This window comes from Mya arenaria, chromosome 4, assembly GCF_026914265.1.
Source record: "Mya arenaria isolate MELC-2E11 chromosome 4, ASM2691426v1".
Lineage (NCBI taxonomy): Eukaryota > Metazoa > Mollusca > Bivalvia > Myida > Myidae > Mya > Mya arenaria.
Window position 1 is genome coordinate 17112362 of NC_069125.1, and position 130762 is coordinate 17243123.

At 34.8% G+C, this 130762-nt stretch overlaps 7 protein-coding genes across 8 annotated transcripts; 2 read left to right on the forward strand and 5 right to left on the reverse strand.

Moving 5' to 3' along the window:
• Window positions 1–2565: 2565 nt before the first annotated feature.
• Window positions 2566–4453, reverse strand: LOC128230357 (uncharacterized). The gene has a single exon (XM_052942557.1). It carries the CDS (start codon window positions 3997–3999, stop codon window positions 2863–2865), a length of 1137 nt encoding a protein of 378 aa, XP_052798517.1. The 5' UTR covers window positions 4000–4453; the 3' UTR covers window positions 2566–2862.
• Window positions 4454–4607: 154 nt separating this feature from the next.
• LOC128230356 (uncharacterized) lies at window positions 4608–10882 on the reverse strand. The gene is made up of 7 exons (XM_052942556.1): window positions 10566–10882; window positions 8816–9993; window positions 7109–7158; window positions 6951–6985; window positions 6485–6613; window positions 5204–5221; window positions 4608–4966 (listed from the first exon to the last, which is right to left on the reverse strand). The coding sequence occupies exons 1-7, from the start codon at window positions 10624–10626 to the stop codon at window positions 4743–4745; spliced, it is 1695 nt and encodes a 564-aa protein (XP_052798516.1). The 5' UTR covers window positions 10627–10882; the 3' UTR covers window positions 4608–4742.
• A 1894-nt stretch (window positions 10883–12776) lies between these two features.
• LOC128230196 (F-box only protein 31-like) lies at window positions 12777–23058 on the reverse strand. The gene is made up of 9 exons (XM_052942260.1): window positions 22904–23058; window positions 22261–22320; window positions 21879–21955; window positions 21095–21259; window positions 20476–20550; window positions 19734–19822; window positions 18856–19015; window positions 18312–18541; window positions 12777–15849 (listed from the first exon to the last, which is right to left on the reverse strand). Exons 1-9 carry the CDS (start codon window positions 23049–23051, stop codon window positions 15681–15683), a joined length of 1173 nt encoding a protein of 390 aa, XP_052798220.1. The 5' UTR covers window positions 23052–23058; the 3' UTR covers window positions 12777–15680.
• Window positions 23059–26642: 3584 nt separating this feature from the next.
• LOC128230065 (beta-1,3-galactosyl-O-glycosyl-glycoprotein beta-1,6-N-acetylglucosaminyltransferase-like) lies at window positions 26643–45121 on the reverse strand. Of its 2 annotated transcripts, none has more exons than XM_052942062.1 (3): window positions 44891–45121; window positions 28684–29790; window positions 26643–27233 (listed from the first exon to the last, which is right to left on the reverse strand). In XM_052942062.1, exons 2-3 carry the CDS (start codon window positions 29750–29752, stop codon window positions 26950–26952), a joined length of 1353 nt encoding a protein of 450 aa, XP_052798022.1. In that variant the 5' UTR covers window positions 29753–29790; window positions 44891–45121; the 3' UTR covers window positions 26643–26949. The 2 variants fall into 2 exon arrangements, with proteins under 2 accessions (XP_052798022.1, XP_052798024.1); XM_052942064.1 differs by lacking the exon at window positions 44891–45121 and adding an exon at window positions 30061–30129.
• A 4661-nt stretch (window positions 45122–49782) lies between these two features.
• On the reverse strand, window positions 49783–57745 carry LOC128230064 (beta-1,3-galactosyl-O-glycosyl-glycoprotein beta-1,6-N-acetylglucosaminyltransferase-like). The gene is made up of 3 exons (XM_052942061.1): window positions 57623–57745; window positions 51654–52772; window positions 49783–50681 (listed from the first exon to the last, which is right to left on the reverse strand). The coding sequence occupies exons 2-3, from the start codon at window positions 52732–52734 to the stop codon at window positions 50395–50397; spliced, it is 1368 nt and encodes a 455-aa protein (XP_052798021.1). The 5' UTR covers window positions 52735–52772; window positions 57623–57745; the 3' UTR covers window positions 49783–50394.
• A 6255-nt stretch (window positions 57746–64000) lies between these two features.
• On the forward strand, window positions 64001–66661 carry LOC128229823 (uncharacterized). The gene is made up of 2 exons (XM_052941648.1): window positions 64001–64141; window positions 65943–66661. The coding sequence occupies exons 1-2, from the start codon at window positions 64096–64098 to the stop codon at window positions 66527–66529; spliced, it is 633 nt and encodes a 210-aa protein (XP_052797608.1). The 5' UTR covers window positions 64001–64095; the 3' UTR covers window positions 66530–66661.
• A 50835-nt stretch (window positions 66662–117496) lies between these two features.
• On the forward strand, window positions 117497–119443 carry LOC128229796 (uncharacterized). Its single transcript, XM_052941616.1, has 2 exons — window positions 117497–117566; window positions 118206–119443. The coding sequence occupies exons 1-2, from the start codon at window positions 117521–117523 to the stop codon at window positions 118790–118792; spliced, it is 633 nt and encodes a 210-aa protein (XP_052797576.1). The 5' UTR covers window positions 117497–117520; the 3' UTR covers window positions 118793–119443.
• Window positions 119444–130762: the final 11319 nt, after the last annotated feature.

Below are 130762 nucleotides of genomic sequence, written 5' to 3' on the forward strand. Positions count from 1 at the left end.
TGAAGCTGTGTTTGCTGAAGATAACCCTGTTGGCTGAACGAAACCAGACTGTCCTTTGATTACAGAAGTCAAGCAAATCACCAGGAACAACGAGTACATGCTAACGACTGGCTTACTTATACTCGCCATGCTGTGGGAAAATAATAAGGAAACACTTTTTATAATGGAATGATTAACATACTAATAACATATATATAAACACATGTACATGTTATTCCTTTTAATACAAATGTTAATATACATACACCCCAATAATCCAATGATATGAAAACAAATGATTGGAATTCTTTTTTGTTAAAATGTTAATTTAACTAGCTTGAAACATGTTTTGATACACACGATTTCCCATATTGTATTAAAACGATACAGATTATATATTCAATATTAATTATATTTTTTAAATATGTTAAAATGGTTACGTCATATATATTCTAAAATTCATTTAAGACGCTTCATAGTATTTTCTTTTTTATTCACTTGAATTATGTTTATGATATACATGAAATTAAGAGAATAATCATGTTTACTTGACTTGACCAAGGGATTGGTCGCACGTGGGTGTCGTTCATTTAACGCTAACCATTGTTCACGACAGATAACGTGTGCGAGTTGGCTGACCCGCTTACTGTGCATACGTTACGACACAACAGGCAAGGTTACAAAACAAAACAATTTGCTAACGTGAGCAACTGTTAGTCTTATCTGAAAGCAGAGCTGTGCTGACATATAAAGATATAAAAATACAATGATTACCTTGCGTTCAGAGTTTAAAATATTCCCAATACGTTGCTGTGTGCTGTTTTACGCTGTTTGCCGTTTGGACGCTGTTTGCAGTTTTTATATCACTGTTTGAACGGAAATACTTATTCAATTAAATGCGGTTTTCAAGAAATGAAATAAGTTAGTCATTCTATTTGTTTCATATATGAGCAAGTTTTATTGATTTAAATCGATTTATAGTGGCTGACGTTTAATTTACGTTACCGTTTCCTGTACGTTGCTCAGAGCGTTAACGCTGACGCGAGTGACGTATCGTATGATTGTCAGATATGAAAGGCCCTTGGCTGAATTATAGGCTGACTCGATTAGTTTATCAGCTTAATTAATACATAAGTTAATAAAAGTTTGAGTAAGAGTTCAAAACAAACAAAATATGTGAATCGTGAATGTATCATTACTAGTTGACTCGTCATGCATAGGGTCATACCAACTGTTTATGGGATACTACCTACTAGGCCTAAAAAATACATTTGGTTCGGGTTACTCGATCTTTCGATCCTTGAGAAATAGGCGCCGACCCTACTGTTTTTATTATATTCAGCTTGTAAAAAAAACTGAAAAAAATAATAAAAATAAATAAAGAAATAATAATTTCAGGTGTGTTTTAATATGTAGATTAAAACCTTGTACGCTTTATACAAATATTACCTTAACACAATTCTCAAATGATGAAAATAACATTCTTATATATCTTATATAAAGCCTAATAATTTTTTGAAAAAGCGCTTGTCTCCCCCATTGTGTGGTCGTAGGTGAGAAATAATCAATGATGGACATGAAATTTGTACTTTTGGACTGGAGACGAACAAACATAGGGTTCATCAACTTGTTATGGCCAACTAGCATACCAATAATGAAGTTCCTGGGTCTAAGCGTTCTATAGTTATTGAGCGGAAACGAAGCGTGACGTACAGACTGACTGACTGACGGTCTGACTGACTGACAGACAGGGCAAAAACAATATGTCTCCCCAGGAATGGGGGAGACATTACTATAATTGATACGTAGTCAGCGGCGTACCTAGGCATACTCCAATACTCCCGGGCATACAAATCATTTTTGTTGCGCCAAAATGGCAAATGCTTTAATCTTGAAATCAGCATCGTTGTAAATTTTATTTCGACATATCACTCAATGTAATCGTTCAGAGAGCATAAATATGTTTTTTTGTTTTTTTTTGATAACCGTATTCTTTCGAAAATGACACTCCATCAGCCACCATATACATCATTTTGGGACCAACCTAAACGACACCTCGCTAAAATGAATAGGTACGCCCCTGGTAGTAAAAACTCATAAGGTTAAAACATTCGAACAAAGATAACTTTGAAACAGCAGGTTTACTTAAACTCTGTTTCAATTAGTTGCATACTTCACGTTTAATCACTTATCAGCGTTACTTTCAATAATACGTGTACTTGGTTTTGTAACACACTATAATGTATTGTTCAAGCTACAGAAATGCTTTTGGATGTGAACTATTCTTTCGTGAGGATTCATTTCATTGATGCGTGTATTGTCTGTTTGAGTTGCTTGTCCATTGTATGTATCGGCTCTTTGGCCTCTTTATATAGATTCAAATGTATCGTTCAATAAATTGTGTAACAAAATATTTCTCTAGTCACAGAAGAGCTTTGGAATGCTAATGTTCCTTCAAAATTAAACAACATTTGGATCATTCAGAATATTTATTCCTGCATACATATTGACTACCAAACACAAAAGCAACATTGTGCAACAAAATATTGCTTTAGCTAAAGAAGAGGTTTTAGGTGCGAATGTTCCTGTACAGTTAAATAACATCTTGATAATTCATAAAACTAGTCTTGCATATATTTTGCCACCCAATTCAGGTCCAGCATTGAGTTAAAAAAGAAACTTTTATTGAAAACAATGCTAGCATCATATGATGTCAATCAACCAATCACGCTACAGCCCTTTGTTGAATTGCGTTAGTATAACGCGTTCAAAATCGTGGTCTTCATGATTTGCCACTCTTTCTTTTGTAATGGATAGAACATCCGTAAAATGCGCATTTTACCCACCACGAACGAGTCATTTTAAAGGCCAACAACATCTGGATCACTCGGAGCATTTATTCTTGCATACATACTGGCCACCAAACTCAAGTGCAGCATTTGCAATAATCTGTTCATCCATTGATGTGTATACGAAAGGAACAAACGTCCTTTTGGACACAGAAACCTTCACCGTAGCATCGTAACTTTCTACGCATGCTGGCCTAAATCCACTTGTTTCGGGTCCAAGAAGGCACGAACTAAATGTTGCTGGTGATGCAAGCAACTGTACTTTCAAACTGTAAAGTAAACTGGTGACGGAAATATTCACCGACCCACTGCAACCATCCATTTGCGCGGAAACCACGCTATTGTCTGGACGAAAATCAAGTTTTATCCCTGTACTTGGATTTCTATATCCTATCAGAAAAGCTTGAACTGTTAGCATTGAGAAATCAACAAGGCCGCCGGACATGGCGAATGTTACATTGGAAGATGGATCCATTCCTTCCGTCCAGATCCAGCTTTTGGGGAAAGATTTGCCCCAGTTTTTCTCCGTATGAGCTAAGCCTCGTCTACCTTGTATAACAGCTCCGCTTGTGAAATTCTGAATGGTATATGTGACTTGTTGTGATGAGAGACTAAACACAAACCAATGAAGAGGTAACGGAAGGTAGCCAAGCCACCCTTCGGGACCAGTGCCATCTTCATTCCAAAGCGTCGGATGTCCGATTTCAGCATGGAAACTGATGTTAGAGAGCTTGAAATTAATCTCAGTTTTGTTACCAGTCTGTTGGAAGTATCCACCTATATCACCATTATTGACTTCCCATCGAAAGTTTGATGGAGATTTAACGTTCGGATTGTCGACCACAGGTTGATCTTTTGCGGTTATTCTCAAGTTCTTTACGTCAAATTTCCCGTCAACTGACCGCAACACACAAACACCAGAATCTGCGTTACATTTCCGAAAAAGAAACGATGCCACAACAAGAGGTCCGGTCGCATTCCTTTTTGCATCAGGCAAAACACTTCCAAAAAGTAATCCAAGGCTTTCTCGACTGTCTAAATTTAATATACGAGTATACCAGCCTTCGAAGAAAGGTCCCTCTGAGGGGAACGGATGCGGGTCATACAAACTCCCAAACACGTGACACTGGAAGTTAAGACTAATCACGAATATTAAACCAACGTGCTCCATCGTTCAGAGTTAAAAGCGTGTTAAAGTATTTCGAAATGGTATTTTTCATCAGTAGATTTACAACGTTTAAGTAAGTGCCAAGAGAACGGAACTGCGATTTAAACTGTACATGCAATGATCAGCGCCAGCTTTCACTTCACATGTTCAAAAGTGTGACCTTTATCAGCATGTTACCATTTCGTAAACATCGGCGTTAACATTGTTATTTACTTTTAGTTACATCACGACAGATAACATTTAGAACAAAGTTCACGTCTCATTCATCGTCACGTGTATTTAGTTTTATATGAGGTTTTTTATTTGAACATAGCGGTTCAAATGGCAAATAATTTCCATGCCGTAAGCTGTCGGAGCTTGCAATAATAAAAATATACTCGTTGCATTTAGAAGCACAACTATGAATTAAGTGTTACTTGTATTTTTCCGAAGAAAGAAACATACTTTGAACGCACACATTTTTTTAACATGAATAGTCATATACGGACCTCCTTTTTGCAATGGATTTGAGAAATTTTGACATTTGCATTACGCATTTGCATAAAACAGTAAACGCTGCATGCATAGCCATATTTGAGGTCGACATCCGAATCAATTTCACATTTTCTTAAAACAGTTATTTCCTGTTTATTGCATGAATGCTACATTAAAATGTTGAATCAAATACATATATGTCCATAAAAAGTGCATTAAATCGTCAAGTGTTTGTTTGCACTGCAAACTGCACCGGATTGCCCGTATGCTATCTAACTCCTAGCCGTTTTCACTCTCTCAACAGTTTGATTTCTTGTCACTGGTCGCTTTTCAGAAGCAGGGCGCGTCCATTGTGGCCTTGGATTTTCTGAATACACGCGTTCCCACTCGAAGACATAATTGTCCTTAGCTTTGACTGGTTTAGAGAAATCCATTTGGGGTTGGCGTTTCACTGGTTGGCAGGAACGATGCCGTCGAGGGTTGATACTAGCTCGGGCTGAAAAACTGACACTTTTCAACAATTTATGCAACTTACATTAAGAACTATATGCTTTGTGCAATAGATATTATTTCAATAAAAGAGAACATTTCTCGTGGGTTGAAGTATTCCAAAAATGTCTCATGGATTGAAGTATTCCGAAATTGCCATGAAATCTACATAAACCGAGTTCTTATCATGACAACATGTTTATTTAGGCGAAGTTTTTTAAACAAAATATTAAACTATGCTTACCCTCAAACAAACGTTCTCCTGAAAGAAAAAGAAGATTATAGTATATTACTACTATCGTATGATAACACATGCTTGTTTTAAATGCCTTCTTGGTCGAAAACTATTTTACTTCCAACGACACCTCACAGCCATTTTAAGTCATTGTCTGATACACAGGAATGACCACGTTTCAATCATTATGTCGGAGTTTGTATCAACGATGGGGGAAATTGAATAAATGGCAGTATTTCACAGTTTACATGATAGCTTGACTTTAATCTTCAATGTTTTTAAACTGATGGCTCCAGTGAGACTTATATTTAAATGTTGTTATTATTTATAAATGTTGGGGCCAGTGCGAGGTTATGTGCATATAAACTAGTTAAAGCCCAATTCAATTCATGTTCCATTGATCGTCCCAATACGGTAATCCAATAATTTATTGATAAAGCTATTTTGATGCCAGTTTGGTCTATTTGTACGTTCGTGTCTATATTTCAGAGCAGTTTTTGTCCTAAATATTGAGCCTCTAAACATGGTTTTATATAGTAGATATTTGTTTTCTGGGCTTGTCCTTGTCGGTTTCAATTACTGGTAATCATTTTTTTTCTTTTTGGAATTGTCAATCAAAAACAATCTGTTTATTTTATCATGAAACATACAAAGAGTACAAAAACATCAACAAGCAATGTGGTCAATGGTACAGTGTTTGAGATGAATAGGCAATATATAACAATATATTTGATAAATTCATTAAGAAAACGCAGGGAAATTCTTTTATTTGTAAAATGAGTTTGAAGAGTTATTAAATCATTATATAAAGGGTGCATAATATTAATCGGTATCGTTCTTCTTTCACACTTGTAGTAAGTCTTGTAAATACAATAAGAAACCTGACTTAAAACAATGTTAACAATATTATATTCTTTTTGAGTAATTTTATACCCCAGCACAATGTGCTTAATATTCTTAATATGTTTCTGTATTCCACATCTTTTAAAGACTGTCTGAATATTGCTCCAAAAAGTTGACAATGCCTTACATGTAACAAAGAAGTGGTCATAATCTACTTCATTGCAGTATATGCATCAAGGACAATCTTTCACTTGCCAGATATATAATTTTAAATTTGTTGCTATAATATTATGTAATAACTTTATTTTAAACTGTTTGACTTTATTGTCCACGATGGATTTATGAACTATGTAATACCAAGAGTTACTGGTAATCATTAAAATAATACGATCTAATGGCCCAACACCCATTTCAATGATATTTTATTGAAGGTAGTCCAATACATACCAATATTTTCACTAGAAGGTCTGTTCTTTGTGAGCAAGATGTTCAAACTGCTAGAAGACCTGAACCTCTCAGGACCGGGCGAAGTTGCACACCGACGGTGAAAGTGTCCACACTCATGGAATGAACGGTCTGTGAAAAAAGACTTTGTACTAATTTGATTACATTAAAGTACGCTACTACGGACATATACATCCTGAAATGATCACATTGAAATGATAACATTTCAGTAAGGTACTAGCTGCAGTTCGTTCTTAATTTTTTCTACCTGCAATGAGTCAGTTTGATACATTTTGTATGAGATTGCAAATAGGTATTTTAATGATATTGTCGAATAAAATTACACAGTTGGAGAAGTCAAGTCACCCAGATTGACCAAGTACCGAATCTTATAAACTGAGACAAAAAATATCAAATCCATGCTGAACAAAATAAATCGTTACCACCTTCTATCACAGTTTCAAAGTACCTTTAATATGACGTCTTGGGTTAACCATCTTCTGTCTGCAATGCAAAATATACACTTTTAGGCTTTTAATACATGTCTTTATGGTTTAAAGCACAAAGAAATTGTTAAAACGCAATCTATTAAATTTACCAATTCAGAAACCATGACATAACGTATACCTCTCATCTTCACTTTTTGGTCTGGGAATTTTCCACAGTCTTGAGGAACTCTAAAAAACAACGAGTTTAAAGTAACACGTTTATGTACAAACGCATGTATACAATTGAAATGTTATAAAACTAATCAAGTTATTAAAGGGACATTATATAAGTTGATGCTAGTGTTGGGAATCGGTTCCAATTTTACAATCGATAATCGGTTCCACTCAAGTAACCGATTATCGATAGTACAATCGGTGTTATATAAAAATAGTTCATGTTTACTTGCTCATTGTGGCTTTCATCTGCCATTTTGTTAAAGATAACGTCTGAACACTTACTTATATTTTTTTCAATTTCTTTTTCGATGATCGATTATAACCAAATACAATCGATTATCGCCGATTTCAGGCCCAACCAATCGATTTTCGATTATAATCGATCATCGGAACATCACTAGTTGATGCAAAAACTTTTTTTTTAAGTTGAATGCTAAATCCAGTTATTTAAAAAGCGATATTTTGGCGCTTTTTCAAGCCACGTAGCTATTCATTTAAGAGACCAATTTAATAAGGCTAATATTCATTTTTAACTGTGTTCACAAATCCTATGTTTTTGTTTTTGCTACGGTGTCCGACGATATACCAAGTGAAATGTTGATGTCCAGTGACCACAAAGTATTTTGTTATCATTTGAAAGAGTCTAATACGTGAGAAAGATTATGTTAATATTATACCGACACATTGCAAACAGGCTGTTTTGACATTGAAATATCGGTGATTTCACTTCCGAAATAGTTTAAAAAAGGAATAACGCCCGGACATAACATTATCTGTAAATGTAATTAAGTTTCGGTGAATAATTTACAAATCAGTATTCAGAAAGCAACACCCTTTCCCAAATTAGATAGAATAATCAAGCATCAACATTTAAAGGGCTATACACCGTATGATGAAATAGCGGAATTATTTTTGTCGAAAACTGACCTAAACTTGGTATCATTGTGTACAATGCATTGAAACTTACTTACTAAAGTACCACATAGCTTACAATTAATCTATTTTTCGCAGTTTTTTTCGTATTTCTCCATTAAAAAAAGATTACTAGGTATGTCTACCTAGTAGAATTCATTCTTATGCGTGATTTAGTCGATGTTATCACGTGATATTATGAGTTATAAGTTATGTATATAATGCAGTGGATACAACACTGGACTGCAATTTTGGCGACACCGGTTCGAACCCGGTCTCCGACTCTTTTTTTACATTTTGGTATTTTTTTTACAATTATGATATCAAAGAGTAAATTATTTTAATGAATAATTGTCCTGAGATTCGTTACAGAATACATTTTTGGTGCCAATCTGGTGTATAGTCCCTTTAACATAAGACATATTGACGAGTGACGTAACAATGGATACGGTAATGTAATTGCCAACCAGTTATCGATTGGTTGATTTCACAGTGAAACCAAGCCTCCGACTAATGGCATACTGGGTAGCTACATTGAATATGAAAACATCTAAACCAAATCATTCAATGTGCCTATAGCCAATGTATAAATAAAATGACAAGCTTATTTATAATCGAATACCTCATAATATGGTTCACTATGTACAATGAAATACTATCATAATTATAAATATACATCCTACGTTGATATACCGATCATACGTGAAATCAATCACAATTTCAGACAATATCAATCACAAGCTACAGGCAACCTTACCGAATGCTTATTGTTCAGAATAATCATCTGTGTGCTCGTATTCTGAGCATCGTAGTGTCTGCTTGCATCCAGGCGGTATCTTGTTCTTCCTCGCGGACTTACATCCGGGTTCTCAATTAGAATCACTCCAGGTTTGGAATATGTCGATTGGCTATACCTCTTGTTAGTATCATCTTTGGCGTCCCCGTTTGTAATGTGTACTGGCGTTACCAATCCATGACCAGTGCCGTTCCTTGGAATTGTTTTATTTGTTAAAATCGATGGAACATGTTTCTCGTCCTTCATTATTTCATGCAAAAGCCGAGGGACTGGTTCTTTAGTATGTTTTATAGAGGAACCAGGGACACTGCCCTGGCCTGATTTATCCCCCTTCGTTGCCGTAGTGCCAGAATCAAAAACTGATTTTTGAGAACTCTTCCGTGAAGGTTTTGAGCTATCCTTCATGAAATGCTCCTCAATCAGCCTCCTAAGGTCGTCTGGAAGGTATGGATGTCTTGATCGTTCTTTCACTTTCCCTGTACTGTCAATTTCCCCAGATTTTGATACAATGTTACTGACTCTGATATCTACATCAAGTGATGGTCGAGTATCCTTGGTAACCTGCCTATTGCACCGCTTGTTATTTCTTGTAGGCTTTTTTGTTTCACTCTTATGATCACTTGTCTTCTTGTATGCTAACACGGTGCGGTGATCTCGCTCATTCACTTTGCCAGCACTGTTGCGATGACGTATCCCCTTCTTAGCTCCTTTTGTTTTGTTGGTCTTCAGAGAAGACACATTCTCGCTCTCTTTTGTATTCAATGATATTGAACCTGGAATGCTTCCAGTTTCATTCAATTTTGTTTGCTTTTCATTGCTGCTATGCTCCGTTGAAGTGTTTGTTTCCCGACTTGGAGAAAAAGTATCTGCTTGTTGATATGCACTTTCTCCGTTCACATATTCCGGCTTATCTATCAAATTTGATTGGTTGTTGTTATTGATTGGTTCAATGTTAATACTTATCTGTTTAACGGCTTTTTCAGTTTGATCATAATCTTGCGCTGGACCTTCATTAATATTTTCTGTTGTATCACATATTTGTTCGTTTCCTTTCGCTGGACCAGCGTCTATATTCTGTATTTCGCTTATATCTTGAAAACTCACCGATCTGACCTCTTTAACACTTTCTTTAATTGACCCTTCAGGATGAAAAAGAAAATCAACATAAGCAGGGTTATACGAATGATAAAACTGTAAAGCATCCATTTTTGTCACCTTACAGATTTGTTTAGATGTGTATGTCCATAAGGTTACGGGTTAAATCACAATTTGGTAGATTTCGTCTTAATTAAAATGTATTAAACTGCTAATGATCAGAAAACAAACATATGCTCAGCTATAGTAGAGTTTAAGCAAATATCGCTACAAAGAATTTATGGATCAGCCTGCGGACTTCCCCCATTAACCATTTGACACCTTGCGAATCCCTACAACAGAATTGCCCCTGAACAACGCGCAATTATAGTAAGATTTAATTTCAATTTGAGTAACCCGCCTACAATTAAAGTATATTCCGTTCGTTCGTGTTTATTTGAATATGAAAATAAAAATAAAGGCTTGACACTTAACATTTTGATTAATTTAAATATGTTTTCCATTCATCCATCTAAAATACAATTTATGTGAAGTTGATATTTTGATTATTATTATAATTTGTTACATCGATTTACTTAAGTTTATATAAATATAATGTTTTACAAAATAAAATTACCTTTCTTTGCGGCGTGCCTTTCTAATTCGTCCACTACCGCCTTTAGAATCCGTTCTGTCATATCTTGACCGTTAAACTAGGTATTAGTAGTATGAACACTATCCTCTTTCAAAATATTGATGCCGATTGTAATGGGTTTTCGGATATAAACAATCCTTAAGGATAATATTTCATTTTTTGGTTTGAACTTAAACTAAAATTCCATTAACTGCTCCATTTAATCCAAACATTAAAGCCTAAAGTAAGTCAGAATCAAAACAAAATGAAGTATTGTTTAAATGTAATTACAATGAACAGATATTGCCACATATTTACGAACTGACAGTATTTATGGATTGAAAACTAAAACTGATGTTTATGAGTCAGTTTTCATAACATTGGCAACTATAATTGTTCGTATAATTAGCATATTTTGGTGTAATTATATATATATGACTAGTTGTTTAAAAATCCTTTTGAGAATAGTTTTAATGTCTGAAAATAACAATTATTCAATTTTTGTTCTGTTCACGCACCGATTTTCAGGATAGGACGTAAAAAATAACTTGTTTGTTTTCACAAACCCGACCGACTTTATATTTTCCTCCCGACCATACACTTTTTACCATAGTGTGGACTTTTTTCCGTAATTTCCAAACAAAATGTTCACTTATAAGTGAATATATTAATATTTGACCATTTTATATTTGAAACTGTCTACAATAGTGATATACCCTTTTATAGGTCGGTTTGGCTCAGAACACCGCCCCCCCCCCCCCAAAAAAAAAAAGAAAAAAAAAGAAAGAAAGTTATGCCTACTTAACGACCCTATTGTTTTTTGAGATGTCAGTGGAAATAAAGAACTCTTTTGTTTCGTTCCGAATTTAGATCTCAGTTAAACAGCGAACTATTTCATACGGTGGCATTGAGGTGTCGCGTGAGGCTTTTTCATCTCGTGAACATAACTATCTAACTCGTCTCCACGAACAGGAGATAAGTGGTAGCGAGAAAGTAAGTCATGCCCACGGGATAACTTAGTCATGGGAAAGCTGGGAACGCTGAGATAGTAAGTCGTTGTAACTGGATAACTTAGTCCTGGGAACACTGGGAACGCTGAGATAGTAAGTCGTTGCCACGAGATAACTTAGTCCTGGGAACGCTTTGGTAGTAAGTCGTTGCCACGAAATAACTTAGTCGTAGTAACGCTGAGATAATAAGTGGTTGCCACGAAATAACTTAGTCCTGGGAACGCTTTGATAGTAAGTCGTTGCCACGGAATAACTTAGTCCTGGGAACGCTTAGATAGTAAGTCGTTGCCACGGAATAACTTAGTCCTGGGAACGCTTAGATAGTAAATCGTTGCCACGATATAGCTTATTCGTGGGAATGAGATAGTAAATAAGTTGTGGTCGGCAGATAAACATTGTTTTACAAAAGTCACATCGATGCAACCATAGTTTCAAGATAAACTACTCAATTTATTATTATACTACTAGGTATGTTTTCCTGTTTGTCTATCTTGATTTTTCTTTCACTTTTCTTTGTTTCCGGTGCTTTCTGTAAGAATTATCAGTTTTGTTCATAACACTAATTTGTTTTCCCTTGGTTTCTGTACTTTTGGCTATGCAATTTGGTTGTTTCCGCGAAAATAACTCGCTTAATGTAAAAAGTGTTGGCTTTCACACGAGATTGTGCTTTTTGCCATGCTTTTCGGGGGTTTCCGTGCTTTTCCTTGCTTTTTGGTGTCTAGTCATACCCCTTTTGAATGATATAGAATCTTTTTTTTAAATATTATTTAATTAGAAAATTTTGCAAGATGAAAATAAGTACGGGCATCAATTCACCCCAGAAGAACAATTCACATAAACATGTAGGAACAATTCAAAAGAAACGAGTCGGTGTACATGTGTTTTGTAGCCAAAATATTCTTCTCATTAGAATGGATTTATTGATAAACTACAACTATAAAGATATAAAGGACATGACAAAGATGTGTTAATGGGAGGTGGAAACAAAACACGAGTTTTCAGTTCATATTTATTTCAATACCGCATAAGTTATGGAGAACTGATATGTATTAATTTAAGAGTATACAGAGCTGTTAGAAATAGCAGATGCGCTGGGGGGAGGGGGCATCCGGCGCGTGCCCCTCCACCCCCCCCCCCAAAAGACACCATTTTGGGCTAAACATTGTTAAAATGTTCAGATGGGAATACCCCCCCCCCCCCCCCGTCAACATTTTAAACCAAATATATTTCGGAGACAGAGGCAGAGGCGCCAGTCAAAAGGTTACACCCCTTAATCATTACGCCCCCCCACTAACGTCAATTCCTATAACCGCCCCTGGTATGTATGCACATCCAAAGAAGAACATCCCAAATATCATAGGATACCATGATTGGTTTCAAAAAGCCGCTACGTAAATAACTTGGTTCACAAAATATATTCAATACGCAAGTCTCTCAGTCCATAAACTACTTAACAATACCATAAATTCTAAACCTCTGGTTATAATTATGTTAGAAACCTTCTACTTATTTGTCATTAATACAAAAGATCTTTATTGCACTTAAATCACAACATGTGAGTGAACACGTTCATAGTTTGTTTCAATGCTGTACATAGTATTAGAACGCTAATGCAAAAGAAAAATATGGTCGAGCGTAATTTTTTTGTAGGAACAATATTGTTTTGGTAACTTAGTTATGACGTTATTTTTAATTAAAACAAAAATATTTTCATCGTGTGAGATTGCCTTTTAGACTGCGGTACGTTTCAAAACCATTATCAATACAATGATACCTACACGTTTATCAAAATCAATGAAACCATTTAAAACACATTTGAAGGAAAACATGGTGTTGGGCTTAATGTGAAAACAGTTCAAAGGTACCAAATGGTGACTCAACCAATGTATAAACCTCGTTCAAAATAAAAGCTAAATGATTTTATTTAAATATGCAATTTACGGTAACATTTAAATCATTTATATAACTATTAATATAACATATTAAGTATAAGAATAAGTAATGTGTTCCGTATATTTGCTTATTACTTTGCAAAGAACTTGTCCAGATAATGTCTCCTGAATATCAAGCAGAAAATATTTTAAATACAATACTTCGAGATAACGAACACTCGATATAACCGAAGTACCAGAAGTGTATAACTTCACTGAGAAAAAATCGAAAAAAGTTCGACATAACTAGAACATCGAGCTAACAGAGTTCGAGTTTAGGCTGAATATTCAGAAACGCCCCGACCGGGACTCGAACACGCAACCCCTTCGACGGACACGCTCAAAGCTATAACATAAGAATACCTTAAATCCCCCCATAAATAATAATAAGCATATAATATATCACAGACACCCCTTTTCCCCAAACATGGTACGAAAAGATTCTGGCAAAGATGGACATGAAATTAATCGTTTTAACCAATAACTAATAAGCCACGATGTATAAAGCGTAGCAGATGTCATGCTTGAAGGTACAATTTAAATCCGTATATACCATTTATGAAGACAATACTATTTTTTCAAAGCGCAGCATTCGATAACCTATGCACCCCGTCCCAACTAGAGCATGTTAGAAAAAAATGGTAAGTAAGAGTGAAAGAATTAGAAATGAACAAAGTAAATAGGAAACATACAAGGGAAAATATCAATGTAGGTTAAAGGTCGCAAAATACCTCCCATTTGTTTCAGATTAATATCAACGACAGTTTTTATTGGAAAATAAATCGAAGTAAAATGGGAGATTCCTTTGAAATAATGGGTCCAATCGTTATAATTATTGCATAATTTACAAGTTGTCATTGTAATTTATTAATGTTATGAGCTTAATAGAATTCTATTCCGTAGTCATTGATTAAGACCTTTGACGCCCCTATCTATGTTTAAAGCTTAAATAATTAAATTCCCAATTTCTTTCAGTAGTTTCTGAGTTATGCTTTAGACAACTTTGTTTGATTAGAAGCGAAGAACAGGGGGAGGGGGTAACTTTTGTTAGTATGTGTCCTAGCGTTAAAGCTGCACTCTCACAGATTGAACGTTTTGACAACTTTTTTATTTTTTGTCTTGGAACGAGCCAATTTTTGCGAAAATACAAGGAAACCAGTAATATAAGACTGCTGACAAAAATTAGATCGCAGATTGTTATATTTAAGTTAAAAAAATAATGTTTTATGCTTTTTCTTAAATCGTTAGTAACGGTTTAAACAATAAAACATTAACTTTCGAACGGAAATAATGAAAATCTGAGATCTGGTCTTTTGTCAGCAATCTTTTATCATTGGTTTGCAGATATTAACGCAAAAATTTGCTCTTTCCAAGATAAAAAATAAAAAAAGTTGTAAAAAGGGTAAATCTGTGAGATTGCAGATTTAAGCACAACTTCCCATTGCCATATATCAATGTGCAGATCAAAATAATTTCTTCTATTCGTTTCAGAGCGATGTTTCAGCCATCTTTTTCTGAAGACATTCAAAGAAGGGAGATAACTGCAAAATTGCCTAACAGTTGAAAAGACTACGTGGTGTACAATTCAATGTTGTTACATATAAATGATCAAAAAATGAATTCATTGCTTTTGAACAATGCCCTGGACACAATCTGCTTTAACATATTGAACAAGGGAATATAACTATGCAACAAAGTATCCAAGAGTTATAATTATTACTAGGAACACAACTTGGTAATGCCATCTATATATGGTCCAAGTTCCAAGCAATTTCATCAGGTCAATTCTGAGCTCTGCTCTGGACATATATTGTTTGAAGAAAAAGAAGGAGGATAAAATAAAGAAAAAGAATAAAGATAAACTACAGTTTAGCTCCTTTCGTCGAAAGGGGGGGGGGGTACATTTGTCTCTCTTCATCAAAAGGGAGTATATGAAAATAACATGTCCCAGACATTTTCATACATGGAAACGCACATATTCTCATCAGCATTTCTAAAAATAAAACTCTTTTCCCACATTAACCTCATGTAAATTTTCAGAAATATGTAACATGTATAGTATATAAAAATGGAGTCAAATAATTGTTTTTTTTTAGATATTGCTATGACCACAAAACTGCAAATAAACATGTCCAACGTTCCTGAGAAAGCTCCACGTATATTCGCAAGTGAAAAGGTCATCGCTCGTAGGTTTCAAACTGCTCCTTGACTTTAACGTACAGGGAAAAGTGATGAAGGCCAATCCACATAACTCCAAACATCTCCTCATTAAAAACCATGAAATGCACGGGGATTTGTTGGGGGTCAGTGTAGCCAGTGGGTGACACGGTGCCCAGGGCATGGTATCTGCGGATTAAGAGAAAAATATTTGGTTTTGTATTCGTATAATGGAAGCCAATGGCAAAACAAGTAATAACAACATAACGCTCATGACGCATTTTGACACTGTGTTACGCAATATTATACTTATTAAGGTTAGAGACCACTAAATAAATAAAATACATGAGAAGAAAGTACCACTTGTGTATTACACACTCATCAACGTTCGAAACAAGAGCTGTCGTAAGACAGCACCCTCGACTAAGCCGCTTTGACTTAGAAGAGAATTCCATAACGATGTATTATGTGCCTGTCAAAAGCAATAAAACAATCAAATTAAAAAGTGAACAAGAATCGCGATGTGACAAAACCAGGTTTTAAATGATTGGCAGAAGAGATTCAGTTTCAACTGCTTTCTTCTATGTTTTCTGTAACAGTGACCTTGATCCTAAGGACCCCAAACACACATCCAAGGAAGTCATCCATAAATTCTTCCCACATATCAAGTTTAGTCACAGTATGTCAACCATAACTGAAACAGTAATCTATTTTTAGAAACAGTGACCTTGACCCTAGGGGCCAAAGGCAGTCCATGAAAGCTCTGCATAAACTTGACCTATATACCAAGTTTGGTCACACTATGTCAACCCTTACTTGAGTTATTCAGGGGCCATATTTTGGATAAAAGATAATATGGAGTTATCTAACCTCATTATGTGATGGCCCTGAACAACTGTGTGAAGTATTAAGTCAAATGAATGAAGGATATTGCACTTATAAGTGAAAATCCCAACTTGCCCTTAAACTTTAACCTGCCCTAAAACTTTAACCGAAGTCAATCAGGGGCCATAACTTGTATGAAGGATAATATGGAGTTATGTAACCTCATTGTGTGATGGTCCTGAACAACTGTGTTAAGTATTAAGTCAATTGAACGAAGGGTATAGAGTGATTAATAAATATCCCAACCTGCCCTAAAACTTTAACCTTAGTTTCATAGTCAATCAGGGGCCATCATTTGTATAAAGGATAATATGGAGTTTTCTAACCTCATTATGTGATGGCCCTGAACAACTGTGTGAAGTATTAAGTCAATTGAAGGAAGGGTATTGGACTTATAAGTGAAAATCCCAACTTGCCCTAAAACTTTAACCGGACGCCGACGCAGGGGCGAGTAGTATAGCCCTCCTTATTCTTCGAATAGTCGATCTAAAAAGGTAAGATTCTTAAAAAAGATAAAATTGGATGAACGTAACCACTATGCAAGTGACAACATCCGGTGAAGGAGAAAAATTAATGCTGTGAAAATGTATACAAAAAATATCAAGTAGATCCAGCATGTTCAGCAAAATACTTAAATCACAAACCATTTAGCTTAGTAACAAACAAAGATGTCATGTAGCAAATGTTCTGCGATGGTATAACCATGCTTTGAATCAATGTCATGTGTGATAAAAGAAAAAAAGTTCGACTTTGATGAAATCTGCCCTCTTAAGGCGGCATATAAATATATGCATTAATAAAAAAATAATAATTAATAGCTACGTGGCTACTAATTAACCAGTTAAACAAGCGCCAAAATATCGCTTGTATTGTTTTATCTGTACACAAATCACATTTGTTTTCGTTTTAAAAAATAAGTCTAATGAGTTTAACAGGATCATTTTAAATTGTGCGCCTTTAAAGGGAGTCGCGCATGTGTTGGGACTAAAAACTATTTTTCCCGGTAATGCATCTGAAAACAAGTATTTTATCATAATTTTACTCTATGATATCAAAATACAGAAGCCTTAACCACATTACAACTAGAACTTATATAAAACGATAGATGTGTTGACCTTCCAACAATACACTGATAACATCATGTGATAATGATCATGTGATAAAGTCAATCGACCAATCATGCAACAACGAACAGCTCATAGTCGTTATTAGCATTAATGAAAATTGTGGTCTTCAAACGACAAAGTCGAGATTTTAGCAAATATTAACACCAGCTTAAGGGTTCCAGCTTTTGGTATCCTAGTTTTTACACTCCTTATGATTTGCCACACTTAATTTCATCGTACATAAAACTGCATTTTACAAAAACATGAGCGAGTCTCTTTAAAATGACACTCTTATTCAAAAGCAATACATACACATATATAAAAAAACATAAATTTCAGGTGATAAGCCTTTAACTACTTCCTTCATTTATGAAAATATTATCACTGATAACAAGATTGTAACCATGTATTTAATAGCTAAAAACGCAACCATATTAATCATTGGTGAGTGCTAAAAGATTGACTGTGATCTGCTGTCCTGTCATAACTTTGAAATATCGGCTACACCTTTCTTTTGAATTAAACTTATTATTTTTCATAAAAGCCATCGATTTCGACATTTATTTATCCTTTCTGGTATATTAAAACAATTGTATTAAATGTGGTAAATCTTATTTGGGAGTAAGAGTACATCTTTAAGAACTGATTAATATCTAATACCTGCATAAACAAAACGTGGGTGGATCGAACCCATCGGTTTGGCCAAAGTTTGTAGGATCATGAAACGGCTGTCTGAATGTATCACAATCTTCTCCCAGAATCGGGGGCGGGTCATCTGGGTTTAGTGCACGGATACTGGCATGTGACTGCTGTTGCTCTGCAGTCAACACCATTGGTTTCTGTAGATTGACCTCTATACTTACCTCTCCCGCGGGAACATTGCTGTCACCCTGCAAAGTAAATTATCATGTACAAACAAATTCAAATACGAGTTAAACTCACTGAGGTGTTACTCACTTAGCAGTTGTTTTCCTTAACAAACACTTAAATGCGAAATTGAAAAGTTTGGTTTCCATCATATTTTTTAAATGATTGTCAACAATAGAACTTTATATGATGTTGAATCAATTTTACAAGCATTGTGTCCGCAATTCACATAAAATTATTTGTTTCGATATCTGACCCTGTTAAGCATGAACGATTTATAACTTGATAACCACTTACATGATTATACTTGTTAATTAAATTTGAAAAGTCATGTCACCGATATTTTTGATGCTAACGCCTTCTGTTTCTCCATGTCGTACGTCAACAATAACAGTGCACTGTACATCCCTTTAAACAAGCCGGGTCCAATAGGAAATTGGGAACCAAAAGTACCTGTGATAGCAGGCATGCGCAGTCTTTCAAATACTTGTTTTGACCTGAAAGAAAATTGACTAAAATTAGGAAAAACAATAATACAGGATTAATTGCTTCCTGACCGTTAGTCATATTGAAATGATCTGAACTGATGCCTTGAAGCAGTTTGCTTTGCATATTGCACATGCTATCAGGGTGAGAAATCACGTGACTTCAACGGGGTTCTCACATGGGTCACCACGGGTCAAAACCGATGTAAACAAACAAGTAAGTGACGTTAATTTCTAAATAACTCTTTTGACAGAAAAGATATAAAAATATTTCTGAACCTTAAAAAGACTATGTTTTTTTTCTGTTTCTACTCGTGTATTTTTTTTAATTTCCTTGTATTTTAAGAATGCAATCCTTGGCCAAAATGTATTGACGCAATTTTGTAGAACTGTGGTATATTTCGGTACTGGTACCCAGCTAGTAGATTAGTCCAAGGGAGATAACCAGGAACCAGGACCTGGGAAGAGGGGAGGCGAATCCGAGGCATGAGGCTCGGAGCATGCTTGCGGTAGTTCAAGGTAAAAAGCCACTTTCTTAGACGAATATACGGGTTATGCAGATACATTTAGAAAAGGTAATTGTCCCAAATAACCTATGCTAATTGGTTTATTAAAGTAAGCTGGAAAAACACCACAGAACGATGCAAAGATGTCTGCGCCGTGAAACCTTCGCCAATTTATTGGCCTGAACAATAAATATGGTTGAAAGTAGGAGATGTTCCTGACTTACTGGACTATCTCCTTGAATCGTTGGTCTGTAAGGCTGTTCATCCCATGCATACCCCGCAAGTCACACTCTGCGCGAAACCGCCGCAATACCTATAAAGTAGGGGTAAGTTTATTCAATATTACACAGTGGCGGATGCGAGGTCAAGATGTAAGACACTTGACCGTCAACTTAATAATCGTAGATCGTAGGATCCCCCCGCTTCACAACTAAAACACTTATCGTTTTATGGGAGGGACGTTTAATGGGAGTCCAGTGTGATACCTGCTCTAAACCTGTGTACTTTTATAAACAAGGGTAGCTCTAACCAAGGTTACATTCTGTATGTGCATTGTGCCCCACATTCTATCAACAAGAATTAAAACTAACACGGTTAAAACATAAACAGACCGAGGAACAGCGGCTTAAATGTTATAAAATGTGGGTTAAGCTGGTTTATTAAACATTTGAAATACTGTACACTTGCATTCTACTAGCCAACACCCTACACATATGTGCTACCTTCTATGCATTTAACTATTTTGTCAACTTCATTATTTGAAAGTAGAACTTAGTTATACAATGCAATCTACTTGCCAACATACTACATATAAGTGATGTCTTATATGCATCAAGCTTTTTAGTCATTTTCTTTAATCTAAAGTGGAACTTCGGTATACAAAGTTATTACGGAACACCAAAGAGTGGAACTTAAAACGGATATTATTATTATTGTTTAGAATTTAGATAAAACTGAATCTTTTACCTCTTCAATCTGACCCCTATCTGGGTGTGAAGAATCACCGAGTTGTACATGAAAACTGTCCCCATTGACATCTTCCTGAATTGTAACTGTTAATTGTAGGCTACACTCACAAACAAGATATGTTGTAGCTACGAACACTAATGAGACAATTTAAAAATTAATATTACAAATATTTATTCATATCGCATAATTCCTTTAAACTCATTCGAAGCTCCTCGGCCACTTTTATCGAAAACAACCTCAGATGTAATTGGACGGTTTACATACTCAAAGAGCGGTACGTTTAAGTCCAATGCAATATATCGCGTATTTATTTTATTTAGCAGTTAAACTTTATGACTTAACTCTTGGGAAACTTTTTTATGTTTGCAATTATACACTTCACTGGCAATCAAATTAATCTTAGGTATGCATTAACACGTTAAAACACTAAATTAAATTAATAATATAATTCAAAAAAATACGAACTACTCAAACTGATACATCCGAGGTTATTTTCGATAAAAATGGCCGAGGAGTTCCGAATGCTTTAAACCAAACAAAATAATGTCCCAAAAAGAAAATCTTTAAGAAAGTGAAAGAATATACTGAAAAAAAAACGTATTAATTACACGGGTACCTTTTCAATAGTACACGTTACGTCAACGTCAAGATGACGTCGATACCATGTAACGTTGACATTGCCATCAACGAAACTAATGCTAAACAGCCGAATTCTCTCCAAATTGTCTCTTATGTCTTTTTTACCAAAATACTCGTACGCCACTATTCGACCTTTTTCGTACTGAAATCAACAAATATTTGTTATGTTTTAAAGCAGTTTTAATGTACTCTTACAAAGCAAATTGTTGACAGGATTGTATTGGTTAAAAAAATATTGCATTTGCTAAAATAAAGATTACAAACACTGATTATTTATTGTTTATATCATTGACTCTACATTGGACGTTTTAACATACATCATTTGAGTGAATGAAGTAGCTGAAGATACATATGTCATTGACTTTCAACTAGAGACTATAAGAACTGAGCAGTGTTTTTCCCTCACCAGTCTGGTAACAGGGCGATGGGAAAGGCTGGTGTGTGTGGGGGGGGGGGGGGGGGCTTTGTGATTGGGAAAAATGTGTTATCTTGGCTAAAATTGAGAATTCTATTTCATCTTAAAATATATTTCATACACAAAATATGTTAGTGACCATTGTTTTAAAACATAGGTTTTCAAAACATAAAATTTGGAAAAAATGTATGTTTGAATATTCGAATTGGGCCGTCTTTCGGTCACGAGTTGGCCCGGAAAAAACACTCCAAAAGCAAGCAATGTTGCGAAAGAGCCTCACAATAGGATTGAAATAAGAACTTTTACAAGCGTGAAAGATTACTCGAAGTAGGAATTATTCACTCACAGTTATATGCACCAAACCACCATAGCAATCTGTTCTTCTCCTTTTAAGTCCAAGAAGAAATCCGTAGTTATTTAGAACTGGAATTAGAAAAAAAATATACATTGATATCAACGTCTGTATACACTATATTCCATATGAACAGCCGCTTCAGAGTCTTTGACGATTTCTGTTTTGGCGACTCTACGCTACGTTTAGGGGAGCATAATGAATGTCCAAATGTAAAAAGTTCCCATTATTAATATTGTGGCTAAATACAAGAGTTTTTTTTTCATATAACTATACTATATAACTGCGAGGTCATTTTGTACTGTACAATAATGTTGATATAATGGCACTTAACAACTTAATATGAGATTTAAATTTACGTAAACAGTACACGTACCCTTCGAATAAACTTCTCTAAATGAACACGACCAGCCTTCAACATCGGTAAACTTGAACTCTGAAATGTCAAAGTAAATTGATATCGTAATTTACATCCAGCATTCTTGATGTGATACGGCTTAAACATATTTATTTCAAAGTTACATGATATACACAATTTGAGCACAATCAATGGATTATTATATCTACGGTATTGTAATACCACATGAAAAACAGACAAGTGATGTATGCTCACATAAAAATAATAACAAAACGGAAAAGTAAGCTTTGAAACTTAAACTTAAACTATGGCTCGCTTTCTTATGTCAATTCAGTGCAGTATTTATTGACAACTAATACAGTTACACTGACAAAAATAAACTGTAAATAGCATTGATGGTTGATAACAAAAGTTACTACTAACTAGATAAGACGTTGACCTGTTGGCCATCAGAAGCCATTTATTCCAAAGTATGATTTATACTGTGTAGCTCTTTTAAAATATAAACATTTTTAAGACTAAGATAAAGAATAAAAGTATTTTTATCGAATCAGCGATCTCATAATGATGTAGTATGCTGTGATAATACAATTCCAATATGTATCCGAAATATTTTTATCCGAATTCATGATAACTTTAGTAAACAAACACGTTTACTCGCCTTTTAAACATCGCTGCTGCCATAATATTCCGCTATTTGATAAATCTCGCAATAAAGTGCAAGATAGAGAAATTCTAGCTAAATCCTTTCCCTTTAAATATGACAAAATAAACGTCAAAACCTCCGGCGGAAGATCTGTCAAATTCATTTTTCCGCGAGAGTTACCTCCCTTATTTTGTCGGTATATTTGTGAGTTGTATAAATCGACTTGTAGAAAATGTAATTAGTATAATAATCATAGAATGCACGGCAATATATAAATGTTGCAATAAATAACGGTTATACTTTTGTTTAATAGTAGTGTACGGGTTGACATTTAAAACAATACTAGCATAGATTATATAGATTAGTATACGTATAAACTAAAAACGCACAAAGTTTAAACGGTTATCGATCGCATTCCCAAGATGAAACGATGGTTTGTGATAATACTATTGAAGGGACTCGTTCACAGAGACTCGTTCAAAGATGTTATGTAAGTAACGATTGATTGGAATTGAATTAGTTTGATTACATTTATAAATAAACACCAAACAGCAATTGGCAGATGCCTGTATGTATGTGTATGTATTTCTTTAGACCTTGCGGTCAAGGATAACCCGTGAAAGTGCAAGCACTTATTTCCAACGGGGTCCTTAAGGGACAGCACGCTGAAGAGACAGTGGTGGGATACAAGGAAGTCCGGGTGCGATACCCTAGCTCTTTTTCGAAGAGACCCCTTGGTTCTTTTACGTGCTCGGTGTAAAGCACCGATACACGGGGTACCACTCCCCTGGGTAAAACCAGTACTGATAACACCACTTTTCCAAGCACTACCCTTTAAAAGCCAAGCGCCAGGCAAGGGAGCTACTTGTACCAATTTTTATTGTATTTTGGTATGACGCGGCCACGGGTCGAACCCACGACCTCCCACTCCGTAGGCGGAGCTTAACCACTAGGCCACGGAGACGGTTAAGTTAGAACCAAATAATTGTATATAGTGGACGGATTCTTTTACGATTTCTTTTTACAGTAAATTCTTTACGAACGAAATATCTCTTTTTGAACGTCCATTAGTTTAAACGTATATAATACATACCTGGGAGTTCATAAGAAATCAATGTCCGGCCTAAAATAGGTAGACGAGTTCCCGTAATAGGAAATAATAGGAAATAATCCTGGATTGCTGAGAATAAATAGACTTGAATAAAACTTTTAATTGCTACAAACATGAAGTATTATGTTTAAATAGAAATTTCAGGATTTCTTCTTCATGAATCAAATCAAGACACTGAAAGGACGAACAAATTTGTCGCCTTTATCCCCACGTATTTGCAGTGGCATATGGACATTTATTATAGTATAGTCTAATATTCTTTCTGTATCTTTTAATATGTAAACTATCAGTATTTAGCGGATGAAAGACTCAACATGCGAAATTATATATATAAAAATATATATATATCACGAGGATAAGAATAATCGGCATCATCTATCCTTGCACCACATGCACATATTGTTTATAGTTCAGTGCAAGACTGTCATGGCGTTCACTTCGGTTGTGGATGGTGTACTATATACGTTTAAATGGTATCAGTAACTCCCTTAAATAATGCTCGAAATGAGATATTAATACGGGGAAACTTGGAGTACTACGGCGCCACCAATGTAAGTGGACGTTGTATGACAATATGGGGAACAAGCATGAATGAAATACAAAAGAATGCACAAGCTGATCACAGCCAAATCATTATTAAATGGAAGACATCAAAACCCACCTCACTACATTTAAACAATATTTTCGGTTGAGGAAAGATGCACAAAATCCTGGACCCCACCCAATCCCTAGATACTTCAGAACTGCCTCTGATTTTATTGTTAATTTGAGTTTATCAAGGTCTGCCCGCGCCCATTGGCTGTATTATGGCTTGACCTCGCCGTGACGCCATCACGACTTAAATTGTGTTTAAATTGCCATAAGTGACATGAGATAGAAGTGACAGCAATTCGCAGTCTAATCCAGACATTGGAAGACTTGAAGAAACAGAGTGAGATACAAGATATCCGGGTGCGATACCCTAGCTCTTTGTAAAGCACCGATACACGGGATACAACTTTCCTGGGTTGAACCAGTACTGAGTACACCACTTTTCCAAGCACTACCCTTTAAATGTCCGTATGCGGACGCCTTGACCACTAGGCCACGGAGACTGTACTGCCTCTGATGTGACCTCTCATCTCATTTAAATACGCATTGTAAACTCGTGATGACACGGCGGCAAACTAAATGTACAATAAACTTTAACTTTATAAACTCGAATTAAAAGAATAAAAATCTTTGTTCTTTAATAATCACTCTTTCAATTCAATTTTCGTTCGTCAACCGCACACATCTGATGACGGCAGGTTTCACCAAACCGTTCAAAATATTCCAAATTTCCCTTTACCGTGACCACACAACAGCAATCGTTACAACTGGGCCATCTCCGGCAAACTTAACTCGGCCATCTCCGGCAAGCTTAACTCGGTTATCTCCGCCAAACTTAATTCGGCCATCACCGTCAACTTTACTGGATTATCTCCGGCAAACTTAACTCGGCCATCTCCGGCAAACTTAACTCGGCCATCTCCGGCAATCTTAGGGATAGACCTCATTTATAGGCTTCAAGATACGTAAATGTGATGCGGTCGCCGGCGACTGACTCAATTATTATGACGTTCATAAGACGAATTCGACAACGTAACGTAGACAATGTACTGAAATTAATGGTGTCGATTCGTGTCTAAATTATGCTTTAAATAAACATGAAATATGATTAAAATTAAAAGAAAAATAGCTTGGTACTCTTCGCCATGCGTTCAATTAAATTTATCATAGATGCCGAAATGATGGACTAATTTTAAGACCGGCTATTATTTCTGTTGGATATTGGTCGAGGTGTTCCGATTTCTGTAAACAGTGCGGTGAGGTGAGTCTAGGATGCATCTTAACGGCGGCGAGGATAGACCTTAAAACACCAAAAACCATCACCACCCAAATGTATCGAACTCTTGCCTATATCTGCTTCAATTAATTCTTTGATGGGCTCACTTAACGTAAGACTCAATATATGTATCCGACACGATATCGGTCAAACTTGAATCCGATGTACAAAGCAGTTTTTGAAAGATATCAGTCAGATATTATTTATATATATATATACAATTTTGCTGAATGAATACTGCCTTAATTTCACTTCAAATGACTATTTCTTCATAAAGCAATACCAATTAATGTAGTCACAGAGCCTTGTAGTTATTTAACATTTTCGGAAGTGAAGAACCTGCATTTCTGGTTTTTAATATAACTGTAGTTCCATGTTATTTACTTCTTTGACTGCTGTTGACATTAACGCGGGGCATGACATAATTCTGCTACCTCGGAAAATATCCGTCACGTATATTGTGTTCGTTTGTTAAAAGTTAGGTCAATTTTGTTCATGTCGAAATGTAACCATCTGGGTTTAACTATGAAGACCACACGGACGCTTACATAAACTTAGGATTAATTTTTCCTTTAAGCCTTTTGTTGTGAAGCGTTACTAACGCTATTCAAAATCGTGGACTACAAAGACAACATTTGGGCATATATCAACATTTGTTGAAGGGATCCAGCCTTCAGTATCTTAGTATTAACACTCCTAATGGTATGTCACACTTTATTTCATCATAAAAAGTGTATGTTACAAAACATGAGCGAACCCCTTTAAAAAATAACTTCGTTTACTTTAAGGAACCATTTGCCATTCCTTGGAAACCAGTAATTCTTATCGACTTCGCTTCAATCAGAATCCTAAACCTGACTGCTTTGTCCCTTTCCATTGTCTTATGGAATCCATTATAGGTACAGATGGTGGAAAATGTGCAGGATAAACAACATTCTGAATAAATAAAGTATTTATTAGATCATTTATTAGCTCAATTTAAAATGCTGCACAATTGCTTAGACCTGGCAAGTTGCACTGAGATGGTATATAATACCTTGGACTAGACGCAAATAAATAAAATGCGACAATAACAAATTAATATCAGGAATGTAATGCTAATTTTTTATATACTCTTACATTACTTATATTTTTCTCATTCAACACATTGTTCAATATGAATTCCTCCATACACCTGTAAGCAATGGGATCATACTCAATATCAAATTTATTGGCAATAATCTCATATCTGTTCATGATATTTGGAAGGTCAAGGACGCTGAATACACATATATTGTGAACGTAGTGGCCCATCTTGCATCGTTCCCGATGGGTCGATGAGTTCCATCCAATGTAGCGTGCAAAGAACGGTTTGGTATCCGGGTGTCCTAAAAAAGTAATGATGTAATTATAACGTTTGCAAACATGCAATAAAATATTTCAGAGTGTTAATATTTATCTGAATTTACGAGTATAGTTAAAAAGAAACTACAGTTTCATGTTCTTCGCCATGGAAACCATTACTTGTTATTGCTCAAACAGAGGGGGAACCCGGCCACAATGGGTATGCCTATATGTACCTTACACATATATGCATACCCTAATTGTACCTTATTCATCAATGTTTACTCTCAATTTTACTTAAACATCAATTTATACACTCAATACACCTTAAACATCAACTTATACACTCAATATACCTTAAACATCAATTTATACACTAAATATACCTTAAACATCAATTTATACACTCAATACACCTTAAACATCAATTTATACACTCAATACACATTAAACATCAATTTATACACTCAATATACCTTAAACATCAAATTACACACCCATAATATATACGTTATTCATCAATGTTTACTCTCAATTTTACTTAAACATCAATTTATATACTCAATATACCTTAAACATCAATTTATACACTCAATACACCTTAAACATCAATTTATACACTCAATACACCTTAAACATCAATTTATACACCCAATTTACCTTAAACATCAAATTACACACTCAATATACCTTAAACATCAAATTATACACTCATTATATATACCTTATACATCAATCTTTACACACAATGTTACGTATATATCAATGGATACGCTCAAACACTAAATCTACCTTATACATCAATTTATACACTAATTAGAATACCATGTTAATAATCAAGAACTGTTTTTATATAAAAAGCACACACACTTGTATATCACCCAAAATTTAATTACATTTACTAGCAGTCGTCCATCTAGAAAAAAAGAGTTCCTCTTGATTTTTATTTTAAAAAATACGACTGTTTATTTTTAAGGGTTTATATAAACGTTAAATTGATGACATTAAAACACATGTGGCTGCTCAGCGGAACCAAGGCAATCTCAACAACACTGATGCCATTAAATAATACTTATAATAGTTTTTGCTTATTTTCGCTCAAAATACTCTTATTTTCGCCCGAGATAGCCTTATCTTCGCCAGTCTTCAAACAAAAATGTTACTAGCTATCATCTTAATATGACCTAAGTTCGAAATTGATATATTTCATGTTATACTGATAGGGACATCCATTTAATTACAAATAACAAACTCTTCTAATATTAATTCGTGAAAATATACCTTTTTTTCGTAATTTATTAAAAAAGAAACACACGAAAATAACATATTTTCGTATTTTAGTCATACCGATGACCGCATTTACTACGACAATGACGCTACAACTGCATTTTCTAGGTATGCTTATCACCGCTTAGTTTATGGAAAATGATGTTGAAATCAAATCTATGAAAATTATGTTGATATCATATCTATAAAAATAACGGTAACAATTACCAGTGTATCCGCCCGGCGTTTTCAGATGTGGATTGCTGTAGAGATTATTCAATGTAGCCCAGAAATGCTCATCCGGGGTAAGAGTATCCATTGACCAGGCAAGAAGGTCCCTTGCAATTGGGTTCGACAAGAACCACTCAACAAAAGCCCTACTAAATATATTGTACGCGTTTCCCTTGGTGATTCTGAGATTATGTGGTGGAGGTTCTTTCTGTTTGTCCGTGTGGATCATGTACCCCGATTTGCCATATAGGTCAATGAATGTGTAATGCTTCTTTTTGAATCTGCCCTCGTCCATTGTTGAGAAAACCTCGTGTATATCGTTTGATCCATTGAACTGCTTTAATATTTGGACGATTTGAAGGTTGGTCATGATTGGATATTCACTAGAAGCAAGGTTTAGTAAATAATTCCACTGAAATCGTTTGTTTACATGATCTTTCATGCAATTTATATCAGCGGACAATCTCGTTGCACTGGCGTATATCACAATTTCCAATTCAGTAGCTATGAACACATTGGGGAAACAATAAGCAATTTGTGTGACTATATCTAATACATCCTCAGATGTTTTCCCGTCGACATGAATACAATACTGATTTTGAGGCCTGTATATTGCACGCAATAATCGTTCCAATTGTTCTACATTTTGATGGAACAATATGTTAAAAGCTATCGGAAATGATTTCTCTTCTTGTGTTGGTGGGTCAACAAAATATCCTCTTGACTCTTTGAAATTATCACAGTTCATTGTCAGTTCTATAAAGTTTTCATCCGGACGTCGAGGAAAAGTAAAATTCCTTTGCTGTAAAAATGCACTCGCTTTCGTCAATTCCACTAGATCATTTGCAAATAATTTATCACACTTGAAATACTGAATGTCAGCAATTAATGACCGGTCGACCGTAACGGCCCCAGCAATATGGCCCTCTTTTATTCGCATGGGTTCGTTGTAAAAGACGTCTTTGTGGACTACCCTTCCATTGGTCATCCAGAAGTAAGGAGCAGTAGTAAAGAAGACAAGAAACACTAGGAGAAACCAGACCCTGAGACGTCGGACTCGGATCATGACACTTTTGCACAATGGACATGCGCCTGACCAGCGGCCTGTCGAAAAAAACAACAACAATAAGTTTTGTTATTAATAATATAATCAACGAACCTATGTTGGGACTTGCCAACAACCTGTTGATAAACAATACTCACGGTTTGTAATTGATAATATATAAAATGAACAAACAAGGCAGTAGCTAATAGCCAAACTGTGCATGTTGTTTAATGGCACCCAGCTATAATAAATTCAAGTTTAAGCCTAAGCAATGAAAATATGTTCATAATGTTGGGAACTTAAAAACTGTCCTTTTAGCTAAACGTTACATCTTTTTGATAAAACAATCCGCTAATAGTTCAGATAAATAACAAATCCATGCTTGCGTGCAACGTTTTCAATTAATACATTCATATGAGACATGTATGTTGTACGAAAAGTATTTGTACATCACCGTTTGCTATTAATTGCAGAGATGTTTTATCTACAAGATCTGTGTATGTGAATAAGCCATGTGGTATTGTGTAGATAACAAACCTAGTACAAATTTGCCGGTGACTGGCTAGCTGTAAATGTAGCGTTGGCCAAACTGTTTATAAATATCAACACCAAATGTCGAGCTATGTCCATACGCTTAACGTGAACACTTGGAATGTCGGAAAATAGCTCATTGAGCTAGTGTTCTTGTTTACATATATACGCCGACTTAAAAGACGTACTCTAACCCCGAAAAAGATGTATCACAATTAATACCTTTGTTTTAATATTCCAAAAAGGATGAATAAATGTAAAAAATGGATCTTATGAAGTATACCGAGTTGAATTTGAAAGAAATGTGCATTAACACGGTATTTCTACCTTTAATAAGAGACGATAGAAGGTCACAGTAAATCTTTTAGCATTCACCAATCAATATTGTTACGTTTTCAGCTATTAAATACTCGGTTACAATATTGTTACCAGTTTTTAATATTTTCCATTAATGCATAATTTAGTAAGTAGTTAAAGGATTATCAGTCAAAATTTATATTTGTTAAACATGTGCATGCATTGATTTTGAATAAGAGCGGCACTATTATGGTAAATATCGGATGAAACCAGTTTGTTGTTCAGATCTTGTTATTTTGTTGTTTCGTTTATGATCCTTTATGAATGTAATAACATAATATTGCTACCTTGTAACTTGATTTGGAAGCAGGTATGTGATAAAAGGTTAAAGTATTATTAGTTATTATCCTACACAATTCATATAATAACCTGTGTTTGGTAGTTATATTGTTATAATTAAATTTGCTTAGTGTGCAAATAATTGTTACTAAATATTATTTTTTCATTGACGCATAACGCCATTTGACCAGGAATCCATGTTATTTCAAAATGTTTACAAATATGAAGGCAGCGGAATTGAAATTATTCGATTTTGTTTGAAAATGGGGAATTTCGGAGTCCTTTGTGGGAAATCAGGGTCCGCCGCGTGTACTGGCGAAGACAAAGTAGGGTTTAAATGCCCTGGCTATTACTTTAGCGAATAATAAAAAAAATTACTACAACATCTAAAAGATGTATTTTGGTTATCGAATTATTCGATCGAAAGGAATATCGAGTCTTCAAATATCAATTTTGCCATTCGTTTGCATCCCTACTAAATAACAAAACTGCTTCTTTAAAAATGATTGACACAATACAATAAAATATTGTTGTTTATTTGCCTATTTCAACGATTGAATATGTTGTCAATAGCAATATAAGCCATACTTAAGATGATTTTAAAGTTATGGAAGTGAACAACACCTGTTGCCATTTGTGGTATTTACGATGGAATAGAGCGTACATGTGTGATGTTTTTCGTGGCCACGACTAAATAACTTGTTTCCTCGACTTAGTATATCGTGGCCTTGAATTATTATCTCATGCCACGTTTTAGTTATCTCGTGGCCACGACTAAATAACTTGTTTCCTCGACTTAGTATATCGTGGCCTTGACTTATTATCTCATGCCACGTTTTAGTTATCTCGTGGCCACGACTAAATAACTTGTTTCCTCGACTTAGTATATCGTGGCCTTGACTTATTATCTCATGCCACGTTTTAGTTATCGTGGGGTCACGACTAAGATATGCAATGGGCACGATTTACATCCTTGTTCCCGCGACTAAGTTACCACTTAATCGTAACCAAGACATACGAAGTCATGGACAATCGTAGGGACGACTTTACTAGTCGTGACCACGAGATAACTAAGTCATGTGACGAGTTGATTAGTCGTAGCCACGAGATAACTAAGTCATGGGACGAGTTGATTAGTCGTGGCCGTGAGACAAAATCACACATGTCACCTGTACGACACCGTGAAATATCTACAGATTTAAGAGTGGTCTAAATTACGACTAAACGAGTATCTACCTACGAAATGGATTCTGAATGTACAAAAAGCGTTTAATTTGTGCTTTGTTAATTTTGTATTTTTACACAAAAAACACATATACTTACAAAACTTACAGAATATTATTATCATGCACCATGTTAAAAGAATACTATATATCTACAACTATCAAACACATTATCTTAAATGGATGATATCTTTCCGAAAAGCGTCATATGTATAAGCTGCACTCTCACATACTTAACCATTTTTATAAAATTTTATTTTTTTGTCTTGAAAAGAGCAATTTTTTTCGTTAATATCTGCAAACCAATGATAAAAGATTGCTGACAAAAGATCAGATCGCAGATTTTCATATTTTCGTTGGAAAATTAATGTTTTATGGCTTAAACCGCTACTAACGGTTTAAGGAAAATGCATTAAACATCAATTTTGAACTTAAAAATAAAAATCTGCGATCTATTTGTTTGCAGCAGTCTTATATAACTGCATATATACTTGCATAACTAAATGCATTTTCGCAAACCATTAACCAAATGGCAACATAAATATCCTCGAGCCCAATGCAATGTTTGGAATAAATGATGGATTTTGTAAATTCACAAACTCGGTGTTTCAGGCAAGAACATTGTTAAAAACAAATGTGTACGAGTTAAATTAGCACTGAAAATAACCAAAATGTAATTTGTAATTTTAGATTTACAGTCAAAGCTTTATGAAGTAGCCACCTTTGGAAAAAGGTCAAAGCGGCTGCTTAAGACAGAGGCCACTTAATCGTGGTGGGAAATTTCCGCTACTGATGCTTTCTTAACAGGGGTCTATTATGTATATTATATATGTTAATGACTGGTACTTCAATTTCATTGTATAATGTTACCAAATCATCTATTGCTGGAATGTTAAACCTTGACATTTAAAGAAGTATAAATACAGATATAGTTTGTCATGATAGGTCGAACTGAATGCAAACCGTTTATTATTACTGTGATTATAATATAGCAAAGAACGTTTTCGAGAAACTTAATGAATATACGCTACTTGCAAGATATTTGGAAAGCGAAAAACATTTTGCACAATGCATGTCCCAATAATTAAACATGTACTCGTATTCTCTAGCACAAAGAGCAGTGACACCGGTTGAAACCAGTTCTTTCAATCATATAAATATAAACACGCTTCCTCGCTTGTAGCGCGGTATGTGAACAAACATACATGTATATGTGTGTTCTATCTTGCCTAACTAATGCGCATGTCTTATATCTAACTTAGCTAAAAGTAAAAGTATTTGCAATAATTTAACATGTAAATATATATGTGTGTTGTCTGAGCCCAAATATAAACGTGTTTCATTTGTTGTAGTATTTTTATAATTGAATTGTATATATATGTATAATTATTGTCATTGGTCAGTATTAAACATTTTAATACTGGCCTTTTAACAACAATATTATTCTTCAAAACACATACTGACCTTATTATGTGTGAATACCACCTTATAAATCATATATGCTACCACGGAAGGCAACATTTTGCTTAACTGAATGAAGACTAAAACAAAGGTAACCTTTCTTTTTCTTCACCATTTTAAATAAAACAAAGGGCAGTCTACGTCACTTCGCGTAGACTGCGTTATGTTTAATTTAAAATGGTGAAGAAATAGAAAAGTTATCTTTGTTTAAAGTCTTCATTTAAAGCAAAATCCTTATTTCCGACGTAGCATTTATGACACAATTTATCACGTACTATACACACACTGTACTTGCCCGTTACACCAAATCAGTCGAAAAGTCCCCATAACAATAGCATACTTAGTTATTTTTAAATTATTCCGAAACGGATCATTAAAATTAATTATCAGACGTATTTTAACCGTCCGTGAAAGCGTTGATCGGACGTGTTTTTGAGGCTCTCCAAAAAGATGGATTTATCCATGGACTTACTGTAGTGAATGAACAGAAAAATATATGTGTGTGGAGCTTATATAGTGTGCAAAGTGTTGGAAATTAAACTGTGATGGCAGGAAGAAAAAACAAGCGAAAAAAGAGCAGTGAAGGTGAGGAACAAAAAACAACAAATTCAAACAAAGAGAGGCGAAAAGCGGGAAAAACACCAGAGGATTATTACATCGAACTTAATCAGCATTTCCCTGCTGGTGAAAACTTGTCAAACCTGGATAATACAGTGTTTCATTCAATGGCTAGCGGTACAGCTAACGGTACATACCTTTGTAATAAAAATATGTCTCAATTACCACAAACACCGGGGATGACAGTTGGACTCAATTACAGCAGTCCACCACAGTACGTCAACATGGCTAACATGGCTAATTTGCAACCCGTTATGCAGCCATGTTTTCAACCTCCCTCGATGATGCAACTCCAGCAAGGAAATACAAGCTTCATGACATCGACACCGAGTCACAATACACAACAAGACAAATATACCAATCCAAACGCAAGCCCAACTATCTCATCTAACAGCGATATAATGCAGTTCCTTAAATCAAACTTTGAAAAGGTAAATACTAGGCTCGATAAATTAGAAAAGTTAGAAACAAAGGTGAATGAGGTTGACGCAAAACTCTCAAAACTATGGTCAGATTTGGAAAAACGTGTAACAAAAAGTGAAGAAAAAGTATCGACCTTAGAAGAAAAAATCAACGGGCGAGAATTCAATGCGGCAACAGAAAATGAAGAGATTGCCAAACTTAAGAAAGACAATGAGGGTATTAAGGCAAATTAAAATTTTATCGAGACACAGGCGCTTGCAAACAATCTAATCATAGGCGGAACACCCACCTGGGAGAACGAGGGGACGGCAAGAAACGATGGAACTTCCGGTGCGGCGGCGCCCACGGAAAACATGGCGGACACCAAAAAGGCAGTGCATAAATTTATTTTGGAAGTGCTTAAAATACCAGAACAGGATGCAAACGATATTAAAATTGAAAAGGCCAGGAGGATAGGGTTCGCGAAAGGAAATAGACCTAGAAATGTGCTTGTTACTTTTAGGTACTTCTCGGATAAAGAAAAGGTAAAGGCAAACAGGGATAATCTCAAGGACACAGAAACTTTCATGCATGATCAGTACCCGAGAGACGTTGTCGAAAAACGGAAAAACTAATTCCAATAATGCTGGCAGCACGAAAAGACAAAGTTGATGCGTACATTAAGTACAGCAAACTTTTTGTGAATGGTCGTGAGTACACCGACGGCAAGTATGGTAAAGTGCAATAGGACAGATATGAGGGTGAGTTGAAAATTTGTTCTTGGAACTGTAATGGTCTTACCAAAGACAAGCTAAATGATGACGAATTCCTTAAAATCATACAGGGGACTCATATCGCATTTTTATATGAAACATGGACTTGTGAAAGTAGCGACATTGAAATAGATGGTTACACATCGCATAATTATTTTCGACGCTTCCAACACAGAAACGCAAGGCGTAATAGTGGCGGAATTGCAATATATTACAAAAGCAAGCTACAGCCTGGTATAAATATTGTAAAAACGCATTTTAATACAATAGCATGGATTCGGCTCGACAAAAGATTTTTTGGACTGATAGAAGATCTGTACATATGTGGTGCATATGTTTGGGGAAATAACTCGCCTGCATATAATGTTTTTTACCATAACCTTTTTGAAATCATTGAAAATGATATATTATACTTCAAGACGTTTGGAAAAGAAGCTCTTATGGGTGACTTTAATGCGCGGGTCGGTGGGAAGGCCGACTACATTCTTTGTGACAATGCAGTATCGAATTTAGACCCCGATGACTATGTGCCAGATACGCCCCTGGGAAGGGTAACACAAGACACAGTACATAACTCGCACGGTATACAGCTGATAGACCTATGTAAAGCGACAGGCATGCGTATTTGTAACGGACGATTAGAGATCAGTGGATCGGTGACGTATTACTCAACAAACGGCTGCAGTTTGATAGATTATCTTTTGATCGAGGAAAGTAACTTCAGTGTCATAACAAAGTTTAACTGTCCAGTGTTTAATACCTTTTCTGACCATGCCCCTATTATGTTTGCAATTAACTGTTATAACTCGATCACAAATACTCCCGAGGCAAATATGTCACATTCTGTTAAATGGGGCGAAAGGAAAAAGGACGTATTTCGTAGAAATATAATATCATCATTGCCTGAATTTAATGCAATATGTAATCGCATTGACAGAAACAGTCAGGATAGCATAAACGAAGGTGTTTCCAAATATGCGAAATTAATTAACGATGTTGCTTTGCCACTTTTCTATAAAGAACGAAAAAATAGAAGGGGATGCAATGAAATTTATAATCCATCAGACTGGTTTAATGCAGAGTGCCGTGAGAAAAAATCATATCATGAAAATAAATTTAAAGAAATTGAAGGTTTGAAACGTAAACGCCCAAAAGACTTCTGGAAGTATTTCTCCAAGAAAAAGTCGCCGATGGGAGAAAACATTAGCATGACGGACTTTTATAAATACTTTAAATCTCTATCAGAAGAAACTGAACACGGCCATAATGCTGCCGTGATAGAAGAGGACGTGCCCCTTCCGCACGAGGAGTTAGACGTTGACGTCACGGTGGACGATGTTAAACGTGCAATGAAAACATTAAAACGAGGGAAAGCTGGTGGTCCTGATTTTCTTATCAATGAATATTTTATTGAAGCGGGCGACATTTTGATAGGTCATATAGTCGATTTGTTTTTACATCTGTTATTCACCACCGTTTGTCTGTTTACTGTGAGAGGTACAATATTATCACCGATGCACAATTTGGGTTCAGTAAAAACATGTCTACTGTAGATGCCATTTTTTGTTTGAATGGGCTTATTGAGCACTATTTACAGAACGGTAAAAGACTATATTGGTCATTCATAGATATGCGGAAGGCCTTTGACAGTATCCAAAGAAACGCCCTGTGGCACAAACTGAAAACTTTAGGCATTTCTGGAAAAGTTCTGAACATTGCTAAAGCCATGTACGAATCAGTACGGAGACAGGTGAAGCACTGTGTAAACTTCTCCGATTTTATAGACCTAAAACTCGGCCTCGCTCAAGGAGAAGTATGTTCTTCGATATTTTATTCACTCTACGTAGAAGACCCAGAAATTTACCTTGCATCTAGGTTCGAGAGCGGATTATCGTTAAACGACATTTCCCTTATACTTCTTTTATACGCCGATGATATGGCCCTCCTTGCGGAGACCCCCGACGATCTTCAGAACAGCTTAAATCAACTACACGAATATTGCTCTAGCTGGGGGCTAAGTGTCAATACAGACAAAACAAAAATAATAGTTTTTAAGCGGAGAGGTAGAAAATTAAACAATGAACAATGGTTTTATGAAGGTGTTGAATTAGATGTTGTAAACGAATTTAACTACCTAGGTAGCGTGTTTAGTGCAAATGGTACATTCTGTACGAATCAAAGCACCGTGGCAAGTAAAGGATTAAGAGCCATGAACACATTGCTATTAAAAACAAAACACTTAACTTTTAGTCCTAAGGTTTGTTGTGAGCTCTTTGACTCATTTGTAGCGTCAATTTTAAACTACGCATGTGAAATATGGGGTCATGTTAAATTAAATATAAGGAGATCGAACGCATACATTTGAAGTTTTGTAAACGCATTTCAGGTGTTAAATTATCGTGTAGCAATGCCGCTATTTATGGAGAATTGCAACGATACCCATTGCAACAGATTTTTCAGAATTATAAAGTATTGGTTGGAAGTGGTTGAAATTAAAAATTGTGTTATAAATGCTATATATAACTGTTTGTTACAAGACTGTATCGATGGTAAATCAAATTGGTTATCAAAAATTAAAGAATTATTATGCAGTATAAACATATGAAATTAAACTTTGAGTACGAGCAATATTTGGACGTCATTAGGAATTCAGAAAAGAGACGTTTAGTCGTTCGGATGAGAACTTCTACACATCGGTTAAGAATAGAAACCGGAAGATACGGACGAAATCGTATTGAAAGACTTGAACGTGTATGCCAAGTGTGCAACTCAAATGACATTGAAGATGAGTTCCATTTTTTGTTTAAATGTGCACCTTATGAAGAGCTTAGACGAAGACACATTAAAACTTTTTATTGGAGAAATCCAAGTGTTTTTAAAATGCTTTTACTGCTTAATTCTAAAAGAAGAAACGAACTTAATAATCTTGCCACCTATATAAGAGATGCATATCGAATTAGAAACAACGTGTTAAACAACACTGTATGATTTTTTTACTTTGCATAATATATCCAGGATGTGATGAAATATTATAATTTGTTCTCTTGTTTTCATCTATATGTGCGCATGCACTGCTTAATATTTAATTATCACTTTGTTAATATGTAGCAACTCATACTCTTGTTTTGCTTATTGTTTAACATTTGTATCGATCTTTTTTGTATATCTTTATGATGAGAAACCGTAATGGTTTAAATCGAATAAATTCTGTTCTGTTCTGTTTAACCACAGCATTATATTTCTAAACACATACTGATCCAATGCAAAACTTAATCAGATATAGTTGCCCGTAAACAAGAAGGAACTATTTACAATATGAATAACATAATTAGGTGTTATGAAAACTTTTTGAATTATTAAACATACACTTTATTTATTCGTCAACACTCATAAATTATTGAACCCTGAATTGTATTCCCTCATTACTTCCTTCTGAAATGGATTCGTAATTATTTAGAAGCTAGCTTATGTGAGCAATATCACCAACTAACGGATGTGCTAATGGCTGCCTGCACGAATCGATCCGCCCTGACAAAAGGCGAAAATTAGACGGATTCTGCGCAATACACTCATTACGGATATCAGCAGGACAAAATTCGGAGCCCACAAGGCGGACTCTGTGATCCGCGTTTAATCAAATGAAGACACTGTTTAGGCCAACACAAATGTTCGCTGCTTACATTTACATCTTAGGCAAAAACATAAGGTAGGTTCATAGGCATAACTGTTTATCAAAAAAACTAAAATAAAAAAATAGAAGCGGGAATCTGTACCAAACCGTCACCAATCAGGGTATACGAAATTACAAAAGAAATCCACACTTCGGCAAAAACAGTGTAGGGTCGGGAATAAAAAAAGTCACGGTCGGTCGGGTTTTACGCCTTATAGACACAATGCTCATGTCTAACATACACTGAACGAACGCCACACAAGATAGGTTCATTCCGGACTGACTTTCTCTGTGAAATGAATAAGAACGTTGATAGACATCCACAGCAACTCGGTCACGATAACTACATCAGGCGCTACTAAACACCACGGTAATGCGTACTATGTATGTGAATGTATATCTTGTAATAAAAGACGCAGTATAGGTTGATGGATATTTTTATTTAAATGCATTTTCATGTTCAACTCATTTGACTTAAATGATGGAAAAACAACAAAAAAACAACAAGTAACAACAACAATAAATGAACTGTTTTTTTTCTTTTCTTTAATTAATAGCTACGTAGCCCAAATTCCCCAGTTAAAAGGCGCAAAAATATCGCTTACATTTATTCAACTGTACCTTAGTAATATGCTTTTTACTGATCTGATAAATTAAGTCAAATGAGCTAAACATCACCATGCACCAAAATCAATTTATTTGTCTTTAAACTGTGGACGAATTTTAATCACAATCTGCAATACAGCCCAAAGTATAACAATCATGTTAAAAATTCTAAGACGAGTCGATCAATCCCAATAAGTCAGGCACTTTTACCCTTTATGGCGGTAATGTGTTAAAATATCAGAGGGTTATGTCTAAACTGGGTGAGAAGTTTGTCCAACCCACATACCAACTGACCGACTGCCTGACCATCAAATATAACCCCATTCAATATCTGTTAGCGGATGTATAAGAACAATTAATCAACATACTAGTATATGATGCCATTACTTAGCAATATATTTCGACTCTTATTATACATATCAATGAAGGGTTGTTGTTCTGGAAAGGTTAAATTCATTAGAACGAAGTGCTCACAAACAACATGTGGAATCTTTTTGTTTCTAAAAGAAACATGAATATTCGTCCTATGAATTTTGCACGCTTTTATTTATTGTCCCATCCCTGTGAAATGTTTCTCAGAAGACATCTAATCAATATTTAGTGTGCACCAAAGATGAAGATGCACAGAACTCTCTATAGAAATAGGCGTTGAGAGAAACCTGATTAATGGGCTTATCCAAGAACACATCTGGAAGGCGAGGAAATAAAATGTTTCTTATGCATGTGCAATAATAATGTAATCGGTTTACTGCATGTTTGATTTGTTTACCAGTTTTGACTATCTAGCTTAGCCAATGCATATGTGTTACATCTAGCTTAGCTAGAAGTAAAAGTATTTGTGTTATCTGAGCCAAAATGTAAACCACTTTCATTTATTTAGCATTTTTATAAATGCTTATGGTATTCATGTTTATTCTTTGTCACAGGTCAGTATTAAAATATTAATACAGGCCTTTCAACACCAAATAATATATTTCTTCAAACACACAATTACCTAATATTAGCAAATATAAAACATACATACTTGCCCTAAACACTAATCACACGAAAATTCCCAATTTCAATAGCATCGTTAGTTGTTTCAAATTAATTCGAAACGGATTATTAATTATCAGACGTATTTCAACTAAAACATTATTCTTCCAAACAAATACTGATCCAATGCAAAATTTAATCAGATATACGTGCCCGTAAAACAAGGAGGAACTATTCACAATATCAATAACATAATTAGTTGTCATGAAAACTTATTAAACATACACTTTAATTATCTGTCAGCAATCATAAATTATTGAACTTTGAATTGTATTCGCTCATAACTTTCTTCTGAAATGGATTCGTAATATTTAGAAACCAGCGAAGTTGAGCAATACAACCCAATAATGTGCTAATGGCTGCCTGCACGAATCAATCCGCCCTGACAAAAGGCGCATCAACATACATTGTGCGCATCAAAACTGTTGTAGAAGTTAGATGCACAATCTGCAATACAGCCAGTTCAAGGCCTCTAAGACGAGTCGACCGTGGGTCACGAACAATAAGACAGGTACTTCTACCATTCGTGATGGTAATGTATTGAAATATCAGTGAGTTATGTTTAAACTGTGTCAGACGTTCGTTTCTCAGGTCGTCCACCCAACAGACCAACATGACCAACCGTATGGTGACTCCAATATACCCCTATTCAAGATGTGTTATCAGATGTATAAGAACAATCAACCAACAATTAACCAACATAATATTATGTTTCCATCACTTGGCAATATATTTCAATTCTTATTATACTTATCAATGAAGGGTTGTTGTTCTGGAAAGGTTTAATCCATTAGAAAGAAGTGTTCACGAATAAAATGTGGAATCTTCTTGTTCATAAAAGAAACATTAATATTAGCCTTTAAATCAGCATTAAATTGAACCTGTCAATTAATCACAACTTAGTGTGCCATCCTGCTGGGCTATTTACTATATGTATTCCCAGATGTTCCTTGTTTTGACCAATAGCAGTTTGTGAGCATTGTGTTTGTCGGGAATGATTGCATGTATCGGAATGTTCTTGAAAAGGGGGTCACAGAAAACAAAGTATTAATTATATTTCCGCTTCACAAAGTCAGGCGGAGATTATATAGGAATCACTCGCATAGTCACGTCCATCTGTACGGCAGTTGGTCCCTCCCTCCCGTTTTTGTCAACTCTATAATTTTATCTTTCTCATTCATGGTCTGGTTGTTTTTTGGCAAAAATGACCACCATAGAATGAAGATGTGTCGCGCTCAAGACCCGTGTCCTTAACTTCAAGGTCAATGTCACAGCAACCTTTTTAACTAAGTATGTGTCCGTCAGTCCGTCCCGTTTTGTCAAGTTAACATGTTCATGGTCGGATTCGATCAAAAATGTTTGGAAGAAGTGACAGTATGAAACCGGTATACCTCCGATGCCAAGGTCACAGAAACTGTGAACTTAGTATGTTTTGCTATATAAGGCTTACCGATATTAGTTTTTTTCCGGTCCATATCTTTGTCATAAAATGTCGGATTTTAAATTTTTTGGCAGAAGTGACCACCATAGTGTGAGGATAACTTGGGTACACCTTTGTCATATAAGGTCAAATTTAAAATGATTCCGAGAGTTGGTCGTGCGGGGATATTCATGACATTTAGTGATAGCTCTTATTATCTTATTATAATAACACTCGAACCCCGTTGGCTTGAACTCCCAGAGACCGGCGAAAATACTTCGAGTCTCGGATAATTCGAGCTAAGCGGAATTGTTAACCTTCAGTATAGAAATCGGTCCTCTACATCTAGTTCGAACCAACGAGGAATTCGAGCTAAGCGAGTTCGAGCCAACGGGGTTCGACTGTATTTAATACATCCCACAAAAAGGATGCACTCTAACTCCCAAATAAGATTTACCACAAGTAATACTTTTGTTTAAATATTCCAAAATGGATGAATACATGTCGAAAACAATGGTTTTTATGAAGGATACCGAGTTTAATTTTGAAAGATATTTGCATAAAACACAATAAGTCTTCTGTAAGAGACTATAGCAGATCACAGTAAATATTTTAGCATTCACCAATCATTTAATGTTTTTGCGTTTTCAAATATTCAAACACGATTACATTCTTGTTATCAGTAATTATTATTATCCATAAATGAATTATTTAGTAAGTAGTTTAAGGTTTATCACTCAAAATGTATGTTTGTTATACATGTGTATGTATTGATTTTGAATAAGAGTGTCAAATAAACTGTTAATGAACGTAATTATAATGCAATACGACACAAATAATTCATAAACTTAAAAGCTCAAGTATACTCAATCAAATGTAATGTTCTGAACGACAAAAATAAGTTAAAATACGATGTATATCTCGGTTCTCAGAAACATGTGCTAAGCATTGAATACAAGCGGGGCAGAGAGATCATTATCAGTGTTAACAAACACTGACCGTGGGTAACCTTTGTTTGGACTGTTTCTCTGAACTGAATTTGTCGTAGTATTGATATTTTAGTACCAGCTGTTAAATAGTTGTAAAATGATTCGTACGTAATATTATTTATGAAATAAAAAGGTTTAAACATTTGATACTATTTATGTTACTGTATCTCATGTATGTTAAAAACTTATATAAACCGCTAAGCAAATGTTTAATAATGAAATAATGAAAAATGATCATGGACTATCATAGTCTACTTCATTGATGTATATAATGTGTGATGTTTTGTCTGGAAATAAACTTGTGTTGTGTTCCGAGATATTTTTTTATATAGAAATATGGACTTTTGTCATATTATTGATATACATTTTTATGTAGAATTATGTACTTTTGCCATAGTAATCATATACAAGGGAATTTTATGTTTCTCGGTTGATTTTTTGGGTTGCATCAGTTTGAGTGGAGATGCATCTTGACACAATTAACGGCAATGGATGCAATAGAGAGGTTGCACGTTACGTAATCAAATCGATAGCCGCCATCTTGGAGGGACAGACTGATAAGCGCAGCCATTGTTGACCTCCAGACGAGAGAAGTCAGAACTCATTTGAAAATGGTAAATTCATGCAGTGTGTTTAAATGTCATAATAAGGCAAACAAATCAGACAACAGAAAGTTTTTCCGGTTACCGGAAATTATTCTTCACCAAGATGACAGGACCCGAGAATTATCAACGGAAAGGCGAAGATCGTGGCTTGCGAGACTCGGTCAAGATTTCACAGGGAAAAACCTTAGCAACATCAGAGTGTGCTCCGATCATTTTATTTCAGGTAATATACAATAATTGCACTTAATTATGTTTGTTATCAATCTCAATTTGTTGTTTTCCTTTTTATTCAATTGATTCAGATTAACAATATTCCGGCAACAACATTATTCGTACCCAATTTCATTCGTTATGGACCAGCACTTCAAAATTGTACTTCCTAGCTTTCGCTGATATTATTATGTTAATTTAAATATGTATGCCAACTTAAATAATCGAGAGGTATTTGTACGCAGATTGTGATATATAGTGATGCTTTTACATGACTTAGGATGTTCGTACTCAAAGTTCTTCACACCTAAATTATGACCAAAATGTCGATGTCAAATGTCTGAGAATTTTAACATTGGAAGATTCACCTGTTTGGCTAGAACATAAAAAAAATATGTGCTAAAGGAATGATATAATTTGTTTCATATGCTCATCATTTTAGCAGAACAATATTTTATTTTATAAAAAGATCAACCGACTAACATAGTATTTCATTACTTTAAAGTATTTTTAAAATTAAAATAACAACAGCTTTGCACACAATGATTTATATCCGCTCAAGTGCACTATTTATTGTGTGATACGGAATCAGAAAACAGTCTTTAATATAAGATAGTTACTGGTTTGCATTTATGTTATGTTTAAATCATACACTTTTAAGATGGAAATTCACAGGAATGAAATAAAGCTTTTTATAGAAATATGCACTTTTGCCATAGTATTTATGTCTTCATATATTACATGTTTATATTAATCTTTGTACTTTTGCCATTTTATCAATAAACATTTTTTGTAGAAAACCACAGTGTTTATTATCATGTATTGATATACATTTTATATTGATTTAATGAAAATGTGTACGTTTGCCATATCATTCATGAACATTTTTATATACAAATTGTAACTTTACCGATTTCTCACATGCATTTTGCTATTTACATATTGTTTGGCACTCATAAACAGATAGTACAAATACCAACCTTTTTTAAACTTCAGTAGGCCTGATCGAAAGCATCCGTAATCCTTCAAATATCATCATGTTTAAACACGTGTAAATCCCCAACAGCATTCCATCAACAACTGAAACAGATTACAATTTTTGCTGCAATTTATGCTGAATGAACGTGCATTTTGCACACACAGATGTTCTTTACGCGATCTAGATTCATTCGTTCCATTTATTATTGTGAACCAGATAAGACACACTGAACTTCTATAAATCAACACCCGACTGGTTCAGAATATTGATATGTATGGAACAGATGAAGATCTGCATTACTACAAACGATTTATATGTGACTCACTTCCGGGGGTATTATGCTATGAAGACCCAGTTACTAAAGCGTTAAGTTCATAATATAATGAATGAGAACGTGTGGAGATCTCATTTCAGAGCCTTTTGTTTGGAGTCAAGTCTTCTCGTTAGTCTTAATTAAATATTTAAAAATGTATTTCACGGTCTTCTTTAGATGTTCATGTAAACGTACATGCATTCCGTGTTTATCATTTAAACCGACATCAGACCTCTAGCGTAATAAATGATGTAGGTTTTATTATCAGGGTCTTCCGATTCTGCGATAAGTCACGAATATTTTATTTTTTCAATTTAATTTGGACAATTCTGATAGATGCGTGAGTTGTGCGTTTTGAATTGTAAAACTAAAATTAAATCATTTATCACGGTGTATTAACAAAAACTAACTGTTTAGTTGTCGTTGATCAGTGAAAATTCTTATAATAAGAAGAACAGAAGAACCAAGCGTATGAAACTGTACAGTCACTCGCGGCGTCACTACTTTAGTCTATTTCCGTGAACAAAAATGCAATTCATATTTTTCGGAGTTTTGATGCATTGAATCGTTCTTACTGATGTATCACATCGCTAACGACACATGCATCTTTCGCAGCTTTTGCGCATTTTTCCAATTCGAAATTTACTGGGGTTAATTACCACATAAATCCCAGAAGGTTTAAGAAAGCGTCGGCATATTTATCTGTACTCATAAATAGATATGATTTAAACAATATATCACTTCCAGGTTACTGAAACGCAATGCAAAAGATGCGATCTCCACGAAAACACCATACGTTGTTGACTCGAAAGTGTCAAACATTTTGTCACCTCAAACGAACTCTATGCTTGCATAATAGTGTACCTTAAAAAAGCACACAACAAATTCTTGGTCGTTCAAACCCCCTCATATGTTTATGCACTGCAGAAGCTCTTTAAAGGGCATCACCCATATGGCCATGTTGGTAAAGATCCTTTTATTTAAAGTTTTTTTGGAATTTTGTTATTATCATGACTTACTGGTATGTACAAACATCACACAGCAACAGGAAGACACTCATTTGAACAGAACATATGTAAATCGAAGCAATAAAAAATGATGTAATTTTCAATGTATTAACGCTTTCATGTAGAAAAAGGCATTTTCTGTCAATAGACATGTCACGGACTGACATCCTAGCCTGGCTATACATCGTGGTGAGATGCTTTCACGTTTAAAAACAAAATCAGAATACTTTTCAAATTCATTAAAAATTCTCAAATATAAGCCACTATGCTTTTTGTTGAAATTCCTTAGTGACAAAAAATACTTGTTACTAAAATACTTAACATGTTTTACTTGTCCTATTGCGTTTTGAATGCAGATTTAAATTTTTCGAGGTTATCCCTCAATTCCAAAGTGAGTTTGAAAGGCCAAGCGTTAGAACGTTTCGCGTACAGTTTTGAGGTTAAAGCAACTAGACAACAAATGATACATTTGAAAGAAAAATAAACATTTGTCAAAAACTTACATAAAATTGATAACGTTGTGTTCAACGCATTGCACCTTACTGACTGATGTATCACAATTTGACAGTTTGTCTACCACGTTAATCCCAGAACATTTAAAAATAGCTTCGTTATATGTATCTTTATTATATACCCATCACAAATCCACACGCAATACATTTCGCAAAATACGGTAGTCCGTATTCCACTCCAGTGGCAGTGCAATACGGCCTTATTCCACTCTTGTGACGTCACGTCATAACATGTATCGTTCCGCAATGTTGAAATGACGTCATCAACAAAATAGCGCGTCGTTAAAATGACATTTATTATGAAAACATGTGGCTTTTAATTGATCTAACCAGTAATGTATATAATAAAAGGGTTATTAGTACTGTGTTTTGATCAAAACGCAGTACTTATAACCCTATTGTATTAATCACGTTACTTTTACATGCGATACACTAAAACTGGGAAACCATTATTCGCTATTTTTAATGGGTAAACTCGTCTGAGAGAGCGACAAAATATGATTTTAAGCATGTAAAATAAGGTATTATCCGTCTCATACTAGTTCGTATTGAAAATTATATTTAGGTTGGGGACCATCTGGGTTCTAGTCACTAAACAATTGTGTAACGGTGTAACGGAGTTTTCTTAATCAGTTTTGATGACATTCGGAGATTCCTTTTGCACCTAAACGAACTTTTTTGTTTCGATCAAAGGAGTTTATTATGTACCACAATGTTCCAGACTATCGAATGGACAGAGTGTGTTTGGCGTCCTGATAATTAAAAAAGAACACGTTATGACTTTAATTTACATCCTGGTTCAAGAAAAGATGCTCATTTCTATTTTAAAGCTAGCATAAACAATTACAAGTTATCGTGGTTTAGAAAGTAACGATCAAGGGTCGCCTTTCACTATTCTTATTCTCGCAAAACTTTAACGTTTCCATGCAAAACGATTTATGAACTGCGTTCGTTCAAGCATTTCTTTCGTAAAAGTTAATCTGCTCTCAAACACACTAAAAACTAAAAGGGTTCATGCATTTTACTAGCTCTGCTCTCGGAAACATATAAACAAAAAGGATACATGCATTTTGCTAGCTCAGCTCTCAAACTTATCTTATGAGAAGGAACCGAACATAAAACATATCAAAGCAAAAAATAATACATGCATTTTGCTTGCTGAAGACTTAACCAATAGTACATAATATTTGACGTTTTGAATACTGTGTACTGTTTTTATAAACCTACGTGTGCACTCTGGTAATTCTTTAGGCAAGTATGCTATGAAAGCTATTTCTATTTATCAATTACAGCGTCTTATCTAAATTCATATTCAAATAGTGTTAATACATAGTATAACGGTACTTACAAAGTAACAAGTCAATATGAGCAGTATGTATAACCTCCGAACAATATCCGTGGCAAACACTTGACCGAACACTGTTTTCTTCAAGTTCGATTGGGCTATAAAAGATAAATCCAAATGCTGGTCAAACGTTTAAGGACCGATGACGGATACAGTCTTGACTATCAACTTGAAAGTTAAGTACTGCTTGTCGAATCATTGATTAAAGTCCGATGTCGGATCCGGGAGTTTTTTTCGTTTGCTTTATCTTGAACATGTTTTTGCATGAAATTAAAACACATTCAAAACTTTTAAGTCGTACCAAAACATTTAATGTGATGATTTCATTACACATTGCACATCGTAGGTCTTCAACTGTTCATCTCAGCTTAAAACGAAATTAGAAGAAAAACGAACATGGCGGTTGTGTTTACCTAATTTATTGCTCAATTAAGTATGATATATTGGTTCAAATTTACGGAACCCTACATAATGACTGTGCATGTTTGACATTAACACAACAATTGGACACGAATACATTCAATTTAATGTCGTTAAAGTTCATTACATATTGTTTTGCAGTTTTATTACACTTGAAATGTCATTGTTGAAGTTCGGAGCCAACTCATAATGCTGTACTTCAAGATATTTTATTCGTACTGTGCGGGGAGGTCGCTGCCACTCACCCCCAACATTTTTTAAAATATGTAAACTTGGCACACTTATAAAATTGCACACCAAAGTTACGCCCCCACTTATTCCAAATCCTGAGCACGCCACAGAATTACACAATTTATTGATAAAGTTAAAGGGAAGGCAAACAAAATGAAAAAAAAATGTACAAATAGTGTATGCAATTAGGATGCAAACATCTAATCTTCACAGATAGCGTTTAAATTGCTATAAAACTTATTGTATTAAAAATAAGATGAATTAACAGTTGTATTATCAAACGAAAGAAAAAAAAAACACATAAGAAGCGGTTCTCCATGATCTAACATTAGTAGCAGCTTACTTTAAAAATTAAGGGTGCAACACGAACATTAAATTCAACGTGGTATGGGGGTTTGATCCTCTCTCAAATCCCAACCCCCGTTGAACCGCTATTGGGTTTTATCAGAACAGCAACCATTTTGTTACTTTGATATGTTCTTAAACAATCTGACTAATAGGGATGAGTGCTTTTCAGCATTCAAATTGACAAGACTAAACAATGCTGCAAATTTGGCACACTTTAAAGGTCAAAAACAAGAGGTATTCTATAATTGTAGCACGGGAAATTGTTAAAATTGGCTTCATCCTTATTCATATTTATTCATTAAAATCATGAGGACAACACTTTATATAATCCCTACGTCATGTAAGGAATCGGCGATCGCTCAGTCGTAGAGCGGTTGATCCGGACGTGTAAACCTTTGTGCAATCCCCGACCGGGTTTAATGAAGTACGTTTAACATCAGTATCAGTAGCTCCTCTGACTGATGCTCGGCATTAGATGTCCGTTTTTGGAATTTTTAAATTCTTGGTAATGGTTAAAGCTCTTGTTATATGTCTTCCGTGCATAGTCTTTTTATACAAGGAGGCTATAAGAAAACTAGCATATTTTGTTCGGGAGAATTACTGGCATCCAAACCCTAAGTTTTACCTATATATATTTCGTGTCAATATGGGAGAACAAATGCTGATGAAAGATACCAGAACGCTCAATTTCAAACAAAAATATTTATTATTCCAGCATATTCATAGGGGAAGACATTTAAACTAAATATGTGTCGGGGTAGCACGTGAGGCGCATGTCAAAAATGCGTCTTTCGCAAAATCCTGCTTTTAAAGTCCTGTCCGATTTAAATCTTAAAGGCAAAGCCATGATCTGTTTATTGTGATATCAAAATTAATGTAGACACAGTTTTAGATTAAGTTATTTAATATTTTATGGAAAAAAACTGCATTTCTACATATTCATTCCATATTTATTGGCCCCTGGTATTTCTTGAATGTTGTTGACAACAATAACGGGATACATTGAAATGATTTTGAAGGGATACTGCTGAATACCTTAAACGATAAATAGTGTTCTTGGTGGCTTACATCTTGTTCTTAAATGTTGAAAATAAAGGTAAGAATTGTTTAACCTTGCGATGATGACTATGTGGCGAACGTTTTAATCGTTTACTAAAAATAAATATAAGAACCATTCGTGGCAAACCAGTTCTAATTATCGACGGAGCGTTTCCCTTGTTCTGTAAATCATTAATTATTGGTTCAAACGGTGTGAAATGTAAGAAAAACACGTTCAGAATATACTCAGGATAGTGTATTTAATTGGTACCGGAGAAAGGAAACAAATTATTATCTGGAAAGTAATGCTAACTTTCTATATCGTTTTGGGTTACTGATTAGTTTCTCATTCAACACATTGTTCAATGTGAATTCCTCCATACACCTGTAAGCAATGGGGTCATACTCAATATCAAATTTATTGGCAATAATCTCATATCTGTCCTTGATATTTGGAAGGTCAAGTACGCTGAATATGCATATATTATGAACGTAGTGGCCTCCCTTGCATCGTTCCCGATGGATCGAGGTGTTCCATCCAATGTAGCGTGCAAAGAACGGCTTGGTATCCGGATGTCCTTAAAAAGTAATGAATATATTACATTATATTATACCTCACATCAAATTGTCCCTTCTTTGTATATATAAACTCGATCGGTCCGTATATCACTGTATTTTGATGAAAATCTTGTTTAATGACGTCAGCGGTCCATATGATATTTTTCGCCGGTCAGGACCTCGCCAAAAATGTAATATGGACCGCTGACGTCATACAATTGGTAAGTGCGGCTTGCGATTTTCACAACGGCGAAAACTTGTCGCAAGTAAAAATTATTAGCTTTGTTCAATAAAACACATTTAAATTGCTTTAAAATATTGAATTGTAAGCCGGTAACAAGGCCTGCCGAGTAACCGGCCACGCAGCGTGCCCGAGGGTCGGAATATTCGATCCGGACCGGAAACACATGATTGATATTTTTTCCTGTATATCTAAATGTGGAAAAACTGAAGTAGAAATGCACTTTTGTACATTTCACCAAAAAGCACGTGCGATGTTGTTTACTGACGACATTAAGCGCAGTAATTTTAAATCACTATTGACGTCAAAAAGTTCCTCTCAAAATCGCGTTTTTACTATTATTTATTGTCAATTTTAATCAAAACATTTACTCATATATTTGATTGCGCTTTATTGAAATGTTTGCGCATTATTTACATTTCATAAAACCATACAAAAAAAGAAATCAGAAGTGGCGCGTTGTTGCGCGTGTCTCATCTTACATGAGGGTGTAAGACAGGTTTTTTCAGCACTGGTTACATGAGCGGAAAAACACGTCCGGTATGCAAGATATTCTAATCTAGTATTTTAGGTTTCGGCTGGGAGGGGGTTGGGGTACACCCAAACGGTAACGCCCTGTCCCTCCTTCTAACGTGAAACTCTGATTTCACCTCTCTAGTACACCTGCGTTTCACGCCTTTATTTGATGCCTTGATAGCTATTCACATTTGAGAATGTTACTTTGTGCAATAAAAATAAAGATAACAATTACCAGTGTATCCGCCTGGCGTTTTCAAATGTGGATTGCTGTAGATGTTATTCAATGTTGCCCAAAAATGCTCATCCGGGGTAAGAGTATCCATTGACCAGCCAAGAAGGTCCCTTGCCATTTGGTTCGACAAAAACCATTCAACAAAAGCCCTGCTAAATATATTGTATGCATTTCCCTTGGTGATTTTGAGGTTATGTGGTGGAGGTTCTTTCTGTTTGTCCGTGTGGATCATGTACCCCGATTTGCCATAAAGGTCAATAAATGTGTAATACTTCCTTTTGAATCTACCCTCGTCCATTGTCGAGAAAACCTCGTGTATATCGTTTGATCCATTGAACTGCTTTAATATTTGGACGATTTGAAGGTTGGTCATGATTGGATATTCACTAGATGCAAGGTTTAGTAAATAATTCCACTGAAATCGATTGTTAACATGATCTTTCATGCAATTTATATCAGCGGACAACCTTGTTGCACTGGCGTATATCACAATTTCCAATTCAGATGCTATGAACACATTGGGGAAACAATAAGCAATTTGTGTGACTATATTTAATACATCCTCAGATGTTTTCCCGTCGACATGAATACAATACTGATTTTGAGGCCTGTATATTGCACGCAATAATCGTTCCAATTGTTCTACATTTTGATGGAACAGTATGTTAAAAGCAATCGGAAATGATTTCTCTTCTTGTGTTGGTGGGTAAACAAAATATCCTCTTGACTCTTTGAAAATATCACAGTTCATTGTCAGATCTATATAGTTTTCATCCCGGCGTCGAGGAAAGGTGAAATTCCTTAGCTGTAAAAATGCACTCGCTTTCGACATTTCCACAGGATCATTTGCAAACAATTTCTCACACTCAAAATATTGAATTACATTCAATTCATTCGATGATCGGTCTTCCTTCGGAATGGTCCCAGCAATATCGCCCTCTTTTATACGCATCGGTTCGTTGTAAAAGACGTCTTTGTGGATAACCTTACTACTGGTCATCATCCAGAAGTATGGAACGGTAACGAAGAAGACAAGAAAAACTAGGAGAAACCAGACCCTGAGACGTCGAACTCGGATCATTACACCTTTGGAAGATGGGCAGGGGCCTGGCTAACAACCTTGAAATAAAATAAATAAACATTTTCTGTTAGTAAACATGTTTACAATGAACATACAGGGCAAATCAAATAGCTTAAGATGCATAGTTTTAAATGGCAACCAGATATTATTTACAGTTGTAGCCTGAAAGATGAAAAGAAGCGCTATCATAAGGTTAAAGAGGTGATTGCAATTTTCTTAATTAAAACGTTTCTCATTTCGGTAAATCAATGCAGGTTGTGATAAAAACAATCCATGATTGCATGTTAATAATAACTTTTTCAGTAAATCCATCCATGTTACACACACGACTTACGAGAAGTATTTGTACAGCACCCTTTCGAATTAATTGCAATTATGTTTTATTTGCAAGACCAGTGTATGTGAATAAAGCATCTGTGTTTGTGTAGATAACAGAAGTGTGTGGTTAATACTTAAGTGGCGGTCACTGACCAGCTGATGTTGGCGTTCATGAATATAAACTTTATATATAAAATGCCGAACCTTCTTCCCTTCAGTAAGTTAATAGTGAATAACAAAACTGTATTCTTCAAAATACAAATTGACACAATGCAATAATATATTGGTGAAGTAGTAGTGGTATAAAGAAGAAGTGCTATGTTGTATTTCTTGCCTATGACAACGATTGAATATATTGCCGATAGCAATAAAAGTCGTACTGTAAAATGATCTTATTTTATTATTTGCTTTATGTGTGTGTATAATTTATCTTAAGCCCGTATTTAAGATGATTATAATTAAAACAATGAAAAACATTAGAACAATATATGATATAAATATCACTCAAATTGTGATGTATAATTAAATGCAGAAGCCAGGTAATAAGTGAACATTTCCAGATCATAAAATAGTAACTGTGCATACTAGAAATTGTGTCTAAATAATAAAAAAAATGCTTACAATACATGTTTCTTTTTTACCCGTTAGTATATGAAGCATTTCCTTCAACAACATAGAAATATAAATATATGGAACTCGATGTTTTGCTGGGGAATTTAGAAAATCCACATAATCTACATAATTGGCGGATGTACATTGATTGTTCTGTGTGGCAGACAATACTTTTGACCTTATATAACGATCCTATCATGCAAATAGGCAAAACAAAATGTACATATACATTAATTAAGATACGGCTTTCATTCTCAAGAGATACTAACAACACTGACAGTAGCCCAAATATAAACTGTACTTTAACACTTAATTAAACTTCAAGCCATGTGTTTTCGCCTCAGCCTGGCTGCATCTACTCATTATTTTGTCTGAGACAAATACAGCAGGGATGTCATAGATAAACTTGATTAATATAGATTTTCCTGCAAGATATTTTGGATGTGAAACGCATTTCGCACAGTGCATATCACAATAATAATGTATAACTATTTTGAAGTTTTCTAACACAAAGAGCATTTTACGGTCAAAACCAGTTCTTTGTATCATACCAATGAAAACTTGTTTCCTCGCTTGTAACGTGATATGACACGTAGATATATGTGTAACATTAAGCTTGAGCAAAACATATGCTGTACATTTAGCTTGTCTAAAATATATATGTTCTGTATAGCTTATCAAATACATATGTGTAATAAGTTATGTTTAGCTTTTCCAATACATATGTGTAATATGTTATATATAGCTTATCCAATACATGTATGTAATAAGTTATATATAGCTTATCCAATACATGTGTGTAATATGTTATATATAGCTTATCCAATACATGTGTGTAATAAGTTATATATAGCTTATCCAATACATATGTGTAATATGTTATATATAGCTTATCAAATACTTGTGTGTAATAAGTTATATAAAGCTTATCCAATACATGTGTGTAATAAGTTATATATAGCTTATACAATACATGTGTGTAAATATGTGTAATGAGTTATATATAGCTTATCCAATGCATATGTGTAATAAGTTATATATAGCTTATCCAATACATATGTCGTATAAGTTATATATAGCTTATCCAATATTTATGTGTTATAAGTTATATATAGCTTATCCAATACATATGTCGTATAAGTTATATATAGCTTATCCAATACATATGTCGTATAAGTTATATATAGCTTATCCAATATTTATGTGTAATAAGTTATATATAGCTTATCCAATACATATGTCTTATAAGTTATATATAGCTTATCCAATATTTATGTGTAATAAGTTATATATAGCTTATCCAAAACATATGTGTAATGAGTAATAAATAGCCTATCCAATACATATGTGTTACGTGTTATATCTAGCTTAGTCAATACATATAAGTTGTAACTGAAGCTAAGCCAATACAAAATAGTTACTAGTATGTCTAGCTAAGCCGGTAGTAATAGTATTTGCAAGTATATAACATGTAGGTTTATTTGCATTTGTTTAGTATATGTATAATTGCTTATTGTACAACTGTTCTTATTTACATATTGTTAATATTTGTTAATGTTCTCTTAGACTATTATACAATTTAACTCTGGTCTTTCAACTACAAGACCATTCTTCCAAAAAAACCCTGACCTAACGGCAAACTATATCAGACGTATAATCAAATCAATTGTAAAGAAAAAAATATAAATGATTAAACGTATACAGTAAAACTGCGATCGCTCGAGGTCGCCAGGGACCGAGCCAAAACCTCGAGGGAACCGATGTTTCGAACGACCCGATTTTCAATTTTCCAGTTTGATATGAAATATCTTTCAGTGTAGTTTGAAGTCGTCAAACAGACTGTTTACTAAGACCCCGATTATGTGTTGCGTTGCGGAAATCGCTTATATGTCCAAAAGTTGACGTAAACTAAATGTAAAACGCAAAAGAAAAAACAATAAATGAATAAATAGACATGTTTATTCTAACAAAAAAGCACCTTTTCGTAACAAGCAACATTTGAATGACAGTACATATTGTGGTATTAGTCAGATTTAAGTTTCGCAATATCAAGGATTGTTGATTGGCGCATCTTGTCGGTTTCGCGAAACTGTTCAATCGTAATGTGATGTGACAGCGTACAGAGCGTCTGAAGATCACGGTCAGCATCGGCAGTGGATTCAAAGAACCTTCTGACCACATCTTTATATATTGTACACTTATAAAGGTTTTAAAGGCGACCACATCTCAAACGTTAACTTCTCGTCGTTAACTTCTCGTCGTTAACTTCTCGTCATTAACTTCACATAATTATCATCTCAAATGCCCATATCAACTAATATCGGTCATGCGTTAACAGTGAAAAACGGGTTTTCACACCTTATCAAATTGCCTTTCAACTGTTATTGCAATTATTACAACTTGCGAAAATTTTAACACCTAGCAATTGTTTGTTTATTTTGGAACACGCGTTCGGGAAAAAGTGTGAAATTATGTCCTCGAGGGAGCAATAAGGTTTTGTGCACGATTTGTGTACTTGGGACCGAGGATATTGCTCGACTGCTCCACATAATTAGGTTTCGATGCAGCGTGGATATATTTTATATGAAAATAGAAGGAAAAAAGTTCGGGACCAAGCTCCGACCTCGAGGGAACGCCGGTTCTCGAACGACCGCTTGTTTGAGGGAACGCAGTTTCACTGTATTATATTTTTTCGTCAACAAGCACAAAAACTATAGATCTCTGATTAGTGTTCGTTCATAGCTTTCTTCTCAAATGGATTCGTAATATTTAGAACCCACGTACTTTGAGCAATATATACTATGACTAAGAAACGAATGTGCTAATAATTGACTTCCTACGAATCAGTCAGCCCTGACAAAGGGCGATCCCGCATTAGACATCACATAATACAAACTACGGTTATCAGCAGTACATAGTACGATAAAGATTGCGACTTATACTATAAATCACTAGGTTGGTAATGTGTACGAAGTATCAGAGTTATATTTCTTAAACTGTATGATTAATTTCATGCAAACATCTGCAATACAGCCCAGATTCAAACAAAAGAGTGTTCAAGAGCATGTAACTCTAAGACGAGTAGGCCGTCGACCTCACACAATAAGTCAGGCATTTCTTCCCATCATGATGGTAATGTGATCCAAATATCCGATCGTTATGTCTTAACTCTTGGAGAAGTTCGCTCCACGACCGTTTTGCAGTTGATAGCCGGACAGACAACCCGACCAACCGTATGGTAACTCCAATATACACCATTCAAAACTTGTTTACGGTGGCCAAAGATAAAAAATAACAACATACTAGATTTATGTTAGCATCACTAGGCAAATGTTATTATGCTTATAACCATCGAAATAGTTTCGCTCTGGTAGGGTAAACTCCATCAGAACCAAGTTATTATCAACAAAACAATATTTCGTGAAACTAATTATGTGTAATCCTCTCGTGGAATATCTTCGTCCTTGTAAAATGTGCACACTTTGTTTAATTGTCCCATCCTTGAGAGATGTTTCTCAGAAGACATTTAATCAATATTTAGTCTGCAACAACATAAAGATTCACAGAATTCTTTGTGGAAACAGACATTGCCAGAATTGAGAACCAGTTTTCCCAATTGCATATGTTTAGTTATGTAACCTTTTTACTGCATGCTGGAAGTGTTTATCTTTTTGACATGGTCTTCAAATACATTAGACATAATTATGTATTTTTTCCAAACACGTTATAAACAATTTTATTTAGGAACATGCACTTTTGCCATAGTATTCGTATACTTTTTGTATAGAAATATGTAATGCTATATAATATTAATATATTTTAATATAAGTGTGTACGTTTGCCATACTCATTCATATAGGGTTTTTGTACAAATTTGTAACTGTGCCATATTATTCATATATATTTTGTTATCTTCATTCTTTCTTGACAACCATGAACAGCTAGAAAAAATACCAACCTTTTAAAACCTTAATAAACCCAATCGAAAGCATCTGTAGTCCCTTAAACCTTTACGGCATTCCAACAACAACCGAAACAAATTTTGCTGCGAGAACAATCCGTTATCTTATCCTGAATGAACGTGCATTTCGCACACACAGATGTCTTTTACGCGATCTAGAGTTTCGTTTCGTGTATGATTGTAAATCCGATAAGACACACTGAACTTTAATGAAACAGGTGAAGGTCTGCAGTATGTGACTCGCTGCTGGGGGAGAAATCTGAAGGCTAAGATGACCCAGTTACTAAAGAGTTAATTACGTTACATAATGGGCAAGAACATGTGGAAAGCTCATTACAAATCATTTTGTCTTAATGAAATGTAAGATGATATGTTACGAGTGCTTCGTATTTTCATGAAAACGTGCATTCCATCTTTATCATTTAAACCGACATCAGACCTTAGGCGAAATGAAGGATATAGCTTTTTTTAAATCAGGTCGGTCCGGTTCAGCGATAAGCCATGGATATTTTCATTTCCATTGAAACCGAATGATGTTAAATTGCGAAACTCAATTCATTCATTTATCACGGCATTTTTACAAAAACTAACTTGAACTGTCTTTCATTGAATAATGCATATTAAAAGTTTCATATAATTTAAAAAGAAAAGATGAACAGAAAGGCGACTTTGACTATTTTTCCTCGTACCGTGTTAGTACAAATTTCGCAGCATTAGAACAGACCTATATGTGAAGGCGTCGTATATTCTTCCAATATCTTTATATTTGATTACAACAGTTTTGGTGTAACAAGGAATTGAGAACCTTTACGAAGGTAGATATTTTACGTGTTGTTTTTATATTTCATCTGCATTTAAACGAAAGAATATTTCGACAGAGAAAAATATATCCAACAAAAATGTATTATGGGTTCTTAGGGAACTCCTTTCAAATAGTGACGACAATGAACACATACAGAAACATATTGTCTTAAATTCAATAGCTGAACACGCAAAAATATTAATTGATTGGTGAATGCTAAAAGATTTACTGTGATCTACTATAGTCTCATAAGGTAGATATACCGTATTTTATGCACATTTCTTTCAAATTAAACCTGTTATCCTTTATAAGAACCATGGTTTTCGACATTTATTCATCCTTTTTGGAATATGAAAACAAAAGTTTTAATTGTGATAAACCGTACGTGGGAATAAGAGTGCTTCTTTAATATTGTACCTTAAAAATGCATACAACTTCGTTTTGATTTTTTGTCTACTTATTTAAGGACTAAAATTCGACATGTTGCATTTTATTGGGGTATGGTATGCAATGGGGCTGTTCAAAATGGGTGGAGTCCATCTACATTAAAATTAATCAAATTATCGTTGCTTATCTTTTTTTAACTGCTTTACTGCAGATTACAGTTTTGCATGTTGCCAATATTGGCAAAAATTTTACTACGATTTCATTGAAAAAAATAGTTCCGTAGTAAATATGCCCCGCCCCTTGGTATTATTGCGCCCAATGACAGGACAGAAGTATCGAACAAACGCACGCGATATCGATGGGAAATGCCATTGCACTTTATACAGAAATAAAGTGCAATTGATAAACAACAACCATCGTTTAGGAATGAAGTGTGAATGTAAATATTGGTCGTTGAAAACCACTCGATTGTTTCTAAACTTACTGATTTTGGAATCGAGTAAATAATACTTACTGGTATGAGCGAACTCAGCACAGCAACCAACTGGCAGATACGCATTTGAACGGAAATTTATAAATCCAAGTGTAACATGATTTAATTTTCAATATCATTACTTTGTTTAAAGGTTTCCATAGAAAATGGCATTTCTGTCACATTTTAAAGAAATACAGTCGAAACCCGTTGGCTCGATATCGCTTGGCTCGATTACCATGTTGGCTCGAACTTGAGGTTAACGACCGGAACTTATTACCTAATTGTAAACAATCCAGCTTGGCTCGATAATCGCGAGGCTCGAGTACTTTGGCCGGTCCCTGTAACAAGCATTTATATCACAGTTCACATGGACTTAATTTGTTGTATGTCTGACCCTGGAAAACGTGAACGAATCCCTTTAAATATATAAACAAGTTATGAACAGCCAATACAACACAACAATACTATTTACATTCACGTAACTAATCAATTTTAGACTTCCGAGTTCAAACCATCTAATACATACTACACATGTATTCCAATCATAACGAAAACATATTATTAATAATAATCCAACATTTATTTCTTCCTTAATGTTTACGTAATACTGCTGGTTTAAACGAGATTAAGTTTAATACATATCTAAGTCAATACTCAATTTGCACAAGTCGATACAATGCTAAAAGCTAACTCAGGTTTTGTAAAGTACACATGTAATGTACTTCATTTTACGTTATACTGGTAAGTTGTAAAATTTACATTAAGGTCATAGGTCTGGGGTAATCATACTGCTATGAAACACAATACAATATATAATAAACATGTTACGGAATGACAGTCTAGCATTGTTTCAAAATGGTGGTGATCATTTTTTATATACATGATGCTGTGACATTTAGAATAGAAATACGAAAAATATTTATTAATAATAAAATATTATGTTAATTCATCATATAAGCTGTTGAAAATTAAATATAGGCAAAAAATGTTGTTTTTACTTTCCCCATTCGGCTTTGGTCGTAGATGTAATTTCTTGATCTCGAAATTGAGGTTGAAAGATCAAAAATTTAAATGTTTTGCATACAGTTTTGAGGAAAACAAATATGTATATCAGTTACGGTAAAAATGAGAATTTTTGTAAGGCAGTATTTTGTTTGGTTAAAGGTGGAGAAATTCCGTTTGCACCAGAATGGAATTTAAGTAGTTCGACCATATGAGTATATTGTGTGTCAAACTTATGCAGTTTACCAAATCCACCAGTGGATCCAGGGGTCGGGGTGCTCCCGGCGCCCCCGTCCCCCACCTAAATCTTACAAGTTTACCTTTGATTTCAAAATAGGTGGAAAAGGTAATGAATAACGACCAAAATGCACCATTTTGGACTAGAAATTGTTATTTTTTTCTTGGAGAAATACCTTAAGCCCCCTGTTAAGTCAAAAGGAAACGCCCTTAAGTAACGCCCACCTTTGCAACGTCAAACCTCGGAGCTGCCCCTGCAATCAACAAAGTATGCGGCGTATTGATAAAAAAAATCAAAATGAAAAAAATGACTACTGCTTCAAATAGAAACTTCACAAAAACACAAAACTACATGGCTTTGCTTTTGGAAAAGTATCAACTATGTTACCACTTGAACTATTCATAGTCTTGTAAAACTTCTGCGTTTCAATGCAGACGCTCGTTTAAGCATTTATCTCGTAAACTTTGTTCATCATCTTAACAAAAAAGAATACATGCATTTAATATGCTTGTTCAGCTCTCACACAAATACATACAAAAATGACAATTAAAACCAATTCAAAACTTAACTTTAAAGTCGTACTGCTTGAAAGACGGATTCAAAACTTATTGGCTTTGTAATGAAACTCATTTTTTTAATGAAGCGCCGATCACAAAGAATAAGAATATGAAAAAGACGTGACCGTTGCATGTGCAAACTACACGTAAGGTGATGATTTCATTACACCCTGAACATCGTAACCTGACCGTTTCATGAGCAACTAAACGTAAGGTTATGATTTCATTACATATTGAACATCGTAACGTGACCGTTTCATGGGAAAATTAAACGTAAGGTTATGATTTCATTACATATTGAACATCGTAACGTGACCGTTTCATGGGAAAATTAAACGTAAGGTTATGATTTCATTACATATTGAACATCGTAACGTGGCCGTTTCATGGGAAAATTAAACGTAAGGTTATGATTTCATTACATATTGAACATCGTAACGTGACCGTTTCATGGGAAAATTAAACGTAAGGTTATGATTTCATTACATATTGAACATCGTAACGTGACCGTTTCATGGGAAAATTAAACGTAAGGTTATGATTTCATTACATATTGAACATCGTAACGTGACCGTTTCATGGGAAAATTAAACGTAAGGTTATGATTTCATTACATATTGAACATCGTAACGTGACCGTTTCATGGGAAAACTAAACGTAAGGTGGTGATTTCATTACATATTGAACATCGTATCGTGACCGTTTCATGTGTAAACTAAACGTAAGGTGGTGATTTCAATACATATTGAACATCGTATAGTGACCGTTTCATGGGAAAATTAAACGTAAGGTGGTGATTTCAATACATATTGAACATCGTATAGTGACCGTTTCATGGGCAAACTAAACGTAAGGTGGTGATTTCATTACATATTGAACATCGTAACGTGACCGTTTCATGGGCAAACTAAACGTAAGGTTATGATTTCATTACATATTGAACATCGTAACGTGGCCGTTTCATGGGCAAACTAAACGTAAGGTTGTGATTTCATTACATATTGAACATCGTAACGTGACCGTTTCATGGGCAAACTAAACGTAAGGTGGTGATTTCATTACATATTGAACATCGTAACGTGGCCGTTTTATGGGCAAACTAAACGTAAGGTGATGATTTCATTACATATTGAACATCGTAACGTGGCCGTTTCATGGGAAAACTAAACGTAAGGTGGTGATTTCATTACATATTGAACATCGTATCGTGACCGTTTCATGGGCAAACTAAACGTAAGGTGGTGATATCATTACATATTGAACATCGCATCGCGACCGTAGCATGTGTAAAGTAAACGTAAGGTGATGATTTCATTACATATTGAACATCGCATCGCGACCGTAGCATGTGTAAAGTAAACGTAAGGTGATGATTTCATTACATATTGCACATCGTAGGTCGTTTTATGTTCATAAAAGGATAGGAACACGAACGAGCTGCTGTGTTAACCTTATTTCTTGCTGAATTTCGTATTATGTTACAAATCTACGGAACCCTACAGAACGACTTTCGTGGCTGGATAGTATGACATTAAAACAATAACTGAAATCGAAAACAGTCGTTTTATTGCCTTTTAAGTTCATCAAATGTCCGTTTTTGCAGTTGTATTAATATTGCATTGCCATTGCTGAAGGTTGATATCAACTCACTGTGATGTTCCTGACATGATGCACTTAAAAATATCAGTAAATTAAAAAAAAATGAAAGTATTTACTGAAACATTGATTTTTACAATAAGTAATCAAAATGGTTGAAACTGTCACTTATTTTATCAATTTACGATAATGCTAATCTTATTATTTTAAACAGAACAAAATCAGGCGCAGTACCCGGATATAACGTTAAAGGGGTCTTTGGGGACTAATGGACAGTTTTGGTATTCCTTCAACAAATGGTATGCTGTATTCAGGTGCGTGTTTGCATGTACGTTTTCTACAAAACTTACGTTGATAATTTAATGGGGGAGGGGTGGCCCTGCCAAATTGATTCGCTGTCGCCATGGATTTACGTCTGAAAAGAAATATTGTTTATGATGGCAGTATTTTCCGATACGTGTAAAGGGAGATCACTGCGTATTGGAACTATATCGCTTTCCCACATTATTGAAAGAGTTATCATGCTTTTGGACTTGACGTGTCTGTTCAATTAACATTGATCAATTTTTACATTTTCTTCAAACAATTCAACATACTAAAAAGAATATAAACAGAGACTCTTTTTAAGGAAATACAACGATTTAAAAATAAAATAAAGTTTAAGAAATGACTCATTTAATAGCTGCTTTTTAAGTTGTGTTATAAATATCACAGTACCACAATTAATACAATTGTTTGAATTTATCGAATAGGTTGAATAATTATCGAAAGCAATGGTTCTTATGAAGGATACCGTGTTTACTTTGAAAGAAATGTGCAGAAAACGCAGTAATTTTTCTTATGAGACGATAATTGATCACTGTAAATCTGTTAGAACCCACGAGTCATATATTTTTGCGTTTTCGGCTATTAAATACACGGATACAATCTTGTTCTTAGTAATTAATACTTTCAATAAATGCATCATTTAATAAGCAATTCAAGGTTTGTCAATTAAAATTTATGTTTGTTATACATGTCAATGTATTGATTTTAAATACCTGTACCACTTTAAGGATTCCTATATGTAACAACAGCCGGATTAAGTTTGCAAATCCTTTATTTTTGATTTCTCCCGCGATGTTTTATGTTTTATTTTTGTACCATTGAAGCCCCTCATTTTTAATACATTTTGATAAATGTCTGGACTACTGAAATTGCATTCAGAAATATGATATTTAATGTATTATTTTCCTGTGGTTTTGTGTGTTTCTTGTGTGTTTGCATGCTGGTTATTTATTCCCTGTAGTTTCCATTGCATCATTTAAACCTGATACAACTTGATCGATAGTCACGTACTTATGATGTGCAGGCTGTTTCCTCCTTTGATTTTATAGATTTACATAACATTTATGATAACGTTATAAAATCGAAATGATTGGGATGTATAGAAGTCGGATCGCTTACGATCAGAATTCCGGCAAGTTCTTTTTCTTTTCTTTTTGTTTTGAACTTTCTATCGACCTTGTCATAATGTCATGTGTATTGCTATACACATTTTTGCAGCAATGACCTGTGTCTATTAAAACCAAACACTTTACTACGAGAGCGTCTGTTGTTCGATGAAAAGAAGTCGTGGATGTGTGTGAAGTTGGCTCAGCCATCGGCGATCGACAATCGACATTCGAAATTATTTAGTAATGTCAATGTCGAGCTGGAATGTCGAGCTGGACGGAATTCTAGCTCGACATTCGATATTATAAAGGAACTCTTCAATGTCGAGCTGCAATGTCGAGCTGGACGGAATTCTAGCTCGACATTCGATATTGTGTAGGGAATTTTCAATGTCGAGCTGGACGGAATTCTAGCTCGACATTCGATATTGTATAGCAAATCTTCAATGTCGAGCTGCAATGTGGAGCTGGACGGAATACTAGCTCGACATTCGATTTTGTATAGGGAATTTTCAATGTCGAGCTGGACGGAATTCTAGCTCAACATTCGATATTTTATAGCAAATCTTCAATGTCGAGCTGCAATGTCGTGCTGGACGGAATTCTAGCTCGACATTCGATATTATAAAGGGAATTTGCATTAAGTTCGACATTGTAGCTCGACTTTGAAGAGTTTCTTTATAATATCGAATGTCGAACTGGGATTCCGACCAGCTCGCCATTCCAACTCGACATTGAAAATTCACTTTATATTATCTAATGTCGAGCTTGGATGCCGTCCAGCTCGACATTGAAGATTTGCTATATAATATCGAGCTAGAATTCCGTCCAGCTCGACATTCCAGCTCGACATTGAATATTTGCTAAATAATATCGAATGAAGAGCTAGAATTCCGTCCAGCTTGACATTGCAGCTCGACATTGAAGATTTCTTTTACAATATCAAATGTCGAGCTAGAATTCCGTCCAGCTTGACATTGCAGCTCGACATTGAAGATTTCCTTATAATATCAAATGTCGAGCTAGAATTCCGTCCAGCTCGACATTGCAGCTCGACACTGATAATTTCCTATATAATATCGAATGTCGAGCTAGAATTCCATCCAACTCGACATTGAAAATTTCCTATAAAATATCGAATGTCGAGCTAGAATTCCGTCCAGCTCGACATTGCAGCTCGACATTGAATATTTGTTATATAATATCGAATGTCGAGCTAGAATTCCGTCCAGCTCGACATTTCAGCTCGTCATTGTAGCTGTACGATATAATTTCGAATGTCGATTGTCGATTGCCGATGGCTGAGTCAACTTCACACACATAAGTCGTGACAGGTTGATATTATAGGTATCCACTGTGGTGTGTAATAACTAGATCAACGTGATCTTTGGCCATAACTCATAAACCGTTTAGGATATTCAAATGCAACTTAGTATTCATCTTGAAAAAACCCCAAATCGCATGTGTGTTTAGTAAGGCCTAAATATATGACCCTAATAGTTGTTGAGTAATTCATCTTTTTCTCTGAATATTAAACCAGGCGAGTATAGACATCTGATGCTGTTGTTCTACCTAGAATGATGCGTTTTGAGTGTTGTGAAATTTTAGTGCTTCCAGTTACATTGAAAGTGGAAATTATTACTACGTGAATATTCATTTAAAAAACACACGCTTGCTTATGTACCAAAATATACCGTACATATGTTGCTGGAGGAAGTCGACCGTGTTGCAATTATAATTTCTGTCAATCAAACCGTCTCTGCTATTGTTATACTTTGAATGAATTTATGCTTCCATTGAATACATTACTTTGACCTTTGTTTCCAGATGGTTCTGTAAATATCATGTTCACACGATCAAAGGGGAAAAAGTTGAAACGATGGGTATCGTTTCAAAACAAGACGAATTTCACGAAGTCTTGTATCTACACGTGCGGTCTAATTGTAACCGGATTACTATGCATACTGCTTGGAAATGGCTTCATTAGAACACTGGTCAACAGTTTCGAAATTATGGACATAAACGAATCTGGTTCAGAACATCGCAGAGAAATGTCTCAATGGCCAAATATGCCAAACCTTGGACTGAAGGACGACGATGTACTGAAAGCTGCAGCAGATAACACGCAGAAGGAGACAGTTTCAATAATATATACTGAGAAACCGAATGCATTTAGAGAGGAACGGCACGAAAACACAAATGGACATTCTGAAAATGACATACCGAAGGGCTTTAAGGAACAACAAAAAGACCAAAGAAATGAATATGATAACAAAGGTGTACCGCAGTTTTTCCTTGAGGAGCTGAAAGAGGCTACAACGGATTACCTTGACCCTATGGGAACCTGCGCTCCTACAACATTTCGGCCTCAGGGATGGTGGCGCAAGCTCTTTGCTATCAAGAAGAGAAACTAACAATTCAGTTGGCTTTCGATCATCTGAAATATTTTTCAAAGAGGATGAACAATTTGTTAACATACCAAGCGGAATAATATTATAGATTGATATTTCCGGTTGATTTCATGCACAATAAAAAGTTCATACACTTTATAACGTGTTTGTTATAAGCAAGTTCGTCAGCTTCCGGACAGCTGTGGTTTACAGACACAGCGGAATGGTTCGTGTACATATACAACAACTAATAGACAAATCCTTGTTACACGTATTTATATAAACACACTTAAAGTGACACTCTTATTCAAAATCGATACATACACAACTATAAAAAACATAACTTTTGAGTGATAAACCTTAAACTACTTGATAAATAATGCATTTATGGAAAATACTAATAACTGATCACAAGATAGTAAACGTGTATTTAATAGCTGAACACGCAAAAATATTAATTGATTGGTGAATGCTAAAAGATTTACTGTGATCTACTATAGTCTCATAAGATAGATATACCGTATTTTATGCACATTTCTTTCAAATTAAACCTGTTATCCTTCATAAGAACCATGGTTTTCGACATTTATTCATCCTTTTTGGAATATGAAAACAAAAGTTTTAATTGTGATAAACCTTACGTGGGAACAAGAGTGCATCTTTAATGTAAGTAAGCTTAGCATAACTATGGTCAATCTCCTCTTAATGGACACAAGGTTCAACAAGAGACACACAATTGGCCGATTGTTTAAAACTTTGTTAAAGTTAAGAACGTGATTAAAATCATAGTTTTAACCTTTTTAAATCTATTCTGCTCTTGAGGTTTAATAGATACACTTGTTAACTGCAGTTTTTTTTAACATTGGAGACATCTATTTTAGCCGATTTTAATTAAATATATGAGCACATCATCAAATCATTCACGTTAAAAAGTTAACATAGATCTTGTATATCACGCTGTTTACTTTAACAAAGTTAAGAACAATCAAATATCATAACACAACAATATAAATCAAGATAAATATTCAAATATCGTAATCAATCAAATAAAGTTGATGCAATTAGAACAGGATTAAAAGGGGTGGTGGTACGGGGGGGGGGGGGTTGTTACCGGGTGTGGATTAGTACTCAACATCACCACACATTTGCTCCAACGATTATCAAAAAAGCATAAAATTAAACGGTCTCAAACAAAGACAATAAAATTGAACTAGCTGAATCATAGTGTGTATTTTATCCTACTCGTGAGAGTACTTCTAAACCGGACTGGAAACCAATGATATTAACATACCTTAAAAAAATGACTTGATCATTGACATAGAAAACGCATCTTTGTACATTTATAGAAAAAAACGACGTTCAACTTTGTTAACTGACGTCATGCTACGTATTATGTTTTTTTAATGTTAACGTGAAGAAGGTCTTTTATAAATTGCATTTTTTAAGATAATTCATTGTCTGTTAGATATATTGTAGAGTTACATTTTAAATCGAGTTGCATTGTAAACTCATGTTTAAATAGTTTAACTATGAATAAAAATTAATAATAAGGAGTGTCGGTTGTTGCGCGTGACTCATCTGGTATTGGGTGGGGTATAAAAATGGCAAAATTTACCAGAAATGCGTGTCCGATGTGCAAGAAAAAATATTGAAAGGTGAATCATAATATTATGAAGAAAATTTATTGAGCGATACATGAAGAATACGTTGATATTGATAGCATATGTTGCAAGAGTAAACTTATGATAATGTGTTACATATCTAATGTAACGGAATCGGTTGGAAAAAATAATATTGATAATGGCAGCCATTACCAATTCAGTTTACAGCAGACGTAATATAGGTGTATGGAATATTGTAGAATCATAACTCGCGTTTTTAAAAAAAATATTCTTTGTATTTTGGAAATTAAGATTATTGAATACACGCTACAAATATTTAGTTCTTGAACTGTTTTCAACATTGTTTATGAATGCAGCTTCACTAGATAGGAATGAAATATTTGCTATAAAAATGTTCGACAAACTGACGTTTTCTTTTCCATGTAGAAAGTATCGTTTAATTGTTGTGTTGACGCTTCTGATGTTTGTTGCAGCTTATCTATATGTTTGGTATATGAGAGAGTTTCACATCACTAATCATTTGCATACCATGGCGTTAAACGAATTTGACTGCACAAAGTTATTGTCATCCGATAGCAAAGAGATGGAGAAAGCAATTGACTATCTTGAGGGAAAGAACAAACAATTTGCACATCTTCCAAGCATACAATACGATACTATGGAGAAGCTGGCTGGCAGAGAAACTCCAAAGGCAAAAGGCGTTCAGTTGCCATACGGAACCGAAGAGGACACTGATTTTCCAGTCGCATTTTACATACCATTTCATGAAAATGTGGTACAGCTTCAACGACTATTGTATATTATACACCGTCCACAAAATATTTATTGTGTTCATGTTGATGACAAACTGTCAAGTAAAGACTTCGAAGCAGTGTATCGAATAGCCAATTGTTACAAAAATGTTTTTCTTACTTCTCGTAGGGAAATTATGGTATATGGAAGTGTAACTGAAATTCGCGCCGAACTAAATTGCATGGAGGATCTTGATAATAGCGGACATCGGTGGAAATACCTCATCCATTTTACCGCCAAAAGTTTTCCTTTAATGACAAATTCCGAACTTGTTGAGGCACTTAAGTCGCACAAAGGCAAGAACATTGTTCATTCGAATTGGCCGGAGGAGCATATTCAATTTAAAAGGAGGCATATTCTGGTTGTTGAACAAATTACCAAGTCTGGATACATCCGCCATACGCAAGATCTTAAATCGAAGCCTCCCTTTGGTATCATGCCTACTTCCGGTTTTAGTACTAATGTGTTTACTCGGGAGTTTGTGGATTGGGTATTGGTGGATACAAAGGCAAAAGAAGTACTCAATTGGATGTCAGATATTATGTATCCAGCCCAATATTATTGGGCAACACTTAATAATCTGTATCACAACGGCATTCTGCAGACCCCGGGAGGTGACTGCGGTATGTACGGACTTCTTAAATACGTTATTTTAAGAAAGATGAAAAAAAGTTTTTTCAACCTTTCCTACTGTGTTAGTTTTCTAACCTATTGTTTCACTTAAAACAGACAAGTTTCAACGCAATATATTTTGACTTTGAAGAAAGTTATGATAACTGATACTAAGTCACTGTCGTTGGCACGATGTTGCGCAAGAGTGTGGTATTTTGTTATGTGGGAAACCGGAGTACCCCGAGAAAACCCAATTGTCCGGCTTGTTGACCAATAACCAATCTCACATGCGCCCAAGCTGAGAATTGGACCATGGTTGTCCTAGTGAGAAGCTATTGCGCTTACCACTGCGATAACCGGACGACCTAGATAGATTCAGATTGCCCATTTTGGGTGACAATTTTTAACTTCTTATAGAAGGGGATGTCAGGCTGTTCCATCTGAGCAACAGTGTTTGAACTATGAATTCTGATCTGTTTAATTTATTATCAATACATTGAATTGTGGTATTTTTACAACTTGACATAATAAAACTAATAAATAACAATATAATTATTTCGTTTTCAGATGCCCCAGGTTTAAAGCAGTTAAATTTCTACTTAATTGGCTGGAACGTGCCTGCTGATCGGAAGCTTTGTCGTTCGGGTCACTATGTTCGCAACACATGCGTGTTTAGCGTCCAGGACCTAGCAACACTCACGCAAAGACGGGAACTCGTTGCGAACAAATTTGACATATCATACGACCCTATCGTGTATATGTGTATGGAGCAGTGGATTACGAATAAGACACGAGGGAATCATTTGTAAGGGACGTAAAGGGTCTTCGGCTACACTGAATAAATGGGAACGAAAAACTTTCTCAATCTTACCTCCAAATTTTCGTATAAGATCTTAGTTTCTGTGATTAATTTCAATTTCGTATTGCATGTTATACTGTAACATTCAACAGGGACTCGCTTATTTTTTTTGCTAAATGCACTTTTTTGTATGACGAAATCAAGTGAGGCAAATCATTATGAGTGTTCAACTTCGATTCTTACGGCCGGAGCCCTTCAACAAATTTGATATATTGTCAAATTTTGTCATTGAAGATTTTGAATAGCGTTATCAACGCAATTCAACAAAAAGTTAAATTATCCATATGTTTGTGCATGAGTTATTGAGGCGTGAGGTTTTGTTGTCAGCTTTCTATGTTTTCCTTGATTGTACCCGCGTGGGTTCGTAACAAATTAAAACATTTTTTTATTCTAAATGTGTATTTGTCTTTGCAATTTCGGTATCAAATATAGAAATAGTTATAATATAAGAGTTTGCAGATGCATGGCTGGGAAAACAATAAGTGCCAAAACATGAGCTAGTTCCATTGAGTACCAATTTCTATGTATCTATGCTGTTACATCATATGGGTATTAAATTGTTTTCCTTTTCGTACCAAAACGTTTGCTTATCACGAAATGTATTGCCGAGTAATTTTAAATCTGATAAAATTCCGAAAGACGCTGTTTTACATCATTCTAGCAATGGTGATCGGCCTTTTACATGAAGTTTTGGAAGTGTTTGGAATGCCGCGTTAGGAATATGGCAACCTTGTAGTCCTCACTGTACTGTTTATAAAAGATGGGGAAAATATCAACATCCCCATTTGTTCCGTCGATGTTTACAATTTTGAAACAATATTCGTAGTTTCATTCGCACATAACGCAGCGTATATATGGTTTGGTTAGATAGTATAGTGTAAGTTTACAATCATTTATTGTATGCCCATATTTGTATTATTATCATTTTGTGAGCCACTGACAGATCTGTTACACATACCAATTTTTAATCGCACACAATTAAGCTGACTCGTAATTTCTCATAGCTTAAAGGTTATTTGATATGTGCAGGTTTATAATTTAAACGAGAAACTCTTTTCATCGACTTGTATTTATGCTGTAACATGGTATGGGTATTAAATGGTTTCCCATTAAGCTATATGTGTCAAAATGTGACCTAAATTGATAATGAGATAATGTTACATAATCGACGACTTGCTATACATGTCATCATTGTGCGTATGATAATAACTGAATTTGTCATAATATACGTAACGTAGTAAACGAATAAAAGAACACAATTAAATTGGGTTAAATTTATTTTTAAAGAAAAGGCTTTTATTAAGTCATTAGTGTGTTGCATATATTTAACTATGACATACAATTTCGGTTCAAATTTCTCGTAACTGATATCAGTTTCTATGATTATGTTACCTGGTTTAAAGGCTAAATAAAACTAAAACATTCTCATAATTTTGTTTCCTGGTTTGAAGTCTAAATTAGAAAACATTCTCATAATGCCATTATCTTTGTACAGCCAATTAATTTGCAAACGCCATACATGATTAGACGTTGGTTTTCAGGAAATATATGACTAGAACCCGTATATGAGTTATTGTCTTATATCATTAAAAAAGTCCAAACAACCTAACTGTGCACATGAAGTATTTTTTTCTATATATATATATATATAAATCAAACAACGAATTGTGTGAGTTTGAATCGTACAGCGCCCAGTAACTTATCCTTTCATTTCAATGATGGATATACAAATGAATGCCGAAGCGTGCCGTTCAATTGCCAATAGATATAGATATATAGCGGATGAATTGGAAGAAAAGTATACCACAAAAAGAAAAGAACTTGAGGACAACGCTGCCAAGATGTTCAAGCAGCAGAGAATAGCAAGATATATAATTTGGGCTGTCGTCGAGGAGTCATTGCATTTATTTAATCGCTAATTGGACCGTCTTCCCTGAAAGGACTTAACTTGATAGGTAGGTGTTATTTAAGTGTCATTTATTTCTAGATACACTCTGCTATATGCATATAAACTGTTTCACACGTTTGATTATTTTGTATTTCCGTCAGGAACGAAAGGTATTGTTCTGATTTTTCTGTTTCATGGTCAGACATACAGTGTTCTATATTTTGTCTCTTGTATTTATTTCAGAATTTTTCTCAATGCCAACATAGATGCAGTACTCGGTTTAAGAAATCAGTGCTGATATGAAGAAGATGGTGATGACGATGACGATGATGCCGTGTTTGTTTGTTGGCCATTACATTCATCAAACAATGCCCTACCTGTGCTCATTACAATGGCGAGATAGGATAAAGGAATAAAGATTCTTTTTTGTTTCCTAAACTGTGATTATTATTTTACGATTTAACTGTGTGCAGATTATGGTAATATGTGTTGCGGCGTTAGTCGTCGTTATTATAAGTTTATAAAAGTTGTTCAATGATTCTGGCAGAAGAGAAATTAAACAAAATTCTAACTAGTTTGGTTATTGCGTCGAAATGAGTTTTTAGAAAAAGGAGCCCTTTGTCTTTGTTTTCAAATGCAATTTTTTTTTCTCGAATGCAGGCTTACACAATTTCGAGATATTTATCTCATTGAAAACGTACACATTGTCGAATTCCTTGGGATCGGAGATTGAATGTAAACGAATGTCGAATGTTTGAGGAACGTAGATTGATCGTTAACGAACACATGACCGAAACTCTCAGCCTCTCATGCAAATGTTTGTGACAAATCATCAAAAATGTTTATGATACGTCAGATTTTAATAATTGGAATAAACAATGAGCAAAGAATTGTTCTAAAACGTTATGGTAGGCAAACTCTAAGAGAATTATCAATACAAGAATCATATTTCTTGGACACCGGATAGAGATTTCTAATGAAATTTGGCGTGCAGGAAAATTCCATATGGCACCCCTATGTTAGATGCGTCATGCGCAACAACGTGCCATTTCTTATTTAATTGACTGTTTATGCCCCCATCACACTCAACCACGTTCCCACTGCGTCCTCATCGCGTTATCTCTAGGATGACAATGTATTGCTACGTCAATGGAGTTCTCAGCACTTCTTTCCACGATTTTACTACGTTCGTGCCACGTTGTAGATGACCTCGTTCGGTTGTTAAAACGTTCTTTCGGTGCTTAACACGTCTTCGACACGTTTGTATCAGGTTCTTACCACGTCCTGTCAGGTTCTGTACTATGAGCATGTATAAATGCGGGATTCAACTCCCCTATAACTTCATTTTATACCAACACTAGATATAAATAAAAAAAAAATGATCAGTTATAAAAAGAACACGGTTATTCCATCTCGATCATATTTACAAATAAGTTCAAGTCATTATAACGTAATAAGGAAGTGACAAGCACTTGGTAAGTGCATGATGCAGTCTTCCTGGTCGTAGTAAAAACGTACAAAGCACGCATTGGGTGTATGGTGCGCGTATTAAGAAGTCATTGGACGTGATGCGCGCGTGAAATTGCGCACGGTAAGAACGTCTTTCGAACAAGCGAGACGCATTGAATGTCTTGCAGGGACGCAAAAAGGACGTAGTATGAACCTGAGTAAAGCACTTTTAACCGCGTCCTCGCTGCGTTCGTCGAAATTGCAAGGACCTAATGCGGTTTTCATGGCCTTCGTCTATTGTGATGGGATATAAGTTTACGTAGATAAAAGTGTTGCATTTCAATAGAGCGCAATCGAATGTATAATTATTCAAGAACTTTTTTCACAAAATGAAATTGGAACATCTTTTTAAAGGACTTCATTTACGTCAAAATTAAAATAAAATCATTACATTTTTTCAAAGTTATTATAACGCACAAGTCTAAATCAATAAATGTAAGAAAAAACAACTGTCACGAGTTTCCAACCATCTGGCGCGCTAAGCAAGACGCGATAACGCACTGGGATACGACAGCAATACAACTGATTTAAACATATTACTTTCTGTAAAACCTTTATTACATAATATATATAATAACGATCTGCTCAGTTTTTGAAAAACGAAATATGTTCATAATGGGTTTCTCCCATGTAAACCACCTGCAGGGTAAACTTGATAAGGTAACTTTTAAATCACGAGCAGTGAAGAGCTCACATGTTCTTTTCGTTCATTATTTGTTTGCCTTATGTCATTACTATAAACCATTTACTGTTATTATTGTACAGACATATCAAGTTTGAATGGGTTCCTCTCTTAATTAAAATAAATTGGTCATAACCATGCCAATTATAGCAACATTTTATCTAAAATAATATAGGTCATATTTTTATAATTGGCTTTCAAGTTTTATCTATAAAATAACCTGTATTACGCATTTGAAGTTGTCATCGTTTTCTTAAACGAAACGAAGTAAATATTGCGTATCTTATCAAACACACATGTATGTATCACATATTTAAATATTGAATATTTAGTTCATAATGTTGTACTTCCTCGAGATACACATACTAGTAAACATGGAATTAAAAGAAAAAGAAGTTGTTCGGAAATTGTTATTAATAGGAGATGAAATTAATGATAGATATTTCGAAAAGAACACTATGATTATTGAACTATTTTTGAGAAGAAACGAAAAATCAATTGATGGTGGAAATAGTTGGATGTCATTTCTACGGACTGTTTTTGGATTTATTTGTTTTTGGGGCACAATTCCCTAAACTTGAATAGATTCAGTATATGGAGGTAGGTTATATTTTTGCTATAACAAAATTTAAAAACGGGTTTTCGTCTAAGTAATTATGTGTAATTATCGATACTAAGTAACTTTTCTTTTAAAAATTATTTCAATTTGGTACATGTTTTCAAACAGAATGTACTCCGGTCAATATGTATGCTACGCCGAAAAAAACGAAACCAATTGTATGGTGAAAGATTTATTTTATTATTATGAAATTGTTTATACTTAAGCTCTTTTTAAAGCAATTAATTTTAACACCATGGTGATTGTATATTTGACAGGCTTATGTGTGAATTCAACAAAACGACTTCCGCGCAGAACAACTTGTATGATGGCCAAACGACTCGCAGATCGCATGATGTCAAATGGCATCGGCAGAAGAGAGAGAGAGAGAGCAAACGCATCGTCAAACAAAATGCAGAACGTTGAGAAATATGACAGCAAAGCAAACACTATTGATTCTCAAAAGTCAGCCGTATCACATACTGAGTAATCACAGCTTGAAGTGAGTGTGTTGATACAATTCGTTAAAACAAACACACCTGAAATGTGCATTGTGCGATGGAATATTGTGGTTTTAGGTAGACTGTGATCAGTAATATAGCTTTTGTCAAAATGACTTTTCTCGGACAAATAAATGTTTATGAAGTTAGCAAAATAGACGTTGATCCATCGGTTACCAAAATGACTTTGATTGCTGTATATATTTAATTATTAATAACATATATGTATGCATCTATGAATACCAAAAACCTTTTTATGTTGAGACATGTCATAAATAAAAGATAAATCATCAATACCATTGTCGTTTTCACTTTCGTACACTTGGGTACGGTTAGAAGAGCAGTGTGAATAACAAAAAGAGTTTGCTTCCGGTTGTCCGACTTCCTGAATATTTTCCGCCCGACTCTTATCTATCTACTCTATCGGATAATTGTAAACATTAAACCAGATCAGATCAGAATTGCACCGGATCAATGTATGACACTGCTGTTCAGACACAACGAACCGAAAAATACAATTATGAACAAAATATCGATCGATCTATAAATTTTAATTGGATCTAAGAACGATGTAACTAATCAGATTAATTGTCATTAATAACTGACTTATAATGTTAATGATGTAAGACTATAAAACTGCTTAAGTTGTATATTAAATATCACCCCTACTCTTTTCTTTTGAATCGAAAACAAACATTTTTCGACCGTAGCACACTTAGGTGCTCAAGCGGCCGTTAAGATTTTATAATTTGGTAATTTTGAGAAAAAAAGCTGCTTATCCGTGTCTAATGGTAGGACACGTGACTGTTTTTCCAGTGGTCGTAAGTTCATTCTCCCGTTTCGCCACTATTATTACTAATCGCCTTCTGAGAGTGTTGTTAAACGAGAGTCCCGTATGATAGTACTACACTTTGGCGCATGTTTAGAAAAACAGGGAGAATCTTATCAATCTCCTTCACAGTGATCTCCCCTGAAAAGAAAACAGATCTCTGTCACCATGAGCGAGTAAAGCTTGATTTTAGCTACATTACATTTTTATATTTGTTTTGATATATCATTTCGATTATTCAAAGTATATTTTGGTTAAAACACAAACTAATTTCAAATTCAAGATAATTTACTATCTTTACCAATACGATATTTAACAGTATAATAATTATGAGTGTCTATGGACACGTGATTTTCACGATGGCAATAACAGCTGTACTTTAAAAAAAAACACGCAATGCTTGGAGTGACACTTGGTCTGTGCGCTTGGCAAGACAATCTGATACTCTCACTGGGAATGACGCCCATGTATCGTTATGGTCCGTTGGCGTAGTACAAAAAATGTTAATTCCACGGAATATTCGATTTGCGCCGCTTATGTCAATGATGGATTTCACAAAGCCACTCGCATTATTACTTACATCATCCTCGTTTCAAATCCAAAGGGTCAATCCATAGTGCAGCCAATGGGTGCGGGCAGTCCTTTAGGAAATCAAAAACAACAAGAGTTAACTAACAACTATTTTAGTAGCTAAAAATAGTCTGATTGAATACACCGATTATATATTACTGTTAAATTAGGCTTGGCTATTGTATAAATATAGAATCTGTTACGAAACGTCATAAAAACACTCCTTTATTCAACGAATTAGGAAACTTGTGCTATCTTTGTTATCATAACTTACTTATTTCCTTGTGGAGATGAATGTATTTGTATTACAGGTGTCAGATTCTTCTTCAAATGCATTTATGCGGTATGAAATAATAGAAAAGACCTGCCTTTTTCAACTGCCGAATTCACAAAGCAATACCGGAAGAATTAAAAAAAAAACTGTTTTAATCAGATGGTTTAAAGTTGCTTTTATAAGTAGAATGAATACTGATATGGTATCCAGTAAGAATCATAACAGACACTAAGATTTTTTTTAAATGGTGACGTCACACCCGGATAGATGACGTCATAGCTTGCAGTGTGTTCATGAAGTCATTTTCATGTTTAAATACATATAGTGATGAAGATTTAAGAACGTTTGTTTTATGAAATCAAGAGAAAATACATCGTTTTCCTCTTATGACATATATGTTAAATTAACTACTTTGTTCAAATATATCTTTATTATGAAAAAAATAATGAGAAATAAAGGTATGAATAGCTGGAAGATCATGCACCAGTCAATTGGCACCGCGCCCCCCTCCCCTCCCACGTTCGGGGAATTGCGGGGACTTTGACTTTCCGTCCAGCCAAGCCCGGGTTATATCCCCGCCCTGCGGGGAGGAACTGCTTTAAAAATCCACGCCAAATGCCACCGCTCGAAAGGACCTTGGTAAGGCCAATTCCCCGCTATTTTTCGCCCAAACACAAAACCACCGCATTCAATCGGCACTGCGGGGCCACCTGAAAGGTAAAAACACGGCCCATATTCCCGGCTATCCCCGGTATAACCACGTACCTTGGGTGTTGCGGGGGCGTTGTTACCTTTTAAGCAAAACAGTGATACTGTTGTGTCACATATACATGTAATAAAGAAAAAGTACGTAAAGGGCTATTTTGAATCGGAAACAAAGTCTAGCACGTGATAAAACCAGTTATTGTGTGCCAAGAACGTTAGTATTTTTTATAAAAGTCCACTAACTTAACACCCAAGAGTCAAGGACAATAAACAGACTGTCAAATCGCTCAACACCTCGCTCTAGTTCGTTGCTATGTGACGAGTGCTTACGCCATAAGCACAATCACATCCCCGTTGTAACTTTTCATCGTTTTCAAATATAAATGTATTTCTTCTATTATCTCCGCCTCCTCCTGTCTTTTAGTATTTTGGAAAGCGGAAGTTCTGTTCAGGGTGACGCGCTAAGGTCGTCTACCAAGCGTGTGTTTTAAGTAGTCGGCAACGCTTAAAAACTCATATACTTGAGCATATACAACACCAGATTTTAAATCAAATTCGATGCGTCGCAAATTATTTCCATGCAACGTTAGTGGTCGCTGCTTCCATATTAACCTTAATTCATACGTGATCTTTGAAATAAAACATAACTTAAAAACATAACTTAAAAACAGTTCATCGTGGCGGCACCCGTATTGAATATGTTAAATGTGTTTTCAGTCGGAAAGGGATATATTAAATCATTCATTGAACACATGGCGTAGTGTGTCAAGCTGTTCATCGTTTACTTTGGATGTAATTTCAAGTTGTTAAGACAGGAATCAAAATCTTTCATTTTAATACATTATTTTCGTTATCGACTTAGCGGGTCTACTTAGCCTAATGATAATTCAATTAACCAACAGGGCTCGTATTATATTTCTTTATAGCTATAATCCTATTAATGAGGTCTTCCCGAAGCTTGCCGGAGATGGCCGAGTTGTTACGATTATCCAGTGCGTGAGAGATACCCGATGAGCTCTTATCGTAGTGTAAACAACTGTATAGAAAATATACCCGATTATGCGTCCACGGGTTACTTCTGTACATAATATAACCATATACATGGTGATTAAGTATTGATTCTTATATTCTGTGCGTCCATGCAGTATGAAAACTCGGCCACTCGGATTTTGCATTTCCATGAACCGCGCTAGCGGAAAAAGAATCAATACTTATGTTTATATTTACATTTTCCATTTTTATTGTTTTTATTTTTCGACCTATAAGGTTCGAAAACAAGTCTTAAATTACAACAAAGGGAACAAAGCGAGATCAAGTGTAAATGTCGCCCTTGGTTTTTAAGCCTTGCGTTCTTTTTGTTATCCGCATAAATAGTCCAAAAATAATTTGCAAAAAATAATCCCATATTCTTTTTAATCATTTGAAAGTTATTGTAATACATAAAGTGGTAATAATAATTTTCTTTGTAATATTCTTGTTTATATCACGAAAAATATCGATATATATTTACTCCTGTTTTACATATGCATGAAAATTGTAAGTGGGCAAAATAAATGTTGTCACAATGATTTTATGGAAGTTATCAGGCAAAAACCCGTCAAAATACTATTATTTTGTTGTCTTTTAATGTTTTCCCACCAAATCGTAGTTTAATGATGTGCAAGTCTTCTCGAATTGACACTTTAAGACAATTCTTCTTACTCGAAAAAAAAACAAGGCCAATTTGACAGGTTCCAATCATTTGATGAATTTAAATGTTGTTTTATAAGAAGTTATGATATCTTAAGATAATATATATGAGGGATACCATTATATCATTCTTTTGATGAAAAATGAATTTCGAGATTTTACGTGTCAATTATTTATAAACTTGACACATTTTAATACAATGTCATTTTATCAGTTGTCTGTGTAAATGCGCCGAGCTATATTTAGCAAAAAGTAGATCGTAGTAAGATCCCTACTCACGGTGTTTTACCAGCGCCCAATCAGAGCTTTGCTTTCTTGCAAAACTCCGCCTACAAAGGCAACGAAAGGTCGACTGATTCATGCAAAATGAACACAAGTTTTATCTTTCAGAAATTCAAGTATGTATGTAAATATTTGTATATAACTTGTCCATGAGTTATGTTAGTAAGCTCGCCGAAAGTTTACTTACATATTTCTTGAACTAGCTGAATCATAGTGTGTTTTATACGCTTGCTCGTGAGAGATCCTCTATAACCGGAAAGGCATGTTTGTACATTTGAAGCAAAGGACGTTAAACGTTGTTTACTGACGTCATGGTACTTATTTTTTCAATGTCAATTGAATAACTCACGTTCTTAGATATTATTCATTGTATTTTGGAAAATAAAATTATTTATTGTAAAGTTACATTTTTATTTGAGTTCCATATTTAATTAATGTTTTAATAGTTTTACCAATGGGGTAAAATTAATAATAAGTGTCGGATGTTGCACGTGACTCATCTGGCATGAGGTGGGGTATAACAATGGCAAAATTTACCGGAAATGCCTGTCCGATGTGCAAGAAAAAAATATTGAAAGGTAAATCATTATATTATGAAGAAAATTTATTAATCAATACATGAGTAAATGTTGATACTGATAGCATATGTTGCGAGTGTAAAATTATGGTAATGGGTCACATTTCTAATATAACGTAATCGGTAGGAAACAATAATATTGATAATGGCAACTATTACCAGTTCATTTTACACCATTCATAATATAGGTGTATGAATTATTGTAGAATTTTAACGTGCGTTTTAAATGATTATTCATTGTCTTTTGGAAGTTGAATACACGGTAATATAATTTAGTATATGAAATTTGTTCAACCTCGTTTATGAATGCAGCTACCATAGAGATAAGAATGAAATATTTGCTATAAAATTGTTAGACAAACTGGCCTACTGTTTTGCATCTAGAAAGTATCGTTTAATTGTTGTGTTGAAGCTTCTTGTGTTTGTTGCAGCTTATCTACATGTTTGGTATATGAGAGAGTTTCACTTCACTAATCATTGGCATACGTTGATGTTAAACGAATTTGATTGCAATAACTTATTATCATCCGATCGCAAGGAGATGCAGAGAGCAATTGACTACCTTGAGGGAAATAACAAATAGTTTGCACATCTTCCAACCATAAAATACGATACTGTGGAGGAGCTTGCTGGCAGTGAAACTCCAAAGGCAAAAGGCGTTCAGTTGCCATACGGAACAGAAGAGGACACGGATTTTCCCGTCGCATTTTACATTCCATTTCATGAAATCGTGGAATAGCTTCAGCGACTACTGTATATTATACACCGTCCACAAAATATTTATTGTATTCATATCGATGGCAAACTGTCAAGTAAAGACTTCGAAGCAGTGTATGCACAAGCCAATGGTTATAAAAATGTTTTTCTTACTTCTCGTAGGGAAATAGTGGTACATGGAAGTGTCACTGAAATTCGCGCCGAACTAAATTGCATTGAGGATCTTGTTAATAGCGGACATCGGTGGAAATACCTCATCCATTTTCCTGCCACAAGTTTTCCATTAATGACAAATTCCGAACTTGTTGAGGCACTCAAGTCGCACAAGGGCAAGAATATTGTTCATTCGAATTGGCCGGAGAAGCATATTCAATTTAAAAGGAGGCATTTCCTGGTTATTGAACAAAGTACCAAGTCTGGATACATCCGCTATACACAAGATCTTAAATCGAAGCCTCCCTTTGGTATCAAGCCTACTCACGGTTTTAGTACTAATGTGTTTACTCGGGAGTTTGTGGATTGGGAATTGGTGGATACAAAGGCAAAATAATTACTCAATTGGATGTCCGATATTATGTTTCCAGCCCAATATTATTGGGCAACACTTAATAATCTGTACCACAACGGCATTCTGCAGACCCCGGGAAGTGACTGCGGTATGTATGGACTTCTGAAACACTAACATTATTATCAGAATTTGGGTTTTTGAACCTTTCCTTCTGTGTTGGTTTCCTACTCTGTTGTTTCACTTTAATCAGATTAGTCTAAACATAATATATTTTACAACGATTGTGATGCAAGTTATGATAGCTCGTACTAAGTCACTCTCGTTGGCGATGTTACGCAAGAGTTTGGTCTTGTGTTGTGTGGGAAACCGGAGTACCCCGAGAAACCCACTTGTCCGGCTTGGTGACCGGCTTCACTAACCAAACTCACATGCGCCCAAGCTGGGTATTGGACCCGGGTCGCCCTAGTGAGAAGCGATTTACCACTGCGATAACCGGACAATTTAGATATATTCAGATTGCCCATTTTTGGTGTCAATCATTAACTTCTTATAGAATGAGATGACTGGTTGTTCCATCTGAGTAATTGTGTTTCAACCATAAATCTGATGATCTGTTTGATTTGTTATTAATACATTGAATTGTCGTTATTATAAAGTAATACAATAAAACTAATTAATAACAATATTAAGATTTTGTTTTCAGATGCTCCAGGTTTAAAGCAGTTTAATTTCTACTTAATTGGTTGGAACGTGTCTTCAGATCGGAAGCTTTGTCGGGCGGGTCACTATGTTCACAACATATGCGTGTTTAGCGTCCAGGCCTTAGCAACACTCACACAAAGACGGGAACTCGTTGAGAACAAATTTGACATATTATACGACCCTATCGTGTATATGTACATGGAATAGTGGATAAAGATTAAGACCAAAGGGAATCACTTGCAAAGGATATAACAGAGTCTTTGGCTACACCAAATGAATGTGAATGAAAACCCTTCTAAATCTTACCTCCCGATTTCCGTATAAAACTTGAGTTTCTGTGATTACTTTCAGTTTGGTATTGCAGTCCTCATTGTAACATTTTACCGCGTCTCGCTCATGTTTTTGTTAAATGCACTTTTTTGTATGACGAAATCAAGTGCGGCAAATCATTTGGAGTGTTAAAATAAGATACCAACGGCTGGAGCCCTTCACCAGATGTTGATATATACTGAAATATTGTCATTGAAGTATACGACTTTGAATAGTGTTAGTAACACGATTCAACAAAAGGCTTAAAGGTTGTGGCATCTATATGTTTGTATATGAGTCCTTGAGGAATGTGGTTTTGTTTTCATTGACTGTACCGGCGTGGGTTTGAAACAACCTAAAACAAGATTTTCTTATACTTTATGTGTATTTCTCTTCGCAATTTCGGTATCAAATATTTACACGAAGTTTAGGAGGTGTTTGGAAGGCCGTGAACCAAGTGCTTTTAAAACAAGGGGGTCATGATTCCCGTTGGTTTTCTACTTGCAGTATAAAGAAATTACTTCGTCATATAACGTTCAATGTTGTCGAATTTTCCGATGATGTCATCGTCGACCTAAATTGTGCGTTTCAATGTATAGCTTGATCAACAAAAGACTCTTTAATCAAAAACATAAACAATCAACTTTAATTATTCACACAATTAACCTCTAACTATGACAGTTTATTATTTTGACACGCACGGTAATTTAGCGACATGCTGTAAACCTTTATAACAATTTTCGCACCTACAACTCGATCTACAGTTCGACATATAAGGGACAAGGAAAATGTGTGCAATTCGACCACTTGGACTGAAATAGGAGGTCGACATAGCGAAGAAATCGAGAAAGAAAAATCGACACAAGCAGATTTATTTTATAGATTAAGAAGGAATTAATTCGGGACTTAAGAAGAAAGTCGACATAACCGGAAAGTCGAGATATCCGACGTCGACATAGTGAGTTTGCACTGTAGTTTAATATTTGTTTTCAAAGCTGAACATATGATCCAAATTTCAAAACTGTATCTTCAAGTGTAAAACAAAAGGAACGAAGGACAGTGCACCCTCCAACACAATTATATAATTGCTATAACCTATGTGGATTTGATATACCTATAATTTGACTAGCCTATAGTAACAATGTCTCAAATTCCATCCAACAACATGACTTCCCATCTGCTATTGAGAGTTAAAGTCCTGTGTATTCACTAACCATGTAAAAGATAAAGATTGTAAACTTCAATGGTCTACATGTAGTTCAATGGAAAAGTCTGATTATTAAATTCATCATTTGGTAAAAATGAAATTCTTCTACAAATTGAAGAGATATGATATTTCCTAACCTATAAACCTATAAAATGGACAATTATTACCTTAGAAGTGACTGATTCGAAGAATTAATAAGATATAACATATAATCCCTTGTTACTTAAATTAGAAAAAAACTAAAAGTAGACAATGCACTCTTCAACAGAAAGAAAGACCAATATAGCAAGATTTGCTGCCCTTGCTTCAAGAGTAATTTTTACATAACTATCAAGATTTTAACTTAAAGCAAAACAGTAAGTCGGCCATTTTGTTGTCGTTGTTGTTGTTGTTGATCAATCTCAATGCATTGTTGTATTTTTGTAGAGGGCGATGCAATGAAGCTTCCTGTAAAGTTTCAGTGAATATGGCCTGGCAGTTTCAGAGAAGATGTTTTTAAAGTAAAACAATAAGTTGGCTAGATTGTTGTTTTTGTTGATCAATCGCGACCCCTTGATGTAAATTTGTAGAGCTTAAACACATGAAGTATTTTATATATATATTTAAATCAACGAATTGTGTGAGTTTGAATCGTACAGCGCCCAGTAACTTATCCTTTCATTTCAATGATGGATATACACATGAATGCCGAAGCGTGCCGTTCAATTGCCAATAGATATAGATATATAGCGGATGAATTGGAAGAAAAGTATACCACAAAAAGAAAAAAAATGGAGGACAACGCTGCCAAGATATTAAAACGCCAGAGGATAGCAAGACATATACTTTGGGCATCGTCGAGGAGACATTTCATGTATTTCTTTGCTAAATGGTCTGTCTTCCCTGAAAAGAACTTAACTTGATAGGTAGGTGTGATTTTAGTGTCATTTATTTCTATATACACTCTGTTATATGCATGAAAACTGCTTCCCACGTTTGCTTTTGTATTTCAGTCAGGAAAGTAAGGTATTATTCTGATCTTTCCATTTTATGGTCAGACATACAGCGTTCTATATTTTGTCTCTTGTATTTATTTCAGAATTATTCTCAATGCCAGCATAGATGCAGCACTCGGCTTAAGAGATCAGTGCTGCTGCTGCTGCTGCTGCTGCTGCTGATGATGATGATGATGATGAAAATGATGATGAAAATAATGATGATGCCGTGTTTGTTTTTTGGCCATTTCCTTCATCAACCTACGCTCTACCTGTGCACATTACAATGGCGAGAAAGGAAAAAAAAAATTCTTTACCGTTTCTTAAATTTATCATAATTTTACGATTTAATTGTGTGCAGATGACTGTAAATATGTGTTGCGGCTTTTGTTCAATGATTCTTGCAAAAGAGAATTAAAACATATACAAAATTCTACCTAGTTTGGTGATGAAATGAGTTTTTAGAAAAAGGAGCCCTTTGTCTTCGTTTTCAAATGCACAAAAAGGTTTCTTGAATGCAGGCTAACACAATTTCGAGATATCTATCTCATTGAAAACGTACATATTGTCGAATTCCTTGGGATCGTAAATTGAATGTAAACGAATGTCGAATGTTTGAGGAACGTAGATTGATCGTTAACGAACACATGACCGAAACTCTCAGCCTCTCATGCGAATGATTGTGACAAATCATCAAAGATGTTTTATGATACGTCAGATTTAAATAATGGAATAAACAATGAGCAAAGATTTTTCCGAGAATTATCAATACGAGAACTATATTTCTTGCACACCAGATAGGGTTGAAAGTTGGCGTGCAGACAAATATCATATGGCACCCCCATATTAGATGCGTCATGCGCAACAACGTGCCATTATTTATTTATTTTACTCATTTTGCTCCTATTACACTCAGTCACGTTCCCACTACGTCCTCAAAAATCTAACAGGACTCAGTCAGAACTTGGTCAACGTAGAAGGAACGTAGTATACGTAAGAACGTGGTGTGTTTTTTATGGACGTGAAGTACGTGAGCGGACTTTGAACATATTGAAAAAGGGCGTAGTGATGACGTGATCGAATCAGGACGTAGTAAGAAGTTAATAAGAGTGTATTAGCGAGAGCATGAAGGTAGTGAAGGCATAAGTAAAACCCTGTAGGTGCTTGATTGACCTAGAGCAAGCGTGGTACTGGACTGGAAATATTGAATGGCGTTCTCATCGCGTTGTCATTGTGTTCTTGCTACGTCAATGGAGTTCTCACCACAACCTGTCCACGCTTTTACTACGACTATGGTACGTTCGTGCCACGTTGTAGATGACCTCGTTCGGTTTTTAATACGTTCTTTCGGTGCTTAACACGTCTTCGACACGTTTGCATCAGGTTCTTACCAAGTCCTGTCAGGTTCTGTACTATGAGCATGTATAAATACTGGATTCAACTCCCCTATAACTTCATTTTATACCAACACTAGATATGAAAGAAAAATAGGCCAGTTATAAATAAAACACGGTTATTCCATCTCGATCAGATTTTCAAATGAATTCAAGTAATTAGAACGCAATAAGGAAGTGATAAGCACTTGATTGGTAAGCGCGTGGTGCAGTCTTCCTGGTCGTAGTAAGAGTGTACAAAGAACGCATTTAACGTGGTGCGCGCTTATCAAGAACGCATTGGACGTGGTGCGCGCTTATCAAGAACGCATTGAACGTGGTGCGCGCTTATCAAGAACGCATTGGACGTGGTGCGCGCTTATCAAGAACGCATTGGACGTGGTGCGCGCATAAAGATGCGCGCAGTAAGAACGTATTTCGAACATGTGAGACTCAGTGAATGCCTTGCAGGGACGCAGTAAGGACGTAGTATGAACTTGTGTAAAGCATTTTTTGCGAATTTCACTGCGTCCGCGCTGCGTTCGTCGAAATTGCCAGGACTTAGTGCGGTCTTCATTGTTTTCGTCTAGTGTGACAGGGGTAAGAGTTTACATAGATAAAAGTGTGGCATTTCAATAGAGCGCAATCGAATGTATAAGTATTCAAGATTATCTTTCACAAATTTAATTAGAACATCTTTATAAAGGACTTCTTATTCGTCAAAATTGAAATAAAATCAGTTCGCCCTATGACATCAGTAAACTACGTCGCAATTTGGTGATATTTGCAAAAAGAAACATATTTCAAAGTCATTTTTACACAAATGTAAAAAAAGATAAATCACGTGTTTCCAACCATCTGGCACGCTAGCCAAGATAACGCACTAGGATAAGACAACAACACAAATGATTTTAACATATTGCTTTCTGTAAAACCTTTATAACGTACTATAATAGCAATCCGCACAGGTTTTGAGAAACGAAAATGGGTTTCTCCCATGTAAACCACCTGCAGCGTAAACTTGATAAGGTAACTTAATCACTACAGTGAAGAGCTCACATGTTCTCTTCGTTCATTATTTGTTTGCCTTATGTCATTACTATAAATCATTTACTGTTAATATTGTACAAACATATCAAGTTTGAATGGGTTTCTCCCTTGATTTGGGCATAACCATGCCAATTATAGCAACATTATATCTAAAAAGAATATAGGTCATATTTTTATATTTGGCACGAACGTTTTATCTATCAAAATAACCTGTATTACGCATTTGGATTTGTCTTCGTTTTCTTAAGCGAAACGAAATAAATATTGCGTCTTTTATCAAACATACATGTATGTATCAAATATATAAATATTGAATATTTAGTTCACAACGTTGTACTTCCTCGAGTTACACATACTAGTAAACATGGAATTAAAAGAAAAAGAAGTTGTTCGGAAATTGTCACTAATAGGGGACGAAATTAATGACATGTATTTCGAACAGAACACTGTGTTTAATGAACTAGTTTTGAGAAGAAACGAAAAATCAATTGATGGTGGAAATAGTTGGATGTTGTTTCTACGGAATGTTTTTGGATTTATTTGTTTTGTGGGCACAATTCCCTAAACATGAATAGATACAGTATATGGAGGTAGATAAGACTTTTGCTATAACAAAATTAATAACTATTTTTTGTCTAAGTAATTGCTTATCTTAAGCCGATAATTATCGATTCTCAGTAACTTTTCTTTAAAAAAAGAATCCAATTTAGTACATGTTTTCAAACAGAATGTACTCCGGACAATAAATTATGTATGCTACGCCGAATTAAAACGAAACCAATTGTATGGTGAAAGGTTAATTTTATTGTTATGAAATAGTTTATACTAACGCTCTTTTTAAAGCAAGTAATTTTAACACCATGGTGATTGTATATTTTACAGGCTTATGTGTGAATTCAACAAAACGACTTCCGCGCAGAACAACTTGTATGAGAGCCAAACGACTCGCAGATCGCATGATGTCAAATGGCATCGGCAGATGAGAGAGAGAAAGAGAGAGCAAACGGTCAACCGAAATGCAGAACGTTGAGAAATATGACAGCACAGAAAAAACTGTTGATTCTTATAAGACAGCCGTATCCCGTACTGAACAATCACAGCATGAAGTGGGTGTGTTTGTACAACTTGAAATGTGCATTGTGCAATGGAATATTGTGATTTTAGGTAGACTGTGATCAGTAATATAGCTTCTGTCAAAATGACTTTTGTCAGACAAATTAATGTTTATGAAGTTAGCAAAACAGACGTTGATCCATCGGTTACCAAAATGACTTTGATTGTTGTATATATTTAATCATTAATAGCATATATGTATGCATCTATCTATGAACACCAAAAACCTTTAGACATGTTGAGACATGTCATAAATAAAAGATAAATTATCAATACCATTGTCGTTTTTACTTTCGTACACTTGGTTACGGTAGGAAGAGCATTGTGCATAACAAAACAGTTTATTTCCGGTTTTCCGATCTATCTGATTATTTTCCGCCCGACTCCAATCTATTTACTCTATCGGACAATTGTAAACGTTAAACCAGATCAGATCAAATTGCACCGGATCAATATATGACACTGCTGTTCAGACACAACGAACCGAACAATATAATTATGGACAAATGAAATATATCGATAGATCTATAATTTTTTATTGGATCTAAGAACGATGTAACTAATCAGATTACTTGTTATTGATAACTGAGTAATAGTGTTAATGATGTCAATGATGAAGGACTATAAAACTTACTTAAGTTGTATATTGAATACCACCCCTACTCTTTTCTTTTGATTAATGATGCGGAAACAAACATGTTACCACCGTAGCACACTCAATCCTCCAAAAGGGCCGTAAAATTGTATAATTTAGTAATTTCGAAAAAAGTTGCTGATCCATTTTCTAGAGGTTGGACACGTGACTGTTATTCCAGTGGTCGTAGGTTCATTCTTCCGTCTTGCCACTAGTAATACTAATCGCCTTCTTGGAGTGTTGTTAAACAGAAGTCCTGTACGATAGTGCTATACTTGAATGTTTAGAAAAGCAGGGTAGACCTTAACAGAGTTAATAATCTCCTACACAGTGATCTTCTCTGACAAGAAAATAGACCTTTGCCACCATGAGCGAATATAGCTTGATTTCAGCTATATAACCTTTCTTTATTATCTTTTTTTGGATAGTTTATATCAAATTTAAATTCTTTAAGCTGCATTGAGGTAAAAACTTTTTTTTTTAAATTAAAGATAATTTACAATCTTTACCAATATGATATCTTAACGATATATGAGTATCAGTGGACACGCGATTTGCATGGCGGCAGTGATAACTGTACTGTCAGGGAAGTAACACTCTGAGGAGTTTGCAGAGTTACATTTGGTCAGTGCATTTTGCGCCCCAATCTGATACTCTCACTTGGAATGACGCCCATGTATAACATTATGGTCCGTTGGCGTAATACAAAAAACGTAAATTACACGAAATACTCAATTTCCGTCGCTTATGTCAATTATGGATTTCACAAAGCCACACATATGGTTATTAACATCATCATCGTTTCAACAAATCCAAAAGGGTCATTCGGTATTGCAGCCAATGGGTGCGGGCAGGCCTTAAGGAAATCCAAAACAACAAGAGTTAACTAAGAACTACTTTAGTAGCTAAATATTAGTCTGCTTGAAAACACCGGATACACCGATATATGACTGTTTAATTAGGATTGGATATTGCATAAATATAGAATCACGAATCGTCATAAAATACTATAATGTTGTTAATTAGGTGATTTCATACTGGCCCAGTTATTTGTTTTAGGTTATCTGTATTTGCCTGAGCCCGAAGATCGAAGGCAACACAGCTGACCGAGGACGAATAACTCGGCCAATGTAAAATCACCTATTTAATAAATATTTTATTAATTAACTATTACCATTTTGGTTAAAAACATTCTGATAACATACCTTCGTTCATATTGAAGACGTTTTTATCCCTTATTCGTTCATGGTGTCTGCTTTCCTACACGTTATTTTGCTGATTTTAACATGCATCCTTAAAGCGACATTGCACATACTTATGAATAAAGCACTGTACAGTGGCTTCCTAATTAAATAGCCCCAAAGTCAAATAGCCCTCAAGTCAAATGGCTCCCATTTTGGTCATATAGCCCACACTCACATTTTAAAATTGGTCAAATAGCCCCCAAAAAACTTTTTTTATTTTTTTTATATGTATGTATGCATACTTATGTTATTCAAAAACATTTTTAAACCTTTATTTTTTCAAAATAAAGTGCAACCAATATTATTTGTATTCTGTACAGTATTGATAAATCTGACAATTTAACCAAGTAAGAATAACAAACGCTTTTAAATATTACTTATAAGTCAATAAGTAATATAATATCATATCTACATTTTAAATGTTTGTTAGCCATAAGGTTTTATTGCTTTTCCTTTTTTTAATATCTTTTTACGCATCAAAATTTAAGGAACAAAAAAGAGACATAATTCAACTGACGGACGGACGACGGACAAAGACCGATCACAATAGCTCACCTTGAGCACTTCGTGCTCTGGTGAGCTTAAAAGAGTCGCATTAAGGGATATGCCAATGTTGTAGTCCTCATACTGTGTACAAAAGATGGGGTAAATATCATCATCTCCATTTGTTCCATCAATGTTAACGATGTTGAAACAATATTCTTGGTCTTCTGCATACAGAACGCAGCGTGTATATGATTTGGGTAGAAAATATGCTGTTAGTTTACAATTCATTTATTATATTCTATATTATTTTTGTACTATTATCCTTCAGATATGTCACATATATCAATTTTAACTTGCATAAAATGAAACCGTGTATGGTCATAATTTAGAGGTTATTTAATATATGAAGGTTTATAATTACAACAAGATTTCTTTTTCATAGCTTTGTATTTATAACTGTAACATGATATGTGTATTAAATGGTTTCCCATCAAGATATGTGTAAAATTGTGACCTAAATGCGATAATGAGGTAACGTTACATAATGGACGACTTGATTAACATGTCGTCATTGTGAGTATGAGGCATAACTATATTTGTCAAAATATTCGAAACGCAGTAAACGAATAAAATTGGATTCAATTTTTTTTAAGAAAAAGGTTTTTTAAGTCATTGGTTGTGTCGCATAAATTTGACTATGAAATAAAACTTCGGTTCAAATTTCGCTTAACTGATATCAGTTTCTATGATTATGTTACCTGGTTTAAAGGCGAACTAAAACAAAAAACATTCTCATAATTTTGTTTCCTTGTTAAAAGGCTAAATCAGAAAACATTTTCATAATGCCGTTATCTTTTTACAGCCAATCAATTTGCAAACGCCATACATGATTAGGCGTTGGTTTTCAGGAAATATATGACTAGAACCCGTATATGAGTTATGGTCTTTTATCATTAAAAAAAGTCCCAACATCTTTACTGTGCACATGAACTATTTTCTATATATATATATAATAGGACACGTGACTGTTATTCCAGTGGTCGTAGGTTTATTCTCCACTCTCGCCACTAATAATACTAATCGCCTTCTTGGTGTGTTGGTATGCGGGAGTCCCATATGATAGTGCTATACTTTCGCGCATGTTTAGAAAGCAAGGTAGACCCTAACACAGTTAACAATCTTCTACACAGTGATCTCCCCTGACAAAAAAATTAGATCTTTGCCACCATGAGCGAGTACAGCTTAATTTCAGCTATATAACTTTTTTTAATATCTTTGTTTGTTAATTTTTATCTAATTTCAATTATTCAAGGTACATTATGGTTAAAACACAAATTAATTTAAAATTCAAGATAATTTAAAATCTTTACCGATGTGATATTTAACAGTATGATAACGATGAGTGTCTATGGACACGTGATTTTCACGGTGGCAACGATAGATGAACTATAAAGAAACACGCAATTTTGGAGTCACACTTGGTCTGTAAGCTTGGCACCACAATGTGATACTCTTACTTGGAATGACGCCAATGTATCATTATGGTACGTTGGCGTAGTACAAAAAACGTTAATTCCACGAAATATTCAATTTGCGTCGCTTATGTCAATGATGGATTTCACAAGCCACTCGCATTATTATTAGCATCATCCTAGTTTCAACAAATCCGAAAGGGTCAATCCATATTGCAGCCAAATGGTGCGGGCATGCCTTTAGGTAATCCAAAACAACAAGAGTTAACTAAGAACTATTTCAGTTCTAAAAATTAACTCCCGTGCATTGTAACAAGTATAATGGACATTATGGCTCAATAATAATCGTGCGGATTAACGCTACAACGCTATGCACTAAAATAGTACGCTATTTATTGAACTTGTCTCTAACAGCATGTTCAAAAACAGTGACGCCACCCTCTGATCTCGTGATTAAAACTATACTTTCGCACTGCAACTGTGTATAACTTTAACAATATTGGTTGTTGGTGCAGTAACTGTCATTTATCGGACGTGGGGAGCTCTTTGCGCAGAGAAGAAACACACATTGTCATGACACAAAGTGTATATCGAGAGCTTCCGTATGCGGTGTTAACATCGCTTGATGGTCTCAAACATTAACAAAGATATATCTTTTTATTTTGCAACACTTCAAGGTCCTATTCTGTTTTAAACAAAAAAAAATATCAACAATATTTTTCCTCAATGTATGACAACTAAATAGCACTGGGGACCGCCCTTTTGTTCTTTTGATAGCTTTGATATATGCGAACAAATGAAAACATAAATTATGACCATCATGTTTATTTCTTTGCGAAATATTATCAATTTCATTAAAAACGCAAAAAAAACCCCAACAAAAACAAACAGAACAACCAAACCAAACAGTGCGTGGAGTACTGGCATTAAAGAATAAAATGACACCCGGTCCTTTTGGTTGCTATTCATAGTTTGTATTGATTTGTTTAAAAGCGATAAAATTGTATTGAACAGACATTGCTTATTTTAATAGGTAATGACCTAACATTAACTGGAGGAGATTAAATCACTAAAATGACTTGTCAAACACTTCTAACATTTGCAATGCAAGTGTAAACAAAAAATGACACTCAACAATGCATGATACATGTACCCCACCCTTTTTATAATACTCATAACATAGACACCAATGTTGCTTATCCAAAAAGGTGCCTTCCTACTACGAATTTACTTCTAGTTGAATTATGTCATTCTGAAAAATGTTTTATATAAGACAGATGTGAAATGACGGGGTTCATAAACTTACAACACATTAATCCGTACAGTACTTTACAAATACAGAATGGACATTGTAAAACGTGAATTTGAACGAAAACTTCAATACAAAGGCGACGGGAAGTACAAACAAAGAGTGGTAGAACATCGCCGGATATGACAAGATCGAAGGAAAATGATTCAAGAAGTTGTTAGATCTGTTTTGCATTTGTTTTATTTATTTGTTTTTACTTTGCCACAGAATTATTAGCCACACTGAAGACTTCTGAAGAAGTCGGAAGAGGACATATACTATAACCAAATTCTACCTCAAATATATGGGCATTTTATACCATATACGACTCGTATTTTCTAGTCTCCCAGTTATATTTGACAACCGTTAAAATACTTTTGAGCGACATAGTATGAGGACGATTCAAATGAACCACCATGGACCCGGTAATGATGTCCACATTTCAGCGTTTACGACTGTCACTGAAGTCTGTATTTAGTGTAATTCAAAGAGGACACAACTCAGGGAAAAGTTATCTTGTTGCGGGAAAAATATCAATATATCTATGAACAGATTGGCTGCAAGACAGGACGAATTACAAACTTTATGGAATATATTTAGGAAGCCAAGGACACAAACTAATAAATGATTACTAATGTGCACACACTGTCAATAAACCGATAGACACTCGAATGAAGACGATAGAAGTCGCCAATTTTGCCCTTTTACATCACAATACACTAAATATTTGATTGGCAGTGACAAAAGAAATATTCATTTCAAAATAAACATTTATAACACATGAACAAGTACATATGTGTTAACGGTCTTATGTCCATTACAATTGATTAAAATATGCTCATTAAATTTCTTTTTTGTTTTGTGAATGCCAAACAAATTGTAATCACGTGCAATTGTTTTTTTGTGTGAACATGTCTTTTATTTGTGTATGATAGTAAAATGAAACAATTTAACTTTGAATTATAATTTGTTTATGCTGTGGTGATTTTAAGGACTTCAACTTTATCTCTCTAAGAAATGGTACATCTAAGTGTTTCATTTATTCCCTACTGTTCCATAATTCTCTATTATATTACATTAATCTATCTCTATTATATCTACTTAATCCAATATACAACCCATTGCATACCATTAACATGGAACAGTAACCAGTAAAAGAACTCACTGAACGAACCAGGAAGTTTATTGAGGACTGTCATTTAATTGCTAAAGTGACACCTGGTTTAGTGCTTAAGTCAGACTTTTGTTCACAAGCAAAACAACTGTATTCAATAGACGAGATATTTACGTTGTTGGTAACTCGCTTCGTTGAACAGTCATTTTTTTCTCACAGTTTATTATGACCCTAATTCTTCTTAACTTCCTTCATCTCGTATCATATGAATTTTTACTATTATGCTTATTTCAACCTCAAATGAACCAATATTTATAAGTACATATGTAATAAAATAGCATGAATTATCAAAATCTTTGATTCGGTCTAATTATAGTTTATACTACATGTGAATTTGACATGCGATATACATTATCATGATATTTATGATACGACTATTATCTATAATACTTATAACTGGAAAGCCACTTTTTACCAGATTAAATCGGTGTTTTCCCATTACGAATTATCAATTTCCAAATTATGTAATTCTCAAACACACAGATTATATAAGAAAGTAGTGAAATAACGAGGTTCAGAAAACTTACAACACATAAGACCGTACAGTTTACAGAATGGACAGTTCACTGGAAAACGAAAGATCTTGTCTTGAAATTGGAAGACAACTTCAATTCATAGGCGACGGGATGTACAAACAAAGAGTGGCAGAACATCGCCGGAAGGGACACCAGAGAAAAGAAATGGCTCAACATTTTGTTAGATCGTTGTTGCATTTGTTCTACGGTATCATTGGACATACAGCAGGCTTCACATGAAGTCCGAATAGGATATGATTTCCGCTTCCCTCTTTGGACAACAACATTAAAACAGGAACATACAAAACCGATGCAGATCAACATTAAAGGATATACCGTTATTTGTGTTGAGGAACTCAAATTTTATTTCGACGATGTTTCAATTGTGCCTTCATTTTCACATAACATAACAGGACTATTCATTTTTGAGGTACTCAGTCGGAAGCAGCAGCACAAAGGTCATTCTACGAGTTTTTATGGACTGCGCTGACATCATCGGATGAATGTTCCATCGGTCTCAACTGTGCATCCGTCAGGGCAACCCAATTCTACCTCAACTATATGGGCATTTCATACCTTATCTTTTCTAGTCTCTATGTCATATTTGATAACCGCCAAAATGCTATTAGACAACAAGGTGTGAGTATGATTCAAAATGACCGCCAAGAAACTCGGGAAAAATGTCCATAAAGTGGACATAGCTTAGACGTTATAGTTATTTTGTTGTTGGGAAAATATCGATCTATCCACCAAGGATATGGTTACGAGACAAAAAAAATACAAACTATAAAACCGATATTTTTGAAGTCATGGACACGAACCAACAAATGGTTACTAATGTTTACACGCTATCAATATTCAAACAATCCTCTTATAATTGATTGACACTGTTTATTCAAAACAAAATTTGATAGCAAATAATACATATATTGACGATTTTATGTCAATGATTAATTGCAAACTATTGAAATGATCTCACTTATTTTTGTTATATGATCTCACTATATTTCTATTCCATATATTTTTAGATGTCAACTCTATTTTAATTAGTTGTTATTGTTTTGATGTACATGTCTTATCTTTGTTAAGAGAGTAAATGAAAAATGTTGAATTAAACATTTGTGTTGTGGTGATTTTACGAACTCCATGTATTTCTCTCTCATATATATGGAACCAAGTGTTGGAGCACAGTAATTCCCTACAATTCCATAACTCTCCATTATATTAAACTGCTTGTGTCAATCAATGATATACTAATTGTTCCAATATCCCACACACTGCAAAACAAATCGCATATGTAAGATGTATATATAGATAGATCTCCGCTTTCTATAATAAAATCATATATCTTACCCTATCCCCACGATAAAAAGAAACACTGCTTCTTTCAGATTTATTAATATCCATTAGATTATACAAGCACCATCGAAATAAATATATCATAATAAACACATTCAATGAATGAAGGTACATAACTCACTCCCAAATAGTAATAATACATTTACATACATGTTATCTGATACATGTGGGATAAAAGCGTTTCAACAATGTCATACAATCTTACGCCTTTGAAATTAACAAACTAGGTCGCGTCCTTGGATAATGACCTTCAGAGACAATAACATCTATATTCGACAATAAAATCAAATGAAATGTGATGTTATGAATTTTCAAATATCAATAAAATGCTATCGCTGACAAGTTTCAGTGTTTGGTCGAGAAGGGAAACTGTCTTATACAACTTAAAATACAATTTATTTTCTAAATAAAGAAGTATTTGTGTAATAATTTGATGTTGACAATAAGAAAAATATTTTTATAATAAAAAAGTTCCATTATTGAAGTATTGTTTGAAAATTAATATTTGGGCTGGGTTTTTTCTACATGTTTTTAAACTGATAAAAAGTCGTTTTAGGATAACGTTGATTTGAAAAAAAAGAGGATAAGATCGCACATGACTACGGTACAGAATATTGTCACAAATAATGCTTATGCATTTGTTTCCCATATAACATCGCTTAGAATATCATATTAGTTAGAAACAGTTTTCCATCAACAATGAAATGCACAATGTGCGATGGCTTGAGCAAGCCCTGATGACACATCGTCATGTGAATTTAAAAAAAATATTGAATACGTTAACACAAAACGGTTATATTTCATCTCGAGATTTCTTTTTGAAATATTAAAATACACTTGACCTTTGACAAGTCTCTATTTATATGGCAAACTGTTTTTTTTTTAAATACCAACTTAATTAAAGGGAGCCGAAAATAAGAACACGAATAATCAGCGAACAGGAATAAATGCATGTCATATCAATCATAGACTTCCGCTAAATGCATATTAAAATGAGATTAGTCATCAATGAAGTAGGTTCCTGTAAACAAAAAAAAATACTGATTTTAGGAAAAAACAACAATACATGTTATATCTACATCTTACTAATTTTAGTTGTTTAAAAATTCATCCCTTGAGTACTTCATTTAAAGCTCTTTAAATATATTTAAAAGATACTTAAGCGACGCAAAAATATAAAGTATATCAAAAGTACTAATAAATAAATTCAAAATCGGCCAAATACTTCCCATAAATAAAACTAAGAAATAAGCATTTTCAATTTATGGCTTGGATCAAAAAATCTTTTTTTGGATATATTTGGAACAAGTGCAAACAGTTTGTTGAGTATTTCCATGTAGTTTACCTGTAAAAATGTGTTTCCTTTGTGTCGCTTTATTTTGAAAATTTCTTTGAACTTTAGAACTGGTGAAGTTGTAAAATGTACGGAAGAAGAAGGGGATCACATATTATATTTACTAGGTCCATAGTTTTGAAGTTTGGGCTTAGGTATCCTTAAAGTCTACGCAAAGCTAAAGCCCTTAAAAATTCATTGCTACATCAAAACGTCCCATAATATTTCCTAATGAATGCATATTTATGATTAGTTCGTAAAAACGTACCTAATGCAAATATCATCAAATATTTCGCGTTAAGAAGTTAACAACGATGGCGCATATTGTTAACTTTAACTTAATATTTTAACAATCGGCCCATTGTGTGGAGTACTGCCACAATTTCAAAAGGTAACTATTCAAAGTTTGTATTGCTTTGCTTGAGTAAGAATTGTTCAAAATCGATAAATTATATTCAAAGACGCATTATTTATTTCGCTGTAATTTCGCTTCATTAAACAATCATTTACTGTTATTAACAATTTGGTTTAGTTTTTCTCACACGTCAGAACATAATAACCTTATCTCCTTTAAACTTCATTGATCTTGAATCATATGACTAAACTGATTATGCATGACATGTGATTTTGATTAACAGGAAGAGATATAACGAAACCTTGATATATTGGTTCAAGATAAGGACATTTAAGTAAAGTTCGACAATCTTTATCCTCTTTATTCAGGAGTTATCTGCTTTTTTAAGGAGAGAATGTGGGTCGGCATTTTCATTACCAATGACCTAATAGATAGAATGTGTTAAATATTCGCGGATGACATTGCAAATTGCGCCAAAACAGCATTCGAATTTCAGCAGCAGCTGAATACAAAAGGTTAATTTTGTTTTAATTCCAGTATGGATGTGCCCCTTAAGAAAACAGAAGTTATTGTATATTTAGAAATGGTAGACCCTTAAATAGTTTGTAGACATTATGACAACATAAGAAAACAATATCAGTTAAATTGATACTCATCTGGTAAAGATTTAAATGACTAAAAACCGTATGAAATCAACCATTTATGAGACACCAAGTTGGTTGTCTCTCTGCATACCATCTTCTTCTATAAATTAACAAATACATGAATACAATCATGTTTAGAATGTAGATATATCAGATCGGATTCATTTTCTTTTCACAACTCGTATAGTTTTTGTTTTATTATGAGTGTCACGTATTTTGGGATGATGGCCATTAATTACTAAACAAATGTTTTGATTTGAATTTCTTGACTTGAAGTATGACTTGTCAAGATGCTCTGTAACTATGCAAAACAAATGCAAACTAAACTGACACAAAATGTGCAGACTTGAGATATTGTTAACAAAGAATATGATGCTTATTACTATAAATATGATTATTTTCTTATCAGTTATATCATTAACCTATTTTACAGCTGTACTCTCACATTTTCAACTAGAATGAATCATGTACCAGATGTGTTTGATGATGCTCATAACTGGGAAACCACTATTTCTAACCCGATATTCCTTTGGTGTTTTCCTGTTACGAATTTACTTCCATTTGAGTTATGTCATCCTAAAACATATAGTTTATATAATACAGTGGTGTTAGGTGAGGTTCAAAAACTTACAACACAGTAGACAGTACAGTACTTCACACATACAATATGGACATTTCATTGGAAAACGAAGGAGCTTGTAGCGAAATTGGAAGACAACTTAAATACACAGGCGACGGGATGTACAAACAAATAGCAGCAGGACATCGGCGAAAGGAACATCAGCAAAAACAAATGGTTAAACAAGTTGTTAGATCGTTGTTGCATTTGTTCTACAGTATCATTGGACATACAGCAGGCTTCACATGAAGTCCGAGTTTCAGCTTCCCTCTTCGGACAACAACATTAAAACTGGAACTTACACACTCGGTGAAGATCAACTTTAAAGGATATACCGATAGTTGTATTGAGGAACTGCGATCCTACATCGACGGTAACTTGATAGTGCCTTCAGTATCAAATACTTACCAGTTGCAATTGAAGCAGCAGCACAAAGGTCATTCTACGAGTTTCATGGACTGCTCTGACATCACCGGTTCAATGTTTCAACGGTCTCAACTGTGCATCCGTCAGGGCAACCCAATTCTACCTCAACTATATGGACATTTTGTACCATATCTTTTCTAGTCTCTATGTCATATTTGATAACCGTCAAAATACTCTTAGACAGCAAAGTGTGATTCAAATGGACCACCACGGAACTCGGGAAGAATGTCCACATTGAAGTGTGTATTCGGTATGATAGTGGAAAAAGCTTTAGGTATATATTTTTTGATGTGGCAAAAAATAGATCTATCCACAAAGGGAATGGTTACGAGACAAATGAAATTAAAACTATAAAGAAGATAGGTATGAAGTCATGGACACGAACTAGTAAATGGTTACTAATGTTTACACGCTGTCAATAAAACGAAGGACACTCGAACGAAGAAGGATATTTTAAATGATAAAACGATTCGATCTATTCTTCATTCAACATTCCTCTTATATTTGATTGACACTGACGGAGAAATGTTTAATCAAAACAATAATTGATAACAAAAAAATGTACATATATTGACGATTTTATGTCAATGATTATTTGCAAACTATTAAAATGATCTCACTATTTATTATATATATTTGTAGATGCCAAACCAATTTTAATTTTTTTTAATTGTTTTGATGTACATATCTTTTCTTAGTTAAGAGAGTAAATAAAAATAAAAGTATTGCATTATACATGTGTGATGTGGTGATTTTACGCACTTAAATGTATTTCTGTTTCATATATGGAAACTCGTTGTGCCGGAGCACAATAATTCCCTACAAGTCCTTAACTCTCTATTATATTAAACTCCTAATGTCAATAAATGATATACTAATTGTTCCAATATCCAACACACTGCAAAACAAATATAATATGTAATACCTATATATAGATAGATCTCAGCATTTTATATAAAAATGTATGTATCTTCCCCAACCCCCACGAAGAAAATAAAAAACCCTGATACTTGCCAATTTATTAATATCCATTAACTTATACGAGTTCCGTCATAGAATTCCTATCATAAAAACATTTTCAATGAATGAAGTTACATAACTTTCTCTTATATATTATGTGTAGACAGTTACATACATGTTATCTGATACAATTTTGATCAAAGCGAGCAAACAGTGTCAAACAACCTGGCGCTTTGAAATTAACAAACTAGATCGCGTCCTTGGATAATGGCCTAAAGAGACAATTGCATATATATTCGCCAACTGTACAACTTAAATAATACCATTGATTTTCTAATTAAAGAAGTATTCGTATATACATTTGATGCTGACAATAAGAACATGTATTTACAATCAAATTTCCATAATCGTAGTATCGTTTGAAAATAAAGATTTGAGCTGGGGGGTTTTCTGATGGGTTTTAAATTGATAATATGTCGATTTTGGATTACAATGATTTAAAAAAAAGAAAAGATTTTTATTTGCACATGACTTAGGAACAAAATTGTGCACAAACAATTATCGCATTCGTTTCCTTGATCACATCACTTGCAATATCTAGTCAGTAAAAATTGTCCGACAAAAATAAACTGCGCAATGGCCTGGGCAAGCCTTGTTAACACATCGTCATGTGAATTATTTTTTTATTGAATACGTTCATACAAAAACGAATCATATTTCATCACGAGATTTATCTTTGAAATATTTAAAATACATCTGAACTTGGACTATTTACTATTTATATGGCAAACTGATTGTTATATTTTTGATTAATCAAAGGAAGACGAAAATTAGAACACGACTACAGGTTAATAAGTGAACAGGAATAAATGCAAGTCATATCATGCGCTTGGGTGTCTTTAAGGTCGACGCCCTGTGTAAGTCCATAAAGATCCGTTGCTATACAAAAACGTTTTTGCATATTTATGATTATTTCGTAAAAACGTCCCTAATGCATGCGTATTTCCTCAATGTTCGATACCATTTAAAAAAAATAGCATTAAGGAGCATCCGTTGTTTCTTCTGATATCTGTGATATATTTGTACAAGCAATTGATACAATCGAAATGTATTTGTTTGCGGAAATATTATCGTTTTATTGAAAAAAAAACACCAAAAATTAACAACAACTCGAAAACCTGAACCTTTTAGATATAGAACCGATTGTTCAGAACTTTGTTTAAATAAACGCCATCGTTATTAACTTTCAAATCGTTACTGCTCTGGAAATTTAATGGATAATCTTCGATCTGCTGTATTTCTAACAAGATCAGAGACCATTGTTTCAGCCTTGCCTGTTTACATTTAAATATGTGAGCTGAGCACATCATCAACAATTCACGTTTTAAAGTTAACAACGATGGTGCAAATTGTTAATTTCTACAAAGTTATTTACAATCGACCCATTGTGTTAAGTACTGCCACCCTTTCCAATGGCAACTATTCATTCATAGTTTGTGTTGCTCTGCTCGAGTAAGTCTTGTTCAAAATCGATATGTACAATTTTATTCAACAGAGGCATTGTTTATGTCGCTCTAAACTCGCTTCATTAGACAGTCATTTACGTTTAATTAACAATTTGTTTTTGTTTTTCTTCTTACACTTCAGAACATTATAACCTTTATCGCCCTTTACTACCTTGATCTTATATCATATGACTGTGATTAAACTGATTATTTTTAATGGGTTATAGATTAGAATGAGATTAACAGGACTACATATAACCACGAAGTATGACTTGTCTCATATATTATGCAATACAAGTGTACTCTAAAATATACACACGGCATGCATTTTTATACTTTCATGATACATGTACCCTTTTTCACTCTCCTCGTAACTGGGAAGCCACTGTTTCTAACTCGGTTTTCCTTTGGTGTTTTCCTTTTACGAAATTTCTTCCAATTGAATTATGTCATCCTTAAACATATGGTTTATATAAGACAGTAGTGTCATGTCGAGGTTCATAAACGTACAACACATAAGACCGAACAGTACTTCACACATACAGAATGGACATTTCATTGGAAAATGAAAGAACTTGCCGTGAACTTGGAAGACAACTACAATACATAGGTGACGGTATGTACAAAGAAAGAGAAGCAGAACAAAACCGGAAGGGACATCAGCAAATGCAAATGGCTCAACAAGTTGTTAGATCGTTGTTGCATTTGTTCTACAGTACCATTGGACATACAGCAGGCTTCACATAAAGTCCGAAGAGGACATGATTTCCGCTTCCCTCTTCGGACAACCGCATGTGAACAGGAACTTGCACGATCGGTGAAGAGTAAAGGATATATCGACACCTGTGTTGAGGAATTAAGATCATACATCGACGGTATCTCGATAGCGCCTTCTTAACATAACAGGACTATTCATTTTTGAGGTACTCAGTCGGAAGCAGCAGCACAAAGGTCATTCTACGAGTTTTCATGGACTGCGCTGAAATCATCGGTAGAATGTTCCATCGGTCTCAACTGTGCATCCGTCAGGGCAACCCAATTCTACCTCAACTATATGGGCATTTTATACCAAATATTTTCTAGTCTCTATGTCATATTTGATAACCGTCAAACTACTCTTAGACGGCAAAGTATGAGTGTGATTCAAATGGACCAACACGGAACTCGGGAAGAATGTCCACATTGTGTGGACAAAAGACATTGACATGTGTATTCAGTATTATGAAGTGGACATAGCTCAGACGGTATAGTTATTTTGTTGTTGGGAAATTATCGATCTATCCATCAAGGGAATGATAACGAAACAGAAGGAGTTACAAACTAAAAAGAAGATAGTTATAAAGTCACGGACATAAACTAGTTAATGATTAGTATTTTATACACGCTGTCAATGAAACGAAGGACACTCGAACGAAGGAGGATATCTTTAAAAGATAGGAGGACTCGATCTAGCCTTTTGTATTCAACATTCCTGTTATAGTTGATTGACACTGACGAAGAAATGTTCTATCAAAACAAATATTGATAACAAATATACAATAGTATTTATATTTACGAGTTAATGTCAATGATAAATTGCAAACTGTTGAAATGATCTCACTTTTTTTTATTTTATATATTTGTAGATGCCATGCCGATTTTATTTATTTATAATTGGTTTGATGTACATGTCTCATCTATGTTAAGAGAGTAAATGAAAATAAAAATATTGAATTATACATAATTTGTACTTTGGTGATTTTAACCACTTAGTGTTTTTCCTCTCCAGTATATGGAACATCTAAGTGCTGGAGCACAGTTATTCCCTACCATTCCTTAACCTTTTATTATATTAAACTGCCTTTGTTAAACAATGATATGCTTTCTTCCTGCTAGGTTCTATTAAACAACTCACTGCAGAACAAATCGCATTTGTACGATGTATATTTATAGACAGATCTCTGGTCCGCCCGGTTAGCTCAATCGGTAGAGCGTTGGACTCTGATTCGGACAACCCGGGTTTGATTCCCGGGACCCTTTAATGTGCTCACGCCGAGATCGGGAGAAGAAACTACTAACACCATCAGACAGATCTCCGAATACTGTATAATACTTATATATCTTCCTCCACCCCACACGATGAGCTGCTTCATCAAACAATGGTATACTTATTGTTCCAATATCAAACACCCTGCAAAACATATCGCGTATCTAAAACTTAAATTTAGACACAACTCCGCATTCTATATAAAAGGTGTATAAATATATATATTCAACAACCCCCCACGATGAATTAATAGACCCTGATACTTTCAGATTTATTAATATCCATTAGCTCATACAAGCACCGTCATATTCCTGTAATAAAACATATTCAATGAACGAACATACAAAACTTCCCCTTAAATATTATGAGTATAGAGTTGCACACATGTTATCTGATACAAGATTAAACGAAGCGATAACACAATGTCATGCAATCTGACGCCTTTGAGATTAACAAACTAGACTGTGTCCTTGGGTAATGGCCTAAAGAGAAAATGACATAAATTCAACAGAAACAAACTAAAAACAAGAAGAAACCAAATGTGATGATATGAAATTTCAAATATTAAATAAATACTATCGTTGAGACGTGTAAGGTTTTTTTACCCACAATAATTTGAAGGAAATGAACTCCTGCTGAGGTTGTAGATGACCTGTAGAATATTAAGTGACATTTAAAAGCCTAGTTTATAGACCGTTTGGCATGATAATCCCCTGCTGTGCGTCTTCTGATAATTGCACATTAGGGACCAATTTCCTACATATTGGTTTATTGGCTTAGGGTCATTAAGGGTCCAATATTATAATGAAACCTCCAAAACTGCACAGCAGGATACACAGACTGGAGATCTGATAAGAAGGCACCAGGCAATAAGATTAAAATCAATACACAGAGGTTGTGTACTATACACCGATTTGGGGCGGGGGTCTCTTATAGAAGGCTTAAACTAGCCCTTTAACCTTTTTATCTTTCAGATTTATGTAGGGGGTCACTCTTACCAACGCTCTTGCCTAAAATAACTAATCATAAATGAAGTTAAAAATGTCAGAAATTCTCTTAATACCTAAATAGCCTAGGCTAAATGTCACCAAATGTTTAACAGGTCATATGAGACCAAAACAGGATGACTGTGTTTGTTTTATAAGAACGACATCTGTTTTATACAACTAAAAGCATACATTTAATTTCTAAATGAAGTATATTAGTATAAAAAATTGATATTGACAATAAGAAAATGTATTTAAAATCAAAGATTCACAATTGAAGTCATGTTTCAAAATAAAGATGCGAGCTTTATTGCTTTCTAAGAAGTCGTTTTTACCTTAATTTGTAAAACAGTTACGATAGCAGATGACTCAGGTACAGACCAAAATACAAACAATTATGACGCAATCGTTTCTTTGACCACGTCGCTTGGAATAACAAATAAGTTAAAAAGAAATTTCTACCAAAATTAAATGCACAATGTGCAATGACTTTGGAAAATCATAATGACGCATCGTCATATGATTTTAAAAATAAAAATTTATACTTTCCCACAAAATTGATCATATTTCATCATTTGAGATTTCTCTTTGAAAATTAAAAATATATCTGACCTTGGACTACTTGATCACTATATTATATGACAAACTAGTTGTTAGATATACAAAATAATCATCGAAGGAAGCCGAAAATGAGAACGTGATTACGGGTTATTAAGTGAACAAGAATAAATGTATGTCTTATCTAATACTTCCGCTATTAAAATGAAATAAGATAAGTCCTCAATTAGGTAGGATTTTGAAAATGAAAAAGGTTAATATCAATTTCAGAAAAAAACAATAAAAATAAATGAAATTTCAACATCGAAGTCTGTGAAACTTTTGTTTTAAAGCTATTAATGGTTATAATCATGTATAATAAATCGATTCCTCGCAGACTTTATTTGTTAAGGTAATCAATTTAAAATAATACCTATGCGACGCAAAATGAATGACGTATCAAAAAGGTACATATAATAAAAAAAATGCTAAGATCTAAAATATCTTTATTTAGAAAAAAACTAAAAATAGAACGGGGCATTCCGTGTGGTGTTTAAGCTATCAAAATGTTGTCGCTTTTTACAAGCTTATTTTAACTTCAGATCTCATGATTTTATCGAATCATGATTATTTCGTTAAAAAGTCCCTAATGCATACTAGTTATATTATATATATAATTAACTTAAAGTGCGTATTTAAGTCCGTAATACATGCTTATGTGTTTTTCTTATATTAAATGCTTACTTAATACTTTATAAATTTGATATAGTTCCTAATACGTAAGTTCCCAAATACTGCAATAAGCCATAACAAATGCAGCCCCTAATAAATGCGTATATTCAGTCAATTTTAAATGCATATTTGGGTCTCTAATAAATGTTTACTTGATACTTTATAAATGAGACTTAGTTCCTAATATAAAGTTCCAAATCCATGCAACATTTCCTTATAAAAGCAAACCCTAATAAATGCGTAATAATGTCTCTAATAAATGCGTATTTTGTCCCTAAAAAATGCTTAGATGGCCTTCAACAGAAACCGGCTTTAATTTCGTTTTGGTTTTCGAAATCACACGCCGTCCTTCGGTCGTCAGTTTGGCGTTGTTAAACACCAGTCTCTGTATTGTCCTGTTTTGGCGAATGGCAAGTCGGGTACACATCTCAGTGTTCAATTCGCAGTCACTTAGGTCCAGGCTTTCTAGAGAATGCGTCAACTTTATGTACTCTGCAAGGGCGATAATGCATGGCCTGTCAAGTCGAGCTCCCCGGCCGCGCACCTGTCGTATGCTTTCATATATTTGCATTCCTTGAAATATCGCCACGAATTCACTAATGTTAAGTTTTGTGTGACTCAGATCAAGAGCGAGAATGGCTGTATTCCCATGTAGATGATTCGACCTGCCCCACACACATGACGTTGAAGGCACACCCAGTGAAGTTGATTTGCTCGATTGACGTTGGAATGTGCTGAAGCACGTGATTCACGACAGCTGTCACGTGACAATTTACGAACGCAAACTTTTGAAGTGACGTCGTATTGCTGAACGCGGACGGCAAGGCGGCCCAAGTCGCAGCGGACACTGGATGATTAAATTTCACCTTCAGTTCCTCAGTTATATACAATGTGTCAATATGGTCGCAGCTTCCCATGACAACTTCGAGATACTTTGCCATAAGGTCCAAGGACGATCACGTGAATTTGATTGACCGGATGTTGCGGCATTTTCCGGAGGCGGCGAGCTGCAGGAAAACCGGATGTTGGAAGTGGTGGTACTGATGTAGCTCAAGTTCAAGCTCCTGAATGGTGCATTCAGGGTGGTCCATACAGAGACAAAGGCCTTGCAGCGTCTTCAGGGCGATCATGCGTTCCGGTCTGATAATGAGCCTGAAAAACCATTTTACCGAGATTTGTACAAACAATGGAGAAGTTTAAGTGAGTTTATCCAAATATAGCCCATATTCACTATTGTCTTCAGTCTGAATTTAAAAATACTAGTAAGACTAAGTTTGAGAATCAGGACAGATAATTTTCAAATTTCTCAACAAGTTGATATAATTATTCGATGATTGTTACACAAGATATTCATGGCCAATAGTTCAATGTTTGTTATAGCATAGGTGCTTGTTTTAAAAAAAATACAACTCATTCAAGATAAAAAAGGTTTTAGTCCTGAATTCAGAGTCAACGCGGAAGTGAATATGGGACCATATTCCAAATTCAGAGTCAATGTGGAAGCGAATATAGAGCCATATTCCAAATTCAGAGTCAAGAGTGTAATGAGGGAGCGGCGTCTAAGCTCGGTCTCAAAAGGTTAGTGTTTGTCAGGGGCCGTATTCACGTACATATACGTGAATACGGCCCCGGGACGTCGATATCAAAGCAACTTATGATTTGTTTCTCACATCGGCGTATATAAAGGAAACAAAATATCAACGCATTATTTTGCAAAACACACAATATGTTTCCATAAATGTGTGTGTTAATAGGTGTACTATTATAAAATGTTTCGTTTTTCATATGCTTTATTATCACAATGTATATTGTAATCATTCATGCGGAAGACATAATTGGTATTTAATGCAGCCAAGGCCACGCTTCTATGACTTGTCTTCGGTCATTAGGCTCCCGTCTATAGTAAGAATGATGCACGTTGAAACCAAGCACATTCGAGGCCCGAATCGGGCCTTACTGGTAATTTTCATGTATCGTGATTTATTTATCAAACTGATCATTAAACGGAAAGATATATAATCTAATATGTAATCTGGATATGAAGTGCAAATAACGTAAATGAAAATTAAACTCTTTTTTATGAGAGAACTTCAACACACTGCAACTCATAATGGTTTCCATTTTACCTGTAGGTTTTTAGGACAAATGACATCATTACTATAATAAGTGACCAATCAGAATATGAAAAGCTATTATAGCCATGATTATCACGAGATTAACCGGGTCCACCTCTTCAGTACATTTATATTTGTCAGTAGTCAAGAACAAATGGCAATGTAGGCACATAACACTATAAAGTTGTTGTTTTTTAAAAGAATTGTATCATGCGAATTCATTGGAAGAAGGGTTGTCTCCCCTCATGCCTCATGCATATTCATTTAAAACGAGATTTTTCAGTCAATTGCCGCACGGTATGTTTGAATTGTAATGGAAGACAGTACCGTTGTTGCCCACGATGAACACTCACTAACTACGCCCAATACATACCTCTGCGGAAGGGATTTTGCGATAGTCTGAACGGCGTCTTCGCGGGCTGGACACTCGGACAGACACTGGAGACTCGTAACAAAGTCCTCCAGCACGCCACGGGGAACCTTCGGTCGCTGCTCACTGGAATACAGAAGATTAGGGTTAATATAGACCTGCTGCCTCTTTATGTGTGATTACGTTTGCAGCTATATTCAGAGTTAATTAAAAGGAGTGAGGCAAGATCCAACATCAAGAATTATTCTAAAAGTAATTAATTGAAGTTTCAATCCCCATAGACTGTAAGAAAATGTGACGTCATAAGAACGGTTCGCCTAGTGATATTTTGACACTCTATTTTGGACACGAAAAAAATTATGCATAGGATTAATTAATAATACAGAAGAAATACCGACCAGTATAAATACTTAAATAACGCTTATATGCTTTGATATACTCCGGATTATAAATATGGATTGTCGATAATCTAGCAGGCACAAGTTGACGTAATACTATGGTATCTCAAGTAGTGACGTCATGTTTATTTGGTCATGGTCAACGATGACTCAAATGTCGGAGCTGATAGTTAGAACTCCGGATGCATTATTCATGTTAATATTTCAGAAGCTGACGTTATAGGTGACGTCATACAAACCTTGTCATGGACGCAGGTGACTCCAACGTCGGGGCCGGGAGATAGAAGCCTCGGATGCAATATTCGTCGCGAGCTGCCAGTTGGTCACATAGGGACTGGAGGACCTGAGTGTCGTCACGGTATTGGCCGCAAAGGAAAGACATCAACTGGAAAAATATGTGGGGGATAAAACATGTGCATATAAATTCGAACCCCGTCGGCTAGACCTCCCATGGACCGGCGAAATACGTTAACCTCGGAAAATTCGAGCGAAGCGGAAATGCTTACATTCAGTATAAAAATCGGTACATTCATCTAGTTTGAGCCAACGAGAAATTCGAGCCAAGCGATCTCGAGCCAAAGGGTTTGACTGTATAGTTTAGATATTTAATCTCGTATAATAGTTTAGTCCCATGTTGAAATTCATTAGATTATTAATAATTAGCAAGCAAACCACAGTTACTTAAACTTAGCATTTCTGTTATCTAAACATGTATAGAAACAGTCGAACCCCGTTGGCTCGAACTAGTTTGGCTCGAAAATTATGTTAAGGACCAATTTCTTTATACTGACGAAAATAATTTCCTCTTGGCTGGAATTTTCCGAGGCTCGAAATATTTTCGCCGTTCCATAGGAGTTCGAGCCAACGGGGTTCGACTGTATACCAATATCGGGATACTCATGTTACAAATAGTTTTTAAGTTTATTAGCATGACTAATAGAATGGTAAACGATCATGTATTTTGTAGACTTCTTAACAATAAAATAAACAAACCTGCGAATATTTCGCAAACTTGAACATCTTATTCTTCATAACGACAGTATCAATATCTTCATATGGCATGTCGGCGATATGGCGGGCCGCGAGGAAATCCATGGAAATACCACAAGCGAACCGCAAGGTGGTTCCCGCCTGAAACCTTCTAAAGGCCCCAAACTGTAGAACCATTGGTTCCCCAGTCGACTTAACGACTTCTTCTTCTTTAAAACTTGGCCGCCCCGACATCAGACAATTGAACGCAAAATGATCCAACAAGTCTATTGCACTAAGAACTTCGTCCGGAAATTCAAACCCGACTATATCGATTTGCTGTTTCCGGCAGTATTGCGTTGCCATGGCAACTCCGTATTTCTCCAGAATATCACAGGTCGTTTTCATATCTCGGAGCATAGTGCCTTTCTTCAAGATGCTAAACACAGCAAAAGCCATCACTGCTAGCATCGGGTTTGATAGATGTGGTCGCAGTAGCCATGACTCACGGGATGCAAGATAGTACAGTTTCTCAAATCGGTCGTGCTCGAGTTGTGACAGAGATACACAGTTCCTAAAGCACCTTTTGATATTGCTTTCGCTAAATCCGTAGTTGAACCACTTCCGGTCTGGTGCAAATCCTATGGGCATTTTCGTATTGGGTCTTGCAGTCAATATCACAGTACTCTTTTTCAACCGTGTTCCACTGAGAATAGCACTAATATCTATTCACATTCCCGATCATAATCGTCAATGACAAGTAACACATTCTGGGCATTCCTTTCCAACATGTTCCAAAATTCGTTAACGCTAATCTTAAAATTGTCCGGAAATAGACTCCTGTACACAGCGGTCTCAAAATTGCCCTCAAGTTCTGCCATATTGAGCAATAGCACGTGCTGGTAGGTGTTCCGGAAATAGTTGGGCGTGGTCGCCCAAATGTAGGCCAGCCTTGAGCACAACAGGGACTTTCCACTTCCGCTTTTGCCCTCCAGTACTATCCTGTTGCCCTTCCCGTCTTTCCATGGTGGCGGAAGAAACTCGGTTGAGGATATCTTTTGCCTGTAGGCAAAGGGAGATCATGCAATTAAAGAACAGTATTTAGGCTTACAGGAGTACATGTTTACTTCTCTTTCATATCTCGTGTATTCCGTCAAAAGGCACTATTTCAACCTTGTCAGTAGTTCATAGCCTTGGGCCAGACTTAAAAGTTGGTTCCCCTTCAACAACAGACCTGAACAAAATCGGTCTGACGAAATAATTTTACCATGTTTTACAGCACAGCAAATAACAATAACGATCTGTTTCAGCAACATTTAAGCCTTATAGTGTTGCGTTATCTTCGCTCGTTCAAACATTAAACAACAAATTATAAATATCTAAGTATCTATACTTCCATAACAATACAAATCTTCTTTATTCTGGAAAAAAATAACTATACACAAGTTACGAACCGATCCACACCTAATAAACCTAGGTCGTTGAGTGGAGCCAAAGAATATGTTTTGTCTGCCTTACATCTGCGATTTGTTATTTATTAACACAACCAATTGTATATACACGTGTTCTATTAGTTACATTGGTTTAACCATTACATGTTTTACAACGATTGTGAAGAAAGTAATTATAACTTAAACGAAGTCACTCTCGTTGGCACAATGTTGCGCGAGAGTGTGGTCGTGTGTTGTGAGGTAAACCGGAGTACCCGGAGAAAACCCACCCACTTGTCCGGAATGGTGACCACAAACCAAAATCACATGCGCCCAGTCTGGGAATCGAACCCGGGTCTGATGAGAACCAAGTGCACTAACCACTGCGCTTACCGGACAAAACAGCCCTATTAGTTACATTGTTACGTTGTAGATGGGGTGAATGGGATATACACCCTCAGTGGTTTTATACCATGCGAGAATGGGTGTAATTCCCAATCACCCCATCTACTAACAGGGTTACAGTCATATCTCACCGAGTACCTTTTACAAGTAATATATACTTATAGGGTATAAAATTACAAGGGCTGTATGGACAAAAAACTCCGTCAACGTGATCGCTCTAGACCAATCGAAGAGCGTCATTTATGTTGGAAGTGAGATATATAAGTTTACATACTTAAAGGGTATAAAATTACAAGAGGTGTAAGTATTATACACGCCCACCACGTGACCGCTCTAGACTAATCAGATAACGTCATTTATGTAGGGGGTGAGATATATGCGAATATGCATTAATATTTGAATTTACTCCTCACTATCCACAATTTCAAGCGGTGTATAGACGTCTCTTGCGGTACCGTACACTCCGTCAGTCCAGGGGAAGGGGTAGACACGCCCCAGCCGGACTTTGTACTGGTTCACCAACGCTGTTTCTGTGATTCCCTCAACATCTGTGAGTGATAAAGGGGAGGTAATTATCTAAAGAGATTTCAGTTTTAATCAATGGATTATAAATAAACCTATGAAAGTTATATGTAATCACGATCTTTTCTGTATTCACTATTATTGAAAGAATAACTCCGATTTCGTATGATATTTAACATCCTCGGTTCCCACGTTATCATCACAATTTAAGTCATATATGTTATGAATACCATGGAAAACCAAGGATGGATATTTGATATCAGAACTAAAACATAGCAAATGATGTTTCTTTTACAAAAATACAACAACACATTACAGTTCCATATAATGTTTAACAGACACACTGTACATTGATTTGGAACCGTGTTACACTTGAATCAATTATGAGCCTAGCGTAAACATTATTCATTATTCATTGTCCTTTATACATAAGCTTCTTAAGAAAATGTTCACATATTTTAATTTCAGTTTTGGAAATTGTAGTTTCCATTTCTAAAAGTGTACGTTTCCCTATCTTTACGAAATATTATACACTATACATAACACTTTCCACCAGTGAAATGAAACAGTTAAGGAATGTGCTTTATTGAAGGAAAAGGTACAATTTTCACTTATGATTCATCTAAAATATGGACCTACGACTAATTTGCATGTCCTAGGACCTACCTATTGTCGTGACCACGCCTTCCTTGTACGTCTGTTTTCTGACTTCGATACAGTGGTCATGTAGCTTCTTGTATTTAAGCTTCATGGCGTCAAACAGCGCCTTCAACGAATATGCGAGCTTGGACTCCGATATCTTGTCCAACAGCAACTGTTTAAAAAAAGATTTCATGTAAATTTAAGAACAGTTCAGTAACGTTTTAGACACCTGCGTTCACTGAAGACGTCAGTGATGTCATAATTAATTAAACAATAACGCCATTTTTCTGCAAGAGCATTCCGTCAGTTTGATAACTTGAGGACCAGCTTCTTTCAAAGACGGTCAATGGCGCCACCATTTGCTACGTCATTATAACGCTGTCATAAAACATTTTCTTTTTCTTCGCGCAAAACCATTCCAAATGATACCTAGGTGATACAGAGTCACCAGGTATCAAAAAGACCCACATTTGTGTATCGAATATCTTAAACAGATAACTTGCAAATATTAAATGAATGGACGTCACAATTAGGCCATGAGCGGAAAAGGGTTTTGCCCCCCCCCCACCAGGGGAAATTTTGTAGACCATGATTTTATGATAGTGTATCATCTCAAAAACATTTTAAGACATGTTTACGCCTTGGCCGTTGGGGCGTTTGGAAACTAGAGCATTTTAAAGTTCGTTACCAAATAATTTTAAACGTTCGAACGTAGCTTTCACTTGTAAAATACTGTCGTTTTTTAAAAGAAAAAGTTTAGAAAACTGTTTTAATTCAATAATATGTAATGTAATTTTACGCACTAATAGTTTTTCAGCTAAAAACAAAGATGTGTCATGGCTCACTATACTGTAATTTACGTTACTCCAAAACTTGCAATATTTTATGACGAAAAACAAGCATCAAAATAAACTGCATCGATTTGATGAGAAATCTTGATAAAAGTAAATTACAAATATAATTTAAAAAAACAATCACATTTTCTGATGAATGTGCATGAAGAATACGTTAACTTGTAAAGAATACGTTACAGACAATTTCTTAAGTAAACAGGACTAGATCAATTAACTTCACACTTTTCACATCACAATTCTAATCTGTTATGCAAGATTGAATTGAAAAAAACAAAATTAACGATCAAAACATCATTAAATTTAAATTAGAAATATGTCAACAAAAATACTAATCTGCATATAATATACTTTTAAATACTTCAAATTTCAACCACATGACTTGACATTTTGAACCGATAAGTCATAACATATCATTCCTATATATTTTATGTAATAGGACTAGAAAAAGCAATTACATTCTTAAATGGGAATACTATTGCATCTGTCAATTGTAGTTTACGTTACCAGTGTTAATATTCTTAACCATGCAACGGGACAATATACAATTATAATTGTACATAATATATTTCAAATCACAGTCTAGAAACTTGCTGTACACGCTCGTGTGTACCTTACAAGGTGTGATGCATGCAGTTCTCTTTCATGACATTAAAACAACTTGACATTTGTTAACAGTATGTGTCATATACGTGTTTTGTAATATTGTATATTGTAATGCTCATACATCTTACCAATTTTGCATAATTTACATGAATAAAATGTCTACACGTTCTTAATATCATTCATTATATTTTAATTTTGGAAAACAATGCAATCAGTGAAGTAAATTAACTTTATTTAATGATTGTAATACTTTTAAAGATGTACTTTTACTTCCAAATGTGATTTACCACAAATAATACAAATACTTCAATAAACAAAAAAAGGATATATAAACGTCAAAAAAATGTTCTTATAAAGACACCGAGTGTAGATGTAGACAACTCGGTATTTCCAACTTATGAGACGAAAATAGATCACAGTAAATCTTTAGCACTCAACAATCTCAGAAAACTGCGTGTTAAGATCTTGTTATCATTAAATACTATTTTACAAAAATGTATTTTTGCATAAGTTTCAAACGTTAAAGTTTTTTCACTCAAAATCTATGTTTGTTTTTATACATGGGTGTGTAAGAGTGTCACTCTACCTTATATGCTCGTAATATAGCAACGTCCTGTTCTAGTCTGTATCAGATTCATGTTCAAATACGATGTCAGTCATATTATCAAGCTCCACTTCCTCGTCATCCTTTTCCAAGTCACTGTAATTCTCATCTTCCAAAGTACACAAACATTTAGTAACTTCTTGTGAAACAAACTTATTAAATGTCCACACGTTTTCGATACTACTTTGGACGTTTATCCAATCACTTCATTTGATATCTCAAAGTTAAAGTGGAGAATTTTCATGGAATTATTGCCAGATGTACAAGTGGTTGTTGACCATGCACATGTTGATACTGTTATAGGAGTCTAGAGAGAAAACTTGAAAACCTAGGTTCTTTTTTGCAGAATGTGTCATATCCCAATTTGATCACCTGTGTTTATCTTGGTTTACCATTCAGCAGACAAAGCATTCGATTCTTTCAAGAATGTGACCAAGTTCAGACAGTGAACCCATATGGAATTGATAAAAGTCCATTTTTAGGATTTCAAGGGGCGCCATTGTTGTATCACACATTGTGAAGCCATGAATGGATAATATTACTGAACAATTATCTTCTCATTTTGACCAATTTCATTTCCAAAGAAAAATTGCCGCTTGTTACCTACACCAGTATAAAAAAAACTGATATATCTCGCTCAAACCTCTAGGACATCTGGAGATCTTACAATGAACGCTTTAATGCCTGCCTCTTGTTAGGACGATTACAATGCCTTTTTGTGAAATATTTCAAAATTGGCACTTTCAAGACTTGTAAGATTTTAACATATTTAACAGGGTCTCAAAACTTTTCTGCAAAGTTGTCATTTTTCCCTTGGTGGAAAGTAAACATGACATTTAGGTTACTAGTAAGTCATTGTTGCCCATGAAAGGAGTTCTTGTTTCGGGATCAAATATATAGAATGTTGGCGAAGTTCTTTTTTTGCATTCAACTTGAATAAATCAGGGTAATCAACCAGTTTTCCGAATGTATCAGGTACTCATAGTATGCTTTGAAGTGTTGCATTGCCGACATATGTTTGTGCAACATCCTCACATGGTTTTAAAAGCCGTTCTATCAGCAGTTTCTAAGGACCATGTAACTTGCCAAGGTTAGGGCAGTTTTGTTCACAATTGGATTTAATCTATTTATATATTTATGTTATGTTTGAAACTGCAATTTAATGAATTTTCATGCTGTATTGAGTATGAATTAAAAAAAATAATATTTTGCCTATGTACAAGTTCTGTTGAACAAATATATATATATTTTATTTTTGTGTTTTTACATTTAATTAATTGCAACTATGTTTGATTTTACTAATTTTCCACATGAAACTTAAAAACATTCAAATATTTTGTCTAAGTAACGTAATCATGGTTACGTAGGTTTTATCACTGGTTCACATAAAAAATAGAACCAGAATATATACGTATTTAAGATACGGCACAGCTCTTTCAACAAGCACAATAACATGACTTTATTTGTATAAGCACTCTGTTTAACATATTATTTCTATAAAAACTTTGCTTATTATGTTACGTTTAATAAGTAACGTAATTTACACCAATTCGCGCGGTATGAATTATTAGAAAACCTTCATCGAACTTACAATTATATACCAACTTTATCTAATACGCGATCATTGTACGTGGAAGAATTAGTGCAAATAAAATTTAAAAGTTACTACTTAGGGTAACGTAGTTTAAAAGTCCGTTGATCACTTATGCCTCCTCCCCCAGAGCGTAAACATCTATTTCTATTTTCTATTGTATCATTAAAACCTGATACAACTTAATCGATAGTCACGTACTTATGATGTGCAGGCTGTTTCCTCCTTTTATTTTATTGATTTACATAACATTTATGATAACATTATAAAAATCGGAATGATTGGGATGTATAGAAGCCGAATCGCTTATGATCAGAATTCCGGTAAGTTCATTTTCTTTTATATTGTTTTGCACTTTCTATCAACCTAGTAATGGGGTCATTTGCAGCGTTTCAAACATTTTCTCAGCAATGAACTGTCACTATTTAAACCGAACCTGTTACTATTAGCGCGTTTTTCTTTTGACAAAAAGAAGTCGTGGCACTTTGATATCATAAGTATCCTTGACGGTGTCATCGGTGTGCAACAACTAAATCAATGTGATCTTTGGCCATTACCCATAAGACGTTTAGGATATTCAAAAACAACTTAGAATTCAACTTGGAAGAGACAAATCGCAGGTGTGTTTAGCAGGAAATTTACTCACGGCCCTTATAGTTATTGACTTTTTTTCTGTATATTAAATCAGGCGAGTATTGACATATGTTTGCGATGCTGTTGTTTTACCTAAAATGGTGCGTTTGATTGTTGTGAATTTATAGTGCATCCAGTTACATTGATAGTGGAAATAATTACCACGTGAATATCTATTTAAAACACACACGATTGCGAATGTACTATAATATACCGCACATGACGTTGCTAGAGGTAGACTATCGTGTTGCAATTATAATTTCTGTCAAACAAACCGTCTGTGCTCTTGTTATTATTTGAATTAATATGTATGTGTCCTTTGTTTCCAGATGGTTCTGTAAATATTCTGTTCATACGATCAAAAGGGAAAAAGTTGAAACGATGGATATCTTTTCAAAACCAGACGAATTTCACGAAGTCTTGTATCTACACGTGCGCCCTAATTGTTACAGGATTACTATGCTTAATGCTTGGAAATGGCTTCATTAGAACACTGGTCAACAGTTTCGAAATTATGGACATTAACGGATCTGGTTCAGAGCATCGCGGAGAAATACCTCAATGGCCAAATATGCCAAACCTTGGACTGAAGGACGACGATGTACTGAAAGCTGCAGCAGATAACACGCAGAAGGAGACAGTTTCAATAATATATACTGAGAAACCGAATGCATTAAGAGAGGCACGGCACGAAAACACAAATGGACATTCTGAGAATGGCATACCAAAAGGCTTTAAGGAACAACTAAAAGAAAAAAGAAATGAATATGATAACAAAGGTCTACCGGCATTTTTCCTTGAGGAGCAGAAAGAGGCTACAACGGAATACCTTGACCCTATGGGAACCTGTGCTCCTACAACATTTCGGCCTCAGGAATGGTGGCACAAGCTCTTTGCTATCAAGAAGAGAGACTAACAATTCAGTTGGCTTCCGATCATCTGAAATATTATTCAAAGAGGATGAACAATTTGTTAACATACCACACGGAATAATATTATAGATTGATATTTCCTCTAGATTTCGTGCACACTAAAAAGTTCATACACTTTATGACGTGTTCGTTATGAGCAAGTTCGTCAGCTTCCGGACAGCTGTGGTTAACAGACACAGCGGAATGGTTCGTGTACATATATATCAACTAATAAACAAATCCTTGTTACACGTATTTATATAAACACACAGGCGTTAATGTAAATAAACCTTTTAGCTTAGCATAACTATGGTTAATCTCCTCTTAATGGACACAAGGTTCAACGAGAGACACACAATGGGCCGATTGTTCAGAACTTTGTTAAAGTTAAGAACGTGATTAAAATCATTGTTTTAACCTTTTAAATCTATTCTGCTCTGGAGGTTTAATAGATACACTTGTGAACTGCAGTATTTTCAATATTGAAGACTTCTATTTTAGCCGATTTTAATTAAATATAATCAAATCATTCACGTTAAAAAGTTAACATAGATCTTGTATATCACGCTGTTTACTTTAACAAAGTTAAGAACAATCAAATATCATAACACAACAACATAGATCAAGATAAATATTCAAATATCGTTATCAATCAAATAAAGTTGATGCAATTAGAACAGGGTTAAAAGGGGTGGTGGTACGGGGGGGGGGGGTTGTTACCGGGTGTGGATTAGTACTCAACATCACCTCACATTTGCTCCAACGATTATCAAAAAAGCATAAAATTAAACGGTCTCAAACGAAGACAATAAAATTGAACTAGCTGAATCATAGTGTGTATTATACCCTACTCGTGAGAGTTCCTCTAAACCGGACTGGATACCAATGATATTAACATACCTTAAAAAAATGACTTGATCATTGATATAGAAAACGCATCTTTGTACATTTATAGAAAAAAAAACGACGTTCAACCTTGTTAACTGACGTCATGCTACGTATTATGTTTTTTAATGTTAACGTGAAGAAGGTCTTTTATAAATTGCATTTTTTAAGATAATTCATTGTCTTTTAGATATATTGTAGAGTTACATTTTAAATCGAGTTCCATTGTAAACTCATGTTTAAATAGTTTAACTATGAATAAAAATTATTAATAAGGAGTGTCGGTTGTTGCGCGTGACTCATCTGGTATTGGGTGGGGTATAAAAATGGCAAAATTTACCAGAAATGCGTGACCGATGTGCAAGAAAAAATATTGAAAGGTGAATCATAATATTATGAAGAAAATTTATTGAGCGATACATGAAGAATACGTTGATACTGATAGCATATGTTGCAAGAGTAAACTTATGATAATGTGTTACATATCTAATGTAACGGAATCGGTTGGAAAAATAATGTTGATAATTGCAGCCATTACCAATTCAGTTTACAGCAGACGTAATATAGGTGTATGGAATATTGTAGAATTATAACTCGCGTTTTTAAAAAAATATTCTTTGTATTATGGAAATTAAGATTATTGAATACACGCTACAAATATTTAGTTCTTGAACTGTTTTCAACATTGTTTATGAATGCAGCTTCACTAGATAGGAATGAAATATTTGCTATAAAAATGTTAGACAAACTGACGTTTTCTTTTCCATGTAGAAAGTATCGTTTAATTGTTGTGTTGACGCTTATGATGTTTGTTGCAGCTTATCTATATGTTTGGTATATGAGAGAGTTTCACATCACTAATCATTTGCATACCATGGCGTTAAACGAATTTGACTGCAAAAAGTTATTGTCATCCGATAGCAAAGAGATGGAGAGAGCAATTGACTATCTTGAGGGAAAGAACAAACAATTTGCACATTTTCCAAGCATACAATACGATACTATGGAGAAGCTGGCTGGCAGAGAAACTCCAAAGGCAAAAGGCGTTCAGTTGCCATACGGAACCGAAGAGGACACTGATTTTCCAGTCGCATTTTACATACCATTTCATGAAAACGTGGTACAGCTTCAACGACTATTGTATATTATACACCGTCCACAAAATATTTATTGTGTTCATGTTGATGACAAACTGTCAAGTAAAGACTTCGAAGCAGTGTATCGAATAGCCAATTGTTACAAAAATGTTTTTCTTACTTCTCGTAGGGAAATTATGGTATATGGAAGTGTAACTGAAATTCGCGCCGAACTAAATTGCATGGAGGATCTTGTTAACAGCGGACATCGGTGGAAATACCTCATCCATTTTACCGCCAAAAGTTTTCCTTTAATGACAAATTCCGAACTTGTTGAGGCACTTAAGTCGCACAAAGGCAAGAACATTTTTCATTCGAATTGGCCGGAGGAGCATATTCAATTTAAAAGGAGGCATATTCTGGTTGTTGAACAAATAACCAAGTCTGGATACATCCGCCATACGCAAGATCTTAAATCGAAGCCTCCCTTTGGTATCAAGCCTACTCCCGGTTTTAGTACTAATGTGTTTACTCGAGAGTTTGTGGATTGGGTATTGGTGGATACAAAGGCAAAAGAAGTACTCAATTGGATGTCAGATATTATGTATCCAGCCCAATATTATTGCGCAACACTTAATAATCTGTATCACAAAGGCATTCTATAGACCCCGGGAGGTGACTGCGGTATGTACGGACTTCTTAAAAACGTTATTTTAAGAAAGTGGAAAAAAAAGGTTTTTCAACCTTTCCTACTGTGTTAGTTTTCTAATCTATTGTTTCACTTAAAGCAGACTAGTTTCAACGCAATGTATTTGACAACGACTGTGAAGAAAGTTATGATAACTGATACTAAGTCACTGTCGTTGGCACGATGTTGCGCAAGAGTGTGGTCTTTTGTTATGTGGGAAACCGGAGTACCCCGAGAAAACCCAATTGTCCGGCTTGTCGACCAATAACCAATTTCACATGCGCCCAAGCTGGGAATTGGACCAGGGTCGCCCTAATGAGAAGCGATTGCGCTTACCACTGCGATAACCGGACGACCTAAATAGATTCAGATTGCCCATTTTGGGTGACAATTTTTAACATCTTATAGAAGGGGATGTCAGGCTGTTCCATCTGAGCAACAGTGTTTAAACTATGAATCCTGATTTGTTTGATTTATTATCAATACATTGAATTGTGGTATTTTTACAACTTGACATAATAAAACTAATAAATAACACTATAATTATTTCGTTTTCAGATGCCCCATTTTTAAAGCAGTAAAATTTCTACTTAATTGGCTTGAACGTGCCTGCTGATCGGAAGCTTTGTCGTTCGGGCCACTATGTTCGCAACACATGCGTGTTTAGCGTCAGGGACCTAGCAACACTCACGCAAAGACGGGAACTCGTTGCGAACAAATTTGACATAGCATACGACCCTATCGTGTATATGTGTATGGAGCAGTGGATTACGAATAAGACACGAGGGAATCATTTGCAAGGGACAAAAAAGAGTCTTCGGCTACACTGAATGAATGGGAACGAAAACCTTTCTCAATCTTACCTCCAAAGTTTCGTATAAGAACTTAGTTTCTATGATTAATCTCAATTTCGTATTGCATGTAATATTGAAACATTCATCAGGGACTCGCTTATGTTTTTGTTAAATGCACTTTTTTGTATGACGAAATCAAGTGAGGCAAATCATAATGAGTGTTAAACTTACATACTTACGGCAGGAGTCCTTCAACAATTTTGATAAATGCTTAAATTTTGTCTTTGAAGATTTTGAAAAGCGTTATAAGCGCAATTTAACAAAAAGATTAAAGGCTAAGTTATCCGTATGTTTCATTCGCACATAACGCAGCGTATATATGATTTCGGTAGATAGTTTAGTGTAAGTTAACAATCATTTATTAAATTATTATATTCTTTTTGTATTATTATCATTTTGTTAGCCTCTGTCAGATATGTTACATATATCAATTTTTAATCACATTCAATTAAGCTGACTCGTAATTTCTCATAGCTTAAAGGTTAATTTATATGTGCAGGTTTATAATTTAAACGAGATTCTTTTTCATTGACTTGTATCTATGCTGTTACATGATATGTAGGTATTAAATGGTTTCCCATCTAGATTTGTCTCATAATGTGACCTAAAATGGTAATGAGATAATGTTACATAATCGGGTCCTTGACATACATGTCATCATTGTGCGTATGAGAATAACTTAATTTGTCATAATATACGAAACTTAGTAAACGAATAAAAGGAAAACAATTGGGCTAAATTTATTTTTAAAAAGAACGCTTTGAATAAGTCATTTGATGTGTTGCGTATATTTGACAATGAAATAAAATTCCGGTTCAAATTTTTCGTTACTGGTATCAGTTTCTATGATTATGTTACCTGGTTTAAAGGCTAAATAAAAAGACATTCTCATAATTATGATACCTGGTTTAAAGGCTAAATCAGAAAACATTCTCATAATTCCATTATCTTTGTACAGCCAATCAATTTGCAAACGCCATACATGATTAGGCTTTGGTTTTCAGGAAATATATGACTAGAACCTGCATATGAGTTATTGTCTTATATAATTGAAAAAAAGTCCCAACATCTTTATTGCGCACATGAAATATTTTTTCTATATATATAAATCAATCAACAAATTGTGTGAGTTTGAATCTTACAGCGCCCAGTAACTTATCCATTCATTTTTATGATGGATATTCAAATCAACGCCGAAGCGAGTCGTTCAATTGCCAATAGATACAGATATGTAGCAGATGAATTGGAAGAAAAGTATACCACAAGAAAAAAAGAAATGGAGGACAACGCTGCTAAGATATTAAGGCGCCAGAGGATGGCAAGACATATACTTTGGGCTGTCGTCGAGGAGTCATTGCATTTATTTATTCGCTAATTGGTCCGTCTTCCCTGAAAGAACTTAGCTTAGGTAGGTGTGATTTCAGTGTCATTTATTTCTAGATACACTCTGTTATATGCATGAACACTGCTACACACGTTTAATTTTGTATTTCCGTCAGGAAAGTCAGGTATTATTTTGATCTTTACATTTCATGGTCAGACATACAGTGTTTTATTTTTTGTCTCTTGTATTTATTTCAGAACTATTCGTAATGCCAGCATACTAGATGAAGCACTCGGTTTAAGGGGTCAGTGCTTATAATTTATGATGATGATGATGATGATGATGATGATGATGATGCCGTGTTTGTTTTTGACCATTTCATTCATCATCCAACGCTCTACCTGTGCACATTACAATGGCGAGAAAGGAAAAAAAGAACAAATATTCTTTACTGTTTCTTTAACTGTTATTATTATTTTACGATTTAATTGTGTGCAGATGATGGTAAATATGTGTTGCGGCGTTAGTCGTCGTTATTATACAGTTTGTTCAATGATTCTTGCAGAAGAGAAATAAAACATATACAAAATTCTACCTAGTTTTATGATTACGTCGAAATGTGTTTTTAGAAAAAGGAGCACTTTGTTTTTGTCAAGTTTTTTTGAATACACGCTAATACCATTCCGAGATATCTATGTCATTGTAAACGTAACATTGTCGAATTCCTTGGGATCGCAGATTGAATGTAAACGAATGTCGAATGTTTGAGGAACGTAAATTGATAGTAAACGAAACACTCGGAAACTCATGCGAATGATCGTGACAAATCATCAAAGATGTTTTATAAGACGTAAGAATTTAATAATCGGAATAACCAATGAGCAAAAAATTGCTCTAAAACGTTATGGTAGGCGAATTATCCGAGAATTATCAATACAAGAACTATATTTCTTGCACACCGGATAGATATTTCTAATGAAATTGGGCATGCTGGAAAATTCCATATGGCACCCCTATGCTTGATGCGTCATGCGCAACAAAACGCCATTTTTTATTTATTTTACTGTGTATGCCCCCATCACACTTAGCCACGATCTCACTACGTTCTCAAAAATCTGGCAGGACGCAGTCAGAACTTAGTCAACGTTAAGGAACCGATAAGGACGTGGTATGGCCTTTATGGACGTGAAGGACGTGAGCTTGAACATGTTGAGAAAAGACGTAGTGAGGACGTGGTCGAATCAGGACGTAGTAAGAAATTAATAAGAACGTATTAAGGACGGCCTGGCCGTAGTGAAGCCGTAACTAAAACCTAGTAGGAACTTGATTAACGTAGAGCAAGCGTGGTACTGGACGGGAAATATTGAATGGTGTTCTCATTGCGTTATCCCTAGGTTGTCATTGACACGTTTAAAACACGTTTGTATCAGGTACTTACCACGTCCTGTCAGGTTTTGAACAGTGATTATGTATGAATACGGGATTCAGCTCCCCTATAACTTCATTTTATACCAACACTACATGTAAATAAACAATAGGCCAGTTATAAATAGAACACGGTTATTCTATCTCGATCACATTTACAAATAAATTCAAGTGATAAGAACGTAATAAGGAAGTGATAAGCACCTGATTGGTAAGCGCGTGGTGAAGTCTTCCTGGTCGTTGTAAGAACGTAAAAATAACGCATTGGACGTGGTGCGCGCATGAAGATGCGCGCAGTAAGAACGTTTTTCGAACATGTGAGACGCAGTAAATGCCTGGCAGTAACGCAGTAAGGACATAGTATGAACTTAAGTAAAGCATTTTTTTTACGAATTTGACCGCGTCCTCGCTGTGTTCGTTGAAATTGCCATGACGAAGTGCGGTCTTCATGGTCTTTGTCTAGTGTGATGGGGTATTAGATTACGTAGATAAAAATGTGACATTTCAATAGAGCGCAATCGAATGTTTAATTATTCAAAAAAATTATTCACGAAATTAAATAAGAACATCTTTTTAAAGGACTTCTTAAACGTCAAAATTGAAGTAAAATCAGTTCGCCCTATGACATCAGTAAACAACGTCGCAATTTGGCAATATTCACAAAAAGTAAATTATTTTTACGCTCATGTTTAAATTAATGTATGCAAGAAAAAAGATCTGTCACGGGTTTCCAACCATCTGGCACGCTAAGCAAGACTCGATAACGCACTGAAATTAGACAACAATACAACAGATTGCTTTCTGTAAAACCTTTATAACGTACTATAATAGCAATCCGCACAGTTTTTGAGAAACGAAATATGTTCAAAATGGGTTTCTCCCATGTAAACCACCTGCAGCGTAAACTCGATAAGGTAACTTAATCATTAAAGTGAAGAGCTCACATGTTCTCTTCGTGCATTATTTATATGCCTTATGTCATTACTATAAATCATTTACTGTTATTAATATACACACATATCAAGTTTGAATAAGTTCCTCCCTTGATTAAGAAAATTTGGTCATAACCATGCCAATTATAGCAACATTATATCTACCATAAATATAGGTCATATTTTTATATTTGGCATGAACGTTTTATCTATCAAAATAACCTGTATTACGCATTTGCAGTTGTTTTTGTTTTCTTAAACGAAACGAAGTAAATGTTGCGTATCTTATCAAGCACACATGTATGTATCAAATATATAAATATTGAATATTTAGTTCACAACGTTGTACTTCCTCGAGTTACACATACTAGTAAACATGGAATTAAAAGAAAAAGAAGTTGTTCGGAAATTGTCACTAATAGGTGACGAAATTAATGACATATATTTCGTACAGAACACTGTGTTAAATGAAATAGTTTTGAGAAGAACCGATAATTCAATTGATAGTCGTAACAGTTGGCTCTCATTTTTAAGGAATGTTTTTGGATTTATTTGTTTCGGGGGAACAGTGCTCTAGACTGTATATAAATACTGTATATGGAGGTAGGTTAGTTTTTTTGTCTTAGTAATTGTTTATCTCATCATGTTTCAGTAACATTTCTTTTCAAGACATTCTAATTACGTACAGGTCACAAATCAAACAAAATGTATACAGGGCAAAATGAATGCTACGCCAAATAAAAATGACATGAATTGTGTGGGCAAAGTTTTTTATTATTACGAAATTGTTTATATTTAAGCACTTTTTAAAGCATTTTTTTAACACCAAAGTGATTGTATATTTTACAGGCTTATGTGTGAAATCAACAAAACGACTTCCGCGCAGAAAGATTAGTATGAGGGTCAAACGGCCCACAGATCGCATGATGTCAAATCGCATCATCAGAAGAGAGAGAGAGAGAGAGAGAGAGAGAGAGAAAGGGGAGCAAACGCATCGTCGACCGTAATGCAGAATGTTGAGGAATATGACAGCCCAGCAAAAACTGTTGATTCTCAAAGGTCAGCCGTATCTCATACTGAACAATCACAGTATGAAGTGAGTGTATTTGTACAATACGAAGAAAACAAACCTGAAATGTGCATTATGCGATGAAATATTGTGATTTAAGGTAGACTGTGATCAGTTATATAGCTTCTGTCAAAATGACTTTTGTCGGACAAATGACTGTTTATAAAGTTAGCAAAACAGAAGTTGATACATCGGTTACCGAAATGACTTTGATCGCTGTATATATTAAATTATTAATAACATATATGTATGCTTCTCACTATGAATAAAAAAAACCTTTATATGTTGAGACATGTCATGAATAAAAGATAAATCATCAATACCATTGTCGTTTTCACTTTCGTACGCTTGGGTACGGTTTGAAGAGCATTGTGCATAACAAAAAGAGTGTGCTTCCGGTTTCCCGACTACCTGTTTATTTTCCGCCCGACTCTTATCTATATACTCAATCGGATAATTGTAAACGTTATCCCAGATCAGATCAAAATGCACCGGATCAATGTATGACACTGCTGCTCAGACACAACGAGCCTAACAATAAAATTATGAAGAAAATATCGATCGATCTATAAATATTAATTGGATCTAAGAACGATGTAACTAATCAGATTACTTGTCATTAATAACTGAGTAATAGTGTTAATGATGTAAGACTATAAAACTGCTTAAGTTGTATATTAAATACCACCCCTACTCTTTTCTTTTGAATCGGAAACAAACATTTTTCGACCGTAGCACACTCAGTTCTCCCAAAGGGCCGTAAAGATTGTATAATTTGGTAATTTTGAAAACAAAGTTGCTGATCCGTGTCTGATGGTAGGACACGTGACTGTTATTCCAGTGGTCGTAGGTTTATTCTCCACTCTCGTCACTAATAATACTAATCGCCTTCTTCGAGTGTTGTTGAACGGGAGTGCCGTATGATATTGCTAACTTTCGCACATGTTTAGAAAAGCAGGGTAGACCTTAACCGAGTTAACCTACACAGTAATCTCCCCTGATAAGAAAAATAGATCTATGCCACCAAGCTTGATATCAGCTTTATGACTTTTTTATATCTTTTTTGATAGTTTTAATCTAATTTCAATTAGTCAAGGTACAGTGTGGTTAAAACACAAAACAATTCAAAATTCATGATAATTAACAATCTTTACCGATACAATATATATAAGTGTAATCATTATGAGTGTCTATGGACACGTGATTTTCACGGTGGCAGCTATAAACTACTATAAAGCAAGACACAATGCGTGCACTTGGTCTGTGCACTTGGCACCACAATCTGATACTCTCACTTGGAATGACGCCCATGTATCATTATGGTCCGTTGGCGTAGACGAAAAACGTAAATTCCGCGAAATATTCAATTTGCGTCGCTTATGTCAATGATGGATTTCACTAAGCCACTCACATTATTATCTACATCATCCTCATTTTGCGAAATCCTGAAGGGTCAAGCCATAATGGCCAATAGCCTGAATAGGTGCGGGCATGCCTTTAGGAAATTCAAAACAACAAGAGTTAACTAAGAACTGTTTTCGTAGCTAAAAATAGCCTGCTTGAATACACCGATATATGACTGTTAAATTAGGCTTGGATATTGCATAAATATAGAATCTGTAACGAAACGTCATAAAAACACTCCTTTATTCAACGAATTTAGGAAAATTGTGTTATCTTTGTTATCTTTACTAACATATTTCCTTGACGAGATGAATGAATGTGTATTATTTAATGACAGGTGTCAGATTCTTTTTCACATGCATTTTTTTCAAAAGCTACATTCAATAGGCGAAACATATACGTTGTTGTAAACTCGCTTCGTTAAACAGTCATTTATAAAAACGGATATATTTGGTTTCTCACAGATCCTTATGACCTTATTTTTTCTTAACTTCCTTGATCTCGTATGAATTTTTACTATTATGCTTATTTCAACCTCAAATGAACCAATATTTATAAGTACATATGTAATAAAATAGCATGAAATATCAACATTTTTGGTTCGGTGTAATTATAGCTTACACTACTTGTAAATATAACACGCGATACACATTATCATGCCATTTATGATACGACTATTATCTATAATACTCATAACTGGGAAGCCATTTTTTTACCAGATTATATCTGTGTTTTCCTATTACGAATTATTAATTTCCAGTTATATTATGTCATTCTTAAATCTACATATTATATAAGAAAGTAGAGAACTAACGAGAGAAAGATAAGAAGACCCGATCTAGCCTTCTTAATTCAACATTCCTCTTATAATTGATTGACTCTGTTTATTCAAAACAAACATTGATAACAAATAAACAATAGTACATATATTGACGATGATTAATTGCAAAATATTGAAATAATCTCACTATTTTATTTTTATTTTATATATTTGTAGATGTCAACTCTATTTTAATTATTTGTAATTGTTCGTTGTAAAGGTATTGCATTATATATTTGTGTTGTGGTGATTTTACGCACTCCGTGTATTTCTCTCTCATATATGGAACCTAGTGTTGGAGCACAGTAATTCCCTACAATTCCATAACTCTCCATTATATTAAACTGCTTATGTCAATCAATGATATACTTATTGTTCCATATCCAACACACTGAAAAACAAATCGCATATGTAAGATGTATATATAGATAGATCTTGACATTCTATATAAAATGTATATATCTTACCCTATTCCCACGATAAAAAACACGGCTACTTTTAGATTTATTAATATCCTTCAGCTTAAACAAGCACCGTAAAAATATTCCTGTCATTATCAACACATTTAACGAATGAATGTACATGACTTACTTTTATATATTTTGAGTATACATTTACATACATGTTATCTGATACAAGTGGGATCAAAGCGATACAGCAGTGTCATACAATCTTACGCCTTTAAAATAAACTAACTAGATCGCGTCCGTGGGTAATGACCTACAGAGACAATAACATCTCTATTCGACAATAAAATAAAATGAAATGTGATGGTATGAATTTTCAAATATTAAATAAATACTATCGCGGACAAGTTTTAGTTTTTGTCGAGAAAGGCATCTGTCTTATAGAACTTAAAATACCATTGATTTTCTAATTAAAGAAGTATTTGTGTATAAATTTGATGTTGTCAATAAGAAAATATTTTTATAATTAAAAAGTTCCATTATTGAAGTATCGTCTGAAAATTAATATTTGAGCTGTATTTTATCTAGATGTTTTAAAACTGATAAGAAGTCGTTTTAGCATTACGTTGATTTAAAAAAGAGGATAAGATCGCACATGACTACGGTACAAAATTTTGTCACAAATAGTGATTACGCATTTTTTCCTTGATCACATCGCTTAGAATATCAAAATAGTTAGAAACAATTGTCCATCAAAAATGAAAAGTGCAATGGCTTTGGCAAGCGCTGATGACACATCGTAAAATGCATATTTTTTCATAAACTTCCGCTACATGCATATTGATATAAGATATGTCATCAATGGGGTAGGTTCCTGTGAACAAAAAATGTGAAATACTGATTTCAGGGAAAACAACAACAACAATACATGTTATTTCTAACAAGATCAGAGACCATTGTTTCCGCTATACTTGTTTATATTTAAATATGCACATCATCAAATATTTCACGTTAAAAAGTTAACAACGCTGGCGCAAATTGTTAATTTTAACGTATTTTTTTTTAACAATCGGCCCATTGTATGAAGTACT

Bases quoted from the DNA above. Each gene is read 5' to 3' on its own strand.
- LOC128230357 (XM_052942557.1), bottom strand. From the start codon at position 3,999: ATGGAGCACGTTGGTTTAATATTCGTGATTAGTCTTAACTTCCAGTGT.
- LOC128230356 (XM_052942556.1), bottom strand. From the start codon at position 10,626: ATGACAGAACGGATTCTAAAGGCGGTAGTGGACGAATTAGAAAGGCAC. The intron at 9,994-10,565 runs GTAATTTTATTT...TTCATCCTGAAG, and splicing joins AAGGCACGCCGCAAAGAAAG to GGTCAATTAAAGAAAGTGTT. The intron at 7,159-8,815 runs GTAAGGTTGCCT...GTTGTTTTTTAG, and splicing joins TTCTGAACAATAAGCATTCG to AGTTCCTCAAGACTGTGGAA.
- LOC128230196 (XM_052942260.1), bottom strand. From the start codon at position 23,051: ATGAATTTGACAGATCTTCCGCCGGAGGTTTTGACGTTTATTTTGTCA. The intron at 20,551-21,094 runs GTACCCGTGTAA...GTTACAATTCAG, and splicing joins TAACGTGTACTATTGAAAAG to GAAGATGTCAATGGGGACAG. The intron at 18,542-18,855 runs GTGACATGACTT...TTTACTTTGCAG, and splicing joins CGTTAGCATCAAAAATATCG to GGTGACAGCAATGTTCCCGC.
- LOC128230065 (XM_052942062.1), bottom strand. From the start codon at position 29,752: ATGATCCGAGTCCGACGTCTCAGGGTCTGGTTTCTCCTAGTGTTTCTT. The intron at 27,234-28,683 runs GTAATTGTTACC...TTACTTTTTTAG, and splicing joins AACGCCGGGCGGATACACTG to GACACCCGGATACCAAACCG.
- LOC128230064 (XM_052942061.1), bottom strand. From the start codon at position 52,734: ATGATCCGAGTTCGACGTCTCAGGGTCTGGTTTCTCCTAGTTTTTCTT. The intron at 50,682-51,653 runs GTAATTGTTATC...TTACTTTTTAAG, and splicing joins AACGCCAGGCGGATACACTG to GACATCCGGATACCAAGCCG.
- LOC128229823 (XM_052941648.1), top strand. From the start codon at position 64,096: ATGATTGGGATGTATAGAAGTCGGATCGCTTACGATCAGAATTCCG. The intron at 64,142-65,942 runs GCAAGTTCTTTT...CTTTGTTTCCAG, and splicing joins CGCTTACGATCAGAATTCCG to ATGGTTCTGTAAATATCATG.
- LOC128229796 (XM_052941616.1), top strand. From the start codon at position 117,521: ATGATTGGGATGTATAGAAGCCGAATCGCTTATGATCAGAATTCCG. The intron at 117,567-118,205 runs GTAAGTTCATTT...CTTTGTTTCCAG, and splicing joins CGCTTATGATCAGAATTCCG to ATGGTTCTGTAAATATTCTG.